At 48.2% G+C, this 144,179-nt stretch overlaps 1 pseudogene; it reads right to left on the reverse strand.

The window, feature by feature from the left end:
- Positions 1–1,091: 1,091 nt before the first annotated feature.
- Positions 1,092–84,863, reverse strand: LOC147725693 (uncharacterized; annotated as a pseudogene).
- Positions 84,864–144,179: the final 59,316 nt, after the last annotated feature.

The following is a 144,179-nucleotide window of genomic DNA, read 5'->3' on the forward strand; positions in this document are numbered from 1 at the left end:
CGTAGCGGATTCGCCTGGCACACGTCCATTCTGTTCTGATTGTGCTCGAAAAGTAGAAGTCAGGGGAAAGACACGGTGTGTGTCAGATCTTGTATGATTTCAATTATTGCAGTGAAGTTTAAGTCGTGGCTCGCATCAATATCCTTCCTGTATGACTTCTGCAAACTTTATTCAAATTGATTTTCCAATTGGCCTTATTTGTACACAATGTACGTGTGTCCAGGATTCAGCTGTACTACTTGGTTGTAGGAGTTATCCTACACGCATATAGGGGTTACAGGGGTCTCCCCTACCTGGTTAGCACTGTCTGCACTTGCGCTTTCCCTTAAGAAGTACGCAAATATAGCTGAGTGCCACCCCTTCCTACTAACTCAAAACCCTCCCGTTGGACTGTTCCCATAGGAAGCAGGGTCAAGACTGATTTGCATATGGCTGGTTTAAAATGCAATAGTATGTGGAGCAAAAAAACGTTGGATTTAAGCCCAGGTCGCAGTAACAGGGGGGAATGTTTGGCTTTCTTTAACATTTTGTCCACCATTTGTTCTTTTTGCATCAGTCCCTTAGGGAGGGACGCCCACCCTTGATGGGCCCTTAAATGTCTGTAAAGCAAGACCTAGTGGTCGCAAACAGGATACCCCCAGCTCATCCAGGACATCTATGTCTAGTGTTCCAAAAGTATACCCGGCTTTGGTGTTTTATTTCTGAAAATCAAAAGATAAAGACTGAGGCAAGTGGTGTTTTAATGACGGCTCCTGCCATGTAAAAGAAACTCTCCTCCAAGGTCTGGCACCCCTGCCACCATCCCAACCTATTCCCAATCAGCTGCCATGATTGGCGCGAAGGGGGGCTTGTGAAAAGGGAGATTTGTCAGTCATTAGGAGGAAACGATGAAGTTTGAGAACCCAGGATGGATGGAGTGTGTTGGCAACTCTGACAATAGCATCTGTGCATTTTGAAAACTCCCTGTAGGAAAGTTGACTGAATTACTCAAAGGCAAAGTTGAACTAAGAGCTGTTGTGGAAAGTGTGTTAAAGAAGAGGGCATGACGTCATACTTACGTAGACAAGGGTGTTGGGTTCTTCTTCTCGTCCCTAAGCTGTGAATGTCATGAGTGGATAGAAGAAACCAGAAACCGTATTTGTTGCTCTTGCCAGCCAGTCGTCGCCCGCCCAGGTTGGCGGATAGGTCGTGTAGACCTTCCCGCCTGTCTTGGTGATGCACCAGAGGTCGCCGTCCGGAGTAAAGAACATGAGTCGGGTTAACTCGACTCATCCAGCTGCTCCGATGGTCGTGGTTCTTGCAAGCCAGTCGTCAGCTGCATTCCTTGGTGGTTTTCCTTTTAGAAATCTACCTTCAGCAGTCACTGCGTGCAGCACCCCACTGGGGTTGAAGAAGAGGGCGTAGAATTGATCCCATCCGGTATCACTGACTTTGATACCTCGCGTGTCCTTCCACGCCTCGCCGTCATAGTCCGGCGGGGGGCCTGCGTAGAGCTCTCCATCATTCGAGACAGCATAAAGGGTTCCATTGGGGTGGAAGAAAAGGCGCTGGAACCCAGCCCATTCTGCAATCCCTACGCGCTTTCCAAGGAGCCAGTCCTCTAGCGAATTTAAACACATGCAACCCCTGTAGAGCTCAGAACCCTTCACGACATACAGAATACCCCCTGGTCTCAAGAGCACTTGGCTTACACTGATCAGCCTCCCCACAACACGAGAGCCGGCAAAGTAATTACTGTTCCAATATGGGGGGTCGCCCGCCCTGCAGACGCCCTGATTGTCCACGGTGAACAAGGTCGGACCTGAAAAGCAACAGAGAGAGAGTTATTTGCACCTGAGATGTGTTCTCAGCACACATAGAATGAGCAGAAGGCCTCTCAGGATTGTTTTTGTGCAGGAAGGGGCCCCTTACAAGGCAGGCTGGCTCGCACCATGGTACAAGGGCGCCTGCGTTGGTGCTAGGCCGCACACTGTGCTAGAGCTGGGAAAAGACAGAAATGCACAATACTATGTCAAATACAGCGCATTCCTGCCCGCCCCCGATCACGCAGCGCAGCAGGGGACCCCCTGCATGATTATTACATAAATCAGCCCCTTGAACCCCAAATACTCTTGCAGGATATGGTTAGGATCTGGAGTGGAATATTGTAATGAGGTTAGAAATCGTCATTTCCCCAAGTAGACATGCATGTATCTATGCATGTCTGTATGTATGTATATGATACATAACGACCATTCAGCTGTGAAAGTGTGATGGTGACGAGTGTATGGGGTTTGCTCTGCAGTAATGAGAAACAGAGATCCGCCCAACCACGTGCGCACCAGCTTCGGAGGAGCATCTTAAGGAGGCCTGTTTACCTGTGTGTGTCTGTATATAGGTATGTATGTATGTATGCATACATGTATGCATGTGCCTATGCTTGATTGCATATATGTTGCAAGTATGTATGGGTACGTATATACATGCATGTGTGTATGCTTGATTGAATGTATGTGGCCTGAATGTATGTGTGGGGTAAAGACAGAGGCTAGGTACAAGTTATAAAGTTAAGTAAAGCATTTCAGGCTATATATTTCCATACATTATCTTTCAAGGAACATAGTGAATATATATGTGCATGTATGGATTTATGTATGTGTGCATGTTGGTATGCATGCATGCATTTATATTATATTGTAATTGCATTTATATACCACTTACTACCCCTTACGAGGCGTCAAAGTGCTTTTTCTGCAAGTAGCACGCTACTCCGGAACCCACAAAGGATCAGTGGTGAATTAGTACAGTGAAATGTGAAAGTAGTTTGAGTGGGGGATATATTAGTCTTTTATTTGGATTGAAAAGCATAGTGGAGGGGTAGAAGAGGGAAACGGTTTTCATTTATGTAGCTCTTGCTACCCCTGATGGGGTGTTGAAGCGCTTTTTCGGCAAGTAGCATGCTACTCCAGAACCCATAAAGGATCAGTGGTGAATTAGTACAGTGAAATAGGAAAGTAGTTTGAGCAGTGGATATGTTAGTCAGTTATTTGGATTGAGAAGGATAGTGGAGGGATAGAGGGGAAGGATTGAGAATGTTTTGTTTGTTTTGGAGCTCACAGCAGTAGAAAGAGGCTTGGGATGAGTAAAAGGGAGGTGGAGGGGGTGAGTCAGAGGGAGGGTTTGGAAAGGCTTGTTTTGGGGAGCAGAGTAGTAAAAAGAGGTATGAGATGATGTAAGGAGGGGTGGAGCAGGGAATAGTCTTGAAATGGTTATTTTGAGGATCATAGTAGTGGTATAGGGGGGTGGAATGAGTGAGAGAGTGGAGGTAGAGGATATATTGATAGAGGTATTGGGTGAGAAATAGGTTAGTGCATTGGGAAGAGTAGTAAAAAGAGGTTTGAAATGAGTCAGGGTTGAGGTAGAGGATATGTTGAGAGCGGTATAGGGTGAAAATAGAGTACTCCATTGGATATGCTGAATTAGAGGAAAAGTAATAAATCAGTAAAAAGAATAAATATATAGATCCAAAAGTACATGGAAGGTATATAGAGGCAAAAACGAAGGTCATATATGTAGATTAAAGATGCATTAAATAAACTCTGGCTTTCAAGTGTAGTCGTACTTTAAATTAGTTTTATTTATTTATGTATAATTTTTATAGATCAATAGTGCAGCAAGTGTAGATAAATAGTTATGATGAAAATATTTACTTATTTATGCAGTCACCTATATACATGTTAAAAACAGAATGTTACTATCAGTAATATGTACATTTGTTAAGCAGAACTAATGAAGATCTATATATATCTATCTATCTATCTATCTATCTATCTATCTATCTATCTATCTATCTATCTATCTATCTATCTATCTATCTATCTATCTATCTATCTATCTATCTATCTATCTATACATATATATAGATAAATATCTCTATATAGAATACATAATTGTTTTTAAACATAACTACTCTACATATTTATACAAAGCAATACACACATATAGGTACATATCTATAGTACAAATACATGCTTATATACAGAGAGATATGCTGTATATTTGTATCTGCGATTGGGAAATGAAGGGTAACTCACTATTGGAACATGCTACACAGATCTTGGCGTTATGGTTATCCTAATTCATACAGTCATTTATATACAGGGAGCATTCGTGCTGTGACACGGCGTCCAGAGCATCTAAATCCAACCAACACAAAAGATAGCAAGAGGAGAGGGGAAGGAGACCTACGCCAATGACGCTAGGTCTAACAGTATGTCTCCTTTTGCATCGGTGAGAGGGTCGTCGATGTGATGTTTGTTCTTAAAGAGCGATCAAGCATTTATTAGTAGACAGTTTAGAGAATGTGCTTTGGCGATAATGTGACTTTGTTTTGTAGAAGAGTGAGCAGTATTTTGTGGGCTTGTAGCTGGTGTGTCCTTAGTGTTGGTATTAGGTATATGAGGATAACAATTGTCTAGCTTTTCTGTATCGTGTTCTTTGTTCAGCAGGGCCACAAGGCATTTTGATGGGTCTGCATGTGTACGTGGCTGAGAGGGTGTTTGAGAGTGAGTTGTTGTGCTGTGTTGTTTTTGTAGTGTAACCTTGTTGTGCTGTAGACATGGAGAAGCAAAGTTGTGAGGTGTGGCACGTTGCTTATTTTGTTTGCGTCTGTTTAGGGCGGAAGGTGTATGAGTTAGGGGTGGTGGTGCAGCCTGTGGGTCATGTAGTAAGGTTCTAAACTGTCCAATGCATGAGAGGTGGTTAAAATAGAGTTGCTGTGATGCTGTATATGTGATGGGTGTGGTGGAAGAGAGAAAGCTTGGTATTGGAGGTTGTTCATTTGTGTAATATGAAAGGTGGGTGTATGTTTGTAGTTGGTGATGGTAAGTATTTTGAGGTGTTGTGCTTGAGAGATTTTGTTGTGCTGGTGTGCGTGATATGTTTTGTTCTTGAGGAGTAGTGAAAGGAGATGCTGATGTGTTTGTTTTAGGAGCTGTTAGTATAGTATTGTTTGTGAGTAGAAGTTGTAAGGAAAAGGGGTGGTGATGTGTTTGTGAGTACAGTGTATGTAGTTTGTAAGAGAGGATGAAGTAGAGTTAAGAGTGTTTGTCTTAGACTTGTTGCTGCAAGAGGTAATATGTTTGGTGCAGTGGTGTGTAAGTGTTGTGTTGTTGTCTTATTGTGGTCCAAACAAGAGGAGGGTGTTTGTTGGAAAAATGATGGAAAGATGAGTATGGGTTTGTTAGTGACAAAAAGGGGTCTGTGTTATGTTATGTTATTTGGTTTATAAAGCGCTCAACTCACCCTGGGGCATCTCAGCGCTACCTAGAAGAATAGTGTCCTGTGGAATGATAGCACAGAAGGGAACTGGAAAGTAAATTAAAATAAAAAGGCTAAAAGTCTGTTGAGTATAATTAGAGCATGGAGTGTGTGTCTGGTTGGGATATAGTTCAGTGTGGTGTGGAATTGGGTTGTGTTAATCATAGAGCTGTGTGCTGTTTGTAGGTGATGATAGAAATGCGTGGTAGCTGGGATAGAAGGGTGTATAGGTGTGGTTTGTGTGGTTTAGTAATGGGTGCTGAGACTTTGAATTGTGCATAGGGTTGGTTTGTTGTAAATAAGTGGAGTACATTTGGTGTGAGTGGGTTACTATGGTTGTGGGTGTGGGTGGTGTAGGGTGGATGCTGGTGTATATACATTTGGCCAGCATTTCTGCCCCTAGTCCCCAACAGGCTCAAACAGGCACTCACCATTGTCCTCTCCACCCTTAGCCGCGACGCCCAGGCTGAGATGCCCTAAGCATTGGCCTTATACAGCCCTCTTATTCAGATGACCCCTTCAGCCAATGAGAACCCTAATCCTAACATCACATCACTAGCCCTAATTTCTTTGTCCAATAGGAGACCAAGACCCTACAACCAATCAATGCCCTAGTCCAACCAATCAATCAGGAACGCCCAATAGAAATCCCTAGGCCCAACCCTATTCTACAGCAACCAATACACAAAGGAAAACCTAAGCCCTATGTCCAATAGAAAGCCTAAACCTTGCTGTAATCCCAACCCTAGTCCCAGCAGCCAGTCACACAGGAAACCCTAAACCCGACGTCCAATAGAAAGTTCAGCCCCAGGAACCTATCCAAAACCCTAAACCTATCCACCAATTAAATCACTAACCCTAAGCCTTACATCAATAGAATCTCTGACCCAGAAACCAATCAGAAACCTGAAATACCCAACCAATGAAAACACTAACCCTAATCCAATAGAAACACCAGATGCAACCATCCATCAGTGCACACATGTAGCATCCAATAACAGACTATATAGGGTCCCTGCGACCTCACGCAAGGTTTCCTGCCCAGGAACTTGGAAGCTGCTCCTCAATTCAGATTCTCCTAGGAGACAGACAGGCTCAATCCACACTTTTGACTTCTCCAGGTAAGGGCCTAACAAACTACGGCCTCTAACAATACTGTTTGTATAAAACTGTATTCACCCTCCTAGCCAAAAAATGAGTGCACAATCCCTAAAAAACACAGAGTAAACAGCTCACAGCAGATTAGTGCTGTCCCAGAGCACCCTCTGTTCACTCTCTGATGTAGAATATCCCTGTTGCTAAGGGGGAAGGGGGAGGGAATCTTGTTTCACTCACTTGCTAACACAAAATGGGAGCTGAGGGTGCATTGCTTAACATACAGGTCTGTTTTTAAGAACAGTGGTCCCTAGAGAAACAGCAGTAAAAAGGGAGGGGGGGTTAAAATAGACCCAGTCAGTACTATATTTGTATAACTTGTCCAGCCGGACAGAGGTCAGATATTTAATATTTTAAATTCAAATAGGAATAATACAGACAAGACAATTTGCAAGTGGGACACAAGCCTGCATCCAACTAAACCAAGAGGGACAAAAAATGAACACAAAAGTCTCAGGCAAAGCTGTAGGTTTGTTAAACACACAATTTTCAATGTAACAAATTGCAAGAGAACACCTTTACATATTAAATGACAATTTAGAGCAGTGTAGAAGGTGTATTGGGTGTAGACAGTGTTTCGATCTATATATACAACAAATGGATCATCATCAGGACATTTAGAATAGGCATACCTGTGTGCAATTGCCAGTAATAAATGTTGGCAACTCCTGCATGGTTAGTAACAAATATGGAACTGAGGGCACTAATGGCGAACAGCCAGTCCAAGAAAAATACAATCAGAGGTGTAGGGGAACCAGACCGCTTAGAGGGTCAAAGGTAATGGCGCGGTATTATGAGACCCATCCAGTGCCAGGAAGGGGAAGGCGCGATGGCTTGAGTATCCCAATGGGGAAGGGAACCACAGCGCTGTTCTCCTAATTCCAGATATAGGGTTGTGCTAGGTCCGTGTTCCTGGGTTGCAGACAGTAAATGCCGGCTTCCGAGAAGCAGATCTTACTTGGGTTCCCTTGTTTCTTTACAGTGGGTGCACAATCCCAAAAAAACACAGCTTAAACAGCTCACAGCATATTACTGCTGTCTCAGAGCACCCTCTATTCACCTCTTATGTGAAGTATCCATGTTGCTAAAGTGGAAAGGAGGGGGAATCTGGTTTCACTCACCTGCTAACACAAAATGGGAGCTGGGGGTGGATTACTTAACCTACAGGTCTGAGCACAGAGCAAGGGAGACATTAGGAGGGAAAAAGAGATAGTGACAGGAAATGTGAGGAAATAAACAGCAGATTTTGGACTGCAAATCTCACTATTCAACAGGTTAAATGAAACAGTCACTGGCAAGTACAAAACCACAAGTTTCTAAACAAAACTGGTGAAAAATGATGCAATTACTGGCAGTTTTTAAACTGTAACAAACACAAGCAAAAACTGTTAAAGATGATGCAATCACAGGAAGGGAAAATCACTTTTTAAATTTCAAGAAAGAGGCAGCACTAGACTGTCTTATTACCAACTCGTGGTCTTTGGTTCACTGCAATCTGGGGCACAGTATGCATGTATGTACGTACGTATGCATGCATGTATGTATGTAAATTCGCCACATTCGCTGGAGCAGCCGCCTCAGCTCTCGAATTAAATGAGGAAAGAACAGACCCAGATTTTGTGCTTAATTGAGGTGTTTATTCTTCTCCAGCAAGCCTGCCGCCGCCAGTTGCATGTACATATGTTTGTATGTATGTAAGTATGTCGGGGTGCATTTACAAGCCACTTTGCGTCACTCTTACACCGTGCAACGTGGTGTAGGAGCGAAGCAACTCAGAAATGACATTTATGAAGCCACGCAAGGCCAACTTTCGTGGCTCTGATGACATCATAAGTCTTGGAGCATGTTTATGACATTGTCGTGCAATGTAGCAACTCACCTTGCTGTGCGGCGCTACACATGCTGCAGCCCATAGGTGCCCAAGGTAACTCAGTGCCATATAATAGGGACTTACAATGGTACCCTAGTATGCCAATTGTGGGGTGTACAAAGTACTTACCATGGAATTTGGAGGAGAGAGCACAACGTCTGGGGTCCTGGTTAGTAGGATCCCTGTGAACTACATTCAAAACACACTAACAGCAGGCAAAAACGTGGGGGTATCTGTGCCAGAAAGATCCTACTTTCCTACAGCCGCCCTCACCAGGAGATTATGGAAACCTCTGTTATCTTAAGAAGGTGAATCAGCAGGTTGCTGCGGAGGTGGGGATTGCGTTGGTAGAACGTAGTCATCCCGTTCATCCAAAGGTGGCTGTGTGTCAGGGATCTCACCCGCTTCTCTTTCATCATCCATTATCATCATCTCTCGGTGGTGCTGCTACATGGAAGGCAGGCATCATTCTAGGTGTAACTGGCAGAGTGAGAGGTGCTGGAGCAAGATGGGCGACTGGTTGTGGTGGCGCACCAGGCTGCTGTACAGGGGGTTGCAGTAAATGCTTCTGTGAGCATGTCCTGGAGGTCCTGTATCAAGGAAGCAAGAATATGTGCAGGATTCCGCGTAGGTGGAGGGTCGGAATAATATCAGTGAGGCTCATAATGTATTGGATGAGGAGGATACTAATGCTGATAGTAATGCCCTTCCTCCTCAAAATCCTCTTCTTTCTCCTGGCATTTAACATTCACTTCTGAAGGGCTGTGGGCTGAACCAAACAGTCCGCCGTCATCATCATCAGATTCCTTAATGTCCAGCATTTGACTTGGAGCTAGAGGTGAGACCTTGCAGGGTGAGGTGACTTCTGGACGTAGAAAGGTTCTGGTGACCTTAGGAACCTTAATAGTCAACGACCCAGCGGCTCCTCGGCTATGGCGGAGGAGCATCACCCCCCCCCTTCCAGCAGCGTAAAGAAAAGAATAATAAACTGTGGTTTATTATTGTTCTATTTGTGTCCCGGAGTCTTGGATGCGGGGCCAGTGGGATAACAACCACCCACGGGGAGCGGTATGCATTGTTATCAGTGTTCTTGACAGTTTGGTGCCCATCTAAGGCCAGCCAAACCATCATGCACACTTTGCATATTCTCCAAACCGGCTGCATTACAGCCTGGGTGGAGAACATGCTCAGGATCCCAGTCCCTGGATGACCGCCGAACCACGGTGCTCAGACCAATCACAACGCAGCGTTGTGATTGACTCAGGGAGCCTGGGTGCTTCCTGCTTCTGGGCGGACAGCCGCCACTGCAACGACGGTGTCGTCATCAGAGGGATGTAAGCGTCCTTCTTTGGCATTGTGGTCGCGTCATTGACGGGACCGCCGTCAATGAGACTGCCATCAACGGAGCAACGTTGATGGGATCAACGCCGATGGGGCCGTTGTCGACGGGGGCGTTGCTGGGACCCTCATCAACAGTAGTATGACCGACAGACTCATTGTCACCTGAATCTTTGTAGACGATATGGAAGAGCTGATGGAGGAAGTTGTCATAGTTTTTGCCTTTGACGGTCTTGAAGATAGATGGTGGTACTTGTAGTCATTGACGATCTTGGTGTCAACGATAAGGCATCATCGAGAGGGACTTGGAAGAAGATATATGCCTTGTGGTCGGATCAGCAGAGGGGGATGAGGGCTTTCCCTATCCTTGGCAGATGGCATCGAAGGGCCGGGTAAGGATGTTTCTGAGGAGAAATTATTTTCCTTCTCCTTTTTCTTGGAAATGTGAGGCTAATGAGAAGTCCTCAAGGATTTTCTAGACTCCTCTGACGTCCCTTTATGGGATCTAGACCTTTTGTGAGACCTAGGAGAGGTGTCAATATCCTTTCCAGAAGATGTTTTATGAGATTTAGTTTTCTGAAGCCACAGGAGAAGCCTCCCTTCCCTCACCCTCAGAGTATTTACCTCATGCTTGGGATGAAAGCAGTAAAGGCATTCCTTATCTGGGTCATACGCATTAACTCTCTTCTTCCCAAAGGTCTTACAGGAATGAAAATGTTCTTTTCTGTCAAACATAGTAGAATATTAAGGTTGAAATTAAATAGCTTTTCAGATGAAAAAACTGAGCCGAGCTCAGGGAGACTCCCTTCACACACAACGTGTGTAGCTGCCACCTTTCGCAGTCAGTAATACATTTTGTGTAAAAAAGCAAAAACTGCACAATATTCTCCTTTCTGCCAGTTATGTAATGTATGTGTTCTTGTAAAGCGCACTGCTGCTCTGAGGCGTCGTGGCGCTGTAGACCGCTGGGGAACCCGTCCTGGCTATCCCTGTGAGCTGGTCCCTACTGGGTATCTCCAAGGTGAAACCAGGCATCCCCGGAGAATGTGGGGGGCCGTTGTAGAGATGAGGCAAGCTAATGCCCAGAGTTGCAGAGTGTGATCCATGGTTAGAGTAGGCACCGAGGCGAGAGTTATCGAGTCCGCTGACCCTGGTCCACGACCCTGTCGCGTCGGGAATTGAACCCTGGTCCTGGGCCGTTCTCTGCATCCGGGTCTGCCGCCTCTAACCAGTGAGCCACACCACTCCACCAGTCAGATAAGGACTGCTTTCACTTCCACCTTTGGGTTTTGAACACCTAATGAGATATTCTCTAGTGGGGAAACGCACTATTCTAAACTTTGGGGAATATTTATTAAACTTTTCCACAGCACAGCGAGTCACCTTGCTTTGGTGTGTTACATTATAGGACAGGAATATGCTGTATTTATCATTATACAACACATTCCTGTCCTGTACTTGTACCCTCCCTTCTGTCGAGCCCCTATTCTGGGTGGGACCCCAGAGCCGCTCCAACCTTTTCCTTAGGGTATTTAAGTGCTCCACTGTGGGTGGGTCCTCAGATTTGCCATGGGACAAGACTCAATCCTGAAACTGCGTTGCTCTTCAATCGTCTGGACACATTGACTTCGTTGGACTTTGACTGGAACTGAGACTGTACCAAGGAAGACTCCTGCTGCACTTGGTATCACTGTTCTTGAAGACTTCTTCGTCGCCTGTGTCTGTGCTCTATCCAGGTTCTTCAGCAGACCTGTGGGTATCAAGGACACCTGAAGAAATCTCCCTTGGAGTCATGGAGTCACTCCCCCACAACAAAGCTGACTGGTCTGCTGCTCCTGTCATCCTACAGACTTCCCGAAGCCCTGCAACACAGATTGTGGTGCTGCAGCTCACTAGAGGCCTGACTCGTCTTCACAGCAATTTTGAGGACAGTATCCTGTTTTGTAGTTCTTATAAAAACGATACAGGATCTGCGCATTCAGACAGCATACACTGTAGGATTGTTGTCAGATTGACTATGTACACCACCACCGGGTATGTTGACCTTCTGTATCACCTAGCTCACAGTGCCACTAGAATCTCCTCTTACCACGGCGAGAATAGTTATTGGCAACCATCGAACATGACAACCCTGTTCCCTTAGGACGGTGGAAAAAATATTCTACCTTACGCTCAGTCACTCGTGCTTACTAAGGGGCCGATTATGATCGCAGTTTTTCCGCATCCTCGGGGCCGGCGGAAGCCACCGGCGGCCCAGAGGATGCGGAAAAACCGCAGCAGACTGACCAAGGACCCACCGCCACATTAGGATGGCTGGTGGGTCCTGGTTTCCGTCCGCAGCTTTTCCGCCGCGGTCGGCTTACAACCGCGGCGGAAAAGCTCTGATATGGTGACGGTGTCTCTCAGACACCGTCCGCCATATCAGGATGGGCTTTAAAAAATGCTTTTCCACGGCGGGTTTTCCGCCGCGGAAAAGCATACGGATCTTCACTGCGGGGGCCCGTTGCGGGCCCCCTAGGTGAAGGGGTGTGGGGGGTGCACATGGGGGGTACCTATGGTACCCCCCTGCATTTGCATGCAGAAAGCGGCAGGCACCGCGCGGTGCCTGCCTCTTTCTGCATGCAAATGCAATGCGTGCATTTTTAACATTGCCGCGGGTGCAGCTTGAAGCTGCACCCGCTGCAATGTTAAAAATAGAGGATGTGACCGCCAGGGTGGCGGTCACATCCTAATTGCACAGGAGGGAACTCCGCATGCCATGCGGAGGTTCCCTCCTGCTCTAGGGTCCGTCCGCGATCCTAATCGACCCCTTAGTCTGTCTCAGAGATACGCAGAATAAACAGGCTGGGTGTTTTCAATAAATATTTATTGAAGTTGTTATTCTAGTGTAGAACAGATGAACTGCAACATCCGTTAGACAGTCGCAGATATAAATGATTAGCAGAACTATGAAAGTAAATGGATGGTCTAGTTCTACCGTCTTGCAGTAATCATGAATACATATAAGTATATAAAACACATGATAATAAAAGTGCGTACTCTTACGATGGCTCCCTAACTTGATGTACCTAAGTGTATCTTGCATGTGTGTAGGTGTTAAGCCAAGAATCCCTCAAGGATATAGTCAAGCCCATTATCTGAAGTGAGAGACTGTGGGACCCCATCCAGGTCTCAAGTTGGACACCCCGCGAGAGCTGTTTTAGACCACTGCGAGCTGGAGTGTCTGCATGCAGGAACCTCAGCGTCTCTGGTCAGTGTGTCAGCCGTGAATTGTCGGTCTCCTCAGTCTGTCTTAGCAAGATGTTATGAACATATACCCATACGTCTCCCCAGGCGTCTTACCTCGCTATGTTACTGTGTAGGTCTAAGAATTACTTCAGGCATGAACTATATACATAGACATTATACAGGAGACTGTAGTCCTGCTGTGCTTCCAAGAAACCACATGCATAATGTATGAGATTCGAACTAGGGAAAACTAGCGTTCTGAATGCAGTGTCCTATCTAGGTAAAAGGTCAGTCTCTGTAAACCGTTATAAGTGTTATGTAGGGAAGAATATAGGTGAAGGGTTACAATGTTACCTGGGCCTATATTAGGGTACCTATATGGAATATAACACCCACTCCTCTTCCGACTGGATGACATATGTAAATTATTAATGTACTACTAGGCTGATTTGATATTGGTATGCACATAGCTATAATAAAAACATTTGTTTTGTTAAAATATTTTTAAAATCTTAAAAAACAAAGAAAGAAATGTAAAAAGGATAAATTGTTACTCAAGACATAGCTCTAATGTGTACGGTAGGTATAGTTCGAACTACTACAAGCATTTTGAAAGCCATGCATGCCCAAACAAAGTTTCAATTTTTTTGGGAGTTCCAATTTTAGTTTGTTTTAAAGAAGGCAGAATTTCTCCTAGCACACGACGAGCCAAATGAATCACATTTTTATATGTCCTGGCTTGTAGACACAACATTATCGTTGCCTGCCTCTGCCGACCATGTTTCCTGTAACACCTCACAAATTATGTAATATGAGCACAGATGATGTTCCGTACTGTCCGCAGCCGATGCTGGGGCAGCCTGTGCGCCATCCAAGGCCTGGGTATCACTGGAAAAGCTGGTGTCCATACCAACAGGAGCCTCACCCACTATGCAGGGCGCACGCTCGACCCCATCTTCACCTACAGCAAGCACATCTCCTTCAATCACATCACAGCTCTCCATTGGACGGACCACAGCTGCGTTCACTTCAACTACAAAAAAACCACGATCCACAACCACCCTCAACCAACTCTGCGAAGAAACTGGAACAAAATCACCACCGACCAGATCTTCACATCGCTTCTCCAAAACCCTCCTGCCAATTCATCGGACCCAAACCAAGCAGCCATCAACCTCACACAATGGATCACCCACATCGCCGATGAATTAGCACCCTTGAAAAACCATCAAATCAAGCAAGGCAGCAAAAACGCCCCCTGGTTCAACGATGACCTTAAGAAATCCAAGAAGCTTTGTCGTACCCTTGAGAAAGCCTGGAAAAAAGACCCAAACACTATCACCCGAGCCGCCTTCAAAAACGTCACCCGCAAACACCACCAACTAATCCGGACAACCAAGAAATCAGCATTCAAAGACCGACTAGACAACAACGCCCACAACAGCAAGGAACTATTCAACATCGTCAAAGAATTTACCAACCCCACCGCCAGCACCAACGACATCACTGCCTCCCAAGCCCTCTGCGACTCCCTAGCTTCATTCTTCCACGACAAAATTGCCGACATTCACAACAGCTTTGACAACCAACCCGGAAACCAGCCCACCCCACCCACCTCCGAACCAAAACGCCCCTCGAACAACCTCTACGACTGGGACTCAATCACCACTGAAGACACTATTCGCCTGATGAACTCCATCCACTCAGGATCCCCAACAGACCCATGTCCCCACCACATTTTCAACAAAGCAGACTCCATTATCGCACCCCATCTCCGAAACGTCATCAACTGCTCCCTCAACTCTGCCACCTTCCCGGAAAGCTGGAAACACGCCGAACTCAGCGCCCTTCTGAAAAAACCCACAGCAGACACCACCGAACTCAAAAACTACCGCCCCATCTCGCTCCTCCCATTCCCTGCCAAAGTCATTGAGAAAGCCGTCAACAGTCAGCTCGCCGCCTTCCTCAAATTCAACAAATCCCTCGACCCTTCACAGTCCGGCTTCTGAGCCAAACACAGCACCGAGACCGCCCTCATCACAGCAACAGACGACATTCGAACACTACTGGACAACGGAGACACAGTCGCCCTCATCCTACTTGACCTCTCCGCAGCCTTCGACACAGTCTGTCATAGCACCTTTATACAACGACTCAGCAACATCGGAATTCAAGGAAAAACATTGGACTGGATCATCTCGTTCCTCGCCGGAAGAACGCAGAGAGTCCGCCTTCCCCCTTTTAGATCAGAGGCCACCGAAGTCATCTGCGGCGTACCACAAGGATCTTCACTCAGCCCTACCCTCTTCAACGTACACATGAGCCCCCTCGCAACCATCGCGCGACAACACAACCTCAACATCATCTCCTACGCAGATGACACACAGCTGATCCTCTCCCTCACCAAAGACCCAAACACCGCCAAAACCAACCTACACGAAGGGATGAAAGAAGTAGCCGAATGGATGAAGAACAGCCGTCTAAAACTGAACTCGGACAAAACGGAAGTCCTTATCTTAGGTACATCCCCCTCCGCCTGGGACGGCTCTTGGTGGCCACCGGCCCTGGGAAACGCACCCATACCGACGGACCACGCACGTAACCTGGGCTTCATCCTGGACTCCTCACTCTCGATGATCAAACAAGTCAACACCGTATCTTCATCATGCTTCAACATCCTACGCATGCTCAAAAAAACATTCTGTTGGATCCCCACCAAAACAAGAAAGACGGTCACCCACGCACTGGTCACAAGCCGGCTGGACTACGGAAATACCCTGTACGCCGGAACCACCGCCAAACTTCAGAAAAAACTCCAACGCATCTAAAACGCCTCAGCCAGACTCATATTAGACATTCCCCGCAAAGATCACATTTCCGGCCATCTGAAAGACCTTCACTGGCTCCCCGTCAACAAGAGGATAACGTTCCGTCTCCTCACCCACGCACACAAAGCCCTCTGCAAACTTGGATCCAAATGCCTCAACACGCGCCTATCCTTTTACACCCCCACCCGCCAGCTGCGATCGTCCAATCAAGCCCTCGCCGCTGTTCTGCGCATCCACAAAGCCACCATGGGGGGAAGATCCTTCTCCTACTTAGCGGCCAAAACCTGGAACTCCCTCCCCATCCACCTCCGCCTTACACAAAACCACCTATCCTTTAGAAAACAACTAAAAACTTGGATATTCGATAAGTAAAATTCCCCCCCCTTCCTCAAGCGCCTTGAGACCCTCTGGGTATGTAGTGCGCTATATAAGTGTTGACTTGACTATACTACCTGTGGTGGCTCTAGGAATGCCACCATCAACATGGGAATACGCTGGGAACACTGCAGAACATGGGCCGTCATCAGGTCCAATAAAGCATTGACGTCCAGTTGCGCTCATGATGGAAGTGTCAGACAGAGATCCAACATGCATTCTTCTCCAGAGAACAGGCATCGAAGGACAGGTAAGATGCAGTCCATCCAGACTGGTCTAAATGACAAGAACCAAGAGGCACTTAGTTCTCTCAAGCGAGGCATGCCCAGATGTTGTACCATGCGATCACGGTATTTTCCCTCTAGGAGTACTGTTTCCATCCCCTTTGTGACTGGGATGTCCATTGAGTAGCAGAAAAAATACAATCAGGATACCTGCCATTAGAAACAGCAAGTCAAGTCAAGTAAGCTTTATTTCGACAATTGTCATAAAAGCATGTTCCACATATAAAAGTACATGTATAAACTTTTAGTAATAAAACCATTTTAAAAGCAGATTATCAATTTCATAAATAAATAGTTAAAAATCAATAGATAAACTGTACAAATGTGCAAAATATTATTCTTACGAGAGGTATTTAGCCTACTACGACATTAGGTACTGTGTTATTCTTTCAGGAGTCGTGCTCTAATCGTCCATGCTCATCCTAAGAATTTTGCCACCGCAATATACACAGACATATTATGACTGGTACGGATGAGTCTAACTGCAATCATTCCTTCCCTTGTTCCCAATGTCCTGCACATTGGCTTTAGCCACTTTCGCCTTGGTGCTGCATACAATGGGCACTCAAACAGAAGGTGTGCTATGGTTTCAGGAACACCTGAACAAGCTGGGCAAACCACCATGCCCCCACTGGTCCATCTATTTGAGAATGACCTTACAGGTAGGCTTCCCACTCTTAGCTGAAAATAGAGCTTGCGGTCAAGTGGCTTTGTAATGACATCCCAGATTTCCTCAAGTTTGGGACAATCTTTGATTTCTAAAAATAAACCAACAAGGGATTGTGAAGAAGTAGTATTAAAAACCAAGTTCCAGTACAAAGTCTTGAGTGTCTTCTTCGATGGGAACCTTGCGTGCAATGGATCCTTCCACAATTCACCTAGTCCTAACTCATTCAAAAGATTTTGGATATGTCCCAACCATTTGACTTTCCGGGAACTGTCACTTTTGATCACATCCCTCAGCCCTCTGGTGTATGTTTCCAGTTCCGGTGTGGTCCACATTCGCCGCCAATATAGTATTGGGCGCAGAGATGCAATTAGAGCTACTGGTGTTATACCCAGGTCATAGAACAGAGGATACAATGGGGTGCTTTGTGGTAACCTTATTAGCTTTCTAAGAAATGTGTTTTCAGAGACAGTCATCCCCTTTAGCTGTTCATTTCCCCACTTTTCCACACCATACAGAGTAGAGCTAACTACCTTGCCGTTGTAAACCTCTAGCACCGGACTTATTGGTCTAGTCAAAGACCTGGAATGCTCTATGGTCAAAGCTCCTGAAAGTTGTCGATGCTTCAGGGTGGCCAAATCAATCTGCTGTCTCCAGGACAGATCCTGTTGAATACAGATACCCAGATAGCTAAATGCCTCTACCTTCTCAAGAGGGCCGGTACTCATATGTACAGTACCCCTGTTGGCTTTAGGTGCATTAAAAGACATGTACTTGGATTTTAGAACATTGACTTCCAAACCACGGGCGGCACAAAAGTCCTCGAAAATTATCAGAGCCTTCTGTAACCCGCTCGGGGTCTTTGAAACTATAAGACAATCGTCTGCAAACATTAATATAGGGATTTTACCTCCAGCAAGAATAGGAGCACAACATTAGAATCAATTAACATTTTGGTAACATCGTTTATATATAAAGAAAATAATGTTGGTGCCAGGACACATCCTTGACAGACACCTGTTTCTACGGGGAACTGTGGTGTAACATTGCCAGGACTACCCCACCTAATCTGGGCAAAATTCACCTGGTGCAGCCTACCTATTAGAGACATAAGGTCCCCTGGCATTCCCATATCAGTAAGTACTTTCCATAGCATTTGGCGAGGGACCAAATCGAATGCCGCCCTTAAATCTATAAAGGCGGCATAGAGGCTGCCTTTGCCAATTAGAACGGTCTTTCAGTATAGCATAGTGAAATGCATAACTTGGTCGACCGTGCTAATGCAAGTTCTGAAGCCAGCCTGCAAGTGGGACAAAATGCTGTACTCCCTCTCCCAGACCTGAACCTTGTTTAAAATAAGCCTACCAATGATCTTCTGGGTAGTGTCGATCAAACTGATTGGTCGATAGTTTCCAGGCTGGGTTTTGTCCCCCTTCTTGTAGACTGGGATTATTTCAGCCCCTTTCCATGATTTGGGGACCGGTGCTCCCCTTGCCACTGCATTTGCCAATAGTAATATGTACACTTCCCAAGAATCTCTATCTTGTAGGAATAGATCAGCTGGGATGCCGTCAATTCCTGGCGCTCTACCAGGAACAACGTTATCCAATGCCAGCTGAACGTCCCCCAAGGTAAAAGGATCCTCCAGAAAAGGTGCGAAAGACACCTCAACAGAAGAGTCTTGCCCTGCTGCCATCGCAAACTGTGGTTTGAAATGGGATACCCATTTATCCTGCGGGACCCAGTTCTGAGGTTTATCAGAGTTACTATCCACACCCCGCCTATAGGTGTTCCAGAACTTTCGTGGATCTTTATGGTATCCTGCTTCCTGCAAGTCTGCCCACCTCTGCTCATCCCACAGACGCTTAGATTTAAAAATGGCTGATTTATACGCTGCCCTTGCTACACGGACATTTAAACTCGAACCATTTTTAAGGGCTCTACCTAGCTCCAAACGAGCCTGCCTACAGTCTGCTGAATACCAGCGTGGAGAAAGTTGATTACAAGGACCACTTTTTTGGGAAGGCTTGACAAACACTGATCGTAGGTCCTTAAAGAAAGCCTCGTGTATCCTGGTTACACATTCATTATTAGTAGTTGAACGCTCCACTATCACTGTCCCCTTCAGATCATTTGTTGCCTGAGTAAGCTTACCAGCTATAAGATCAACGTTCTCCTGATTGAGTGCGACTTTAGTCCAGCGGACGTGACGCATATCATTTGTAATAAAGACGTCCACTGGAGTAACAGCATCAGTCGCCCTATTTAAAGCGACTGGTGATTCCCAATAAGATATTTTAGCCGATAGAGGATTATGATCCCTCTCTAGTCTATCTATAACTTGCATATCCTGCAGATACCTCCACAGGCTCAAGCTAACAAGAATATAATCTAGTCTACTCTGCCGGGGGCCGGTCTTATATGTATTTGCCCCACTTTTATCACCCGGTGTTCTACCGTTGGCAGATCTAACTCCTTTGTTTAAGCAAAGAGAGTTAAGTTGAATAGCAATTTGCTTCCATCTTTTGATGGGTGTTAAGTCCAATTTACGGACCCCCCATGTCCTATCTTCTTCATCTGAAAGGTCCCAATTATCATTCAGGAGAGGTTCAAAAGTTATATTAAAATCTCCTCCTATAATAATATTATTTGTGTGGAGAGAGTTACTTTCTAAGAGTTCCTCCAGAAGTGTTAAAATTTCCGAGTTCTTGCCCCCGGTACTTCTAGCATATACATTGTATAGATAAATAGGGTCTCGCTTTGCGAACGGGAGCAGGAGTGCCTGTAGATCCCTGTGCCCAGTAGGAATTACCTTGATTGTCGCAGCGAGATCTTGTCTAATCCAGATCGCCAGGCCACCTGACGGTCGACCTTTCCCTTTCTTTTCCGCTAGGATTCCATAGTTTAAGTACCCCGGGAAATGCAACTGCTCCAGAGCCCAGGTTTCCTGGAATAGACATATATCATGCCTGCTGATAAAGGAAGCCCACTCTGGGGAGTCCATTTTCATTCTAAGTCCTGCAATGTTCCAGGAAAGAAGTGCCCCTGTAGTAGCAGGGGAATTTATAGATTTGTTAATATCCTGGATGGTACCTGATACTTTGTTCTGTACACTTAACATCCCCAAGAGCGGCGGTTCGAAGATAGAAAAAGTGGGGTCCATTACAATAAGTGCATGATTCGGGGCCTCATCTCTACTTATCTCCCTAGGTGATACTTCACCAATCTGGAGTCAATCGTTGTTATCCAAACCTGAAGAGGCCTCACCTATACTCCTCTCTGACATTTCACTAGTTAGTATCCTTCTTTGATAGGGTTGAGATCTCATTTGTATCCGGGAATTATCTGGGGAGCAGGTCCTGTATTCCAGGGCTAACAAGCCCTCTGCTATCTTCGGGTTTTTTAAGACTACCTCAATACAATCATAGGTGTCGCCAGGAGCTGTAATTCTTGTGGTTTTTAAAATGTCCTCCCTGATAACAGACCTACACCCTCTGATATACCTAATCCAATGGATTGTCTTATTCGTTAGGGAATCCGGAGTCTCATGGTCTCGTCCCAGAGGTATTTTAGGAACATTCACCATATAGACAGTGTGTGATTAAGATGGTCATTACTGTGGAGTCTAAATGGTTTGAGAGAACTCAATCTTAGATCTTGCTGACAACCTTCCTTTCTATTCTCACCCTTTCTATTTCCATCTACTTGCCTAGCATTAGGTTTTGTGGGCACGCTTTTGGGCAAGATTGACAAACGTTTCCCCTTTGCGTGCAAATTGCCTATCGGTTGGGCATTCCCCCTTTCTTTCCTAACAGGCAAAGTAGATGTTGGTGGAATAACTGTTAAGGGGGCAGGTGGAACACAGGTCTTCCCTCCAGCCATACTATTGTTCGTAGGGCCTGTCAATCGAGCTTTTATAGGGTTACGCGTGTCTTGTCCAGGAGAGTCCTTTTTGGCATTAACTAAGGCCGTCAAGCGATCGACTTTTACTTGCAATGCCTCCACCAACCCACACAGTTGTTTAATAATTACCCACAGGGGATCGGTTGAATGATCAGGGGACATCGGTACATCAATATGACCAGACACAGATATAGGATTTTCAATAATGGAGGTGTCAACAAGACTCCTACTGGGACCTCACTCCCTATGTGAGACAAAACAGAGAATCTGTTGCTGCTAAATAAGGGTTCTAAGTCCACCACGCTAACATCAGAATCTATGGGTGGGTTCGATTGATCTACACATGACTCATTCTCAACATTTGATACAATGTTAGCCCCTGTCCCCATCACAGATTTACACAAAAACATGTCAGGAATTATCACCACCCCCTTATCCTGCCTTTTGTGCGACCCAGACCCTGCTTGCATAGTCCCCTCGTCAGGTTTCTCGACAATTTTGGGAGCTTGGGTCAGTATGTCCCCACAATCTTGTATCAGATCGTCTATTCGATCCATGACACAGTTGGCTCCTGCGTTGGTCATCCGTTTGGCCAATTGCTTAGTTTTAAATTTTTTGGCTTTTTTCCCACCCTTTGATACACCCCCTACTAAATCACCAGAGTCTTCTGTTTCCGTTTCCCCATACCTCCGGATTAATAGCCCGAACTAGAAGTGACAAGCGACTCACAAAGTACCTTGATTGTAGATCCAAGGGGCTTGGCCCAGCCCAGTCCCTGCCTGTCCCGGACTGTCACAGACTGTCCGCCCTTTGTCCGGGCTTCGTCCGGCGTTGGTCCCACACTGCGTTGACCTGGCGTTGTTATGAGCACCGGTGGGTGGGTGGGCGTGCCTCTGCGGTGTGCGAGTCACGCACGGGCTCCTGGGCAATGGAGTCCCGTGCGGTTTCCAGGCGGGTGGTACGGGGCTCCTCCGGGAGCAGAAACTGCCTCCTTCCTGGTACGGCACTGCTGGCGCTGCATCAGCTTCAAACAGCATCAGCGGAAGTCCTCCAAAAATGCTTCAGAGGATGGAGTGTATAAAGTTTGGAATAACTCTGAGTACCCTCTGAAAGGTGCTTAATAGACCTGAACCTACGGCCTTAAATAGGTTGACGATGCCCTTCATAGCAGACAAGTTAAAGATATGATTTACCATTTCTTCAAAATAGAAGGGGCATGTCGGAGCGCAATTTAAGTTTCCAAAAATTCATGGGAGCAGAATGAAACCTTTACCAGTGCCTCTCTGGAATTCTCCAAAACACCCCTTACCTGAACAAGGAGGTGACTAAAGAGTATTCCAGGGGAGAAAGGGGATATGGACAGAGAAGAGACAGCCTCGTGTTCCTCTAAGTGTTCTCACATCTTCAGCTACTTCTTACTTCTAGCTAAACCTTTTTTGAACACTGTAAAACAAATGAACATGTTACTTCACTCTAGAAATAACACTGTACAACCTTTTACTTCTGTATTTTAACTCTTCTATAAACATATCCTTTAGTAAATAGTATATTGCTCCTCTTCTGATATTTTCTTCTCTGTAAAGTGTATTCTTAAATTCTATTATGTAATAGGTATTATCTTCAAAACCCTTCCAGGTGCAAGTAAATAGCACTTGAAAGGAATTTAATATTCTGAATGGGGTTAAACTGGTAAATACATTTTACTCATTAAGCTCTTTTCTAATGATATGGATATTATCAGAGTATACTTCCATTTATAATCATATATTCACTTTTCTTTTTTCTCTAAAGGGGTACTTGCGTGAGCTGGTACAGGATTCTTCTGGGGATAGAGGTAAATGATATGTTCTGTTGTAAACTCTCTTTCTCGCAGGATATACTGCTCAGCAGTTACTTGTCTTTTATCTTTTTATTTCTTGCAGATTCCTCCTTGAACCCGAAGAACACTCCTGAAGAGGGAAGAAAACCTATCTCTGCCGACGAACGCGAAATGGAAACTAAAACAACCCTGACTGAAACTCTAATGTGCATGTATGTGAAAACGCTACTATTCTCCTCAGCATACTCGGAGAAGTGAGCCATTGGAAAGGGCACCGATGTCTCATCAGTGGTACTAGCGCTCTCAGCTAGAAGACTGGAATGCTGACCACAGTTCATTGAAGGTGGCCATCTTGGAAAACCGCAAGTTCACCAAGGTGACCCAGGAGGAGTCCCATCATTTTCTCCGATTCCAGAAACCAACGGAGCTCTCCCTGCGATCACCGGAAACTGTCCACTGCTTCCCCTGCCAAACAGCTGCCACCCTATGGTAAGTCTGAATTGGCCCCTGGCCTTGATTCCTGGCAAGGCAGTTCTTATATATGATTGCCTGTATCTCAGCTGAGGACCTTGTGATTTGGAGATCGAAAGTCTCTTAAGCGGAAGTTAAGGGCACGGTCTTCTGTAGAAGCATGGGTTTAATTCTGCTCGAAATTTCAAACTGTATTAAAGAAACATTTCATGAAGGCCATAACGGCGCCTCCCTGACTGTATGTGTTGGTGGAAAAAATACTTACATACAGTAAGTAACCCTGGAGTTCACGGTTACCAGATATGCGATGCCCGGAAGCATCCCACAGCATCAAGTAACTCCCATTCGAAAGTAGCCTGAATACTAGAGTGATCACTGCAGCTGGAGCACCCCTCAAGTGAAAGGTCAGGTTTGCTACTGAACCGTTGCAGGCACCATACAGCATTATATCCTGGCATATGAGTGATCCACTTAAAATGTTCCCACAGTTCGTACCACTTAGAAATACTTCTCTATCCCCACTCCGGCATCGAAGTCTGAACTGTAATTCCCAAGATTCCTTGATGAATTCCCTACCTGTTTCTTCATATATCTGCCTGCCTGCCTGCCTGCTTTTGTACAAGGCAATATTGAAACTGGAAAGTGGTGACCGGTAGATGCTATATGGCCATGAACTAATTATTCTGTGGACAATGATTCTGCCACTGTAAAAGCTAATCTGTCTAGTTTTTCAATATGCAGCATTGTATATTTTACCCCCCTTTGTTCCATTTCAATCTGTTTATCTTTTAGATTGCATGCAGAGAACAGAGATGCACTGTTGATGAAACGCCAAGATTGCAGCGTCCAGCTTAACAACATAATAGAACATAATTGTGATTGCATGTGTTGTAATACAGACAAATCTTGTTCTAATATATCTATCGCAGAAGATACAATGTTGCCTAAAGAATATATCATGGAGGTTAGTGTAGTTAACCCATTGTCAACCACTGCTAGAGCTTTCTCTAGGTTTATACGATCTATTTCACATAATCTCTCCGCGGCCTCTTGTTGGATTTTTGTTCAGATTTCATTATAGACAGCATATAGAAACGTTTTTAACGTGGCCTTTAGGGACCTAATAAAGACCCCCGTAGGTCCGTATCTTCTGTAAGTAAATATAAGTGTGGTTTCACCTGTGTGAGTGTTGAGGTTTTTAGCCATTTGAGGCAGAACTTCCCAACACTGTATGATGTCACTACCCCAGGGTGTTCTCTCTGTACATAGCGTGGATCTGGCCTATGGACATTAAATCCTTGCTTTACCCATGAATCTTTCCTGACATCTATTGGTGTCTGTGGGCCAAATCAACCATCCCTTAAAATCGGGGTCTGATCTATTGTACTGCATGATCTCTTCTAACGTAATTCCTTCTTGTGATGTTATGTTACCCTCTGTGTCTGATAGTTTGGGCATCCGAGGCTTGTTAAAGTCTTTGTTCTTGGCTATTCCAGTAGCTCTCCCCGGTGAGACAACTGGGGCTGCGAGCTGCGAGCTGTGCCAGAATTCCAGAATTCTTGTGATCTTGAGAACGTCTGAAATAGCGCGTTTTTACTTGATAAATTGTAGTTAACGTTTTTATCGCTAAATTGTTATTTGTGTGCTTTATTCCTGGGGGGCTCACCTGAGTTAAGGGGAAATTGTAAACAGGCACTCTGACACCACTGACACACATCTAAAGAGCATTATCATTGTCTTTTACTACCGCTTTGCCGATTCTCGGCGACGGTGGGCGCCATCTTGAGGGAGGCAGGGAGAGCGCTCTAGTCGCGCCATACTCCCGCCCCCTTGGAATATTTAATCCTCCCCTTCCTCGCGCTCGGTGCCCTAGAGTAGCTCTCTCCGGTGAGACAACTGGGGCTGCGAGCTGTGCCAGAATTCCAGAATTCTTGTGATCTTGAGAACGTCTGAAATAGCGCGTTTTTACTTGATAAATTGTAGCTAACGTTTTTATCGCTAAATTGTTATTTGTGTGCTTTATTCCTGGGGGGCTCACCTGAGTTAAGGGGAATTTGTAAACAGGCACTCTGACACCACTGACACACATCTAAAGAGCATTATCATTGTCTTTTACTACCGCTTTGCCGATTCTCGGCGACGGTGGGCGCCATCTTGAGGGAGGCAGGGAGAGCGCTCTAGTCGCGCCATACTCCCACCCCCTTTTCTTCCTATATCATGTGTAGACCGGCCAGACGGCGCAGCGGGCTGGCGCAGCGGGCGCGCCGGACGCGCGCCGAAGCCGTGCCAAAGCCAAGCCCGTCTGCGCCCATCCGCGACCGGATCGCTCCGGGCGCAGGGCACGCTGCCGGGTTGAAACCCATCATCAGGTACGACTCTAATCATTTACTGTCCCTACGCCCCCCACTCGATCCCCACTGTTCTGATTGCCCTCATATTGACCCCCTGTCCAGCCCCCTTCTATGCCTTCGTTGTGAATGGACTCCCCCCCTGCCTACAAACGACGCAGCCGACACGCATGCCCCCTCGAAATGTTATTCCACCTACTTCAAGGGAGGTCTTGTGAATGCCAGGTCTTTAGCCTGCCATTGCCAGGACGTGCACGACTTAATATCAAGCCAAGAACTAGATGCCCTGTTTATTACTGAAAGTTGGCTCAATGACTCCTCGAACCCTGTAAATGTAAATGTGTTGGCATTTATATAGCGCACTGCTACCCGTAGGCGTCCTGGCGCTTCGACCGCCGCGAAACCCTTCCTGGCTTCCCTGAGAGATGGTCCCTTAATGGGTATCTCCAGGGTGAGACCAGGCATCCCCGGCGGTCTGGGGGGCCGTTAGTGAAGATGAGGCAAGCTAATGCCCAGAGTTGCCGAGTGTGATCGCTGATCAGAGTGGGCACCGAGGCGAGAGAATTAACGAGTCCACTGACCCTGGTCCAGAAACCTGCCGCGCCGGGAATCGAACCCTGGTCCCGGGCCGTCCTCTGCTCTCGGGTCTGCCGCCTCTAACCAGTGAGCCACACTACTTCACTAACTAACCCTGATTTGGCTATTGCCCTCCCTCCTGGCTTCACCATCTTCAGGAGGGATAGACCTTCTGGTCGAGGTGGCGGGGTAGCACTTATCATTAAGGAAACTTTTCCCTGTCACACATTTGACCTATGTCACCTTAAGGACACGGAAAGCTTGGGTTTTTCTATTAAAATCAACGCCTCATTCTCTCTATCGGGAGGGCTCCTATATCGCCCTCCGGGCAATCCTACCTCTTTCCTTAACTCTCTGGATGAGGCACTCGGAGCGCTCATGTTACAATACCCTAACTTCACGCTCATTGGTGACATGAACCTACATATGGAATCACTTGTAGACCCCCATACCATTTCCTTCCTACAGTCCCTGAACATCTTTGGACTCTCCCAACGCATCAATACTGCCACTCACAGTACTGGACACACCATTGATGGCATATGCTCCAATCTTTCAACCCTCTACACTTCCCCTCCGTTACCCCAAATTTGGACTGACCACTACTTTATCCCTTTTGACATTATGACACCTCTTCCCACCCGATCCAGTTCTAGGCATGCCCAAGCCTCCTTTTCAGTTAACTGGAAGAAAGTGGCCGAACAAATTAAACTGGAGTCAAAACCATTGCCCCCACCTCCCATTGTAACTGGTGATGTCGAAATTGACTCTCGCAACTTTCATATCTGGATGAGCCAAATAGTCACGGCTAATTCTGAGCCCAATAACCATCAAGAAAAGGGCCCTAAGAAGAAAAAGCCAAATGCCCCCTGGTACACTCAGACCCTAGCAGAGAGTCATCTTCTATGTCGGAGACTAGAAAGACACTGGAGACAAGCATATGATACGGTTTCCAGAACAAATTATGTCCAACAGAGGAAATCATATCTCTCTGACATAAAAACAGCAAAAAAGGAATACTACACCAAGCTTATAATGGAATCACACCAAAACCAAAAAACTATTTTTACCATAGTTAAGTCTTTTACTCACCCGAAAGTCCTCACTACTGATATACCTCCCTCAGAGAGTCTTTGCAATCAAATTGCAGACTTTTTGTTGACAAAATAGTCAACATTCAGAAAGATTTTCCCCTTCCTTCGACAACCCCCTTAGAGGCAACAGTCAACTACCCTCTTCTTTCCACTTTTAAATCTGTCTCCCTGCAACAGACAAGCAAGGCAATCCGGGCCTGTAAATCAGGAGCGCCTACTGATTCCTGTCCCCATATCATCCTTCATCACCTGATCAACACAGTCAATCCCTACATTAATGTCATCATTAATGAATCCCTTGAATCCGGACTTGTACCTGCTGAATGGAAGAAGGCCACAGTAAAACCCCTGTTGAAAAAACAGAACAAATCGCCAACAGATTTGACGAATATGCGCCCCATCTCCTTACTTCCTATTCTTGGCAAAGTCACGGAGCATCTAGTGCATGAGGAGCTAAAAACCTTTGTAGAAGCCCATAACATCCTACACCCTCAGCAATCGGGCTTCCGCTCCGGTCACTCCACCGAAACAGCTCTGATCGAACTAGCTGATTCCATCAAGTTCCTGCAGGATGAGGGCAAGCAAGCTGTCCTCATCCTGTTGGATCTCACGGCAGCAGTCGACACCATCTCGCATGCCATCCTGATTAATCGAATGCGAGAGATCGGCGTGACAGACACAGCCTTAGCCTGGATCTCATCGTTTCTATCAAACAGGTCTCAGACTGTGTCCCTTGGACCCCACCTATCCTGCGAAAAATTCATCACATCTGGAGTGCCCCAGGGGTCCATACTGAGCCCTTTGTTTTTTAACATTTACATGGCACCCCTCTTAGCTGTGATAGAATCACCAGGGATTCTTGTCACGTCTTACGCTGACGACACTCAATTGGTCGTCACAATTGACAAACAGCGGACTGACACTGATCTCCGGTTTAAAAACTGCCTTTCTGATGTTTTTAAGTGGTTAAATACTAACCATCTTAGATGCAACAGTGCTAAGACGGAAATCATCCCATTGGGTAAAAATCTTTCTTTCTGCCCGAAAGATTGGTGGCCCCTAGGATCAGAGGCCCCTCCAAGTGCAGTCCCATCAGCCAGAAACCTAGGCGTTCAATTTGACTCATCTCTTTCCTTTGATGACCACGTCAAGACTACTGCCGGTCGCTGCTTTGGATTAATAAAATCTCAGAAAAAGTTTTCCGATTTCCTCCCAATTGCAGCCAGAAAGTCAGTCGCGGTAGCTCTCATACTCTCCCGACTTGACTACTGCAACGGCCTTATGGCCGGAGTGAAAAAATCTACTCTCAGAAAGCTGCAGAGCATCCAACACGCTGCAGCTAGACTGGTCTTACAACTCCCCAGAAGGTCATCAACGTCTGCAGCACTAAATTCGCTGCACTGGATGCCACTGCATAAAAGAATTCTCTTTAAACTACTCCTTACAGTTTTCAAAACAATGCAAAATACAGGGCCCCGCTACTTTGCAAAGCGTTTCATGCGCTACAACCCCCCACGCTGCTTGAGATCCTCTGGGACAAATCTGGTTTTAATCCCCAGATTCAAATATAAGACCAAGGGTGGGAAATCCTTCAATGTTCTGGCCGCCAAAGCCTGGAACAATTTACCTGTCAACCTCAGATCCATAGATAATGAAAACAACTTTAGAAAACTTCTCAAGACATGGGTCTACCAACAACTAGACTCCTCCGTCCTGGCTGCCATTTAGTCTTTCCCTTTATCATATCCACTTTTCTGTTATTCTCCGCAGCTTGCTCAGCGCCATGATGCTCCCCTGGGAGCGAACGTTAGCGCTTTACAAATGCACATAAATATCAAATAAATATCAAAAATATCAAGACAGACGTTTGTTGCACAGTGTCATTCAAAAACATGATTTTCTGAGGAATGAGGCATGTTTGAATAAATGTTGCCTCTGTTCCCTGGACCTGTCAGTCTCTAGTGCCCCAGACAGATTTTAAGTCTATAGTCAAAACCTTGTTCAGACAACTGTGCAACAAAGGAAGGAGAGTGAATATGTTTGTGTTTGTCAATATATTTTTCTGTGCTGGTGTTGGTGCAACCTTATAATAATATGAGGCTGGGTCTGATGTGCTGAACCCCGAAAAATATGGAAATTTCTGCGCAAATGTTTTTGAACTACTCTTTGGTGGTGTGGGGCAATGTTCCCGTTGGTGGTATTTGAAAACATTTCTGGGATTAACAGGTTTATGCAGAAAATGATGACCATAATGTTGATAGCAATACATTGTTTCAAAATCTGATGTGCTTTCCAACATTTCACTATTAGAAAATGCAGCAGATTTTTCCAAATCAGACAACATATTACTTACAGTTTCATAATCCCAATCGTCTGAAAATGTACTGGCGGTAATGATATCACTCAATGATATTTTAAATAAGTGTGGAATTTTTAAAAGTTTGGTCAGACCAAATATATCATAGTCAACCTTGTCCCATACTATACCATCAGGTATAGGTACTGCTGTAATGTTCACTGATGACAAGTCTCTATGTTCTCAATGTGATGACAGGTGAAGTTTCAGAATCAGATTCCCTTTTTGAGCTCAGAGCTTTGTCAAAGGTAAGTTCCATTTATAAGCATGCTAAAAACAATTGCTAAGCTTATCCAGAAAAAAAGAAATGTACCCTGGTAATTATTCAGAGTTCTACCCAAGGTGATACCAGGTAAGCCTTTTTAAGAAAGTTCAGAAAGTATTTAAATTTCTGCTTGCAAGTTTTTTGGGCTGGCATCGTTTCAGGTTCACTTGGATCCAAAGAAAATGTTTCAAAGTCTATAAAATAGCCAGATGCTGTTCTATCAAGTTTTGGAATTTCCGGAGGGCCTGTGGAAACTATAGCTTGCTCTTGTTGGGGCATGTTGATGTAGACATCTGTGTTTGGTTGAATATAAATGTGTCTATCATTTTGATTTTGAATTTGAACTTCAGGTTCAAGGGAACAAGTTCCATAGCATTGTTGCATAGTCCATAATTCCATGCAGGGGACTCTTCAAATCTGATGAGTCTTTCTTTGTAATTTTTGTATTGTAGCGAGAAGAGGGCATCTGCTACTTCGTAGTCCACAAGGCCTACTACTCAGTATCCGCCACATAGTGTAGTTTGATAGGTCGATTGAGACAAATCTTTTCTCCTTTTTTCCAGCAAGAGGCAACAGAAGTACAGTTCTTGTTCCTTCAATGGTCAGGACAGGTACAGGCTTTCTGTATGATTGCCCAAATTCTTTTTTGTCCACTATTTTCTCTCTGACCAGCTCCCAGACTTTTGGGATCCAGACAGGTCATGCCTTGACTGACTTGACTTCCCCAGTGGGGGTCCTTTTTACCTGGGCATTGCTTTGTAGTGCCCTGGATTCCTTTAGATCCTGTAAAACAGCCAAACGATTATGGATGTCAAAAGGTTTTTCATCCACCACTGTGCCTTCACTCAGGTACCCAGATTCGTGTCCCAAATAGGGCCTCATAAGGAGTGACTCTCCCTAGAGAACTTCTTGGCATATTATTCAATGCTCTTTGAACTCCATACAAATATTTTACCCAACTTTCACCCGAGCCTACTACTCTAGCTGGTAAAGACTGCTTTAATTCCCTTGGGATGGTACGGAGAGGAGTACAGCAATGCTACACCCAATCCTTGCATGGCTTCCTTGTAAGCTCGGGAGCTAAGCAGGGGGCCACGGTCAGAATGTAATGTGCCAATTGCTTATGTCCCTATAAAGACTCGCAAATCTTTTATAACAGTTCGAGCGTCAGCAGAGCATCGGGGCCACACCCATATGAACCTAGAGCAGGAATCCACTGCAACCTTGATATATATGTAAGACCCATCTCTTTGTAGGAGGCTGCAGTGGTCCAAGTTAACACACATGAGTGATTTGTCTGATATTAATAAAGGTGTATGTGCTGGACGTGTTACTGTGGAGCCTTTCATCTGCTGGCAGATGTCACATTTCAAGACATAGCCTTTAGTTTGCTTTGCCAATCCTGGCCACCAATAGCATTGTTTCAATAAGCAAACAGTCACTGGAACTCCTGCATGTGCAGAACCTATCTCCTTGTGTGCTGCTAGAATTAAACCTAATATTTGGTATTATTCTATCCACCACTCAAGGATCTGACCAAATAGAACTTTATTGGCATCTAACTTGTAGGAGTACTTGAGTGGCAACCATTTTTGGTAGTGCCATTTTTATTGTGTGTAGCAATAATTGCAACCATGTCCCACTGTCTATTCTCATTTTTGAATGAGTGATTGCAGCTACGGAAGCCATGCGTACAGCCCCCATTGTTACTTTGTCAGACAATGAATTCTCTTCAACGTGAACGCCATGACGTTGATGACTCAGTCTATGTATCACATGAGCCCGCTGTAGTTCGTTTTTCAACTCCACTACCTGTTCCCATAGCGTTTTGTGCTTAATTGTACCACCTTTTGCATCTTTGAACTTGTCTACTCATTATATGACTGTACACAGTAAAAGGAATCACACACAATTGGTATGGGGAATTCTTGATCCGTATTTACCAGTGCCAGTAACAGGGCTTTTATTTCTGCCAGCTGCACCGTGCAGTCTCCTAGCGATTTCGTTTTTGGACAACTCGGATGACATTTTTCATCCTGCATGCGTCCTTTAACGATAGCACATGCGGCGCCGTATTGTTGTTTACTTCCTATGGCCGACTGAGCAGATCCGTCAGTGTAAATTACATATTCATACTGATCCAGAGGCAATATTTCATTTGGTAGAGAATATTATTGTATGTATTGCAGAAAAGCTTGTGTCTTTAGACTTGGGTAGTACCTGTATTCTACATCTGTTGCAGTAAGAGAATTAGCCATTGTATCCATCTTGTATGTAAGGCTTTAGCGTTAGGGACACTTGCCTTTGTCGCAGCCTCTAAGGCTGGAACTGGGGTTACGCAAATTATTCGCTTCCTTTGAGCCAGTGCTCTTTCTCTCACTACAGCAGTCTGTAGCGCTGTTAGAATTCTTTCTGTTGATGCAAAGCGCATCTCAGCATTTGTGTACAAATGTGATTTGTACTCTATTGGTACAGTTTCACCTTCGTTATATGTAGGGCTCCTCTTGTTTTATGGATTTTATTTTTTTGTCATTTCCGTCTGTATTTATCCATATTTCTTTTTTCTGTATTTATCCACATTTATTTTTTCCACAACCCAAAGACACAAGACAAAGATGTTTGTAATCTAAAACTAGATGATATGAGTTGTCCGGTTTCATTATAGGAAACAAAAGATTGTTCATTTGAAAGGTGCAAGTTTCAATCACCCCTTGGCATTCAAGTTGATCTAAGATCTGCTTGACCTGTTTTTTAGCTTCTTGCTTTATTGGATACTGCCTCTGTGCAGTAGGAGCATTTTTCATAGAATTATGTTGTGTGTTGAATCCTCATCCCATCCAACATGGCTTTTATATAATGCAGGGGCTAGGCCTACCGCCCATTCCCGTACATATATGTATTTTAAATATTTGGGAACAGGGTCAGAAAAGGCTGGTAAAATTACTGTTTCTCCATTAGGGGCAGTCCATGACAAATACTGGCAGCCAATCTTGTTCAGCTAAAAGGATGTCATAACCAAACATCAGGTTCTCCCAAAAGATACCTCTCACTTTCCTGGGTTAGTCCCCCTTCATTTGGAGCGTCATTTCATAAAACGTATGCGGGACAATTACCCTAGTACCTGGTGTTTCCACCGTGGTGTAATCATTCAAGTCCGCTGTCAACAGACATTCCATCAGGTTCTGGCGAGCTATTGTTACTTCTGCCTCACTCTCTAGCATCGTCAGAGCCAATTCCCCGTTCATTAGTTGAGTCCTCAGAATTCTGGGCATGTCTAATCTGTAGAAGACCTACAACTTTCTTCTTTTTGAACTGTGGCTTTGGTTTTGGTTTATCTTCTTGTTTGGATGTATAATCTTGAGTGGGCTGCTTGTCTCTGGACTTTGTACTCTCTTCTTGTCTGTCTGACTGTCCTTCCCTCTCCGAGCTTTTTGTCGAACCCTGAAAGGAACGAGAGGAATGTGTATCAGTATCCTGATACCTGTCAGGTTTCCTAATATCGTACCTATTCCTAAGGTTATACCTCCTTTCGGAGGGCTCCTGTGGAGGAGATCTACCTCTTGATTGAGATCTGTTTTCTTTATTTTTTTGTTTTTTATTATTGTCCCACTTCTTCTTTCATGAAGTAGGTGTCTGCTTGAAGGGTTCCTTTTCGGGGACTACCCATCAGTTGTGGTTTTAATGTTTTTCCACCCAAACTGTTTCTGCTTAACTCTGCATTTGCAGTTCAATTATTTTAGGTAATTCATGTTCCTGCTGTAAAGGACTGAACTCCCTTAGGCGTTGACAGAGTGCCACTGATCCTGCTTCCCCTTTAATATTCGCTAGTATTATAGCTGATACATGGGCATAATTACCTAGTAATTTCATCCATAAGTTCAGAGCAGGTTCTGCTCTGTACTCATTTTGTATTTGTCTTAATACGTCTAGTATTACTGCTAATAACGGAATATCATGTGTTCTGGTGTATATGGCAGCGAAACCTGTACCCCAAGTGGTACAATCCTCTATCTGTGGTGTTATCCCCATGGGCAAGCAGATTGTCAACATCCTGTGTTTTTCATAAGGGCTAGTATTCAGGAATACTTCTTCTAGCTGTGTTACTTTCTGAGTTACCCAGAATGGCATTTGTTCACGCTTTGCCGGCATTTTACCTATTACTCTGTGTTACGTTTGTGGTATAATTTTAGTAGCTGTATCCTGAACTGGAGTTGTTTTTGTTGTAACCATTGCTGACTGGACTGTAAGTGTCCTCTTGACGAATTGCGTCATGTTTCTATACAGTTTTATCAACTCTTTGTGAAGTGTGAGTAAGTCTCCTGCTGGTATTGTTTCAATTTCAGAATGTGTTGTGTAGGCCGCTAATATTGACCATGTTGCTTCTTCTCGTCAGAGCGGGCCGAATCTTACTCAATTCCTTGTATGAGGGAGGATGCCTTTAAACCAGTATAAGTGTTCCTGGTAAGTGAGCGGAACTTCAATGTCCTCATACAGACAATATTCCATTAGTGTTTCATCTTCTGTGTAGTAATGAAATGTTTTTGTTCTTGCATTTGCTGCTGGGAATGTAACCCACAAATAGAATACCTCTGTTCTATATAATTTGTGTGCTTCAATCACGAATGCTACTGAGCCACCCCTAGGTGTTAGACCATGTGTACCCAGTTTTAGGGTGACAGCATTTCTAACATTTTCCGCAATGTATAATGCATTTGCATCATCCTCGTCTTCTGAGTGGGTCTACTTCCTGCTCAGTCATTGTGTTTAGAGTTAGAACTTACTTTTCAAGGGAACTAAGATAAGCGGTTTTGCACAATTTAGGAACAAAGTGTCCTTCAAGCTTGATTAACCAATAGCCAATAAATTGGTTTTTTGCCTACTAAGGTGCAGAGGAGTTTTGTGCCCACCCATCCAGACGTCTCCGGTGTTTTAGGAGTAGGGATCTATGAGAATAGCATGACTAAACTACTCAGATTCTACTGTTAAATAAGTAACCAACCAACTTTGGCGGCACCATGTTGTGTAGTTCCTATAAAAACTATAAAGATCTGTGCAATCCTGATCCCTCAGGCCATATGAAACAATATACTATCTTTCGCCCTGTCACTCGTGCTTACTTAGCCTGTCTCCGAGAGATACACAGAATAAACAGGCTGGGCGTTTTCAATAAATATTTATTGAACACTTGTTATTCTAGTGTAGAATAGATGAGCTGCAACAACCGTTGGACAGCAGCAGATATAAAAGATTAGCAGAACTATGAAAGTAAATGGATTGTACAGTTCTACCATCCTGCAGTAATCATGAATACATTAAAAGTATATAAAATGCATGATAATAAAAGTGCGTACTCCTACGAGGCCTCCCTAACTAGATGTACTTAAGTATACCTAGCATGTGTGTAGGTGTTAAGCCAAGAATCCCTCTAGGATATAGTCAACCCCATTATCTGAAGTGAGAGACTGTGGGGGGACCCCCTCCTGTTCTCGAATTGGACAACCCTCGAGGGCTGTTTTAGTCTACTGCGAGCTGGAGTGTCTGCATGCAGGAAGCTCAGCCTCTCTGGTCAGCGTGTTGGCCGGGAAGTCTTGATCTCCTCTGTCTATCTTAGCAAGATGTGATGTGTGTATACCCATAGGTCTCCCCAGGGGGCCTGCCTCACTGCATTACTGTGCGGGACTTAGGATGACGTCTGGAATGAAATTTATACATAGATATTATACAGGAGATGGTAGTCCTGCTGTGCTTTCAAGAAACCTCATGCATAATGTATGAGACTCAAACTAGGGAAAGCCCGTGTTCTGAATGCACTGTTGTATCTCAGTAAAAGGTCAGTCCCTGTAAACCGTTATAAGTGTAATGTAGGGAAGAATATAGGTGAAGGGTTATACTGTTACCTGGGCCTATATTATTGGGTACATATATGGAATATAACAATCCCTTTTTGGGGCTGTTGGGACCAAACCCCTGTCACTGCATTGCCCCATGTGGCTTAGATGACATGTTTAGCCAAACACATAGCCAAAAGCCATTAATACTGCCTTCCCTTTGTTAGAGTGTAGAGGGTGTATCAGGGCATTGGGAGTCCCAGTAGGACATAGCTAGGAAGACAGGGTATATCTTTAAAAAAATGTCATTGACAACTTTCAGCACTGTGTAGTATCCTCAGGTTATATATATGTTCCTTTACTCCTCTTCATCTAGCTGCTCAGCTAGTGTGAATGTTAGTGTGAGTGGAATGCTTGGGTGCATGAGTGTTGTCAGTTGAAGATGGGCTGAGCAGCTAGGAGGCTGCTCCTGATGGGGCTTATTACATTTACATCAAAGAACTTAACAAACTACATCTACTTTTACCTGGCCAGGTCTACAGCGTCTACTTATGAAACATGAACCTGTGGGACCAGCCCACTACAAACTGCCAACCAGTAGCGTTTTAGTTTGGGACAACGCCAGAGGAGATGAGTCATGTGTGTCTGGGTGGCTGCAGTTGCACTAACAACCATTAGGACTGTTGGGTTTCCATTTTGCCTTTTTGGCTGGGGTGTAGTACCAATAGTGTGTTATCTTATGCATTGCTTCTTACCTTGGTCACAGAATGAGTAGTTGTGCATTTTGTGGTGGATGTCAGTCCATTTCTTTAGGATGAAGGGGATGTCCAGCTTAGCCTCTGAGCTGCGGGGCTAGAATAGTGGCCCAATCCCCACTTTTAGAATCGTGTACCCTGACCCGCCAGTATTTCCCGCAGAAAAAGGCCAGTGCACTCGATCAAATGCCTTGTCTCTGTCAATCAACAAGAGAAGTGCTGGGACTCACTCTACAGTGAGTGTGTGTCTGTCAGACTCTCAGACACCCTGGAAGAGAAAGCTGCACAGTGTGGAAGGTTATGTTTGTGACTGGTTGGCTTTGTCTTTATCGATTTAGAGAAATTCGGGGAAGACACCTTGGAATGTTTCTGCAGGACAGTGGGTTGGAGAAACAGGTACGTCTTAACTTTTGGGCTGATGATCAGTATGTCAGGAGTTGGGGAAACTAGTGAGTCTTGAGTAGCGGCTTCACACGTTGGTAGGTTGGGTGTTTGCAGGAGAGCCTTGAGTTGTTCTCGGAACAATAGCAGGTTGGATGGGTTGTGATGTGCTGCAGTTAGTCTGCTTCAAGGCCTGCTGTCAAACATTAGCATGCAGGGGGGTGCGACCATTGGGGCGTTGGAGCCCCGCCCCCAGCTGCTCCTTCGGCATCTCTGAACTTAAGTAAACTCTCAGGGGCAGATTTACAAGCCCCTTGCCCCTCTTTTACGCCACCGTTGTGTCACTTTTGTGACGTAGCGGCGGCGCAAAGCCAGCGCCATGCTGCGGGACATTTACAATGTGACGCATCTGGGTTGTAAATCCCTGCACCACATGTAGGGGTTCCTGTGCAGGGGGGGGAGGGGCGTTCCAGCGCAGGAACGCCTCCTAAAAGTGGCTGGGTGAAATTTACAAGATTTCACTCAGTCACTTTTAGGGCCATGCTGCGTCAAAACCCTGCGCCTGCTTGAAGCAGGGGTAAGGATTGATGCAGCATGTTAGGGGCACCCCGAGCCTTGCTGGAGCTGCGTCGCATGCGACGCACCTCCAGCAATGCACCGCATTTCCGCCGGGGATGCGTCACCCATCTGCCCATCCGAGCGCCACGGTGCGCCACATTGTAAATGCAGCGCGTCAGTGGTGGCGAATGGGTGGACAGATGCGTCGCAACTCTTCTGGCGCAACCCTGCTGATTAGCAGGGATGGGCCAGAAGTTGTAAATCTGCCCCTCAGTTTACTTAAGTTCAGAGACGCCGAGGGAGAACTGATAATCATGTCAGTCAGCAAGACGTTGGAACGCCCACCCCCATCAGAGTCTGAAGCGGGTGGGCGGTCCGGTGTCATGTTGACTGACATGATTTTCTGACCAGGGGGCAGCAGCACAAGTGGGCATGAGTGAGGAAGGTCAGTGGATTTTACGCCTGTGCCCAGTCATGCGCACTGGTATCTGCTGTGGCTGGCGCATGCCCATTAGGAGAGCGAGGGTTGAGCAAAGGCTCAAGCCTCGCTCTCCTAATGGGCAGGCGGGTAGAGAGTAACGGTGCCCTCAGTCAATCCTGGTGTGCTGCCCGCAGTGCCAGGATTGGCTGAGAGGGATTTCCCACTTGCCAGAAGTGATGCAGCTGTTCCTGTAGGCACCAGAATGGACCTTGTCAGGTTGGATTTTTATTTTATCTTAAAACTACCCCCCACCTGACCCTCACCCCTGTGCACCCCTCCCCCGCAACTCCCCCCCCATGACACGACACCCCCGCGGGCTGAGGATTTCAGCAACAAAAGTCGTAACTCTACATAAAATGGAAATCTATGACCTTCATTTTACACCATGCCTTGCAGTAGGCACATTAACCATCTATGCTACTTTTTGATGAGCGAAACCTGTGACAACACTGCACTCAGATTTCTAGCAAGTGAATGCACTACCAGATTATCTAACCAACGATATGCCCTGGAACTTGCTGGGTGACCAAAGATTTCTGCAGTAGGAACATTAACCCTAGTTTAGACTTAAAAAAAAAATAAAGTCTGTATGTAAATCAGAGCAGATGCACTATTGCATTGATCCGTGTTGCCAATTTCTTTGGAAGCAGATTTTATAACAACTATATATGTGAATACACACGATCACCATCAGACTCACTCTACGCCTTCCACTTTCTCTTCCTAGTTTATGGGAATTCCGGGTAATTTCGAACATTGGCCCGGAGTTAAGAATGCATTCCAGATACTGATAGACATGCTACGTGCATCCTAAGTGCCGCAGCTCAGCGACTGTTAGATTTGGGGGTCTCTAGTTGGCACAAGTAGGTACTTGTGACAAATAGGGACCCTCTCCTCTTGTCAGGGTAAGGGGGATTGCGACCCTAAAATAACCCCTGCTCACCCTCTAGGTAGCATAGCGCAAGCAGTCAAGGCTTATTTTAGAGGCGTTGTAAGTTAAGCAGTTGTGACCACATACAGTAACCCAGTGACAACACTACAAATGGGCACCAATAAAAAATAAGTAGACTTTAAATAGAGTTACCACAAGACCATAAACAACAAAAATACACACTATGATTACTTTAAGATGGTAGTTTTAAGCTTAATTCAGTTCCGTTCTTAAATGCGACACTCTGCGTCAATGTACCTTAGGTTGCGTTGCGCTTCCACGACAAGCAATGTTGCAGCGATGGGAAATGTGGCAAAGTTCAGATACAAAGAAATAAAGACGTGAAGATCTTCCAGATGCGGCACGCTTCTTGGGGATGCGAGAAGCTCTTGGTTCGATGCATGGACTACAGCGGCAACACCCAAGATGCGATGGCAGCAGCTCCAGCGGCGATGCTCTTCTCCCACGATGTGTGAAGCTTCCGCTCGATGCAACAACTACAGTGGCGACATCCAAGATGCAACGGCAGCGGCTTTGACGGCGGCGTGCTTCTCGGGGATGCGAGGGGCTCTTGATCGATGAGGTGCAGTGCGACAGTTCCAGCGGCGACATCCTCCTTCGGAGTAACGTCGGCAGGCACAGTGAGGGCAACACGCTCCGTCCTTGTTGCGAGATTCTTCTCCTGATGCGGTGCAGTGCGACAATTACAGCGGTGACACCCTCCTTCTTTGGAGTTGCGACGGCAGCGACGGTGACATGCTTCCTCTTCGTTTTGGCACGCTTCTCTTCGATGCGGTGCAGTGCAACAGTTCCAGCGGCGACACCCTCCTTCGGAGTTGGGACGGCAGGCACAGCGACATGCTTCTTCTCGTTGAGTCGCGCTTCCAGCTCCTTGCAACACACAGTTTCTCAGAAGGCCCAAAACAGCAGCAGGCACTTCCACAAGAACTAGGGAGCTGGGGGTTGAAGTCTGTTGTCCCTGAGACTTCAGCAGGAGGCAAGCTCTTTTCCAAGCCCTTGGAGATCCTTCGCAAGTTGAAAGCAAAGTACACAAAGTTCCTTTGTCCTTCCTTTGGCAGTAAGGCAACCACTGCAAGCCAATCCTTTTCGGGGAATCAATTTTCCTATGGTTCCATACTTTGTACCTCTTTCAACTGGTAGGAGACATCACCAGCGTTGTCTCACAGGCCACAGTTTAGATCTATTTTCAAACATCCTTTTCCATTAACGGAAATTTTCAACTGGGAATCTTCAGGGGGGTTTTTACCTGCAATGAATGGTTTAGTCCTGATGATGGTCTTCATGACGGAAGCACAATAGACCGAAACGTCGACATCTACATAATCTCCATCTACGCTGAACGGGCACAAGCACACAACCATTGTTAATTAATTTTTCTGGTTGTCCTGCTATAACTTACTGGAGTTGATGTTACAGTTTTGAACTGATGTGTTGATGTCATTTATACCTCTGTTCATTACTCTTTTGCTTTTTATTTGTCTCCCTATATCTCGAATTGTAATTTACATTACTGAATCTACATAAATTTTTTTTTTGATGAATATACTTTTAACTTTCTCCGTGTATCTTTCTCCTTCCAATGATTGACTCTTGTTCCTTTTGAACTCTCCGCACATGTGATACCCTGTTGGTACACTGGAGTGTGATATTTTTAATACGACTCCCAACTGAGTAACTATCTTCTCAAAATCAATCCTCAAAGCAGCACTTCAGTTTGGGAATAGTCTCTCTTCAGTTTCTTCAGGTACCTCTCCTCAGTAAAGGTTTCTTCTTGTAGTCCAAAAGTGATCTAATTTCATGGGATCAGGGTCCCAATATTTATACCCCAAAATCCTTTGTTCTCTGAGGGGAGAGGGGCCTTTGCCTAGTCCAAACCAGTTCCTGAGCACTCTGTTTACCAGACTTTTCCTTTCCTTTCATAGTGCAGTGCAGAAACATCAGACGCCCCACAGGAGATGGAGCCCGCATTGTGGAAGGCAAGTACAGTCCTGGAGCACTTTGTTGACAGGACTCCTTCTCTTCTTTCAGTGTGCAGGGCAGAGACATCAGTCGCTCCCCAAGAGGTGGAGCCAGCATTGTGGAAGGCTGGCATAGCCCCATTCAAGGTTCAGGTGCAACTCCTCCCTCCCATCTAGATGCAGATCTCCCTATTCACCACTGGGTGACTCAGCCTGTCTCTTGTAATTTCCCAGCCATGTCACTCACAAACCAGACAAAGGAATACACAACCCAGCAGAGGCAGGTTTGAATGGGTAGACAAGCAAATACCTACTTTCTAAAAGTGTTATTTGCAAACACAGAATATTAAAACCAACTTCACTAAAAGATGTATTTTATTATTCTGAGTCCAGGCATACTAAACTCGAATTTCTACCATGTTCTTTGAGTCTGGTAGGATTTTAAAAAGTAACAAGTATAACAGCCCATTCTGGCCTATGGAGAACAGGTAGCCTTGCAATAGTGAAAAAAGAAAATGGCTGTAATTCACTATTAGGACATGCCTCACACACCAGGGCTTGTCCTACCTTATGCTTACAATGCGCCCTGCCCTTGGGCCTACCATAGGGGTGACTGATATGAAGACAAGGCAAGGTTTAGGGACTGGCAAGTGGGTGCACTTGCCCAGTCAGCATGCCAGTACCAGACTGGACACAGGCTCTGCAATGGCAGACCTGAGACACATATTACAAGGCTGCTTTTGTGGGTGGCGCAACCATTTCTGCAGGCCAAGCAGCAGCATTTGAATTTACAAGCCCTGGGCACATTCAGTGCAGAGTACTAGGGTCTGACAAATAAACCATATAGTCAATCATGGAAACACCAATTAATACATTCATTTACAATAGGGAGAGCATATGCACTTTAGCACTGATCAGCAGTGGTAAAGTGCCCAGAGTCTTAAAATAGCCAACAACAGGTCAGAAAAAATATAGGAGCAAGGCAAAAATTTCAGGGATGACCCTGCAAAAAGGGCCAAGTCCAACAGTGACGTTTCCAAATACTTTGCTTTATATGCTGCATATGGACCGGTGTTCTCTTCCTAGGACCCCTTGCTTTGGAGCTCCTGGGTCTGTAATTATAAACTTCTCTTCTTGTTGTTTTGCCTCTGTCCCCAGTACATCTTGGTTGCACGGTTGATCCATGGAACATTTGAGGCAGCCTTCTGCCTCATGAATTCTCATGCTGCAGCGCCCTCTGTTGTATGCGGAAGGAGTGGCAGTGTGTATGTGTTTAAGAGTGTCTCCGTGTATCATATGTGTATGTGTGTGTATAAAAGAATCACAGGTGGGTATGTGTGTATGTAAAACAATCACGTGTGTGTGTGTGTGATCTCATTTTCTGTAACATCACTCAGTGTGAGCCTCAGACCTGAATCCCACAGAAGGTCAATGAGGACACAGGCTGGGGTGGGGGGGCTTGTAAGGCAGAGGCTCCAAACTCAATTATCTCTGTGTGTGTGTATGTGTGTGTCTGTGTGTATGAATATGTACAAAAGAATCACAAATATGTGTGCAAAAGAATCACACCTGTGTCTATGTGCGTGTGTATGTATGACCTCGTCTTCTATTTGTGACATCACTCGGTAATTGCCTCAGACCTACGGTGACACAACTTCCTGGATTTGGCAGGACAGTCCTGTAAAGCACTTCAACACCTGTTCAAGGGTAGTAAGCGCTATATAAATGCAATTACAAATTCATGAATCTTAACTCAACTTACAGTGCCTGCAAATGTGTCTCAATGTAGTACTGAGATATATGTATATCAACGTCCAAGTAATACATTTCTACTTTTCAAATATACAAAACAATCCTGAAATCGTTGTGGCACAACAACTTTTAAAATCTCCTTAGCAGTTATTCATTTAAATCATCTACATCTCTGCGCTAAGCGGAATTTAAATGTCAGGTTTAGATCAGCACTATTCGCCATTATTGCACGTAGTAAACAAAAGTGTACCACTTTTATTAAGCTACATTGGGCATTTAAAAAGAGCTTAAAAAGACATAAACCTTGCACCTTCCCTCAGATGACGAAATAGCATTGGCCCTCTGGAGATTGGTTAGGAATATTCTAGAAGGCCCGTGTTTACATTTGTTTCTGATGATTTTTCATGATAAAAATGATTTATCATATTTAATCATCTTTGCCTCACAGGAAAACAAAACGCATCTGAGTTCTTAAAAATTCACCTCCTCTGAAAGAAGAGGAACTTGGAAGTCATCTCCGGTGGGCACACTAGCCTAAGGCAAAATTATTTCTGTTTCATAGGACACTTTAGGCTTTTTTTCCTCTCAAAATTCAATTCCTTATCTGTGCTTCAGCCTCCTTGAATTTGAACACATGGCAGAGATTATCAACAAGGAGTCTGCCCGTCTGCACGCGAGCGCACATATACAAACAAAATGACTGAAAGGAAAATGATCTCTTTGCCTTTTGATCCGATATGCTGAAGGGCACCCGGAACAATGGCGCCTTGAATCATAAGTTCAAGAGCAGCTGATAGGATAGTGACTGCAATGGTTAGATATGCAAATGCGCCTTACATTAGTGATGGGAAATTGGTGCTGCGTGGGATATAACAACCCAAGCCTGAAAATATTAAAAGTGCTGAAGAGAGGGAAAGAAAAGCGAGATGGTGAGAGGGGGAGAGCTAGAGGTAAAGAAGAAGGCGAGGACACAACAGAAGGGGAAAGCAAACGGGAGATGAGAGGGACAAGAAAAGAAGTGGGGTTGGGATAAGATGGAGGAGGGAAGCGGTGACAGATAAACTGGAGGGAGAACATGTGTAAATAAAGGAGGTAGGGAGGAAGAAATGCACAAGGAGATAAGCAAAGAAATGGACTATGGTGGGAAAGAAGGGCGAAGGAAAGAAAACGGTAAAGAGAAATAGATGAAGGAAGGGGGTGTAAATGAGAAAGTTGTGAAAGAAAAGGAACAGAAAGAGAAGGGAAGAGGGAAACAAAAACAAAAAAGGGGGAAATAGAAGTAAGGGAAAGAGAGGATAGTAAAGATGGGATGAAGAAAGTGAATTGAAAGAAAGGGTAGTGAGAAAGAGATGGGACAGGTGTGATGGCAAGAAAGGAGGGAAGAAAGAAAAAGAGCAAGAAAGAACACAAAACAGAAAAAGAAATCATCTGAATGAGAGCAACAGAGAAAGTAACCGAAGCACATATGTAAATAAAGAGAAAGTGGAAAACAAATAAAGAAAAGTAGCATAGAAAGAGGATGCCAGGAGAGAAAAAGTAAAGGAATGGAGCTCTAGGTGATGAAATAGACAAATGGAAGTGAGGGAAAAAAGCACAGATAGAGACAGTGCAGAGGACAAAGGGAGGGGAGAAGAAAGGGCCAACAATATGCTTAGGAAAAACCAACCATTCTGAGAGCAGCTACAGTCAAGATCCTTCACCTTGTACATCAGTTAGAAGGTCTTAAGTCTAGCTACAACTGTTAACATATCACTACATCTTTGGGAACACATTGTTCCGGGTGAAGGATCTTGTCTGTAGGTGCTCTCAGAATGGTTGGTTTTTCCTAAGCCTAAGCCTATTGTTGATTGACCATTACGTGCTCTTGGCCATGGTACTTAGTTTGTACATCTTATCTTAAGCAACATTTCAGCACTCCTTGTGTTGTAATACGTTCTACTCTATTTAAATGTATTTTCTGAATTCCTGGTATGAATAGCTCCAAACTAAATGGCCAAGAATGAGTTCTGGTGTTGGAATATGCAGAAGTGTTCAGGATTGTTCAGTGGACTTCCAGAGAAAATATAGAGAGGACATGAGATGAGAGAACTCTCTTAAGGGCATACTTTTTGAGGAGGACCTCTGCTTTTGATTGCAGTGTCTCAGTTTATTTGGTGATTCACAATTCCAATCATGGGTAAAACATGGCTTGTTGAACATAGATGAGATGTACTTGAAATTTGTTGGATTGTGAATTGCATTTCAGGTTTTCAATTTGACCAATCTTTTGACTTCTTACCAACGAAATATGAGTGTCTTCCTGGTCAAGGACCACCCTGCTTTTTCTCTAATCTGTCTTGTATCAAGACTCTGCTGGACTATGGGGTGAAAGAAAGCTTGAATAAACCGCTACCTATGGTATATGACATCTCTTTATTAATGAAATAACTGCACTTTCACAATTGCTTAATTAACCTTCCTGCTTTCTCAATTTTGTTTTAAAATGCACCATTTGTCTACTCTTTTTTAAAAAAAAATTCTCGGGGGAGAACCCCACCCCGAACCCACCTTAGGTTGTTCAGGCTCTCGCTCTGCTCGCTCGCTCCGGTGCAATATGCCAATCCTTTTACGACTCACCACTTCAAATGTCACCAGCCACCCCTGTTAGACAGATCAGCCCTCTGCAGAGTCTTTTAAAGTGAGCTATTGGGAAATCGTTGTGGGGTTAGAACACAGCATAATTTGGGAGTTATTTTTTCAGTTGTGTCCTTGATCGATAGAAGTGCTCTTTTTTGTTTAAATTTCTTTATTAAATTTTCACACTTTAGATACAGTAAAGCATAAAAAATGTTTACATTGTTGAGTTACATGTATAGGTAGACAGAGACAACTTAGGTACTTGAGTGAATAAATGAAATGAAATAAAAAGGGTTCTTGTAGAGCGCATGGCTACCCGGGAGTGTCCCAACGCTGATCAATCATAAGAGAGATAACCAAACCTAAGGGAAGAGCCAAGTTTTCAGGTGTCTTCGGAAGACAAGATGGTTGGGCTCTCTACGGAGGTGCAGTGGAAGAGAATTCCAGAGTTTGGGAGCATTGTACGAGAAAAGCCTGCTCCCGCTCTGGTTTTTCTGATTCTAGGAACCACAGCTAGATTGAGTGAATCTGAACGAAGGTTTCTGGAGGCTTTATGTGGACGAATCAGAGTTTTGATGATGGGAGGGCTGTTCCCTTCTAGAGATTTATGGCCATAAAATGGACTCTTTCTTGAACCGGGATCCAGTGCAGGGCGCGGATAGCAGGTTTTGCCGAGCAGTAGTGGCTGGTACCCGTCAGTAATCTTGCCACCGCATTCTGGAGGATCTGAAGCCTCGTAATCACCACCTTCGGTGACCCCAGATAGAGGGCGTTGCAGAAATCAATCCGGGAAAGGATCAAGGCTTGTACCAAGATCTTTTTCGCTGGAAACTGAAGTAGATGAAGTACTTTTCGAATGATTTTCAGCAAACCATAACAGGACGCCACCGTTTTTCTGGCTTGAGTTTTAAAAGGAAGAAAGATCTTGGTCTGTGTACATTGGTGATTGCTTTCTTTCCTAGCTGCCGCAATATGTCATCACAGGCCCGGTATTACACATATGTTGAGGCTATTTGTGGCAATCATATGTGTTCTGGGATAAGCCTATGGGTCAAAAGTTTGGTTGTGAAGCTACACCTACCCATGGTTCTTGTCGTGGTCTTAGTATTCTGCCCGAGTAGGTGGGCATTGGTCCCTGTCCCCTATCTGAGCCACTGGCGCGTATCCTTAACTTAAAACCTGGGTGTTGAACTGGGGTACTGATTAGGGGCCGACATGGAGGGAGGGTGTGTGTGCAGACAGGAGGTGAGTAAATAGGTCCTCTTTGCAGGTGTGTGGGGCTACTCTGGCGGCTGGTGACTGGTGACGCGGGTGGAGGGGGATCAGTTAAAGCCTCTGCCGAGGTCTGGGGCTATGCGCCATGGTGTGGACTGTGACGGGGCAACAGCGATAGGTTTATGCTCCGACTCGTTACTTCAACCCACTGGTCCTATTGGTGTGGCGGATGCTGTTTGGGCATTGGGCGCCTCGGCTGGTTCGGCTCGTGTAGTTCGCTGGTTGAATCGGAATAGGATTTGCACCCATTCCATGGATATGTGGTGTTTGCCCGTTCCCTTCGCTTCCTCTTCTCGGAATGCGTCCTCTTCCGCGGTGCCCCACTTTTTGGCTGCTCCTACCCAAGCCTCCAATGGAAGTCCCTCCGGAGCTTGCCAGTGCATGGCTACAGCTCTCTTCACCGGGAGTAGTAGAAGAACATGAAGTGCACCTGAACTTTATCTGTTTTTCATCTTCGGATCACCCCTAGTGTGCATGCTCCCCATGTATTGACCCCGGGATGTTTGAGGTTGCACTGAGTGTTTCATGGATGTAGTTCCAGTATTGCTGCAATGTAGGGCATCCCCAGAACATGTGTTGGAAGTCCGCTGCAGGGGCTGAGCATCTGGGGCAAAGAAACTGTGTATATGGGTAGAAGCGTTGTAGTAGCTCAGGCGTTAAGTATGCCCTGTGTAGAATATTACATTGTATGTTTTTGAATCGCGCATTTCTGGGAATTTTGTTGGGATATTTCAGAGCCTGCACCCACTCCTTGTCATGCAGTGGCCTATTTAAGTCGTCCTCCCATGTCTGCCGCAGTGAGGTCAGTGGCTTGAGTAGTAATTCCCGGGTGGCTTTATATAGCCATGTGACGAGAGGTCGGCCCGCCCCCATATGTAGTAAGGTGTGTATTACTGGGTGTGTCGGTGGTTCTCCTGCAACTGGGCCTCATAACGGGTGGCTACTAGTCAAAAGTCGGTGATGTAATAGGAACTGTCCCGGTGGTTGGTCGTACTCTTCCATTAGCTATTCGTAGGGCTGCAATTGTCCTTACTCAAAGAGGGATTCCCACTCCGTCAACAAGTTGTCTGTCCTTACTCGTAGGATTCCGCCAGTGTAATGTTTGTCGCGATTAAGGAACCTCACCAGCGGAAGTAATGGTAAGTATGGGGGCTTCCCTGCGGAAATGCGGTGTATGTGTAGCATGCAAGTGCGAGCTATCGTCACTTGCAGGGGGTATCTGCATAGGGGTTTAGTGCCTGACAGAGATATATGTTCAGTGTCGGAGATTGTCTTGCCCATGTGACATTCTGATGTCCAGTGTGGAAGCCACTGGAGTTGTGCTGCTAAGAAATATGCTTCAAAAGCAGGAGCCCTCAGCCCTCCCTGATCAGTCAGGAGATACAGCTTAGACAGGGCTACTTTGTGCCGGCCCGTTCCTCAGATGAGGGATGTGAGGAGGGTGTACAATTCCCGGAAGAAGGGGCCAGGAGGAATAACTGGAAGGTTAACAAAGTGATATAGTAGCATTTGAACAATAATCATTTTGGCTAGAGCCACCTGCCCGATAGGGGCCAGGGGAAGCGTCTTCCAAAAGTTCACTGCCGCCCTAATGCCTGCCAATGCTCTGCGGTGATGCCCTGTGTAAATGTCATTCGAAGAGTGGTACAGTCTAACTCCAAGGTACCTAGGAGTATCATTGCTCCAGGCAATTCTCAGGGCCCCGATTGCAATGTTGAGGGGGGCTAGGTGTAAGTGGGTAGATCGTGGATTTGCCTCAGTTGACTCTGAGGCCTGAAACTTCTGCAAACTCCTGCAGCGTTGTCCATATTTTGGTCAAGTCGGATGTTATGTTGCGTACATATATGAGTAGGTCATAAGTGTATAATGATACGCTATGTTATATTATGTTAATGATATTTTGAAAGCGCAGCGGTTACCCGTGGTGTCCTGATGCTAGTTACGTTTCCATTAGGCTAGAAACAGAAGAAAAGTTTTATTGGGCAAAGAGCCAGGATTTTAAGCTTTTCCTAAAAGTTAAAAGGTCTGTGGCATTTCTCAGGTGAAACAGCAAGTCGGTCCAAGGTTTTGCCGCACAGTGAGCAAAACTTCTACCACCCCACCAAGCTTTAGACCAACTTGGCACCCAGAGAGCGAAGTGTTCTTTTCGGTATGTACCAATGGAACAGCTGTTTTAAATAGTCTGATCCTGCACCTTGAAGCGCCTTAAAAACCAAACAGAGGGCTTTAAAACAAACTTGGTTCCTTACCGCAGTCCAGTGCAGTTTTTTATTTCCTTGGATATAGGAGAAAACTTGGACGTGCCAGTAAGCAGTCTGGCAGCTGCGCACTGCAGCAGTTGAACTTTGTTCAAGAATCTTTGTTGAACATTTAAATACAGACTATTGCAGTAGTCCAGCCTCAATATTATAAGAGCCGTGGCCACTGTTTGCCGGCTACCCGGGGGCAGGAAAGGCAGTATTTACCTGAGTGTTCTAATCACTTAAGTTGTTTTTGATGCCACTGAGTTTACTTGGTGACCAAAAGAAAGACTCTCATCCACTATTGCTCCCAAGTTTTTAACCTTTTTTGGGGGCATAGGGAGAGAACACATCGAGTCCCGGCCACCAGCTTGGTGTCCAGAAGTGAGTGTCATTGCCAAACAGTATGACCTCGGTTTTACCAGTATTGAGTTTTAAGCAGTTCTTTGCCATCCAAATCCCAACTGATATCATACAGTATTGAAAGTGTTTATCCATTCCCACGTCCTTGCCGGGTCGCAGAGACAACACAATGTGGGTGTCATCTGCGTACGAGGTGAGGCCAAATCCAAATGCACTGATAATGGGGGCCAAAGAAGAAACGTGGGACTGAAAGAGGACACCTATGGAACCCCACAGGGCAATGCAAAAGGTTTAGACTGGTGTTCTCCCAGTGCAACAATTTGTCCTCTGTCAGAAAGAAAAGATCTTAAAAGATCCCAAGCTTTCCCATGGATTCCACATGCCTTTAGACGGTCCATCAAGATGTCATGATGGACCGTATTAAAGGCGTCGGACAGATCCAATAAAATCAGAGCTGCCCCGCCACCCCGATCAACGGCTTCCCTGATCTCCTCTGTGGCCTAAATGAGAGCGGACTCGGTACTATGTCTCTCGCCAAAGCCATGTTGGGAGGGATGCAAAGCTTGTGTCTCAGTTAAGAAGGTACTTAATTGTGTATTCATGATTTTGTCTATCAATTTTGCTGTGAGCGGAAGCCTGGAAATAGGGCAAAAGTTATTTGGATCCTTAGGGTCTAAGCTGTTTTTTTTTAGAAGGGGTAGTATTGAGGCCAATTTCCAGCGTATTGGAAACTGCCCTGTTACAAGCATGCCATTAAAGATTGATGGTAGTGATGATGCTATGGACTGTGCCAGCTATCAGGATACCACAGGCTTCTCCTTCCCGAAGCATCCGTATCACCAAGGGTTCTATTGCCAAGGCAAATAATAGCGGGGAGAGGGGACACCCCTGGCGTGTACCTTGCTCTACCTGGAGTGGGGCAGAAATATATTTGTTTGCCCAACCGCACGCTTGTCGTGAGGTTCTTGTATAGGAGTTGCATTTATGAGAGTAGGGTTTGACCCACATCGTTCCGCCAGAGAATGGCAAACAGATAGGACAATAGGAGGGTGTTGAAAGCTTCCTCCAGGTCAAGAATTAGGCACACCTCTCTCAGGAACTGGGGCCCGCTCTGTCCTGTATATGGAACAGATTGCGCAAGTTTTGGGATGTGTTACGTCCTAGGACAAACCCACACTGATCCGGGTGAATCAGTGGGGGAAGGACTTGGGGGTACCGATTCGCTAGAATTTTCCCCAGGATTTTACAGTCCTCGTTCAGCAATGTTATTGGCCTGTAGGAGTCAAGGAGTTTGGGGTCTGTTGGACTTGCCCCTTCTGGCAGGTTCACCCCTGAACTTTTTACTTTTAATTGTGACCTGGTGTTAGTGAATTTTTTGTTTCTGCGCACTTTACCACTGTGTCCCAGGGTAAAGTGCGTGTGTGTGGTAAGGTTGGCCTGCCCTCCCATAGGAATGCATGGTGAATGTATGTGTCCATGGTAGTTCCTGATGCGTGGGGAGTGCAAGCTCGAGTTTGGTATGTGCATACTCGTGAGATTGAATGCTGCGCGATGATGTGTGCGGCGTGAATGTACCTAGTGTGGAAGTGCCACTTCTAGAAGTTGGCATGTCTGTGTAATAAAGGTGCAGTGACTGTCTGGCTTGTAACTGGCTGGAACTGGCTGTTGAGCCTGGCTCCAGGAGTCAGATGGGTCTGCCCCAGTGATGAATAGGGAGATTGACAGCCAGATGGGTGGGAGGAGTGCACCTGGGACCTGAACTGGGCTGGGCTTTCCCTACACAATGCTGGCTCCGCTCCCTGTGGTGCTACTGATGTCCCTAGCCTGGCCAGTGAATGGTGAGAGGGGCTGAGCACAACAGAGTGCTCCAAAACTAGCTGCGACTGGTTTTCCCCCCACCCTGCAGACACAGACAAAGGATTTCTGGGTATAAGAAGAGTCTGTGACCCCATACAAAATTTTCTCTACCTGATCCTATCTTGGAGGGGGCCTGCCGCTGCTGGGCGCCAGGAGGACCACCACTGGGTGTTGCCTCCCTGCCTGGAGGGCCCTGTGAGCTGGCCCCCGGACCCAGCCTTTGCCCCCCCCTGCCTTCATTCCTGGTTATACTTTGTCCCTGGACTTTTGGGACTGCTGTGGCCTGCCAAGCGCCTGGAAAGCACTTTGTTCCTACTTCCCTGTGAGCGCTTTGTTTTTCCTTCCAGGAGCGCTGTTTGACTGGCCCCTTGCCATTTAGGGGGAAGCAGGTGCCCACCCTGCAGAATTGCCGCTATTCTTATATCCAAGAGCGCAGGTGCCCACCCTGCGTCTTGGTGTACTGTTTGCACCTTGCACGGGTGCCCACCCAGTTTTATATCTTCCATTACGGGTGCCAAACCCGCTTTAGTGTTTACTTAATCGACAAGCGGGTGCCCACCCCGTCTTGCCGCGAAGAACAGAGGAAAAGAACCGAAGCCGGCGCCCGTGCCTGACGGTGGTCAGGGCCGACCTGGACAGAGAGAGGAGTCTCGCGGTCTCCATTTCCGCTTCCCCTGGCTGGGAGGAAGTTGTCAGCAAAGCGAAAGTCAGGAAGCCCACGTGAGCCTACCCCGCGCTCCTGCACCGCCGGAGTGAAGTCAGCATCTGTCTACAAGGCTCCCCTAGCGAGAGGAGAGCCCCGAGCAGAGCCGGCAAGGAAAGCAGACCGGCAGCCAAAGAGCCCCGCATGCCGGCAGAGAAGTGACCCGACCAGAGCAGCAGCCCAGGTCACCCGGAGACAGGAGACCGGTAAGGAGGGGTCTCGTATTTGTCCTGGCTGGTTCGTTAAGCAGCCCCCCTTGATAGCAGGCGCTCCGACGTCCAGGGGCACCTTTAGTTTCAGGGCTCACGAGTCCCCTGAGTGGGACTCCAAGTCAACATCGGGGCATTTCCTTTGTTACAGAGTGCCCCCGGGAGACAGCGGGCCGCTCCCCCTCTGATCTCGACGTTTGGGGGCCATTGTCGTTCTGAGTCCCCAGAGCTGGACTCCAACGCTGGAGGGGGCCATTGTCTCGAGCCCACGAGGCTCCACAGGGGCATCATGTAATTAGAGCCCACGAGGTTCCACCGACTTTGGGGGCATTTTTCTATTCAGAGCCTGAGAGGCTCCTGGGGGCATTTTGTGTCTTGAGCCCACGAGGCTCCCACGTGTTCTTGAGCCACCTTGTTTATCCAGACCCCAGAAGAGAGCCAGGAGGCACGCTGGTGCCAGGCTCAGTTCCAGCTGCCCAGCACTTAGTGGGCAGCTGCTACGTTTAGGCTTGTCCCTCTGGCGCATTTCTTTTGGCTGCCTGCGCAGCTTGCCCTGATATTTTGGACACAGGGTGTTTCAGCCCCTGAGAGGCCAAGTTGGCCTGGGGGACAGTTTATGTGTTGTGCCCTTGCGCGGGGTACATGTTTATGCCCTATGTGATCTTTGTGCAATTTGTGATTACCTGCCTAATGTGATTGTTATATCATATGCAATGCTTTGATGCCTATACCCCTAAATGTATTTTTATGCGTGGTAGGGTGTTTTCCTAGTGTAGGTGATGCTAGTGAGTTCATGGTTCCCTGCGTGATATTTGCCTATGGTGTTTAGGGCTGCGTAGGTGGTACTTACCTTTTAGCAGTGGTTACTGGTTGTGTGCTACATTTGCTATTTGGTGCTACAGTTATTATATGTGCTATGTGGGAAACCGTGGGTCATTGCTTGCTTACATTAACTTTGGGCATTTTCCTACCCTGCTGCTACTGTCCTGCACGAGTCCTCTCGCCGCCGCTTTTGCCATCATCGCGGCCCCCGAGCGGAGGACTCGGATTTCCATCGACCCCTGCGGCGGTGCAGGCCAGTACCGTCATCACAGCACCAGGAGGCGCTACAAAGGCTGCTAACCCCCAGCGGAGCGTGTGAGACTTGTGGGAAACCGTGGGTCATTGCTTGCTTACAGTAACTTTGGGAATCTTCCTACCCTGCTGCTACTGTGCTGCATGAGTCCTCCCGCCGCCACTTTTTCCATCATCGTGGCCGCCGAGCGGAGGACTCGGATTTCCATCGACCCCTGCGGCGGCGCAGGCCGGTACCGCTACAAAGGCTGCTAAACCCCCGCATCGCGGGACGCCGGGCTAAGCCTGGGCAAAGGGCGGGCCCTCTGTTGCCCTCCGTGGCACGAGGCGGCCGAGGCGACCATCCCCCTTCTGGCAACGCAGGAGATATCTCTGTTGGGACATTCCAGGACATTGAAGCTTGGCTAGTAAGATATTGCGCTATTGCACTATTGTCGGGTTAAGCATTGTTTTGGCTGCGTTGTAAACGGGATGTGTGGAGCATCACAGTCACCACCCGTATCATCCTAGTTAGCCCATGCAAACACTGTAGTACTATCTGGCTTACTCTTACTGATGATTGCCCCTTATCTATATAGGGAATAAGCAGTATATATATTGGCTGCTCGTTATGTCTGCGTCCAAAGCCAAAATTCAGGGGGAGTCAAAAACGTCTTTTCCTAGCTTGACGGCGATCGACCGTATGCTCCAAAAGACCATTGGGGTGGAGGCTAATGCCATCGAGCATACAGAGAGGGGCCTGTCCATCCCCCCTCATCCACATGCAATAATTCACAGGATACATATGTGGCTCTTTCTTTTGTATCTCTCCCTGGTACTAAGCATATCCCAAGTACATGCCCAAGTCCCACTAGAAGAGGAAATGTTTCAACGGATGCAAAGGCGTTATCTGCTAGATTTTCCTTGTCACCTGCCTCCCAAAATAAAGGGTCATCTTTGGGGAAGATTTCAGTAGCTGCCACCCCACCAGCTCAGGAGGGAAAGGACAGTTATAAGGGTGATATCAGTATTCCCCTTGAGTTACGTGACCAGTCCCCACCCATAGTGATAAATGAGAGTGGAGTACTTGAAGGTAAACTACTAGCATTCACTTTGGAGGACCCATTATTAGCTGACCCAGTTCTACCCTCCCCTATCGAGGTTCAACAGGTCCAGACCATCCGGCAAACTAAAAGGAAACACAGGGGTGGAACTAAAAAAGGTAGATGTGCCAAGATGGCTAAAATGGTGCGTAGTCCACAGAGGAAGGAAATTACTCAAGAGAACTCAAGTCCACTGGTTAGGGGAAATGGGTCCAAATACAAACTCCTCTGTCCCAATTCTGATTTAATGACTGAATTTACTGGGAATATGGAACACTTACTTAGGTCATTTATAGCTCCTTTAGTTCACAGGGTTAAAATTATTACAGACAAACTGGGTGAACTCGAACACATGTTAAAGAAGAACGTTGACCAGACCAGTGAGATAATTACTAATTTACCCAAACATCTCCCAGTTAGCCCATCTCTACCTCCTGCTGAAGTAGAAAAAAACCAAAGTAAGTCCTTACAACTGGAATCAGTGAGGGTAAGCAGAACTTCTAGTTCCGCAGATAATAAGTCTGAACAACCCATGAGGAAAACAGGGGTTGCCCAGGAGCAAAAGCAAGTAACCGCCCAAAGTGGATTTACTCAAGTGGAAGGAAATTGGCCTCATCCCCACTCGAAACATCCAAGGGGTCCTAGGAGGAATGTACATCTTCCCCCGCTGGCGGCCCCATTTGTAGTGCTACTGACGGGGGTACCAGAACTAGCAATAGGTAAGACAGAAAACCACCAAATGCTGAAAAATAAGGTTGTTCATTGGTTAGCAAGCAACAGGCCATTGCCTCCCAATCTTAATGGGAAAATACTCCATGTTAGGAGGGTAGGGTGGTTGGGTCATAGACCAAAGGATCTAATGGGGGATGTTGTCGTAATAAACTTCAAGGACCATAGAGTAGCTAAACATATAGTAGAATGGTTTGACGACAGAGCGGGTGAAGGAATCTCTACTAAGGCATTAACCTTCTTCTATCCCCAGTCGTTAATATCTAGAACTCCTTTTCCACTATCCGATTCGGAGCAGCTGTCTTACCACAGATCACCTGGGTTGTTCCCCCCAAGACCTAGTTATGATATTTATAATCCTAGTATGGTGCATACTATCCACCGAATTACAAACAGGCAGGTTCCTGGGTATGAGGACAGGCAGTTTACTAATTATGGTCAGAGGTCACAACTAGTCCAGTATCCTCCTCGCTGGACCCTTCCAATGCACAACAGGTTTGGTGATTTATCTGGGATGGACGACAAAGATTGACTTCCGAAAGTAAGCGTGGGAGTGGCCTCGCTACCTGGTATTTTCCCCTCGGTCCAAAAGGGGGTGGTTGGCGCCCTTGCCCCTGAGAAAATGGATTGTGTCTCCTCCCTCCCTTCCCAAAGTGTTACTTCTATTCCAAGTTCTGATAGCGCTGATAGAGTACCTATGGTAAAGCCTTTGGTTAGTCGGGTGGGGTTGGATAGCTCTGTTGGCTCTATGATGAAGGCATCTTCGTGGAATATTGCTGGCCTTGAATCTAAGCTTATCCTTCCAGACTGGGCTAGCTTTATTGACAACTCGGATATCTGGTCATTCCAGGAAACATGGGCCTTATCCCCGGTCTATCGTAGTGGTTATCAAAATTTTTCCAGACCAGGGACGAGGGGGGTACGTGGGAGACCTATGGGAGGCCTAACAATCTGGGTTCGCCAAAGTGAAGGTGTGACGGTGGAAGAGATCCCGATTGACAACCTGGATATGATGGCAATTCGGGTTAGCTCCACAAAGGGTGTGGATGTTGGTATTGTGAATATTTATATGAGGGGCCTTCCAGGGGGCGAATGTTCACCGGCTGGCTATGTTCTGGAGAACTTTCTCAACTCATTGCCAAGGAGCGCTAATAGAGTGGTTATGGGGGATTTCAACACTTGCTTTGAGCCCCTAGGCATGGATGATAGCAGGCTCACAGAGGATGAGGACTCCCTGTGGGGTATTCCTGGGTTAGACCTACAACCAATTAAGAAATGGACCCAAGCAGCCCTGTTTATGAAGGGTTTAACATTAGACAAGGGTATGAGAGCAGCTAATGGCAGATTGAAGTCAGATAGGCATGGGGCAGTGACCTATGACAACGGAAGGTCTGGGTCTCGAATAGACTATATCCTGGTTAACTTAGAGATGTGGTCTAGTCTGTTAGATATGGTGGTTGAAAGTAGACCCGAAAGCGACCATAACCCTTTACTCCTCTCTATTAATGGTAACAGCTTTTTTGAGTCTACAAAGGTAGAAACTGCCTTGCCCCAGGTTACCTTGGCTAATAATGAAAGAAAGGTTAGATGGCCTAAAATAGCAATAAATGAGGAAGCTATGTCCCGGATTAGGCGTACACTCATGGTCACATTGACCAAAATCCATAGCCTGGAACATCAGTCAGAGCTCATAGCCAATTTCCCTACGCTACATAATGAACTCTTTGCAAAACTTAAAACTATATTTGTCAAGAGTTCTTCTTTGAGCAATGGAAGCAAAAAGTTGAGAGCCAGCTCGTGGTTTGACAATAATTGTAGACAGGCCCAAAGGTTACTATACATTGCTATAAAATCTAGAGTGCAGGATTCTATTTGTAGCTGTAGGGCCTCCTACAAGGCTGCCCAAAATACTGCTAGGAGGAACTGGGATGAGGAACGATGGAGAGCATTGTTGGAGGCATGTCAGGGGCGCAATATGACCAAATTTTGGCACCACCTTAATTGAGGCAATCGCCCCCAATATGCAGCCCCCTCAAACTTTGTGGAGCCTAAGGAATGGGTCACATATTATGGAAATCAATTTAAAGCTAACTATCACATTACTGCTACTTTGCCTCCTATTATTTGCTAGGATGCCCTGGTTTTTACTCCCAGTGAAGTTAGGGCGGTCCTAAAGGCCATTCCGAGGGGCAAAGCACCTGGCCCTGATTCAATTCCGGCTGACATGTTTAGACAGGACCATGATATTTGGGTTCCCTATCTCACAGCACTGGCCAATGCATTAGCAAAAGGGGCAGGGCTCCCTGACTCTTGGTTGGGGGCTGAGATTATACCCATTTATAAAAAGGGTGGCCGTTCTTCCCCGGCTAATTATAGACCAATTAGTCTTATTGATGCAGTCCAAAAGATTGTGGCCCGTCTTCTTTTGGGCCGAATCCAGTGTTGGATGTCGGATTCCGACATTTTATCGCCCTTACAAGCAGGCTTTCGCCCACACATGGGGACTTTAGAACAAGTATTTAGGTTCATGACACTATACTGGAAGGTGGTAAATATAGGGGAAGTTTATTATTCGCGGCCTTTGTTGATCTTAGGTCCGCTTTCGACCTTGTACCCAGGACCAAACTGTGGGAGGTCCTATTGGGGTTAGGCATGCCAAAGGAGCAGGTGGCCTTACTTATTAATTTGCATGCAAGTACCTATGCTAAGGTCAGGTGGGGTAGGCCAGGTGAAGTTACAGATAGCTTTGTGGTTGCTAAAGGGGTAAGGCAGGGGTGCGTTCTAGCACCAACCCTGTTTTCTCTGTTCATTAACGGGGTAACAAAATTTTTTTCTAACTTCCCAACGTACGCGCCCTCTCTTGCTGGGAGGAAAGTCCCCCTGCTCATGTTCGCTGACGACACGCTCATAATATCTAAAACGAGGCAGGGTCTCCAGTTAGCACCGTCCCGTTTTGAGCGTTTCTGCAGCGAACATGGGCTGAAGGTGAACGTTGGGAAGACTAAATTTATGGTTCTCAGGGGCCCAAAAGCAATCAAAGCACAGGTGACGATGAATGATGTCACCCTGGATCAAACAGAGGTGTTTACATATCTGGGTATCACATTGAGTGAAAACTTAAGTTGGAAGCCCCAGTTGGACCTTTTGTCTCTCAAACACGCACAGCTCGGGGGAGCCTTATTGACGGAACATTCGAACTCTCTAACCAAACCACTGGCACCCATGCTTAAAATCTATGGTTCAAAAATACTACCCTCCATCTTATACGGTGCTGAATTGTGGGGATATAGTGATTTATCCAGATTGCAGGTAGAGCAAAACAAGTTCCTTAGATTGGCCACAGGTCTACCCCAATCTACCCCTCGCCTTCCCCTTCAGTTTGACCTAGGTAGTAACCTTTTAGAGGATGTGGCACTGTATAGACCGCTGGCGTTTTGGCTGCGCTTGTGGACTACACCGGAACTCTCCATGTTTGCCGAGGCTATCCTGGAGATTAAGGGGCTACAGGGGTCTTTAAGGGTCCCATGGTTATCATCACTTAGAGAGTCATTGTTGGATATGGGATTGGAGGCCTTGTGGGTAAACCCAGCCAGTGCCACTTTCCCTTCCAAGAAGTCCCTTAAGGAAATATACTGGAGAAGGATCACAGATAAGAGATTGGTCTCAGTTAAGGGGCCTTTGATGACCTCGGCTTTCTTAGTTAATAAGGAAGTCCCGTGCTTTGAAGGTTATTGGGACATAATTACTAAGCCTCTTGATCGGAAATTATACCACCAGTTGAGAGTGGGCTCACTTCCCCTGCGTGGGCTTACACATTCTTGGATCCCTGGAAGTAGCAATAAATGCCCTTTTTGTATTGAGGCAGTAGAATCTACTGATAATTTTATATTTTGCTGTCCATTGTATGCAGTACCCAGACGTGTCTGGTTAAAACCCGTGTGCCGCTCCTTGGGCACTTCGTCTGCCATCATTGCAAGTAGGATTTTAAAATCGGACACTACACCCTATATTGTCACTAACTGTGATTGTAGATGGTTTCGGTCATGTATCTTTCGATGTGATATTTAATCTGTTTTTATATAGATTTTAACTTGTTTGGTATTTATTGTTTTAACTAAGCCTGGGCGTAGCACTTCGCTACGCCCACGGAGTGGACGTAGTGTTGCCTACTTCGCCATTTGCGAAGTAGGCGTAGCAGGCAACACTACGTCCACTCCGTGGGCATAGCGAAGTTGCCTGCCAGTGGCCCGCCACCCGCCTCCCTCCCACCCTCCCTAAATACTTAAATTATATTTTAGAAAATAATTAAAAAACACTTACCTTGTCCGCCACGTCCCCGGGGCTCCCTCTCGTTATCCCGCGATTCGCGCCGCCGTCTTTGATAGTAATGCGCATGCGCGGGAGCCCACGCATGCGCATTTCTCGTGAGAAATGCGCATGCGTGGGCTCCCGTACATGCGCATTACTATTCAAGACGGCGGCGCGAATCGCGGGATGACGAGAGGGAGCCCCGGGGAAGCGGCAGACCAGGTAAGTGTTTTTTAATCATTTTCTAAAATATAATTTAAGTATTTAGGGAGGGCGGGAGGGAGGCGGGTGGCGCGTAGGGGGGCTACGCGAAGTGCGTAGGTGGACGTAGTGTCTCGCCCACTTCGCGTAGCTTCGCGAAGCCCCACTACGCCCACTACGCCCACCCTTAGTTTTAACAACTATGGAATGTATTTAGATGATGTACTTTTGTCTTTTATGATGCAAATCGAATAAAGACTACTTTGACTGACTGACTGACTGGCTATGTGCTAAGCATTATTACTACAAAGTGCTAATTCTATCAAGTGCTAGTTCTAAAAGTGCTCATTCCTAACAATAGTCCGTGTGGCCCTGTCCCATGTATATAATCCCCTGTAAATTTAGCCCGTGCCAGTGGCACAGTGTAAAGTGTATGTTTATTATCTAATGTGTTTGGTATAATACAAAGGCTATTTTTATATATAACCTTGTGTGGAGTTTTGAGAACATCACCAGAACTGACTCTCTATTAGTGAGCCTGGTAGTTAACTCCACTCTGATGCGTAATCATACATTATTATTATTATTATTTGTTATTTGTTAAGCGCATGGCTACCCCCAACGGGGGGTGTCCCGGCGCTAAAGACAACAGAAACTGCAAGCACCAGAGGAGGCTAGAGAGTGGAGAACAGCCAGGTCTTCAAGCTGCGCCTGAACAGAGATTCCGAATCAATAAGACAGAGACTGAGGGGTAGGCCGTTCCAGAGCTTATCCGTGACCACTGAAAACGCTCTGCCACCTTTCATGGAGCGTTGGAACCGGGGGGGGAGCAACAGGCGGAGGTGATTCGATCTAAGTGCACTAGCTGAGTGCACCAGCTTAAGCCTTCGTCGGAGATATCCTGGTCCCCTACCGTTCAAGGCCTTGAAAGACAGGACCAGGGCTTTGAACTGGATATGTGAGGATACAGGGAGCCAGTGAAGTTTATTCAAAGGCGGAGTAATTGAGTGACGGTAGGGGATGTTGCAGATCAGCCTAACGGCCACATTCTGTATAATCTGTAATCGATAGATGAGATAGGCTGGAGCTCCCACGTATAAACTGTTGGAATAGTCCAGGTGGGAGGTAATGAGGGCATGGATGACCATCCTATGCGAATCCAAGGCGAGATAAGGGAATTTCTTTTTAATCATCCGTAATTTGCCAAAGCAAGCGGATGTGACTTTATTGATTTGAGCCCTGCACGACAATTCATTGCAAATTGAAAAGCTCAAATTCTGGGCCGATTCCACAGGGAGCAGAGGGGGATTAAGCTCGGACGCCCACCACACCGATGGAAGCAGTGTGGCCTTTTGGTTAAAAAACAGCACTTCAGTTTTATCGGTCTTCAACTTCAGGGTGTTACATGTCATCCATGATACAATGTTAGCGAGGCAGCATTTAAAGTTAGATAGGCCTTTGTCAGAGTGGTCCCTAAATGAAAATACTAGCTGAGTATCATCATGTCTACTATTTGGGGGACCAGTTGGCTTGAGAATGTGCTGTAGTATTCAAGTGGAAATCCGTCCATGCCCGGGGCTTTATTGCGCGCCAGGGCGCGAAATGCGTGGGTGACATTCGCGGATCCTAACTTTTCGTCAATGTTGTCCCAGTCTTCCGCTGGGATTCGTGGAATAGTTAAGGGTCATATGAAGTGTGCTATTAGCAGTGGGCTGTCTTGCCCAGGGCTTCTGTAGGTCTCTGAGTAGAGGTCATGAAAAATTTGTAGAATCTCTACTTGCGAATGACGGGGAGTCTTCCCACAGTCGACCAGTTCTGTGATGGGTTTTACCTCTGTGTCTTGTCAGGCCAGCCATACCAGAAGGCATGTATAATCAACTTGTTGATTATACATGGTTCAAAACAAGTGCTTTTGGTGGGTGAGACCTCAAGACAGGAGATTCAGGCTCCATGTCATACGTATAGCGTTACGCATCCAAAGGTACATTGAACTTAAAGGGTCGCATTTACCAAATTGAGAGAACTAAGCTAGTTCTACCAATTTGAAGTATAGTATTGTGGATTTTTGTCGTTTGTGGTCTTGTGTTAAGTTTATATAAAAAATACTTATTTTTAATATACAACTTGTGTGGTGTCCATCATTTGTGTTGTCACTGGATTACTGTATGTGTTCACAAATGCTTTACACACTGCCTATGAGAAAAGACAGCCTGATTGTGCCAAGCTACCAAGGAGACGAGCAGGGGTTATTTTAGGAGTGTACCCCCTTAACCTGAGTAGGCGCAAGGGTCCCTATTTGATCAAAGGTACCCACCTCTGCCAACTAGAGACCCCCAAATCTAACATTGGTGTAGCCATCCCATCAACTGAAGCGTCTCGCATCACCGGAGAGGAGTGTCGCCGTCGCCACAGACGCCATTGCATCACCGGAAAAGTGTTGCTGCCGTAGACGCTGTCATCGCATCGCTAAGAAAGCATGCCGCCGCTGCCGCTATCGCATTGCATCACCGAGGCGCCCCACATCCAGAGAGAAGATTGCCGCAGTCGCAGCAGATGCTGTCGCATCAACAGAGAAGCTTGTCACAGGGCTTGTCGCGGCTCAAGAGATTTGTTGAGTCGCTACACGGCCGTCGGGCGTGCACGCATCGTTCTCGCAACAAGAAGAAGACCCAGTTTTTCTTTCATTGCACCGGATCTTCATCGCATTGCGGCGTTGAGGGTCGCACCACCATGAAAGCGCAGTAAGAAACTGACGCATCACCTTCCCACGCGGAGAAGAACTGACACATCCCCTACGCAGCAGTAGGAACCCGATGCATCACCGTTCTTGCGTGTAAGGAACCAAAGCATCACCTTCCCTGCAAAACTTTCGTTGTATAGCGTTACGCATCCAAAGGTACATTGAACGTGAAGTGTCGCATTTACCATCTTGAGAGAACTACGCTAATTCTACCATTATGTAGTATAGTATTGTGGATTTTTGTTGTTTGTGGTCTTGTGTTAAGTCCATATAAAATATACTTATTTTTAATATACAACTTGTGAGGTGTCCATCATTAGTGTTGTCACTGGATTACACTGCATTACAACTGCTTTACACACTGCTTATGAAATAAGCCTGTCTGCTCGTGCCAAGCTACCAAGGGGATGAGCAGGGGTTATTTTAGGAGTGTACCCCCTTACCCTGACTAGGTGCAAGGGTCCCTATTTGGTCAAAGGTACCCACCTCTGCCAAATAGAGACCCCCCAAATCTAACATTGGTGGTCAGCGGTGAGGATTCTGGATTTGCATTTGTGACTCATATACAGTGATTGGTGAACACTACAAGTGAGTGCAGACCAAACGCAGACACATACTTTTGGTAGATTTTTTTGCCTAGGATTTCCTATTTTTGTCAAGAACTGCCAAGTTTAATCACAGTGGGCCCGATTCACAGAATTAACTTAGGACAAAGTACTAAACTTACTACCATTCTGTTATTCACAGAAGGCACTTACTCATTTTGGTATTCACAGAAGGCACTTCGGACTCCTAACTTTACTACTAAACTGAGAAAAATCCTAACTTTAAGACTTTCAGTATTTACAGAAGGCATTTAGGAGTCCTAAAGTTAGGACTCCTAACTTCTGTGAATACCGAAATGAATAACTGCCTTCTGTGAATACCAAAATGGTAGTACGTTTAGGATTTTGTCTTAAGTTAGTTCTGTGAATCGGGCCCCATGTGTAAAGCAGCATCCATTGCATCTGTGGATTTTGATTGGGAAGAAGAGAAACTAGAAAGCTACAATGTCAAACTGCTAAACCACTTCTGCAGGAAATTTAAAGTTGCTATGACCGGTCTCACCAAGAAGGATGAGTTTCAAAAGGCGCTGAGGGCCTGGATAGAAACAAGGAATACCCTTGAGAATGAGGAAGGGGATGAAGATGCAGATTGGCAGCTAGAAGGGCCATTGGGTCCAGGGTGGAGGAGAGCAAACTCCCCAGTGGGTAGCAGTGTTTCTGCCAAAGGCCTGTCCCCAGAGGAGCTGGAGGGCAGGAAGGAGTGTAGGACGCATGAGATGGAGCTGACCAAGCTCGAGTTAGTTTTGGTTGTTATAATTTGAATTGCAAGCTAGGAAATTGGCCCTAGAGGCAAAGAGGATGCTATGGGAGCATGAGTTGAGAATGAAGGAGCTTGATTTCGAGCTCGAGAGACTTGATGTCTCAGCCCAGCAACAATAAATGTGTGTAGCCCAGAGAATCAGCTTTGCTGAGCTAGAGGTGGAATCCAGCTCAGATGGTGGCAGCAATATTGAGTTATCTAGAGCTGAGGGAGTAGTACACACACCCAGAGATGTAGCGCCTGAGTTGGAGGGGGTTGATTTATGCCAGGAGGTTCAAGGATGTGAGGTAGCTCCAGTGGTGCACAGTGTCCATTAGATTGGGGAACTGGGCCAGGGGTTCATGGTCCTAGTTAACCCTGGGTGTAGCACTACGCTATGCTGTCTGAGCGGGCGTAGAATGCGATACTACGCACTATGCGAATTGCACATAGCACAGTGCAAAAACGCATAGCATAGAGGGCATTTTTTGCTTGCTTGACGTCCTCAACATCCAGTTGGCGTCTGCGAGCGAGCAAAATCAATATCCCGGAGAGACTTTTTCCTTGTTCGCGATCAGCTACATCAAGTTGCTGATCGCGAGCGTGGAAAATAAACCTTCCAGTGAGATTCTCAAAGGGAGGGGGTCAGGACTCTCATTGCGAGTGGTAGCGTATGCTCACGACTGCTCGCGATGAGAAACTACCAGTCTGTGTTGAGAAAGCTGCCGCTCGAGTACAAATCTACTCGAGCGGCAGAAAACGACGGCTTGCACTGTGCAAGATGCTGTTTTCAATGATTACACAGTGCGGACAAGTATCCGGCACTGTGTAATCAGTGTGAACCGCATTTTCCCTACCATACTACGTAGTTCGCGTAGCTGCGCGTAGCTGCGCGTATTGTGAGTAGTTCGAAGTGCACTTCGTGTAGCTACGTGTAGTGCTCCTACGTAAACTACACCCAGGGTTAGTCTTAGTAGTGGGAGGGACACTCCACTGACACTACATGAGAGGAACAGGGAGAGGGGTTCCCCCATGGTTGAAGTCCTGGTTTGTGAGTGTGGAGACCGCCCAGAAGAGTGTGGGTTGAGTGACAGAGACAGCCAGATACTGTCTTGCCAATCTCAGGAGAGTGGTGTGGAGTACGTGTGAGAGGCACTAGATGGTGAGGTGAAGGATAGTTTGGTTAACACTTCTGGGGGCTGTGTGTTCCAATTGTGGGAGAGCATATCGTAAGATTGTTTTCCAGAGCTATGCCAACACCTGTTGGAGAGTGAGTTCTCTGACCCCAGGGAGCTCACATTGGAGGCCGACCTTTTGGTGGAGTCCAGAGGGTTTGGAGAGGCATTGGGGAGTGATCCTAAGAGGAGTGGTTCAGGTATCTTTCAACCCAGAGTGGGGGAAATAGGTGCAGAGTAGCCCAGCCAGGTCCCAGTGTAGTGGGAGGGGTGTAGGGACTCACGACCTGTCTCGGTGGAGAAGGAGTGAGTTTGGGGATGCGTGTTCTAAGGTGTCCGGAACCCAGTCCCAGGGCCTGGATGGTTCTTTAAGGGAACACAAGGTAGGGAGCCTAGGGTGCCCTGATGGACCCCCTGTTGAGGGGGGTCGCCTTGTGTCTAGTAAACTGGGAGTGTCTGTATTCAGACCTCCATCAGTTCTGGTGTCTATCAGTGCCACTACTAAGTGGAGAGTGCAGAAGTCCAGAGTGAGGGGTGAGAGGGGGAGAGAGTACCCAGTAGAAGAACCAGTGGGCCAGGGGCCAGCCAGAAGGCCTGAGTCACCAATGAATGGCCATGGTGACACCACTTCTGTCCTGGGGGATCTTCACATGCTGTCAGATGGACTGGGGTTGTGTGTCACCCTCGGGGGGCCAAATGTGCTCCCAATGAACTCCTGGTGTTCCGGGCAAGTGTTCGAATGCAGGGATTGGTCCCTGAGTTGGGAAGCCACGTTCAGGTGTTGTCTGACCTGGAGGGTGGGACAACTGTAAGCAGTGTCCTGGCCGGTTCATCTTCTGGGGGTACTGCTCCTGATGGGAGGGAGCAGTACTCTGGAAGGGGGTGCAGAGGGAGGGAGTTAATCACCTCTGACCTCAGCTTAACTGGAGAGTTTAGACCCTAGGTTAGAGGGCCAGGTTCAGGGTGTCCCCCCTGACCTGGACGCCCAGTTGCAGGATAGAACCCCTGAACTGGTGGGCGAATTGAGCAGGACACCTGCCACAGGTGCCCTGGCAATTCTGGAAGGGGGTACCACTCTGGGTGGGAGGGTAAAGAGCCCCAACAAGGAGGTGGAGGACCGGGTGTGAGAGAGCCCACCCCAGTCTCTTGTCCAGCCACTGGGTACAGGCCTGACATGAGGGAGAGTGGACAAAGGGTGCCAAGCACCTCGGGCTAATGCCTCCCACTCTCTGACGCCACAGAGGTTTGAGAGCCCTAAGAGACATAGGGCCTGGGTCTCATCACTGACTACGGTCAGTTGCCACTGTTGCTTGCTGTCTGTCTGGTGGGACACACCTGTGAGCAAGTTCAGGTTAGGTGCTGCACAGATGGTGTCCACAGGTGAGGAGAAGGGTTCCCCACGGATTAGCTTGGTGGACCCTGGGAGTATGGACAGAGGGATTCAAATAGGTTCCGATTCGAGTAGAACTAGAGTATGCCCCTGCAGTTGCGGGACAGGTCCAGGTTTTATCGCCCAAAGCAGGGAAGCCCATCAAGGTAGTGATTGGTCTACCTTGCGTTTTGGCTGGAAGGGGGTTGTGTTGGACTTGGCCCTTTTTACAGGGTCATCGCTGAACTTTTTGCCTTCCTCCTGTATTTTATCTGACCTGTTGTTGGCTGTTTTATGACTCTGGGCACTTTACCACTGCTGATCAGTGCTAAAATGCATATGCTCTCCCTATTGTAAATTGATGTATGGATTGGTGACTCGCTGATTGGCTTATTTGATTTAATTATCAGACCCCAATACAGTGCACTGCATGTGCCCAGGGCTTGTAAATCAAATGCTGCTGGTGGGCTTGCAGCACTTATTGTGCCACCCACAGAAGCAGTCTATAAAGTGTGTCTCAGGCCTGCCATTGCAGAGCATATGTGCAGTCTGGTACTGTCATGCTGACTGGCCAAGAGCACCCACTTGCCTGTCCCTAAACCTTCTCTTTTCTTCATATCAGACACCCCTAAGGTAGGCCCAAGGGCAAGGTGCATTGTAAGTATAAGGTAGGACATGCTCTGGTGTTTGTGGCATGTCCTAACAGTGAATTACAGCCATTTTCGTTTTTCACTATTGCAAGGCTATCTGTTCCCGATAGGCCAGAATGGGCAGTTTGATTATAACATCTTATATTCCTAACTGACCCGGGGAACATGGTAGAAATTCGAATTTAGTATGCCTGAACTCAGAATGAAAAATACATCTTTTAGTGACGTTGGTTTTAACATTCTGTGTTTGAAAATGCCACTTATAGAAAGTAGGTATTTTCTTTCCTAACTATCTAAGCCTGCCTCTGCTAGGTTGTGTATTCCTTGTCTGGAGTTTGAGTGACAGAGGCTGGAGGATTCCAGGAGACAGGGTGAGTCAGCACAGGGCTGAATAGAGAGATCTGCATGTAGATGAGTCGGAGGAGTTGCACCTGGGACCTCAATAGGGCTGTGCCTGCCTTCCACAATGCTGGGTCCACCCCGTGCAGTGCGTCTGATGGCCCTGGCCCACACTGTCAAAGAAAAGAAGGAGTTCTGTAAACAAAGTGTTCCAAGGCTGACCAGAACTGGTTTGGACTAGGCAAAGGCCTCTGTGCCTTCAGAGAACAAAGAGAATATGAGTATAAATACTGGGGCCCAGACCCCAAGACTTTAGATCACTTTGTGAAACAAGAAGAACCTTTGCTGAGGGGAGGAACCAGAGTAACTGAGGAAGAGACTATCCCTAACTGAGTGCTGTTTGGGGGATTGGCCTGAAGTGGTTCCCTGACTGCCAAAGAAAGGAGAAAGGACTTTGTGCTACTTTTAAATCAACTTGTGAAGGATCTCCAAGGGCTTGAGATAGAGCTTGCCTCCTGCTGAAGTCTCAGGGACAACAGACTTCACCAACCAGCTCCCCTGCCTTCCCCTGCTGGGAATTGAAGTGCCTGCTGTTGAGCTGGGCCTTCTGAGAGATTGCGTGTGGCTGGGAGCACGACCCAAGACGAAGAAGTGTGACGCCGTTGCGGCCGTTGTCGTCGCATCACCCTAGAAGAGTGTCACCACCACAGCAGCGTTGTTGCATCACCAGAGAAGCGTGCCGCGCCTGCCACTGTCACCATCGCATCACCCGAAGCGCCTCACATCACCAGAGAATAGTGTCGCCATTACAGCAGATGCCGTCGCATCACCGGAGAAGAGTGCTGCTGCCGCAGACGCTCTTGTCACATCACTGAGAAAGCATGACGCCACTGTCGCATAGCATCACCGAGGCGCCCCGCATCCCTGGAGAAGAGTGTCAAAGTCGCAGCAGATGCCTTTGCATCTCCAGAGAAGCGTGTTGCAGGGCCTGTCACGGCTCAGAATATTCGTTGAGTCGCCGCACGGCCGCCGGGCATGCACACATAGTTGTTGCATCAAGAAGAAGACACCATTTTTGTTTCATTGCACCGGATCTTCATTGCATCGCGGCGTTGCGGGTCGCACCACCATAGAAATGCAGTAAGAAACCGACTCATCAACTCCCCACTTGGAGAAGAACAGACGCATCCCCTACGCAGCAGTAGTGACCCGACGCATCACCGTTCTTGCGTGTAAAGAACCAAAGCATCACCTTCCCTGCAACACTTTTGTTGTATAGCGTTATGCATCCAAAGGTAAATCGAACTTAAAGTCTCGCATTTACCATCTTGAGAGAACTAAGCTAATTCTACCATTTTGAAGTATAGTATTGTGGATTTTTACCATTTGTGGTCTTGTGTTAAGTCTATATAAAAGATACTTATGTTTAATATACAACTTGTTTGGTGTCCATCTGTAGTATTGTCACTGGGTTACACTGCATTACAAATGCTTTACACACTGCCTATGAGATAACCCTGTCTTTTGTGCCAAGCTACCAAGGGGGTGAGCAGGGGTTATTTTAGGAGTGTACCCCCCTTACTCTAACTAGACATAAGGGTCCCTATTTGGTCAAAGGTACCCACCACTGCCAACTAGAGACTCCCAAATCTAACATGTGTGTAAATCAGAGTATAGAAAATATTACATATGGCATTATGGACTACAAGGTGTAGGATGCATGTCACCCATACTGGTAGGCAGTTTGTAAGAGTGCTTGGTCTAAAGAAGCTCAAAGTCAGGATTCAGAACATAAAACAGTAGTGAGCGTTGACTTTACTTATAAGAATTTATAACTACCCAAACAAACCTTTTTTTATCAACATCAGTATAATGAAGAACTGGAAACAAAACATCACTGTGTAACCTGTACCATGCAGCTTGCATGCATCTCTTTGATGCCCGTTCATAGCTCCCTGTGGTAGATTACGTGTGTAACTTAGGAACTGCACATAATTAAAAGAATCTCAGTGAGCTATGCACATAAAATACTGTTCTTTGATATTCATGGTACACATTCTTTGAAGCAGGCATATTAACCCTCTGTACTACCTTAGATGATTCAGAACTGACACCAAACAAAACGCCCATCTCTCTCCAGCAGGTACATTAATCACCAAAGTTATCATGACACATTTATTGCTGCCTGCAAACTGCTGGATATACAAGGAATTTTGCAGTGCTAGCCCCCAGTAACAAACCCCTTCCCCCTTCCAGCTTCCCAGGGAAACACCAGATGCCGGTTACGGCCAGTCCCGCCTTGCCACCACCCTTCAATGGTGCCCCTCATCTTTACATACACCCTCTCTCATGTGTATTTAGTTTCTTTTATAGTGCTCTTCACCCGACGTATGTGCGGCAGGGTATCGGAGTGCGTTACATCACACACATAATATTTAGAGACAATGACTCATAAATGTGAATGTCAACGTGTAGGAAATGTTACTTAAGACCATGAAGGCTACAAGGTGTAAGAGTCAGATGCCATCCACACTGGTAGGCATTGGCATAGCGTGGGTGGGGCCAAAATAGTTGTGGTGTAAGGGACTCTTGTTACGTCGGTGATGTTGTCTGCAAGTGCAGGATATTTTGCCTTGCCCGCCTTTCCCCGCGGAAGGGCTGCACAGAGCCGTGCCCTCATGCATCTCTCTTGGCCTCCGGGCAGGCGAAGGGCTACTTGCACTGCTACCCGGTGGCATGGAACAGCGACGGCCAGGGGTACAACAGTGGAACGTCTCTTGTGGTACTATGGCGCCGTACAAGGAATTCGTTTCTGCTTTTTGGAAGGGAAAAGAAGCATTTCAAGCCAGAGTTACTCTCTTGCTGTCTGACGTCATGTGTCGGTTTGGGATGGCAGGTTGAGCCAACCGGGGATGTGGCATTCATTCATTCATTCTTTCATCCATCATTCAGTCTTTCACCATTCATTCTGTCCTTCCATCTGTGTGCCCATCCATATCCAAACCTATTCAACCGTTTCTACACCTATCCATCATTTATCCTTCCATCCATCCTTTCACTCATCCATCCATCCACCCTTTCACCCATCTCTCCTTTCACTCATCCATCTACATTTCCACCCATTCATCCACTCATCAATGCAACCATTTAACCTTTCACCCATCCAGCATCCTTTCACTTGCTCACCCATCCATCCACCCAGTCACTCATCCGTCCATCCATTCACCATTTCACCCATCCATCCTTTCTTCCGGCTCTTCACCCTCCCTTTAACTCATCTATTTATTCTTTCAATCATCCATCCTTACATCTTTCTTTTCACTCATCAATACACCCACTCGCCCATCCATCCTGTCAATCATCTATCCATACTTTCACTCATCTATCCATACTTTCCATCCATCATTTCTTTCTCCATACCCCTTTCATTTAGCCATCCCCTCACCCATCAACCCACCCACCCATCCACTCATAAACCCATTCATTGATCTTATCACTCATCCATTCATCCTCTCATATATCCATCCACCCCTTCACTCATCCATCCATTCATTCTTTTGCCTATCTACCCTCCCTTTCACTCACTTATCCATTCTGAAATCCACTCTTTCACTCATCTGTCCATCCATTCACACTTTCACTTATCAATTCATCAACCCATCAATCATTTCACTCATCCATCCACCCTTTCACTCATCCATCCACCATTCCACCCATATATCCACCATTCCACCTATACTTCTATTTACCCTTCTTTATCCATCCTTCCACTCACTCATCAATCCATCCCATCTCATTATCCATTAATCCATTCATCTTATCACTAATACATCCAGCCATTCACCCATTCTTTCACATACTTACTCACTCACCTGTTCACAATTATGAGGGGAGCCTTTGTCTGCAGAGGTGCAGACAGAAGAGGCCCATCAAGAACTCTACCCTGGTGTAGTCCCTAATGCAAGGGGTGGGTTCACTATGCCCAATGCACATAGGTAATCTGAAAACGTGGCCTTTAGCAGCTGCGCAGCAAGTAGTGCCAGCTGCATCGTTTAGGCCTTTTACAGCTGCGCAGCAAGTAGTGCCAGCTGCACCGTTTAGGCCTTTTACAGCTGCGCAGCAAGTAGTGCCAGCTGCACCGTTTAGGCCTTTTACAGCTGTGCAGCAAGTAGTGCCAGCTGCATCGTTTAGGCCTTTTACAGCTGCGCAGCAAGTAGTGCCAGCTGCACCGTTTAGGCCATTATTAGATGTGCAGCAAGTAGTGCCATCAGAACCAAGCATCCACCTAAACCCTCCCGAGCCCCCCGTATAAGTACAATATCCCGATTACCCTTCAGAGCCCAAGTGCCCCCGTCACCAAAACAGTCTCGACAGAGCTGCGCTGTCTGCTCCACAACTGCAGATCTGCAGTAAAACACAAACTTGAAATCTCCGATACCATCACCCATCACAATATTGACATGCTCTTCCTCACAGAGACCTGGTTCAACGATACCTCTCACTCTATGTTTGATCTCCTATTACCCACAGGCTATTCTATATTTAGGAATGGCAGTACTGTCAAAGTTGGCGGAGGTGTTGCAGTAATCTTTAGAAACTCCCTTCAACTGAAGGCCTCTCCAATCAGCTCCTTCCACACCTTTGAATGCCTTTCTCTTGAGCTTCAGTTGCACCACCGCTCACCCCTCAGATTCCATGTCATTTACCGCCCGCCTCGTAGTGGCCCTTCGTTTATGGAGGAACTCACCGACTTCATCAGCGACCAATACTCGCAAAGTGACAATCAGATCTTCGTGGGTGACTTCAACCTCCACTGGGGCTTAACGCAAGACTCACATGCGAACTCGCTGGCCACCTTCCTCTCTGCAAACGATATTATCCAACACTGCACAGAATCAACACACTCTAAGGGCTCAATCCTAGACCTTGTTATTTCTAAAGCAGGCATGCTTTCTATCGCTACCCCTATTCATGTAGACTGGTCTGACCACCTCCTCATCCCCTTCTCTCTTCACCTAGCACACTCTATAACTCTTGGCCAACCCAAGAGGGCTACCTCCTGGTTATGTGATGCTAAAAATATTGATGTCGGTCCCCTCTGTGAATCAGCTTTGTTATCACTTCCAAGGCTAGACCCGAACCTAGATGTTGACGACCTCACCTCCCAATGCCTCACAGTTCTTGCAGCTGAAATCAATAACGTCGTTTCACTCAAAAGCAAAATGATAAGGCCCACTGACTCAGCACCTTGGTTCAACAAATCCCTCTATGAAGAAAGGAAGCAGCTAAGATTCCTGGAGAAACAATGGAGGCAAGTGCCCTCCTCCGACAATTTGGCCACGCTTCGTTCAGCAACATCCAAGTACCACAAGCACATCTTCCTTGGGAAAGCGGCGCACTTCAAAACCCTCCTTGACTCAGCCAAAAATAGACCCAGAAAACTATTCGATCTCATCAAGATTCCTGACTGCTCTCCCCCAACCTCCGAGTTGGAGGATTCTACAAAGAGAGCAGCGGATTTCGCTATATTCTTCAATGAAAAATGGAAATCACTTGTGGATTAGGTCACTCATCCTACCCCTCCAGAGGAGCGCAAATCCTTAGCCATTTGGCAGAACTTTGACCCCATATCTGAAGATGCCCTTCTCAAGTGCATCCGCGAAACAAAACCCTCCAACCATTCTCTTGACCCTATCCCCAGTGCCATTGCCATTGACTTCTATGCCCATTCTCTTTCCTATTGGACCACTCTGATCAACCTCTCCCTCTGGCAAGGCTCCCTTCCTGTCTCCTTCAAAACTGAGCAGGTCACCCCTCTGCTTAAAAAACCCACTGCTGATGCGACTGACCTCAACAACTTCCGCCCCACCACTAACCTACCCTTTCTTGCGAAGATCACAGAAAGATGTGTAGCGAAACAACTCTCTCGTTATATCAAGGACAATGATCTTCTTGACAATTTTCAGTCCGGCTTCATCCAAAACTGCAGCACTGAAACAGCCCTACTGCAAGTGGTTGATGACACGCTGAGGATACTCGATTCGGGGGGGTCCTGTCTTCTAATTCTCCTTGACCTTTCTGCAGCATTTGACACTGTCAATCATAACACCCTCCTCAATACTCTTCAACAGAGAATAGGCATGGAGGGCACTGTGCATAAACGGTTTGCTTCCTTCCTCTCTGAAAGATCCCAAATGATCAGAATAGCGAACAGTCTTTCTTCTCCTGTGGCGGTGGGTCAAGGTGTTCCTCAAGGCTCTATACTTGCACCCACATTGTTCAATCTCTATTTAGAACCACTGGGAAATCTCCTAAGTAAATCCGGGGTCCACTATCATCTCTATGCAGACGACACTCAACTCTACCTCAAGGTTGCCTCCACTCACGATCTCTCCATCCTAAGCTCTACTCTGGACTCCATTCAAAACTGGATGTCAACTCATCAACTGATTCTGAATCCCTCCAAAACTGAATTCCTCCTCCTCTCCTCCTCACTCTCTCCTCCCCTGGTCCAATCATGGATGGACCAGATGAATCTACTGAACAATAAACCCATCATTGTCGACAGCGCAAAATCCCTTGGTGTCATACTCGACACAAAACTCAATCTAATCCCCCACATCAACTCCATTGCAAAGTCTGCTCGATACCAACTGCGCCTTCTTTGGGGAATTCGTAGCTTCTTCCCGGAGCAAGACCTTAAAACCCTGGTCCAATCGCTGGTTCTCTACAGACTGGCCTACTGCAATTCTCTTCTTACTTGCCTCCCCAAATCCCACCTGTCCTCCCTTAAATCTGTTTTCCATTCAGCAGCTCGTTTCATTTATGGGGCCAAAAGAAGCGACCACATCACACTGTTGTTATCCACCCTCCGCTGGCTTCCCATCGAGGCAAGATCCATCTACAAGACTGCCTGTATCACCCACAAAGACTTGCACTCCTCCTCTCCTCGCTACCTGGCGAATAAACTGAAACTCTCTGGAGGCTCTAGACCATCACGTAATGCGGAAAATCTACTGCTTGAACCTCCCACTTTCAAGAAGGAAAGATAGATGGCCCAATCCTTTTCAGGCAACGTGGTGAGAATCTGGAACTCTCTTCCGCCTCAGCTCCGGACCACCACCTCCTCCCAGGTCTTCAAAACGGACCTCAAAGTTCTCCTCCTCCAAAGACACCTCCAAAAGTAATTCACGTCCTCTCTATTATCTGAAGGAAGACCTCCCATTACTGAAAATTCTATTCTCCATGAATATGGAAGTGCCTTCCCAGTGTGTTCTTGTGGTTGCAGTGTTTGCCATTTATTGCAGTATTATCCTTGTACCTGTGTTTGGTACTCTTTTTTAACATGCACACACCACTTTTCTCTTGTAATACACTGTTTGCTACCACTCACATTTTGTTTGCCTTTGATACTTGCACAAGTGCCACCATTGCCTACGTAACGTTTGTTCTTGTGCCTGAGTGCCTATCATATATTGCAGTAATATACCTCTAATTGTACTTTGTTTTCTCTTGTAACCTACACACTTGTCACTTTTTCCTCCTGTGCAGTGTTTGCTACCTCATGTATTTTGTTTGCTCCCAATTGTCACTTTTACCTCATGTAACTTAACGTCTGCTTTTGTAATCTGTTCACATGTAATGTTCTCCTCATGTATCAGTTCTGTTTCTATTGTGAAGCGCTCTGACGCCTTTGGGTAAAGTATGCGCTATATAAAAACGCATAAATAAATAAATGCATGATGCACAGTGCCAGGACGTGATGTGACTGAGACATGGTGTTGTTTCCAGGGCTTTAATTGGGTTGAAAAAACTTGGGGCCTGTCCGATGTAATTAAGGGCGTGGCTTAAAACACTTAAGCTAAAAATCTGTGCTTGGCATAGTGTGCCGCCCGACTGGTATTATGTTACTTCCGTTATTGCATCCAGATATATAATACATTACACCAACAACAAGCCAGGACTATTGACTATGTCAACGGTTGATAGTTTTTGTTTCTGATTTTTAAATAGCGTGAACTTGATCCCACGGTATCAGGTATCGGATCGCTTTACATAGCCCTAGTTTTGTTACATGAGGACACATTCATTTTTGGTAGGCGCAGGGAGATTAGGTGATTTGCCCAGAATCACTGGATGTTGAGCGCCATGGCCGAGACTCAAACCTGGTTCCCCAGATTTGATATTCACTGCCGTAGACCGTTAGGCCCTTTATTTTTAGTTGCATAAAATACAAAGCAGCAACTATGGCTTCATTGTATATAATATTGAAAATGCGTCTGTTCTAAAATGATGAGACTGTGAAAGAACTCTAACCCCTTCTTTTTAACTTGTTTCACCGCCTTCTTTTCATGAACTGGATTCTCAGGTAGCAGCATGGGCGTGTTTGTACATTTCTCCATCTGACAGAATGCCCTGCCCTAGACCAAGGCTAGAGGAGGCCACCACATGCTGTGACAGCCCAGACTGCCCCTTGTCCTTTTGTATGCGACAATCATCAGCCCATACAGGACGACAATCTTCAGCCTATCATACAGAATGACGATGGGCGGGTGGGTGCGGCTGCTCTTGTCCTCCGAGGAGGAGTGAGAGGCGCCCCCATCAGGGAGCCAAGACTTCTAGAAGGGAAACATTGCCGCTCCCTGCGATACCCAAAATTACGGACAAAAGGCGTCCTTAAAAAGGATCATCACGGACAACGGACATGAGATCCAAATCACGGATGGTCTGTGAAATTTACGGACGGTCGGTCACCCTACATCCTGTGCTGCTCCCTTCTTTGTTCTTAGCAGATGTTTATACTCTCCCCTATAGGCTCACATGAGCCATTCACTGCCACCTCATGGTGGCACTAGAAAAAAAGCTTGTAAAACTTTGTGCATCATGTCATGACATTCCTTATCTTACCAGCGGGGGCAACTGTGCCTGCTTGGACCCCCTTTACTGTTAATACTGGCTGCAACCACAGGAGTTTCAATCCATGAACAATTAGACCCTACATAATCAATACAACATCCTCTGGGGTATTAAGTGTGCTGGCCTATATCTTGTCATGATTGCATTTGATACAGAGATTTCATTCAGATATGTCTCTTTACTCCATCCAGCACTTCTCCTGTTGTGTAGGGACCTCCTACTGCTCCCCACAGTGACACTACATTAGAAATGTGCTCATCAGTAACCCCCACCACGACCCCCCCCAATCATGCCCTTCTCCCCCCTCCACCATTGTCCTCTGTACCGGAACTGGCGCTTTCCAAGATGGCGAACATGATGCCAAGGCTGAGGAGTGCCTTGAACCCCATGATGCTTTCAGGGTGCTCAGCTATCGGCGTCTTCTTCCTGTGGGGAAAAGAAGAGAAAAAAATCTGTCACTCACTGATGTCAACACAAGAGTTCAAAGATGGGTTTCTGTGAGGAGGGTTAGTGTGAAAACACTACATAAGAACATTAGCAGAAGAGGAATCAGGTCCATGTTGTTGATTTTTAAAAACTGTGACATGGACATGTGAAGTGGGACAAGGCGCAGAAATTACAGAGCAATCTTTATAATCCTGCGATTCAAGCGTCTCAGAATCCGGTGATTTTTTTTCACATCATATAAATAGACACACACTCGCATATAATATTTATCAGCTGCGATAAACAGCACCTATCACTAGTTTTTGGGGAATAATATGCAGATTTTGGTGTTGAATGCACAAAACCCACATGGTCTGGCAAATATCTTACACTTTTTCCCTGTTAAATTCAGGCAGGTTTTACAAAGGGTGAGATATTTAATGCACCCAGTAATTACCGGATCCGGTAAATACTCCCCGCTCGGATTTCCGATCCTTGACTAAACAGGGATTGTTTTGAGAGTTCTCATGAATGCCACAGTTTCACCCCTACATGTCACGGTGTCGGCACGCGCAGACCAGTCCTCGACGTCAGGGTATAAGCTGCACATATGTGGCACACTCAACAAGTTAGCGGGGGAGGGGGGTAAAGCAACCAGCGGGTAAAGTGCGCTGACCCGTTGCACCAAACAGCTAGCTGCAAGTGGGTCTCAAAGGCCAGACCTAAAAAGAGGGTGTGATATAGCAACCAGGCTTTTAGGGGCCTATTAATCAACAAGCATTTACAATGCAATGGTTTTGCCTTTGTTAAAGTTAGAGCTATTGGCATTGCTCTTGACATTATATTTATTTATGTTTTTTTAACATAAATAAATGGCATTGCCATTTACAATGCCACTAGCTTTATCTCTCGCAAATGACACACACAAACACACACAGTGCCCCCCCACACACACACCCACACAGAGCCCCCCACACACACACCCACACAGCCCCCCACACACACAGCCACACAAAGCTTCCCACACACACAACTACACAGAGCCCTCCACACACACCCACACAGCACAAGCAGGCAACAGGGGCACACAGAGGCACAAGCAGGCAACAGGGGCACACGGAGGCACAAGCAGGCAACAGGGGCACACGGAGGCACAAGCAGGCAACAGGGGCACACGGAGGCACAAGAAGGCAACAGGGGCACGAAAACTGAGGCACAAGCAGGCGACAGGGGCACACGGAGGCACAAGCAGGCAACAGGGACATACGGAGGCACAAGCAGGCAACAGGGGCACACGGAGGCACAAGCAGGCAACAGGGGCACACGGAGGCACAAGCAGGCAACAGGGTCACGAAAACAAGCACAAGCAGGCAAAAGGGTCACTAGCAGGAATTGTAATTTAGACAGGGCTGAAGTGGAGAACGGTCAGTAGGGAAGTAGTGCGGCTGGTGCAGTGGTACCAGGCCGAAAGGTGAGAGGGGCTGTCTGCACCCAGTTTGGACAGTTTCCACTACCTAACAGGGATTGGTGGGAGGGGGGGCGTACTTCTTGCTTGCTTTAGGGCTGTTACTTCGGGGACGCAGTGCACGCTCTTGCCTGCTGCCTGCTGCCACCGGGACACGACAACAGGCAGGGAGAGGACAGGCTGGGAGAGGGCAGGGAGGGGACAGGCTGGGAGAGGGCAGGCTGGGAGAGGGCAGGGAGGGAACAGGCTGGGAGAGGGCAGGTTGGGAGAGGGCAGGCTGGAAGTGGACAAGCTGGGAGAGGACAGGCTGGGAAAGGTCATGGAGGGGACAGGCTGGGAGAGGGCAGGCTGGAAGTGGACAGGCTGGAAGAGGACAGGCTGGGAAAGGGCAGGGAGGGGACAGGCTGGGAGAGGGCAGGCTGGGAGTGGGCAGGCCAGGAGAGGACAGGCTGCGAGAGGACAGGCTGCGAGAGGACAGGCTGCGAGAGGGCAGGCTGGGAGAGGGAAGGCTGGGAGAGGGCAGGCTGGGAGAGGGCAGGCTAGGAGAGGACAGGCTGGGAGAGGGCAGGCTGGGAGTGGGCAGGCTGAGAGAGGGCAGGCTGGGAGAGGGCAGGCTGGGAGAGGACAGGCTGGGAAAGGACAGGCTGCGAGAGGACAGGCTGGGAGAGGGCAGGCTAGGAGAGGACAGGCTGCGAGAGGACAGGCTGCGAGAGGACAGGCTGCGAGAGGACAGGCTGGGAGAGGGCAGGCTGGGAGTGGGCAGGCTGCAAGAGGACAGGCTGCGAGAGGATAGGCTGGGAGAGGGCAGGCTAGGAGAGGACAGGCTGCGAGAGGACAGGCTGCGAGAGGACAGGCTGCGAGAGGACAGGCTGGTAGAGGGCAGGCTGGGAGTGGGCAGGCTGCGAGAGGACAGGCTGCGAGAGGACAGGCTGCGAGAAAACAGGCTGCGAGAGGACAGGCTGGGAGAGGGCAGGCTGGGAGAGGGCAGGCTGGGAGAGGGCAGGCTGGGAGTGGACAGGCTGCGAGAGGACAGGCTGCGAGAGGACAGGCTGGGAGAGGACAGCCTGGAAGAGGGCAGGCTGGGAGAGGGCAGGCTGGGAGAGGGCAGGCTGGGAGAGGGCAGGCTGGGTGACGGCAGGCTGGGAGAGGACAGGCTGGGAAGCAGAGAGGGTCTTACCTGAGAAGTCTGCCAGCGCGGAGCTCTCCGTGGCACAGAGCAGCAGCAGGGCCCAGCAGAGCAGGGTGGGGGGTGGCAGGGGCTCGCAGAGGTGTCTCCTGGGGCAGCCGCCCAGGTCCACCATGGTGTGGCTCCGAGCCCCAAGCTCACATGGTGCCAGCGCTGCCCGCTGCCGAGCAGCGCCGAGTCTCCGGGGCGCAGAGCAGCAGAGGGCCCAGCAGAGCAGGGCGGGGGGCGGCAGGGGCTTGCCCAGGTCTACCATGGTGCGGCTCCGAGCCCCAAGCCTCTGGTGGTGGTGCTGCTGCGCTCTGTAGCCCATTTAACTTACCGGGCACTCTGGCGGGGGCTCCTTGCGACGGCGGCAATCTCTTGGGCACTTCTCCGGTCTCCCTCTTCGGCATGGGAGACCGGCAACGTCCTCCGCTTCTCCCGGGGCTCCCTCCAGGCCACTGGAGCCCCGTGTCGGCCGTCATACTTCTTCTACTGGGCCGCCGTCCTGGCGGGGGCTCCTTGCGACGGCGGCAATCTCTTGGGCACTTCTCCGGTCTCCGTCTTCCGCAGGGGAGACAGGCAACATCCTCCACTTCTCCCGGGGCTCCCTCCAGGCCACGAGAGCCCCGCGTGGGCCGCCATACTTCTTCTCCTGGGCCGCCGTCCTGGCGGGGGCTCCTTGCGACGGCGGCAATCTCTTGGGCACTTCTCCGGTCTCCCTCTTCAGCATGGGAGACCAGCAACGTCCTCCGCTTCTCCCGGGGCTCCCTCCAGGCCACGGGAGCCCCGCGTGGGCCGCCATACTTCTTCTCCTGGGCTGCCGTCTTCCTTCTTCCCCCGGGCTGCGGGGGGGGCGGGCACTTCTGGCCAGCCGCGCTAGGATTGGCCGGCCGGCTAGTCACTTCCGGGTTGCCGCGGGCAGCGCGGCGGCCCGTCTCTAGCTCAGGCAGGCGGGCGGCGAAGTTTCCCGAGGAGTGGGCTCCCTCGTGGATCGCTGATGACGATCTTGAAGACGAACACCACGCCCACGGAAGAAAACACAAAAACGCCTCCGGGAACGTCTCCCTCTTCGGCATTGGAGACCGGCAACGTCCTCCGCTTCTCCCGGGGCTCCCTCCAGGCCACTGGAGCCCCGTGTCGGCCGTCATACTTCTTCTACTGGGCCGCCGTCCTGGCGGGGGCTCCTTGCGACGGCGGCAATCTCTTGGGCACTTCTCCGGTCTCCGTCTTCCGCAGGGGAGACAGGCAACATCCTCCGCTTCTCCCGGGGCTCCCTCCAGGCCACGGGAGCCCCGCGTGGGCCGCCATACTTCTTCTCCTGGGCCGCCGTCCTGGCGGGGGCTCCTTGCGACGGCGGCAATCTTTTGGGCACTTCTCCGGTCTCCCTCTTCAGCATGGGAGACCAGCAACGTCCTCCGCTTCTCCCGGGGCTCCCTCGAGGCCACGGGAGCCCCGCGTGGGCCGCCATACTTCTTCTCCTGGGCTGCCGTCTTCCTTCTTCCCCCGGGCTGCGGGGGGGGCGGGCACTTCCGGCCAGCCGCGCTAGGATTGGCCGGCCGGCTAGTCACTTCCGGGTCGCCGCGGGCAGCGCGGCGGCCCGTCTCTAGCTCAGGCAGGCGGGCGGCGAAGTTTCCCGAGGAGTGGGCTCCCTCGTGGATCGCTGATGACGATCTTGAAGACGAACACCACGCCCACGGAAGAAAACACAAAAACGCCTCCGGGAACGTCTCCCTCTTCGGCATTGGAGACCGGCAACGTCCTCCGCCTCTCCCGGGGCTCCCTCCAGGCCACTGGAGCCCCGTGTCGGCCGTCATACTTCTTCTACTGGGCCGCCGTCCTGGCGGGGGCTCCTTGCGACGGCGGCAATCTCTTGGGCACTTCTCCGGTCTCCGTCTTCCGCGTGGGAGACAGGCAACATCCTCCGCTTCTCCCGGGGCTCCCTCCAGGCCACGGGAGCCCCGCGTGGGCCGCCATACTTCTTCTCCTGGGCCGCCGTCCTGGCGGGGGCTCCTTGCGACGGCGGCAATCTTTTGGGCACTTCTCCGGTCTCCCTCTTCAGCATGGGAGACCAGCAACGTCCTCCGCTTCTCCCGGGGCTCCCTCGAGGCCACGGGAGCCCCGCGTGGGCCGCCATACTTCTTCTCCTGGGCTGCCGTCTTCCTTCTTCCCCCGGGCTGCGGGGGGGGCGGGCACTTCCGGCCAGCCGCGCTAGGATTGGCCGGCCGGCTAGTCACTTCCGGGTCGCCGCGGGCAGCGCGGCGGCCCGTCTCTAGCTCAGGCAGGCGGGCGGCGAAGTTTCCCGAGGAGTGGGCTCCCTCGTGGATCGCTGATGACGATCTTGAAGACGAACACCACGCCCACGGAAGAAAACACAAAAACGCCTCCGGGAACGCCTCCGAATCTGGTCCGCGTTGACAGACAGATTCAGCTCCCAATGGGGGGCCGGAGACACAGACCGCGGGAGGGGGGGCGGGAACGGGCACACCGAGAGGGGGGGCGGGAACGGACATCGGGAGAGGGGGGCGGGAAAGGGCACGCCGACAGCGGGAGAGGGGGGCGGGAACGGACAGACGGGGAGAGGGGGTCGGGAACGGACACACGGGGAGAGGGGGGCGGGAAAGGGTAATCAAAAGGCAGAGCACTCACCTGGACTTCTTGGAGCAACAAGAAGTCGACGGGCCCCGGCGCCATCTTCGGCGCAATGACAAAACCATGACTTGAGGAAACCAAAAAAATAACCCCGCCCACCGCCGCATGACTACACAGAGGGAACGCCCACGGAAAAAATCTCAGGAACGCCCCCGAATCTGGTCCGTGAATGACGGACAGATCTCTGTTCCAATGGCTAGCCTCCTTTTATGGAGCTAGCCAATGGAACAGAGGGGCGTATTCAAGTCCCCCTGACTGAAAACTAGAGATTTCTCCTGGGGGCGGAGCTAAAGCTCCGTGCCCCAGGCAAAACCTAAAAAGGCATGGTGCTGTGCGCATCGTGACAGGGAAAGGGCAGGAATTCACCGTATTTAACAAAATAAGGTGCATTTTCTCTCTTTTCCTAGCACCGGCGCACAATGGGCCGAAGCACCAACACAGGCACCCTTGCACATTGGTGCAAGGGTGCCGGCGTTGTTAGTAGGATTGTTTTTGTGCAGGAAGGGAGATCCTTCCTGCACAAAAGGATGCCAGAGGATGAGTCTCACTGCTTCCAGCTGTCTCTTCAGGGATCTCCCAGACAGAGTGAGTGTCAGTGAGGGAAGAATCCCTGTAGATATTTGTGAGAAGCTGGCTTAGTATATTGTGCACGCTTATGTAAGTGGTTGCCCTGCACTAATCCAGACAACCCGTATGGTGATTTTAGTGGTCTTAGACAACCTTAGAAAGGTCTCTAAGAGGTAGCTGTGGAGAGCAGCTTTCATGCTTAGTTCAGAAGGAGTGTAAAACAGCTTGTTTTACCAGAGTATAATCTTATTGGTATAGATTAAGTGAAAAAGAAGCACACAGTGTATTTATAAAAATATGTATTTATTATAAGACACTCACTAACACATATAAGTATCTCCTACCCGGAGATATACGAAATGCACACAATACTTTGCAAAGAAAACAGATAAGTAGCACAAATACACAGGGGTTACCATATACTAAAATAGAGGTATGCAAACTACGACTTAAGAGTCAAGACTGTGCCCTGAAGTCACAGTTGCAATTTTAAAGAAGGACCCTTCCCAGTGGACCCTGGAAAAACCCCGTGGAAGACAGAAGGTTGGAGAGCCACCCCACCCATGGATTCCATAGTACCCACATTACCTACACCAGGGAAGCCGGTGTGAAGTGGTGTTGGAAACCACAGTCAAACCCATGGAGGATTTCAGGAAGATGCTGCTGCTGGAGAAGGAGAAAGTGTCTGGTGGAACCCAAAGGTGGATTCAAGATGAGAAGTACATGCAAGCAGAGACAACAGAGTCTATGGGCCATATGTATGAAGCTAAATTGCAGTCGCAAACGCTGAAATTTGCTGAATGTTGGCGTTTGCGAAAGCGAATTAGCAAAATGGCATGTATGTAGGAAAATATTGTGCTAAAGAAGGAATCACTAAAAATGCAATTCCCAAAATTGCGAGATTGACAAATTTTGCGATTTTCCTGCGATTACTTATTTTTGCGAATTCGCATAGTGCTAAATTCGCTAACGGGAAATCGCAAAAAAAAAAATTGCAATGAAATGTATGAAACAATCGCAAACAGTGATTTTCGGAAATTCTCTAAATACAGAATCGCTATTACCACCAAGTGGGAGCAGGTGGTAATCAGGTGCAAACTATATAAGGAGTACCAGAATGCAACAGGCCCTTTCCAACAATGGCGGGGCTTTACTTGATAGCCAGGAGAATGCGACTCAGAGCTGCTGCGCAGAGGAGGGGACGGCAGGAAAGGATATTCTGTGCACGCATCACCATCTACCAGCGCAATGAGGAGGACATCTACACCCAATACAGACTGGAGGAAGACAGTATACTAGATTTACTTGAACAACTCAGACCCTATCTTGAACACCCCACACGCAGGACACATGCCATCCCCACTCACATCCAGGTCCTGTGTTCACTACACCTGCTGGCCTCAGGTAGTTTTCAGGGTGTGATAGCCTCAGTAGGAGGGGTGTCACAAAGTGCCCTTTCGCGCTTTTTCCATGCGTTCCTTGATGCCATGGCACAGAGGATGCAACACCACATTTACTTCCCAAGCACCCCACAGGAACTAGCCCAGACCAAGCAGGAATTTTACCAAATTGCCCAATTCCCCCACGTCATAGGATGTATAGATGGGACACATGTTGCAATATCCCCCCTCAAACAATGAGTACGTATTCAGGAACCGGAAATGCTACCATTCACTAAACATTCACTAAACATACAGGTGGTGTGTGATGCCAAAAACATCATCACTGACATAGTAGCAAAGTATCCAGGCAGCACACATGACGCTTTCATCTTCCGTCACAGTGGGCTATACTGTAGACTCTCAAGAGGTGATTTTGGCGAGGGATACCTACTAGGTAAATGCATTTAAACATAGGGCACATTTCTACTGACTACCATGTGCAGTTCAGTGACTAACCATTGACATTTCAACCCACAGGTGACAGTGCTTATGCAGTCCGGGATTTCATCATGACTCCCTACCTGAATCCTGCTAATGCTGGGGAGCGGCGATATAACCGAGCACGCATTTCTACAAGAGGCATCATTGAACGCACATTTGGGATACTGAAGAGCAGATTCCGATGCATACATAAAAGTGGAGGTGCACTCCAATACAGCCCACAAATATTTTGCAAGATAGTGGTAGCATGTGTCATGCTGCACCACATCGCCACCAGGAAAGGCACACCAGTGGAGCTGAGTGAATCTGAATCCTGAGGGGCCTGGACCAGGACGTAAGGCAGCTGGTGTAGCTGGTGCTGCAGCTGGGCGCCAGAGGCGGGATGAGATTACGCGCAACTACTTCTAGCTAAGAAATAATGACACAATGACCAATCTCATGTGTGTGACTGTTTTAATTCCTTAATTGCAGGAGAAACAAACCCACACATCCTTCACGCCAACTAGTCACACTCCTATTATCATGCACATGTTATTCTCACTGTGCCACAATTAAACAGGAGTGATTGCAAAGTCAAGTCTGTAGTTGACCTCTCCCAATGTTATCACAATGAACCCCCCATATGCGGTGCAGCCTAGCTAAGGCCCCTGGTGGTTGTTGCACTGCGTAATCCTAATTGTACGTAGCAGGCCTGCTCCGCATTGACTGTGCGTCCTCTTCACTGGGAGTCAGTACTCCATGGCCTGTAGTTCGGAGTGCCCGCAGCTTGTCAAGAGCAGATGTTGCCTGCACAACTGCTGTAGCGATGTCCTGGATGCCATGGGCAAACTCCCGCTGCATCACAATGCTGCGCCTGGTCTGGATGTTTGTGGCAGAGGCCAAGCGGTTGATGGCCCGTGTATATCGGTCTATGCGCTCCAGCTCTCGGCGCCTAGCAGTATGTTCTGCGCGCAGCTCACCACAAAGCGCATGCATGGCACCCCTCAGTTCACCTTGTTTTCCCCTGAGCCTTGCCCTCACCTCTCGTTGTAATGCCTTAATGTTTTTTGCTTGCAGGCGCTGCACCAGCAATATATTCAATTCCAGGCCGGCAAACACCGATCCATCACCCTGATCTCCAAAACTGCTGGTCGTGCGATGTCTGTGCCTGGCTGTGCCTTGTGGGACTTGGCTGTCTTGTGGACGGGACCCTTGCTGTGGCTGAGTGTCTTCAGAGTGCAAATTTCCAAGCTGTCCTCTGCCTCGTCCTCCATTGGTGGTAGTGGTCTAACTATGTTTCTCCTCTGTTTTTTTGCGAGGATTGACAGGGCTGTCCTCCCCATCTGTTTCTTGCTCCTGCCCTGCGTCTCCAGGGTCTGGACGTTCGGTCACTGTTCCACTGCCTGTATGCTGTGTCGTAGTTGGTGCTGTGGACAGAACAGCACACATTTATTAACTGTATTCGTTTGCAATGTGAAAATAAAATATTTCACAGTTTGGGATTACATTGCTTTTTTATTTCCCTTTCCTGACCTGCACATGCAATATTTGACTAGTGTGGCTGATAAACACAACTTTGAATTTCATGTGCCTACATCTCCCAAGATGCATTGCTGTGTCTGCCTGTGTACCTGCTCTGGCCTGGAATTTGTTTTCCCTGACCCTAGGTCGCTGCTGGGGGGTGTCTGGGGGGTGTTAGGGGTGTGATGGCATGCTTCTTACCTGGTCTAGATGCTGGTTGATCTGAGCTGTCTGGGACAGCCACGCCCGTCATGCTTTCTGGTAGCAGGGTATCCTCCACAAGTTCCTCCTGGGGTGTGGAGTCCGGCACAGTTGAGGTCCCTCCACCGGTGTGCTGTGACTGCTCCAGTCTGGCAGCTAGATTATCTTTGGAGCGCTGGCGCAGGTCGTACCAGCCCTTTCGTAGTACATCCACACTCCGATATGTCACTCCCAGCGCGTTCACTTTTCCCTGTATGTCAGCCCAAATGTGCCTTTTCCGGGTTGGCACCTTCAGGGAATTCTTGCCAAACAGTAAGTCATGATTTGGCACCATCTCCTGGATCAATGTCTCCAATTCAGCCTCTGAGAATTTTAGTTTTATTTTTCTGGCACATTCTCCCTCCTGCTGCTGCTGCTGCTGTGTTTCAGGCATGGACATGTTTCCACTTTCAGCCATGGTGATTCAGTAGCACATTTCACTCTCTCTCTCTCCCTCACTGTGGCTCTCACTCAGCAACTCTGGTGCAGCATGGGTAGGCAGTCACTTCCTGGTAGTGATGTCATCAAGCTGCACCAGAGTTTCTGATTGGCTGATTTGCGATATTCGCAAATTTATGATTTTTTGCGTCAAGGAATTGCAAATTTGCGAATTTCTGGGTTTAAGGAATCGCTTTTTTGGGTTCTCGCAGATAAATAGCAATTTTTACCGAATCGTTATTTATTTGCGATTTGTTTCATACATACCGATTTGCGAATCTGAATTTGTTAAAAATCGCTAATTCAGAATCGCAAATTCTTACCTTGATACATATGGCCCCAAGTCACTCAGGAGTGAATGGGGGCAACACCGATGTCGGGTGTTGCAGGAGAATTGACGGTGCTGCACCTGAGAAGACCAGGAGAATCTGTGGAAGACCAGGAAGTGTTCACCAGCTGTTCCACGTCCAATGTCGAGAGTTTAGGGGTCGGTGTCCGTCAGGAGCACCAACAAGCCTTGGCAACCGCAAACAACGTGGAAAGCAAAGAAGGTTGCAGTGTTGGGACCAGCAAGGTCCAGGTGACTCACCACAAGCAGGGGTGGCATGGCAGGCACCGAGCAATCAGGGGAAGCCTGCTGAAATCAAAGAAGACCCTCGAGACGACCCACAGGCTGCAGGCACTGGAGTTGCAAGAGGACCTCGAGCAGCTCACCAAAGATGCAGGCCCGCGCTGCAAGTGATGCGGTGAAGACGAAGATCTTGGTCACAGGAGATGCTTGTGGGTGGGGCTACTTGGAGCCCAAAAATCTTGGCAGAAGAAAGCCAACAAGCCTTTGCAATGGCAAGTCGATGCTGTGTGCAGGGTTTTGGTTCCTGCGGCTCTGATGAGGGATACTGGCCTCAAACTGGGTGAAAATACGGGGCAGGCCTTGATGGATGTGAAGAACCACCACCTGTGTTGCTGAGCCTTTAGGAGTCTATTGGAGCTCAGGATCAGCAGACCGGTCATCTGCATTGTGGTGCATGCAGATGCAAGGAAGTGACTCCTTCACTTCAAGGGAGATTCCTGCAGGTATCTTGGATGCCCACAGGCATTGGAAGGTTCCGGTATGGGGCACAGGTACAGACATTGCAACAGACAACCAGGGGGACGAGACCAGGAGCAGCAGGAGTCTTCCTAGTTGCAGTCTTGAGGCCCAGAGAGAAGTCTAGCAAAGTCCAGAGAGCTCAGACGGTTGAAGAAGTGGTGTCTTGAAATTAATCTTGTCCCATGATGACTCTAGGGACCCACCTAGAGGTAAGCACTTCAGTACCCTTAGGAAAGCATTGGGACGATTCAGGGGTCCCTTCAATTGGAGGGGTCAGACAGTGGAGACGATACTCCCATGTTCTTTGAACAGCTTTGCGCAGGGAGGGAGTGCCCAGCTCCCTGATCTGGTTTGAACTGAACTATGCATGTAGGGCATAAGGGCACAAATGTGCCCCTCAAGCAGACTGAGTGGCGCTGGCAAGCGCTCAAACCCCTCCCCAATACACTAACCCTGTCTGGGAGGTGGTCACACCTCCTTGTGACAGGATACCTATTTGTTCTACCTTCCCCTGCTCGAGCTTGGCTCAGCAGCAGGAGGGCGGAATCATGTCTCTGGTCGGCATCAGTCATGTTGTGCTGACTGGGTCTAGAAGACTGGTCTCTGGAGCACTGAGAGTCGTCTCTGGAGGAGCTTTACAGTGCATGGAATCATACCTCCCACACCGTTTCTGGTGTGGAGGTATGATCCCAACATTTTTAATACGAAACATGACAGGGTTTGTTACAGCCAGTTTAGAGAAGGTCATTGTGTAATGATGCCTGGCCACTCTTTGTATCTTAATGGCTGATGCACTTAAAACCAGGAGAATGGAAGGGTGTGGCCAAGATGGCGACCTAGGAGGACTCAGGACCTCGAGGCTCCTCGCAAAGGGCTCCCCTTCCCAGCCGATTCAAGCATAACAGTCCACACTTGTGCTTCAAAATTGGCAGAAAATCGAGGGGAGGCGAGGAGCTGTGCCTGAGAGCATTTTCGGAGGCAAATCGCCCCCGGAAGACCCCAACGCGGCCCGCAGCAGGCTGACATAAAATGGCGCCCAGGCTGAGCGGGCACTGACTTGGGCGTGATTGAGCTCAGCCGCGGAGACACCAAGGCTCCTGTGACAGCCCACCGACCACCGGCCCTGACTGACCCTAAGTGGGCGGTAGGACTGCGGGGCGGAAGACAAGCCGGAGCACCTCGGCGAGCAACGGAGGGTTGAGAGGCGCACCTGAGCGGCAGTGCGAAAATCGAGGCCAGGACCGTTGGGCCTACATGGGCGTGGGCGGGCGCCACCCATCCTAGCAGCGCAGCGCGGGACCCCTGAAAGTGCGCAACAGTGACGGCGGAGAGCAACTGGAACCCGAAGCCCCCAGCAGAATTACATGCAGCAAGAGCCACGTACTTGAAACGGAAGGGAGGTGAGGAGACAAGGGGCTGCTGATAATCCGCCTAGTGGCATCAGCGCAGCCTATCGGACCCGCCGGCAGCGGGGTGAGTGCAGCTCTCCTGACAGCAGCACCCTGGGGGCACGCAGAGGAAGGAAGAAGGTGGGTGCGGGGATAGCACACCCCAGGGGCGCCTCCCGTAGCGGAGTGCGTGTGCCACCATTGAGGTCAGGAGCAGTGGCTGGGGCGGACTAGAGACCTGTATAGGAGCACCAGAGGGAAAAGCTGGAGGGCCTCCACAGGCAAGGGTGAGGTGCCCGTAGCTGCAGTAGGCAGCCGGCCTGCAATCTACACTCAGCAAGAAGCACAGGGCAATGGGCGCATAAACCCCGGGGCCCACGAAACAACTCTTGAGACCCCCCAGCTCCGGGGATTGGGAGCCACAGAGAACCTTCTTAGGTGAATGGAAGGAGCCGGAACCCCCGTTAGGCCCAGGACAGCAGTTACCACAGCGGGGCACGCATGCGACCTCCCAGCACGCAGCGACAAGGGCAAGTGAGTGCAGTGGATCTGAGCCTGCCCGCCAACCTCCCTAATTGCAGAACGGACTGCCAGAGCTAGTGGGCAATTACACGGGGAGACAAGTGGTCCCGCTGAAGTACTCTGAGCTCCCGAAATCTTGGTTGGGGGAGGGTTGTGACCCAGGATCACCATGGTGCCCCAGGGGGTGGGCACACTTATGGCATGAGCTGACACATGATGAGGAATTTGCGATTCTGGAGAGGGGGCGAGCTCAGTGAAATGAAATGAAAAAAAATATTTACTAAAGCGCACTGCGGCCAAGCAGCTTCCTGGCGCTAGGGACCTGATCAAAACTCACAGAGGGAGCCCAAGGAGACTAGTAGGGGAATGCCTGAGAGAAAAGGAAGGTTTTGAGGGCTTTGCGGAAGTGAGAGTAGATGGGGATAGAGCGAATGGAAAGTGGGAGACTGTTCCAGAACTGGGGGGCCAGGACTGAGAACCGGGTGCCTCCCGTTCTGGATTTACGGAAGCGGGGAATATGCAAGAGAGAGAGAGAAGAAGAACGAAGAGTGTGACTAGGGGCATGAGAATAAATGAGAGAAGTGATGAACAGGGGAGCAGAGCGGGAATGAGCCCGAAAAGCTAAACAGGCCAGTGTAAAGAAAGATCTAAAACGGACAGGAAGCCAGTGAAGGGATTTGAGAGCCGGAGTGATATGAGAAGATTTAGGAAGGGAAAGGATAAGGCGGGCAGCTTGATTTTGTATTGCCTGTAGACGGCGGGTTTCGTAGGCAGGAATGCCCACGTACAGGCCATTCCCATAGTCGAGGCGAGAGATGATGAGGGCCAAGACTATGGTTTTGAGTGCGTCGGTGGAAAAAAAACTCGAAATTTTCCGGATAAGACGGAGGGACAAAAAACAAGAAGACACGACAGAGCTGATTTGACTGTGCATGGATAAGTCATGGCTGACTTTAATACCAAGGGTACGAACAGAGGAAGCGGGTAAAGGGGGGGAACCAAAAGAGAGGGGCCAGTGTACAGGAGACCAGGGGTTCGAGGGACCACCAGTGAGGACAAGTTCCGTCTTGTCCGGATTAAGCTTCAAATGGTTAGCACTCATCCATTCAGAAATGAAAACTAGAGTGGAACAAAACTTAGGGAGAGAATCAGGGGTAGAAGAGAGGAAAAAAAGAGCTGGAGGTCATCTGCGTAATTGTACACAGAGACCCCCAGCTCAAGAAGGGAAGTGATGAGGGGATGAATATAAAGATTGAAGAGAAGGGGGGAAAGAGAGGAACCTTGGGGAACACCACAAGTGACCGGGCGAGGGGGGGGGGGGGGCCGGAGAGGTGAACCGCCTGGAACCTATCCCGAAGAAAAGACGCGAGCCAAGAAAAGGCCACGCCTTGGATGCCCGCTGCACTGACTCGGTCGAGAAGGATGGAGTGGTCGACCGTATCAAACGCAGCGGACAAATCGAGAAGGACCAGGGCTTGGGGGAGATTAGAGTCGGCCTTCCCCTTAAGTTCGTCTAAGACTGCAAGAACCACCGCCTCCATGGAATGGCCCGGGCGGAAGCCCGCCTGGTGGGATGCCAAGAGACCATGGTCCTCGATGTAAGTGGAGAGGCAGGCGGTGACATGGGCTTCGAGGATCTTGCCAAGATAGGGAAGAAGGGAGATGGGTCGAAATTTGGAAGGGAGAGAAGGATCTAGGCCGTTTTTTTTTAGGATAGGAAGAACTATGGCAGATTTAAAGGAAGAGGGGACAGAGCCAAGGGCCAGAGAGGAGTTAAGGAGAGCAAGAGGGGGAGCGGGACAGTTAGTAAAGAGAGTTTTAAGGATGCGTGCCGGCGCGCAGTCCGCGGGAGAACCAGATTTAACTTTGACCAGAAGTTTTAAGAATAAATATGGGGAGATGGGGGGGAAGAGAACAAAAGAGGAAGAGGGAGGAGGAAGGAAACAAGTGAGACGGGGTTGAGACACAGTGGGGATGTTAGCTTTAATCTTCACAATCTTGTCGATAAAAAAGTCATTAAGTGAGGAACAGAGAGACTGAGAGGGAACCAGACTAGGGGTGGAGCGATCAGAAGTGGCAAGATTGTGGACCAGAGAAAAGATTTCGCGAGATTTGTTCGCAGACAGGGCTACTCTCTCAGTGAAATAAGTGGTTTTAGCCGCTAAGATCGCTTTTTTGTATTCGGTAAGAAGTAGTTTGTATTTGGCGCGCAGAGAGGGGCAGTAATTCTGTCTCCAGTGGCGTTCTGACCACCTGAGATCGAGTTTAAAATTTTTAAGCTCTGGAAAAAACCATTTGTGCGCGTCATGGGGGCGAACCGCTTTGATCTTCCTGAGTGGGGCAACTCGATCACACGAGGAAGATAGCCATGTACCAATGGCGTTGACCTGGGATTCGAGAGGAAGATCAGTAAGATCTGGAGCAGAGATAGCCAAGGTAAGTGAAAGGGAATCTAGATCAGTCTGATTCCAATTACGGGCTAGAACGTTTTTCGGAAGAGGGGGCTTATCAACCACACCCAAGTGAATAGAAAAAGAAATAGTAAAGTGATCCGACCAAACACAAGGGGATATGGAGGTGGGTGAAACAACAGGACGAGAGGACCAAATTTGATCCAGGATATGACCCTGAGCATGGGTAGGGGCTATGATATGAGATATGAAGTTTAAGCACTGGAGGGTAGCAGAAAAATCTATCAGTGGCTAATCCAGTGCACGGCCCACGGTGAGACCCCCCATAGGCGCCGGAGAGAGTCAGGAACAGACAACCAGGCCCACGAGCTTCACCATGTCCACAACACATAAGAAAGGGGACCGTTCACTAAAAGACATTCTTATCAAAGGCCCCGTAGCGAGAGACAGGGGAAATCATACACCCCTCGCCCCTAACCAGCACGCAGAACAAGGGGACGGGGAAGTGCCGATCACCCGAGCGTTTCTAGAGACACTTTTTAACACTCTCCAGGAGGATTTTCACACACTCAAGCAAGAGGTAGCAGGAGAAGTGAAGGGAATATGTTGCGATGTTGATGAGCTGGGGAGCGAGTAGCCACCATCGAGGACAATGATCACACCAGAAGCGAGGAGCTGGAACAACTAGAACAGGAACTACTCCACCTTAAGGACCAACAGGTGGACCTACAAGCACATGCAAAGGACCTAGAATACAGGTTGAGGTGCAATAACATCTGGGTCCGTGGAGTCCCGTTAAAAACGGAGGGGGAGGATGTTGCCCACTACCTACAGGGCTTATTTCGGGAGATCCTCGGTGAGGGTCCGTACTACGAGATCCGCATTGATCGTGTGCACTGGGTGGGCTTGGCGAGACGGGCGCCAGCCCCCCCAAGACATTCTGACCTTCTTAACGGATTTTCCATTGATGGAGCGCATCCTCCGGGAGGCGAGATTGAAGCAGCCTCTTCAACATCAAGGACACCCCGTAGTTCTTTTTCAGAACTTGGCCTTCATCACTCTCCAAAAAAGAAAAGCATTCAAGGAAGTGAATACCTTCTTAAGAGATAAGGGAATACCCTACTCCTGGGGCCATCCTTTCCGATTGATCTTTAAATGGAACGGCACGCATCACCAGATGAGATCTCTCCAAGAGACTTGTGCGCTCCTGGGCCTCGAACACAGTGACCCAGACACCTCTCCTAGTCATTCCCAATGGTCGTTGGGAAGAGTGGGCCGCAGACGCTCAACCGAAGAGGAACTGAAACCTGACCAGACAACCATGACGCAGGAACGGGTGTCTGCCCTAGAAGCGGTGACTCGAGACACCTCATCTCCTGATTCACCTGGATCCGCACTTGGGGACACACATGCACTGACTCACAGCTGGCTGGGGAGGGGGTGGTGGGGGGCCGGGGTTGTCGGGGTTACAGGATCTTCCTGATTACTCACCATTTGCCTGCGTTCTTGGTAGGCGGGCAGTTGACTATGGTACTTTGTTGGGAATGTTCAGTTGGAGTTAGGAAGGGTGTGACGGGGTGTTGGGTGGAGTAGACAGGGAAGGGACTCAATTTGGGGAGGGCTGTTGGGCTTCGGGATGGGGAAGGGGATGAGGGGGTGGAGGGAAGGAACCGGTGTGCCACACATGGAGAGGATCCACGAGAGGTGCTTACTAGGGGGAGACCCCAAATGACAATACTGTCCCTCTTCACGCAGCCACTTTGATGGGATCTACCCTGAAAGTTATCACCCTTAATGTAAAGGGGGCTAAATAATCCCATTAAGGGATGAGCTATATTGTCATACTTAGAGCACTCCAGTGCTTCGATTTGTCTCCTGCAAGAAAAGCACCTATTGTTCAAAGATTGGCATAGAATGAGATCCCGGGCATTTCCTCAACAGTTTTATTCCTCCACTACTGACAAGAAGGCAGGGTTAGCTATATTGTTCGTGAGGCACTTCCAGGGCACAGTGGGTGATAAAGTGGCAGAAATTAAAGTCAGGCTGTTGGCATATAGTGTGAGGGTGGGTTGCACTCCCATGGTCATTGGTTCCCTCTATGTCCCTAACTTGTAGTGTAGTTCCTATATTCCCAATAGGCTCTGCACATTGGAATAACATAAACAATAGTTTAGACGTAGGACTGAGGTCGACTAGGTCTCTGCTGAATATGTTAGACTTAATTATGAATGCCAGCTAGCTCAGAGGTCACTAGAAACTTTCTCGAGTAAACAGGAAGGAGTTAACTTTCCTGAATAGACAAGAAGGGATTCGTTTCTGGCAACCGCATAAACATGACAACTTTGCTCCCTCCAGAATAAGCAGTATATCTCCAGAGTCGCGGAAACAATAGGCAGCTATTTTACTCAGTCAATCGTGCATGCTTAGTTTCACCAGAAGCGCAGAGAAATAGAGAGACGGGCGTTTTCAATAAAAGTGGTTATTTATTGAGCAGTCTTCTTTCTCATACAAGAGAAGTGAATTGCCACAATTGCAATACTTGTGATAAAGTAAAGTGCGTACAGTAAAAGGAGTATTATGAAATAATACTGTAAAATCATTTATATGGTTTCTAAGCCATAAGATACTTAAAACGGATAAAATACATACAATGATAAAAGTTGACTAAACGTGCTCAACTGGTGTTTCTAATATACGCCTACCCCGGTGTACCTAACCTAAGCCTTGTACGTGGGAAGGAGTAAGTGAGATATAGTTTTAGTTAAGATAGTTTTGCCAAGAATCTAAATTAAGAACTCTCTAAGGATCTAATCAGCTCCGTACCTTGGTTATAGAATGAAGGAGGTCTTGTATCTCTTTCTCAGGACTCTATCTCCCAGTAACCCGCAAGGGTGACTGGAAACACTGGAGCTGGATTTCTCGGCAGGAGAAAAGACAGCGTCTCTCTCAGTGCGTCAATGGGAGGGTCGGCTTCCTTTGGCTCACGTTACAGCTGGGCTTCGGGTAAGTAGATAGCCGATCTGCTCCAAACCACCGTCCGTTTGCTAAGGCAGATGCTGGTATATTTATGCCTGGAAGGTGCCGAGTTTGACTTAAGGTTGGACATAAGACGTCACCAAAAACTTACAGTTCTTTCAGGACTCCCGGAGTTCTTGGATAAATCAAAACAAAAGCAGGGGGAATTCCCGGGCTGCTGGAGGCTGGGTTTGTTTAAAGAACGCTTTGTACTTTCTAGGAGTCTAGGGGAGTAGCCTTGCCATATTTGGACTGCATTGGCTATGACTAAATATAGATATGATTCTTATGCCTTTATAAGGATATGATTTGTTATAATCACATAAGGGCATGAATCGGGAATATTTAAATAGGGTCCTAGATACGTTCACAACACCCACTCCACGTATAATGTCCATCATTACTAAATACTAAGCTATACTAAACATATAACGATGCATGTGTTTGCCAACCCACCCCAAAATACAAAAAAATTGCATTTGAAATGGTATATGGTATATACACGAAAATGAGTATTATACTGTACGTATTCAAGCAGAGGTAACATTCAGATAATGCATATATGGCTGAATGAATTGCGAAAATGACATTTATGAAATGGCTCTTAATACAGAAGAGAAGGTCGAGACCATTTCATCACATATTTATACAAGACTCTACATGTGCTAGAGGCTCGGTCAAAATATTGTCTCTAGAGTCTCTAAAATTAGAAGTTCTGTTCTCTAAGAATAGTTCTACTTTAAGCAGAGTACCATGTGCCAAAAAATAGGTAAATATTTTGGGAACGGAAAAATAATTTCGCTTTCAGGGGAAAAAATAGTTCCAATGTTTTCAGTAGTGTTGTTTATAAAAAACTGAAGGCCGAATTCAGAGTTCAGGGAACGCTGTGTGCTCTCTGTTTCAAAAGTTATTCTTGTTGTTAGGAGAGAACATCAAATCAGACAGGCTGCTGAAAAATTTGTCTACAACAGTAGGTGAAAGTGTGACCAAGTTTGAAAAAGCTGAATTAGTGCATATGTGAGAATCATTGCGATCATCGATGTCTAGATCAGCAATGGTACAGAAGGTTGTACCTGTGTGCCGCTTTCATCTCGTACCTCACCGCCACCTAATCGTAATGGTGAAGTCTCAACGAATGCCGTCATCAAAATAGGTATCCGCTGGGGACAACACGTTGCATGAGCCGTTACCGAACCAAGCAAAGTATCAATATCCATAGGTACTGCTCATGGTAGTGTAAGACAGACGTCCAACACGCATTCTTCTCCGCATAGCAGGCATCGTAGCACAGGTAAGATGCAATCTTGCCGGATTGGTCTGAATGAAAGAAACCAGGTAGTATTCAGATCTCTTAGCCGGGCAAAGCCGAGGACTTTAGTGATCCGTTAGCCGGGCAAAGCCGAGGACTTTAGTGATCCGTTCTCAGTATCGTATAGCCAGGATCGTTTCTTGCCATTGCCTGGGTTTTTTCTGTGACTTGACTTGCCATATCGGAGCAGAAGGAACAAAAATAAAATTCCTGCTACGAGTCCCAAAAGAAGAGGCAGGCCACCGAACACAGAGTGCACGAAATTCGGGAAGATATTCAGGACTGCTTCGAAGGGTGCTAATAGTCCCGAAAAAATTGTCTTAAATACATGTGCGATGCCACTGGTATCTGACATGTTTAAGATTTGACCTAACTTTTCTACGAAATGCATGGGGCAATTTAACGATAATAGTGTATGTATCTCTGCCACTGTCCTTGCAACTTGCAGATCATACGTCTCTTTGGACGAGGTTAAAGGCACAGTTGTCTGTAAAAGAATAGACTTCATTCTGCTTAAAGTATCAATTCGAATAGAAGAGATATTCAGAGAAGGCCATATTGCTGACTCCTTGTCTGGTTTGCTGTTTGGATACAATACTTGCATACAGCAAATGACCCTGGAAGTAACGCTCACGAGATAGGCTATTCCTGGCACCATGCCACAACAGCTGCGGTCACTTATCATAACGTAGCTGCCGTTGGAAAGCTGTCTGAAAAAAGGCTCTATCTGTATTGCAGGAGTGCCATGCAGGTGACATGAAAGGTTATTTGATGAACCTTCGCAGGCTCCATGCAAATTAATACCTTGACACAGAAGTGTACAGCTTAGTGAAATTTTACAGTTGTTACCACTAAGAAATACCTCTTTTTTCCCTTCACTATAACATCTATGTGTATAAGGTAAATTCCAGGTTGACTTGATGTATCCTTTACCCAACCTTTCATACAGGCCTGCTGGTATATACTTTTGGCAATATTGAAACTGAAAAGTCATTATCGGAATTGTAATTGTACCATGTATTATCCATTCAATGACAGGTCGTTCTGACATTGTCAATGGTAATTTTTCTAGTTTTTCAATGCTCAGCACCGTATAGTCTGCTCCTTTTTGTGCCAAAGAGATTTGTTTATCAGTAAGGTTAAAGATAGAAAATAATGGCATTTTGTTGATTAGACGCCATGGCACGTAGCCTGAACTGAGGTTTTGTAACGTCCAGCCTAACTGTACAATAGAACGTAATTGGGACTGGCCATTTTGTAACATTCTCAGAAGAGAACAAGGAGGACCCTACTCACATAGGAACCAGGGCATTAATTTATATCAAAAAACAACGGCTCCTGTGGACTAGTACTAGAAATATATAATTAACTATGTAGCTAAATAGCAATTCAAATCGCACAACAAGGGCTATCAGGGATGTCAAAAAAGGCGGCACCATCAATATGGGAGAATACTCAATACTGTTTACAAACCAAATCACAAATCACAAGATTGTACAATTATATACAGCTTGTCACATAATCATGTGAACACAAAAAGAAAAAGAAAAAAAAAAAAGGTGCACAGTGTCCCAAGTGTACATGTGAAACCAAAAATGTTAAATACATAGACAACATATATTAATTACATACACAAAGGTTTCTCATAAAATAACAAGTAGAAAGGAAAATTACCAAAATATTGATAGTCAATAAATCGTAGTGTCTATATATGATCCTAGGCACTATGAATGAATGAATTAATTCTTTATTGTTTGGTTACTCAAAACCATTACATTAAAATCATTATACGAGGTTATAAAATTACAAAAGTTAAAACCGACAGAGTTTGTACTGCCCAAGGGGCGGGCTTGCGGAGGGTGAGGGTCATGTTGCGACTTAGATCAACAAAGACTCTATGAGCGGAAGCCCTCTGGGGCCATCAGTAGAGTTCGTGCCTGGTAAATGAACTAGGTCCTAGGCACTAATTTTTGGTTCAATTCCTTGTGGCATCGACGGCGTTTCGACCCTTAGGAATATGGGTCTCATCAGGACAGGACAATGGGGGACATCTACAATTAAAGAAGGCGGAGTGGGAGTGAGTATGATGTGTGACATTTATTTTATATATAATGTATATAGACAAGGGAATGAGGTACCTGAATGATAGCTTGTTATCTCACCATACGTGATATAAATTGTAAATGACTTACAGGTAACCCAGCCGGGTACTGTTGTCATATGTAGAGAAAATTAAAAGGTGAACATGAATTAGAAAACAGGTTTACTCATTGCGACACTAGCATTTATTCTAGAAGGTAGGGGCAGACACAGTACTCACCACTGTAGTGGTCAAGATATTTGCAAAGGTGTGATGCTTTCAATGCGTAGAGGGCGTGGACTGTGAAAGGCAAGTTTAAAAAGGGGTATATTAATAATGGTTCGTAACGCCGAAGTCGATATAATGACACGGTCTAATAAAGTAGTGTTACCTTATACATTCGAAAGGGCGCCTGAAAGCGCACGATATGTCCACATCTTTGGACTGGATATGTAGAAAGTTACGGACAGGACGGTGCCTGTTAAGAAGGAGAAAATGAAATATTGCGGGAAATCTTTATTGCTGCGGTTTTAGTAGCGTCCAGGGCTATGATATAGAGCCTGTTTTAAACTAAAGGTCATACCTGAATCGGTAAAGGTGCCACTCAATGGCGTTTCCGCAAACACGCGTTGTTAGTCTGGTCACGGGTGTATGCCTGCCCTTCCGGATATGAGTGTAGACGGACCCGGCGAGGAGAGTCAGGAAAACTGGATCCTCGTCAGGGCCATAAATCAATTGCCGAGAGAGTAAAACCGTGTCAATTCTGTTGTGTACTCTAGATAGAGACGGAGGTGTCTGGCCACAGTGAAACATGTAAGAGCCGCATTTAGAATTGGAATATGCAGTGCCCACAGTACGTTATTATCAAAAATACAGATTATTAGTTTAGATTCTATATTAAATTTATGATTTTGCTATTCATGATAAACAAAAAGGTAGAATGAACATAGCGCTATATAATCGTCGCAACCATATTTAAATAGTACTGTCTTTTCAGATTATACTTTCAATTGCCACATTGACCTAATTTACCCATGGTAATTGTAAATAATGCATACTCATGGCATATTGAGATCGAATTCATGTCAAACAGTTTAACATTTGCATTAAACGTCATGCACTTTCAGGTATATGAAAATATATGTACACAATAGCTGTAACATATAGTTCTGTACTGCTTAGAAAAGCAGAAATAATACTTGTATGAGCATACATGAAATTAGACATTCCCTGTGTGTGGTAGCGAATGTGAACCATTGTTGTAACATTAGCATATCCTGTTCTATTATATCAATAGCAGATGATACAATGCTGTCCAGTGTATACATTCTGGAGGACAGAGTAGTTAACCCATTGTCCACTACAGACAGTGATTTTTCCAAATTAATACGATCAATTTCTCGTATTTTTTCAGCAGTTTCAATTTGCATTACTTTCCAAGCTTCGTTGTAAGCAGCGTATATACCGGCGTATATGAAACGTTTTTGACGCTGTTTGCGAGGTCCCAATATGAAATCTCGCAAGTCAGCACCTTCTTTAAGTAAAGTCAAGTGTTGCTTTATTTCAGGTAGTGTGGATTTCTGTAGCCGCTCGAGGCATAGTTTTCCTACACTGTATGTTGTTATTATCCCTGGATGTTGTCCCTGGGAATATCTCGGGTCTGGCCTGGTCTGTTTGAAACCCTGTGTTTTGTTCAGGAATCTATCTTGACAGTTATTTGTGTCTGTGGGCCAGATCAACAATTTTTTCCAATCAGGATTAGTTCTGTTTTGGTGTAAAATATGGGATACGTCTATCTCCACATCTGTAGTGCTATTACTATCAGGTATGGGCTTTGGAATAGACGGTTTGTTTAAGTCTTTTATCTTGGCTAGGCCAAGACAGGTTGTTTGTTGAATGGTGTCATTCAGGAATATTATCTGTTCTGGGATCATGCAGGCTCTAAATATTCTAGACCTTGTACCTGACATTCTTTTGTACCCCAGATGGTTTTTTTCTCAATGTTGTTTTTCCAAAATTCAAAACCAAATGTAGACATTTTTTCATAAAATTTTTCAGAATAAATCAATTTAGTATTTGTCAACATGTTTTTCATTCCTGTCTTATTTAACATTTTGGAATAAAACATTTCTGGATCAGTGTTATTAAACCCTGAGAAGTATGGAAATTTCTCATAAAATGTTTTCGAACTGCCTAAAAACATTTCTAGGATTAGCAGATTTATGCAAATAGTGATGACCATAATGATTAAAACAGTACATTTCTTCATAATTTGATGAACCCTGTAAATAATCATGTTCTGTAAATTTTGCTAACATTTCTAAATCTGACATCATATTATTAATATTTTCAAAGTCAGAATCATCAGAGAAAGTACTAGGTGTCGCAAAGTCACTTAATGACACCTTGAACTGGTGCAGATATTTCAAGAGCTCCATCGGGCCATAGATTTCGTAATCCGTTGTGTCCCATGCTACACCACCCGGTATAGGATTGGCTGTGATGTTCACTGACGATAGTTCTCTTTTTCAATGTGAGAAGATCTGTGAGGCTTTAGGACCAAGTTGATGTTCTGACTTGCTGTGTCCATTGTACTATATTTTCCATCAATAAATCTACCCAAACTTAAAACCAAGATGAGCCAAAGTAGGAGGAAAAGTACACCTAACACAATCCATAATTCAATCCATGGTGAAATCAGATATCTTTCTTTGAGTTGATGAAAGAGTTCAGTCATTTTTTCTTTGAAAGTTTTAGTTGCTGGCGTTTCTTCATGTTCACTTGGATCATCAGAAAAGTCATCGAAATTAATGAAGTAGCCAGATGCAGGACTGTCAATTGTTGGAATTGCTTCCGGATTGTTATTAATCTTTGATTCTGTATGTTCAGAGGCTACATCATTGTAGACAGATGTTTCTTGACGAACTGTTGCAATTTGGGTTTCAAGAGGCACAAGTTCCATGGCTTTGTTGCATAGTCCTTTTTTATTCACTGCATGTTTATCAAATGTGATTAGTCTCTCAGTTTGAACCTCTTGGATTGTAGCAAGATCTGATCTTCTGCTACTTCTTGGGAGTCCACTGGGCCTACTACTTATTATTGGCCACATGATTGTTGTTTTACCAGGTCGATTGATACAACTCTGTTCTTCTTTTTACCAGCAAGGGGCGGTAGTACTACTGATCTTGTTCCGCTGACAGCTAAGACAGGTACTGCTTTTCTGTAAGAAGGCCCAAATTTCTTCTTCACTGCGATCTTTTCTCTGACCAGATCCCCAATCTTTGGAATCCAGACAGGTCTTGCTGGGACAGGTGGTTTTTCTTCAGTGGTCGTTGGCTTTAGCTTTGTGTTACTTAGACTTCTTCTTGTTTCATTCAAGTCCTGTAAAACAGCCAACCGATCTTTGATATCTAAGTTTTTTTGTTTCACCACTGAAGTCTGACAATCGAGATCATGAATGATCATTCTAGTACCAAACAATAATTTGTACGGAGTGACACCTCCTAGAGAATTTCTTGGCAGATTATTAAGACTACGTTGGATACTTATTAGATGTTTGACCCACCCGTCACCCGAACCTAATACCCTCGCTGTTATAGATTGCTTTATGTCACGGTTTTTTCTCTCCACTACCGCATTTCCCTCGGTATGGAATGGACTAGAGTACCGCAATGCAATGCCCATGCTGGTCATGGCCTCCTTGTAAGCTCGAGAGCTGAACGCCGGACCCTGGTCAGAATGTAGCATGCTAATTGCGTATGTGCCGATAAAGACTCGCAAATCTTTTATAACAGTTTTGGCGTCAGCCGAGCGCTGGGGCCACATCCAAATGAATCTCGTGCAGGAATCCACTGCGACCATGATATATTTATAGTTGCCATCCCTTTGTAAGGGACCACAGTGGTCCAGGTAAAAACATGCTAATGGTTTATCTGAGATTAGAAGGGGCGTCTGTGCTGGTCGTTTCACTGTTGATACTTTCATTCTTTGGCATATTTCACATTCTAGAACATAGTTTCTATTCTGTTTTCTCATGCGTGGCCACCAATATCTCTGTTTTAAAATGATACTATGGCGGAAATACCAGCATGTGCAGAAGCGAACCCTTCCTGTGCTGCTAAAATTTGTCCTAACCTTTGTTCCATGTTTGGAATTGCTCTGTCCCCCTCTCCAGGGATTTGAGCAAAGGGAACATTATTCGCATCAGTTTTGTATGAGTACTTTACTGGAAAGCCTTTCGGGAGTGTCTTACCACTGTCTTTTACTGAATCACTTGACAGAAAACAACCTAGGCAACTAATGGTTCATAGTATAATATATATAAGGACAAAAGGCTATACAATTCTTAGAAAAATACAAGTTTTATTATTGATTTTTTAAGCATTTAAAAAAAGGACATATGACAAAAGACAAGAGATTAAAAACAATAAACATACATAGAGTCATGACAAGAGATTAAAAACAATAAACATACATAGAGTCATGACTCTATGTATGTTTATTGTTTTTAATCTCTTGTCTTTTGTCATATGTCCTTTTTTTAAATGCTTAAAAAATCAATAATAAAACTTGTATTTTTCTAAGAATTGTATAGCCTTTTGTCCTTATATATATTATACTATGAACCATTAGTTGCCTAGGTTGTTTTCTGTCAAATGTTTTATTTTCCCTGACCTAGGAACTACTGTATCCTTACTCTCAGGGGGTCCTTGTTACATACCCACTAATTTTACTGAATCACTGACAGCTTGCATTATCTCGCTGTCTATTTTTGTTTTTGACCGGGTAATTGCAGCTGTGGAAGCCGTTTGCACAGCTGCCTTTGCAGCCTCATCAGCCAATGAATTCCCTGCAACGTGAACGCCATCACGTTGATGACTCAGTGCATGTATCACGTGAGTCTTTTGTAGTTCTTTCTGTAAAAGAACTACTTGTTCCCAGAGCATTTAATGCTTGATTGTGCCACCTTTTGCATCTTTGAAGCCGTTTTGAACCCAGTTCTACAAGTATTCATTGTAAGACTGGACGCAGTAATATGAATCGCACACTATTAGTGTGGGGAATTCGAGATTGGTATTTTCAAGCGCCATCTTAAAAGCCTGTAATTCAGCTCGCTGAGCTGTACAGTCTCTGAGTGACTGAGTTTTAGTGACCAATGGTCTAAATTTTCCTTCGTGCCAACGACCTTTAACAATCGCGCACACAGCACTATATGCTTGTTTACCCTCAACTGCGGGTTGTGCTGAACCGTCTGTATATATTACTAGCAGCCCGCCCCAGCGTTGCCTGGGGCAGAAAGGGGCTGGGGGCAGCATTGTCAGCCTCTGTGCAACCCCCCCCCCGGACATTGCCCAGGCCGCATCCCTCCCGCCATACCGCCTTGAGGCTTGTGCCTTGAGCCCGCCCCGACATTGGGCATAGCGCCTCCCGCCTTGCGCCTTGAGCCTCCCGCCCCGGCTTTAGGCCCCGACTTACCTCATCCGCTGCTCCTCGCCACGCTGCCACTGCTCCTCCGCTTCTCACCGCTCCGCAGCTCCTCCCGGCGCTCATGTTCTCCCGTCTACCTGTTGCTGGTGAACTCCGCTCCTCCCCTCACGCAGACGCTCTTCCTGTTGCTCGTGAACGACGCTACTCCCCTCACGCATACGTCGCGGCCGGCACTACTTGCAAGGGACTACTTTATTTTTATTTGTAAATATTTTAAACAACGTTTTTTTTTTTTATGCTGCCTATGTCCTTCTGCTTGCCCTGAGGTTTTCTAAGATGTCTTGGGTGTTCAGATTGGTGGTGTAGTTTTCGAGTTTACCTGGCTCAAAGGTGCAAGTTCTCTCTTTATAATAGTAGTATAGATACAGCTGTAGTGTTCCAGAGGCAGAATTTAAGTCGGCAGAGGACATTCGTATTCGTATTGGAGAAATTCTTGTGTTTTTAAGTTAGGATCAAATTCGTATACTCCGTCTGATGCAGCAAGAGAATTAACCCATTGTATCCATTTTGGATCTAAAGCTTTAGCATTTGGAATGCGTGGTCTTGTTACTGCCTCAAGGGCTGATACTGCTGTTAAAACAGATAGGCTCTTCCCTTGGGCTAGGGCTCTTTCTTTTGCTACAGCAGTTTGAACCGCAGTCAGAATTTTTTCAGTAGAACTGAATTTCATTTCAGCTTGTGTGTACAAGTGTGATTTATAAGCTATTGGTACCGTGAACCACACAACCAGGAATACGGCTAGCAGAGAAGCAGCGGTCAAAGTTGCAACATATTGGTACTTAACACCAGTCAGATTAAACAGCGGTAATCCTAACCGCAGCTCCACCTGCTGGAGAGGCTGTGACGAGGAGGGCACACTGACTCATCTCTTATGGGAGTGCAGGGAGGTGGCGGGATACTGGACGGCAGTCCTCAATGATATCGACAATCAATTCGATACTGAAATTTCCCGTTTTCCCACCTATACACTTTTAGGGCTGCCCAACGCACTCACATTCCCACTGAAGTCACTCAGGGTGAGACAGATGGGGCTAGCTATGGGAGCGGCTGTTCAACATATCCTATCGCTTTGGGGGACACAGACTCGTCCCACGCACACAGGTTGGCTGCATAAGTTATGGTACGTTATCGGTATGGAACGCATACAAGCCCATCTTACCCAATCTTCGGCCTCCTTTAAAACTATTTGGCACCCTTTATTATCCCTGCTGGTAATGGAATTTAACGAAATCACATGCCCAAAATATCTTCGCCTCCTTCGACTCAAAGATACGTCAGCAGCAGAAGAAACCAGTGAAGGGTGAAGTCATTTGGCAATCCTCACACACGGTATCTACTTACTACAAGACCATGGTACACGGGTTCCGGGGGGGAGGAGGGGGGTTAGGGAGGTACGGTTTATTTTTTCATGTTCTCCAGAGTTAACAATGGGTCAATCCAACGAGAGCCCCGGCCCAGTCGGGCAACTTTGGACTATCACTACATCAAAGAACTCTTGTTTTGCATCGCTGGAAGTGGGGTTGGATTCAGGGACCGCCTCCATTGTTCCAAAACAGGGATACATGAGACCTGTATTGTGTCTATCTTTCTTTTGCCAAACATTCAATAAAACAGAGTTAAACAAAAATAAACAAGAGTATGGACTCCGAGGTTTACAGTGGTGTCCTGCTCATGCAGACACGCCCTCACACTTAGAATTGAGCACCCTGCCTTCATGGATTGAAAGGCCTGTCTTAAGGGTGACTTGTAGATTTTAAGTACAGTGACCTCAGATATAGGGAAACCTATATCTGTCGTAAGTGGTGCTAGCACCAGCTTACACAGGCTGCAATGGCAGGCCCATAGTCACAATTTGAGTGGTCTCTCATGGGTGGCATGATACATGCTGCATCACATGGGAGACCCCTGGTGTACCTATGTCCTCGGAACTTCAGTACCTAACTTTACTACTCCTTAACTGAGAAAAATCCTAACTTTAAGACTTTTGGTATTCACAGAATGCATTTAGGAGTCTTAAAGTTAGGAGTCCTAACTTTACTACTCCTAAACTGAGAAAAATCCGAACCTTAAGACTTTTGGTATTCACAGAAGGCAAGTAGACTCCTAAATGCCTTCTGTGAGTTCCAAAAGTCTTAAAGTTAGGATTTTTCTCAGTTTAGGAGTAGTAAAGTTAGGACTGCTAACTTATGTAAATACCGAAATGAGTAAGTGCCTTCTGTGAATACCAAAATGAGTAAGTGCCTTCTGTGAATACCGAAATGAGTAAGTGCCTTCTGTGAATACCGAAATGAGTAAGTGCCTTCTGTGAATACCGAAATGAGTAAGTGCCTTCTGTGAATACCGAAATGAGTAAGTGCCTTCGGTGAATACCAAAATGAGTAAGTGCCTTCTGTGAATACCGAAATGGTAGTAAGTTTAGGATTTTGTCTTAAGTTAGTTCTGTGAATAAGGCCTGCAACTCTATACAGTAACATCTGTCTCTGCACCCTCAATGCACTGAATCTCTGCCCTCCGCCTCCGCACCATCAGGGCAGAGCATCTCTACACTATAACATCTGTCTCTGCACCCTCAGGGCACTGCATCTCTGCCCTATGCACCCTCAGGGCACTGCGGGCCCGAGTCACAGAACTAACTTAAGACAAAATCCTAAACGTACTACCATTTTGGTATTCACAGAAGGCACTTACTCATTTTGGTATTCACGGAAGTTAGGAGTCCTAACTTTAAGACTCCTAAATGCCTTCTGTGAATACCGAAAGTCTTAAAGTTAGGATTTTTCTCAGTTTAGTAGTAAAGTTAGGAGTCCTAAGTGCCTTCTGTGAATACCGTAATGAGTAAGTGCCTTCTGTGAATACCGAAATGAGTAAGTGCCTTCTGTGAATACCGAAATGAGTAAGTGCCTTCTGTGAATACCAAAATGAGTAAGTGCCTTCTGTGAATACCTAAATGAGTAAGTACCTTCTGTGAATACCAAAATGAGTAAGTGCCTTCTGTGAATACCATCTGTGAATAACATCTGTCTCTGCACCCTCAATGCACTGAATCTCTGCCCTCTGCCTCTGCACCATCAGGGCACTGCATCTCTACACTGTAACATCTGTCTCTGCACCCTCAATGCACTGAATATCTGCCCTCTGATATCTTTGCGCCGTCGGTACACAGCATCTCTGCCCCCTGGTACCTCTGCGCCCTCAAGCTCCTGTGCCAATCTACCCTCGCAGCCTCGGTGGTCTGCATCTCTTCCCCCTGGTCCCTCTGCGCCCTCTGGTGCCAGTCTACCCTCTGTACCCTCAGTGTACTGCATCACTGCCCCTGATACCTCTGAGCCCTCCTGTTCCTGTGACAGTCTACCCACTGCAGACTCAGTGTACTGCATCTCTACCCCCTGGTACCTCTGCGCCCTCTGTGTCCTGTGCAAGTCTACCCTCTATACCCTCAGTGTACTGCATCTCTACCCCCTGGTCCCTCTGGCTCCTGTGCCAGTCTACCCTCTATACCCTCAGTGTACAGCATCTCTACCCCCTGGTACCTCTGTGCCCTCTGGTTCCAGTGCCAGTGTACCCTCAGTGTACTGCATCTCTACCCCCTGGTACCTCTGTGCCCTCTGGTTCCAGTGCCAGTGTACCCTCTGTACCCTCAGTGTACTGTACTGCATCTCTACCCCCTGGTACCTCTGCGCCCTCTGACTCCTGTGCCAGTATACCCTCGCAGCCTTGTTTACTGCATCTCAATCAATCAATCAATCATCGTATTTATATAGTGCACTACTTACCCAGAGGGTCTCAAGGCGCTGGGGGGGGGATCCGCTACTGCTCGAACAACCAGGTCTTGAGTTGCTTCCTGAAGGCGAGGTGGTCCTGGGTCCGGCGGAGGTGGGTGGGGAGGGAGTTCCATGTCTTGGCGGCGAGGTAGGAGAAGGACCGTCCCCCTGTGGTGGCTCTGCGGATGCGGGGGACGGAGGCGAGGGCGTGGCTGGTCGAGCGAAGCTGGCGTTTGGGAGCGTAGAAGTTGAGGCGGCTGTTGAGGTATCCTGGGCCTTGGCTGTGTAGGGCTTTGTGTGCGTGGGTGAGGAGACGGAAGATGATTTTCTTGTTGACCGGGAGCCAATGCAGATCTCTCAGGTGTCCGGAGATGTGGCTGCGAGGGAGGATGTCCAGGATAAGTCGTGCTGAGGCGTTCTGGATCCACTGGAGTCTCTTCTGGAGTTTGGCGGTGGTTCCGGCGTAGAGGGTGTTGCCGTAGTCCAGACGGCTGGTGACGAGGGCCTGGGTGACCGTCTTCCTGGTCTCGGTGGGGATCCACCGGAAGATCTTACGTAGCATGCGCAGGATATTGAAGCACGACGAGGAGACGGCGTTGACTTGTCTGGTCATGGAGAGGGAGGAGTCCAGGATGAAGCCCAGGATGCGTGCGTGGTCTGTTGGTTTGGGTGCGCTGCCTAGGGCGGGGGGCCACCAGGAGTCGTCCCAGGCGGAGGGTGAGGATCCCAGGATGAGGACTTCCGTCTTGTCCGAGTTCAGTTTCAGGCGGCTGTTCTTCATCCATTCGGCTACCACTTTCATCCCTTCGTGAAGGTTGGCTCTGGCGGTGGCGGGGTCGTTGGTAAGGGAGAAGATCAGCTGGGTGTCGTCGGCGTAGGAGATGATGTTGAGGTTGTGCTGGCGTGCGATGTCTGCGAGGGGATCATGTAGATGTTGAAGAGGGTTGGACTGAGCGAGGAGCCTTGAGGGACGCCGCAGATGACTTCGGTGGCTTAAGATCTGAACGGGGGGAGGCGGACTCTCTGTGTTCTTCCGTCGAGGAAGGATATGATCCACTCCAGTGCCTTCTCCTGGACTCCGACGTTGCTGAGGCGTTGTACTAGGGTACGATGGCAAACAGTGTCGAAGGCCGCGGAGAGGTCGAGGAGGATGAGGGCCGCTGTTTCTCCGATGTCGAGCATCGCTCGGATGTCATCGGTGACTGCGATCAGGGCGGTCTCGGTGCTGTGGTTGGCCCGGAAGCCAGACTGCGAGGGGTCGAGGGATCCGTTCGTCTCGAGGAAGGCGGCCAGCTGCCTGTTGACGGTCTTCTCGATGACTTTTTGCAGGAAACGGGAGCAGCGAGATGGGGCGGTAGTTCTTGAGGTCGGTGGGGTCAGCCGATGGCTTCTTGTGTAGAGCGCTGAGTTCAGCGTGCTTCCAGCTCTCCGGGAAGGTAGCGGTGTCGAAGAAGGTGTTGATGATGTCCCGCAGGTGGGGTGCGATGATAGCGTCGGCCTTGTTGAAGACGTGGTGAGGGCAGGGGTCGGTCGGAGATCTGGAGTGGATGGAGTTCATCGTGCGGACGGTGTCTTCGGTGCTGATCGGAGTCCAGGCGCAGAGGGTGGTGGTGGGGGGCGGTGGTTCGGTCGTGGTGCTCGTTGGTTGAGTGCTGAAGCTGTTGTGTATGTCCGTGATCTTGTTGTGGAAGTAGGAGGCGAGGGAGTTGCAGAGGTCTTGCGAAGGGGTGATGTCGTTGTTTCCGGCGTTGGGGTTGGAGAGCTCTTTGACGACGTTGAAGAGTTCTTTGCTGTTGTGTGCGTTGTTGTCCAGTCGTTCCTTGAATGCAGTTTTCTTGGTGGCGCGGATGAGTTGGTGGTGTTTCCGGGTGGCGAGCTTGAGGGCAGTCATGTTGTCCGGTGTTGGGTCTCTGCGCCAGGTTCTCTCGAGGGCTCGGCAGTTCTTCTTGGAGCTCTTGAGTTCGTCGGTGAACCATGGGGCTTTCCTGCTGCAGGGTCTGCTGGGCGGGGTCCTCAGGGGGGCGAGCTCGTCTGCGCAGTCGTTGATCCACTTCGTGAGGTTGGTGGCCCCCTGGCTTGGGTTCGTTGTGCTGGTGGGAGGGTTCGTGCTCAGGGAGGACGCGAGCTGGTCGGCTGTGATCTTGTTCCAGTTCCTGCATGCAGCCTGTTGCTGGTGGTGGTGGATCGTGGTCCTTGCGAAGCTGAAGTGGGCGCAGCTGTGGTCCGTCCAGTGGAGTCCGGTGGCGTGGCTGAAGGCGATGTCCTTGCTGGATGAGAAGACGGGGTCGAGTGTGTGTCCGGCGTAGTGGGTGGGGGTGGTCACCAGTTGCTTGAGTGCCAGGTTGGCGAGGTTGTCCAGCAGGGTGGTGGTGTTGCGGTCGTTGTTGTTCTCCAGGTGGAAGTTGAGGTCCCCTAGGAGGATGTAGTCAGCGGAGCAGAGGGCATGCGGGCTGATGAAGTCGGCGATGTCTTCGCTGAATTGTGTGCGTTGTCCAAGGGGTCTGTAGATGAGGGTGCCTCTGAGGGTGGTCTTGGGGTTGATGTGGACTTGGAAGTGCAGGTGCTCGGCGGTAGCGCGGGTGTCATCGGTGTTGGTTGTGATGCGGATGGTGTTCCTGTGGACGATGGCGATGCCTCCTCCGGTGTGGTTGATGCGGTCCCTTCGGATGATCTTGTAGCCGTCTGGGATGGCGATGGCGATGTCAGGCGCGGAGGAGGCGTTCATCCAGGTTTCCGTGAAGAAGGCGACGTCTGGGGCTGTGGTGTCGAGCAGGTTCCAGATCTCGATGGCGTGCCTGTGGATGGAGCGGGTGTTGAGCAGGATGCATCTCAGGTGGCTGCTGCTGTTGCTCGTCGAGGGCTTGGGCACTGCTGGAGTGGTGCAGGTCCGGATGCAGGTGAACTTGCAGGCGTTGCAGCAGAAGGGTCCGTGGGTGTGTCTCGGGGTGGCTCGGTAGCAGCCCGGGACTCGGCCGGCGCTGAGTGCGTTGAGGGTGGCGGCGTCGTACGTCCGGCGGGTGGGCAAGGGTCTGCGGGGGCCAGGGGTTCTGGCACTGGGCGCGGTCCAGGCGCGGACGGATGCAGACGGGCTTACCTTTGGCGCGCCTTTGGCGCGCCTTTGGCGCACAATCGGCGCTCCTGCTGCGCGTAACCGCTGCGCGTTCGCACGGTCGTCATATATGGCGAAGTGCGAGGGAGGGCGGAGCAGCTGGGAGGCGGGAGCGGGGATGGCACAGAAAGAAAGGGGGCGTGGCTAACAACGGAGGTGGGAAGCGGGGAGCGGGGCGGGAGGAACCGGGGGAGCGAGTACAGGGGGACAGGCGATAACAAATACAATCCAAACAAAAACAAAAGACAATCTCAGTTACAGCAAAGGGGCACACAGCGAGGAAAAACGGGGCACAGGAGCCTAAAAGGCAACAACAGTGAACACAGCACTAGACCGCAGGAGACCACGCCGCTCGGTGGCAGGGGGCGTGGTCAGACGGCGGCAGCAGGGTCGGCGAGGCAGGCGGGTGGCGGGAAGCACACGCAGCAGCTGGTGGCCGTGCGGCGCGGGGGTGTCCTAAGCTAGCTCTCTGCTCCCTTCGTGCCCTCTGGCTCCTGTGCCAGGCTACCCTCGCAGCATCGGTGGTCTGCATCTCTGCCCGCTGGTAACTCAGATCCCTCTGGTTCCTGTGCCAGTCTACCCTCCGTACCCTCATTGAATACCTCTGCACAGTGCACCGACACCACCTATGTGGTTTAAGGAGATATGACCTTCATTCCTACAACTCACAAGTGCGCCACTTTACAAACCGGAGCCAGAAGGCTGCTTGCACTAAACATGCTGTGTGTGTAGGACAGAGACTTTGGAAGGATTTTTAGGGCCCTGGGTCGACTGTACTTAGGGTCCCTGGGCCAAAAGTATTTGGGGGCACCTATCTGAAACCGTATTGAATTTATGATCCAGTTTCAGCTCTTTCATGCCCTCTTTGGCCAGGTCACTCACAGAGCACAGGTGCACTTGTCTAAATCCTAAATGTTTTTACCTCTAATATTCATGTGACGTGTTTTAAATATTGCAACAGCAGCAGCTCACCAATATTACTGCAATTAATCTGTGACACCCCTGTTGGACTTGGCCCTTCTGGCAGGTTCACCCCAAAACTTTTTGCTTTGTGTTTGTGATCCAGTGGTAGTGATTTTTGGTTTCTGCGCACTTTCACTGTGTCCCAGTTGAAAGTGCGTGCGCACTCTGAGTGCGTGGAGTGAGGTTGGCCTGCCCTCCCATAGGAATGCATGGGGAATGTCGTGTCCCTGGTAGTTCCTGATGCGTGAGGCGTGCATGCTCGAGTTTGGTATGTGCAAACTCGTGAGAGTGAATGCTGCGTAATGGTATGTGCGGCGTGTATGTGTCTAGTGGGGAAGTGCCACTTCTAGACATGGCTGTACGTGTTCTGTGAAGGTGCTGGCATGTGATTGGCTGGAGCTGGCTGGGATGCCAGGCTCCATGAGTCATGATGGGTCTGCCCGGTGGTGAGTGTGGATATTAGCATACTGATGTGAGGGAGGGGCTGTACCTGGTTACTGAATGAGGCTGGGCTTTCCCCACACAATGCTGGCTCCGCACCCTGTGGTTCGTCTAATGACCCTAGCCCTGCCAGTGAATAGAGTGAGGGAATGAGCACATCAAGGGTGCTCCAAAACCAGTAGCGACTGGATTCTCCCACACCCTGCACCTACAGACAAAGGAATTTACAGTATAAGAAGGGGCTGTGTCCCCTAACAAAATGTTCTCTGCCAGGATCCTGAGGGGGCTGCTGCTGTTGCTGGGGCCAGGAGGACCGCCACTTGGATTGTCTCCCTGCCTGGAGACCCAGTGAGCTGGCTCTGGACCCAGCCTTTCCCCCTGCCTACCTAAGAACCTTTGCTGAGGCTCTGCTTGCTTGTAGCGCTGGGAGCGCTTTATTTTGACTACTAAGCGCTGGGAGCGCTTTATTCCTGCTTTATAGCACCTGGAAGCGCTGCGTTGTCTCTAAGCACTGGGGAGCGCTTCAGGTGCCTTGGCCGGTGCCCACCCAGCATTTGTCACCGCGTGTGGTGGCCGAGCGGCGCGGGTGTCGCCCCACTCATTGCCGCCGTCATTTTGCTGCTGTTGGTTTCACTGTTGCCGTGTTTGATTTCCCTCGAGGGAGCCTACCCCTCAGTGAATTAGCCCCCGCCTACACTGCCTGGAGAGGCCGCCACGCTGCCCGCGACGACCCGGAAGTGGTTGGCACGCCGGCCAATTGTAGCGCGGCCTGGCCAGAAGTCCCGCCCCCGCAGCCCGGGGAGAGAAGGAAAGCAGAAGATCCCTGCATCCGGCGCTGTCCACGGGCTCCCAGGAGTGAGGGAGAACCCCGTGGTAACCGGCAAAGAGAAGCCCTCGAGAGCCCCCGCCAGAAGACGTCAACCGGTAAGTGGAGCCGGGCTTAGGGGGACTCCGTAGGTGCAGACAAAGGGAGGAGGACGTCGGGGCACATTGCCGGTGCCCGCCCCCTGCCCAGTGTTGTTCGTTTTGGGGGCAGTCTCCAGTAAGGGTAGAGCGGCCCCGGATGCCAGAGGGCCACTCCCCTGTTGCCCCGCCGCATTTGCTATCAAGAGCCGCGGAGGCTCCTCCAAACGGGGGCATTGTGTTAATGAGCCCTGAGAGGCTCGGGGCCATTGCTCAAGTTTGGAGCCCTGAGAGGCTCAAAGGCAGTTTCTGGGCTTCCGAGTCCCCAGGAGGGGGACTCCAGCAGCGGGGCCATTTTGCGTTCAGAGCCACGGAGACTCAGGGCAGCATTTTGTTTATTAGGAGCCCAGAGAGGCTCGAGGCGGCATTCATTTGTATTAGAAGCCCAGAGAAGCTCGAGGCGGCATTTCTGTGTTTTCGAGTCCCCCCTGAGAGGGACTCCAACGAAGCCCCAGGTGTCCACGGGTCCCCCCGAGAGGGACCTGTGACACTGGGGGGTGGTTGTGGTTCAGATATAGGCAACAGGCGAGTTCTTGGTAAAGCAGGTTTTATTGAAGAAAACCAGTGATCTGTACTACTCTTCCTTATCGGGTTGAATCTCCGTGGGGATCTACTCCTGCTGCGCCGTCGTCGAGTAACCTTCTCCTTTTCTCGGACCCCTTCCGGGCTTCGAGGGGGGGATTCGTCCTCGTCGGAGTCCGTCGCTGCGACTGCCGGGTTCTCGCTCCCTCAGAAGGCAAAAAGAGAACAAGGGAGGTATCAGCCCACTGTAGAATGACTCGAGGTCAGGGTAGGGGAGTGAGGGAAACCACCGGTGCTCGTAATTACAAGGGTGCACTATTGTGAAATGGGAGGGGTGTGTGCACAGGATAGGGGTCCCGGGATGTCAGGTTTCCCGTGGTCTGGTACCTAGCGTACCTCTAAGATCCACCCAGCCCCGCAACCGGTCACGCACCTGTGAAAGCCACGCACCTCCCCTGGGTGAGTGGCTGGGCGACTCGCAGGAACGGTGGCCTCCTGGCTTCTCTCCGTCCGTAGCAGGCGCCGACTCTGCTTCTGGTAGGTGACTCGTTGCTTCTCCCCCGGCCTCTGATGTTCCACGCCGCCTTCGTCCTCCTCCTCTCTCACTCTCCACTTTCTCCTCCGCTGTCCTTCTTCTCTCGCCGTCCTCTCCTCTGGTCTCCGTGTTCTCCTCTTCGCACTCCGTCCGTTCCTCTCCTTCCTCCTCCGTCCTCCGGGTGATCAAGCACACCTGTGCCTCGGGGTGGAGTCCTTTTGTCGGAAAGGAGTAGTATGCCGACTCCTCCCAGTCCGCCTCCTGCCAGGAGTTAAAGGGCCAGTCCTCTCCAGCAGTATCGGCAATACCGACTTCCGTGTCCTGAGAGGGGAGAGAGACAGGGGAGTATGGTAAAAGTACATTGCTGTCCTCATCCCCGGAGTCCCCCTTGTCACAATGCATTCTGGTAGTTGTAGGCGGGGGTGACGGTCCGGTGACTGGGGACCTCGTGTACACCCCGTTACACACCTCCCCCCTAGGATGCTCCCGATCGGGGAGCGGATGTCGCGAGAGGAAGTCCGCACTTACATTTTCCGTTCCTTTGGTGTGTCTGACTGTAAAGGAGAAGGGCTGCAACGCCAGAAACCACCTCATTACCCGTGCATTGTTCGACTTATTACGGGCCATCCACAAAAGGGGAGCATGGTCGGTGTACAGATCGAACGGGTGCCCCTCTAAGTAATATGCAAGCTTCTCAACTGCCCATCGCACCGCTAAACATTCCTTCTCAATAGTCGCATATTTTAACTCCCTTGGGAACAGTTTACGACTCACATAGACAATGGGGTGCTCTAGCCCATCCGCCCCCTTTTGAGACAACACCGCCCCAATCCCGTACTCCGAGGCATCGGTATGAAGGATAAAGGGAACTGAGAAATCGGGGGAAGTTAATACCGGGGTGGAGGTGATGAGGCGTTTCAATTGCTGAAAGGCAGAGTACATGGGGTCAGTAGGGTGTATACGGGCACCTGCTTTACCTGGGTTCCGTAAGGCGTCCGTAAGGGGGGCTGCTATGTCCGCAAACGAAGGTATAAATCTACGGTAATACCCTACCAAACCCAGGAATGCCCTCATCTCTTTTCGGGTGGTCGGGAAGGGGGTATCGGCAATGGCCCTTACCTTCTCAATTTGAGGCTCTATTACACCGTGGCCCAGCATATACCCTAGGTATTTCACTTTCTGGAAAGCGATCTTTGATTTTTTTGCGTTGACCCGGAGACCGGCATTCTCCAAAGCCAAAAAGACCCGGTGTAGGTGCTGTAGGTGGTCTTCCCAGGTTTTACTGTATATCACAATGTCATCCAAATAGGCTGCTGCGATGGAAGAGACTGGGGCCAGAACAGTGTTCATGAGTCTCTGAAATGTAGCAGGGGCCCCATGCAGCCCAAACGGTAGGACAGTAAACTCATAGTGCCCGGTTTCTGTACTGAAGGCGGTTTTCTCTTTGTCTTCCTCCCTCAAGGGCACCTGCCAATAACCCTTGGTTAAGTCCAGGGTCGTTATGTATCTTGCTTCTCCCAGTTTTTCCACCATTTCGTCGACGCGCGGAATGGGGTAGGCGTCGAACTCCGAGATCTCATTAAGCGCCCTGAAATCCATACAAAAGCGTCGACTTCCGTCAGGTTTGGGGATCATAACTATGGGACTTGACCACTGGCTGGTAGATGGTCTGATGACCCCAAGGTCCAACATGTCTTTCACTTCCTTCTGGATGGCGGCTCTCCGTGCTTCAGGGACCCTGTAGGGTTTTATCTGTATGATTTTTCCAGGACGGGTCTTGATACAGTGTTCAGCCATCGTCGTTCGTCCAGGTTGATCTGAAAATAAGCTCTCGTGTCGTTGTAGGAGTTGTTGTAGGCCGTTGGTTTGAGTTGGTGTTAGGTCTTCATTTATATTCAACTGCTCTTTGGTGGTGTTGGTGTCCCCAGGCGTACTGAGGGCTACCGGTACATCAGTGGGGGGTCGTCCGAGCCACTTTTTAAGCATATTTATATGATAGGTTTGTGTCTTCCTGGGGCCGGTCTGTAAGGTGTAGGTGGTTTTACCTATCGTCTCCACCACTTCGTAGGGTCCGACCCAGGAAGCCTTAAACTTTTGGGTAGAGGAGGGCAGGAGTACTAGAGCCCAGTCTCCTTCCTTCAACTGTCTCCACTTCTTTCCTTTGTCGTAGGCTTTCTTTTGTCTGTGTTGACTGTCCTCTAGATGGGTGTAGGCCAAATCTCTCAGTTTTCCCAACTTGCTTTTGAGACTGTGGGCATACTCCAGGGTGGAAGAGGTTTCCTCGGGTATCTCATTTTCCCAGGCGTCTTTTGTCATTTCCATCAGCGACCTGGGTTGTCGTCCATACAAAAGTTCAAAGGAGGATACTCCTAGGCTACTTTGCCTTTGTCCCCTGATGACATAGAGGGCCAGAGGAAGTAGTTGATCCCACTCGTTGCCGTTGACTTCCATCATTTTGCGTAAGGTGGTCTTTATGGTACGGTTATATCTCTCCACCAACCCGTCCGTTTGTGGGTGGTATACGGAGGTTCTGATTTGATGGACGTCCAGGTTTTTACAGACTTCTTTCATCAATCGGGATACGAAGGGGGTTCCCTGGTCGGTCAAGATTTCTTTGGGGAACCCCACTCTGCTAAACAATTCTATCATTTTGTCGGCGACCTGTCGGGTAGTAGTGGCGGTTAGGGGGAAGGCCTCCGGAAACCTGGTGGCGTAATCCACGACAACCAACACGTACTGGAATCCTTTCTTGGTTTTGGGTAAAGGGCCAATGATGTCCATTCCTACTCTCTCGAATGGTTTTCCGATGATGGGAAGAGGCTGTAAAGGTACCGCTGGGGGTCGGGTCATGTTCTTCCTCTGGCACACGCTACATTCCTGGCAGTATCTGCTAGCGTCCTTATAGATTCCGGGCCAATAGAAATATCGCAGTATGTTCTGCGTCGTCTTTTCCGATCCTATGTGTCCAGCCACCAGGTGACTATGGGCGAAGAATAGTATTTGGTCCCGGAAGGAGAGGGGAACCAGGAGTTGACCTTCTTCTTCTTCTTTACCCAGTCGGTACAGTAGGTCCTGCCGGATTACAAAACGGGGATACTTAGGTTGGGGGTTGTCACCATCCTGGTGTGCCTGTTCCCAGGCGTTGAAGAGGGAGGGATCATTGCTCTGGGCAAACTTAAAACTTCGGTCTAGGACCCAGGGCTCGGGTGCCAAAAGAGCGGGTTTGGGGGACATAGAGGGGATCTCGAGTTTTTGTAAACTGTGTCTGAACCAATGGAGGAACCGGGGGTTGTCTGTCCCTATGATTAAATCCTCAGGAAGGGTGTTGAGGACTCCCACCCGTATCAACTGCTGGGGCCCTTTGGGGGGGTGAATAGGGACCTGAGCCAGAGGATAGGTTTTGACATCCCCGTGGACACAACGGATGGCTACTACTTGTTGGGGTAAGTATTGGCAGTTAGCTACGTGTTTCGTTCGTATGACCGACTGCCTACAGCCTGAATCCAGCAGTGCCTGGATGGAGGACCCGTTCACCTGTACACTTACCCTGTATGTGCTCCCCATCTCCGCGGAATACAGAACAGCCCGGGGCAAGTATCCCACTTCCATAGGCTCCTCAGGAGGTCTTTTGGTGGGGCAATACCGTGCAATGTGCCCCCAGTTACCACATTCGAAACATTGTGGTCCGGCAGAGGTGGGGGTCTCAGGTTTCCAAACTCGGGGTTTAGGAGGATCCACAGGGCGGGACGGAGGGGGTCGCCTGTCTGTCTTTACCGGTGGTTTGTGGACACGATCTGGCTCCCAGCCTGATGAGCGGGGCTGGGCCCTCGTGAAGTTGGTTGCCATGTCTACTGCTTCTGTAGTAGTCAGGTTGGGATGTTGCCTGAGCCACCTCTGTGTAGCGAATGGCAGCGCTTCGAGATATTGTTCGAGATATATTCTATCCATTATTTCCGCCTTAGTGCTTGTGGCAGGGGTCAACCATTTGTCCGCAGCCATTTTCAAACGAACAAATAGCGTCTTAGGGTTTTCCCCTGGGGCACCTCGTTCTTTCCTAAACCGGAGTCTATAGGCTTCATGGTCCAGTCCTAAATGGTCTAGGATGATCTTCTTTACATCTGCATAGGGGGTGTCCCCGTTTGGGTTGGCAACCTGGTAGGCTGCTTGGGCTTCTCCAGACAGGAGCGGAGCCAAAAAGAAAGGCCATTTGCTGATGGGCCACCCGCAGGCTCTGGCAGCCCTCTCGAAATTTAGCATGAAGGAATCCGGGTCATCCCCTTGATGGTATTTCTGGAGGGACACTGCTGAGGTACCGTGTGGTATAGTCTGCGTCTCCCTGATGGTCCCAGTAGCCCCCGGATTCACCCATACTTGCTGTGTTTCCTCTTTGGAAGCTAGGGCTTTCTTCAAGATCTCTCGGTCGGCCTGTGCCGAGGTTAGCTGTTGCTCGGCCACCCATCCCAGCTTCTCCTGTCCTTTAATTAGTTGCTGAATGAGGGTCTCCATCTCTGTATCGAGGGTTAAGTTGCCCGCATTCTCCACCACTGTGACACTGGGGGGTGGTTGTGGTTCAGATATAGGCAACAGGCGAGTTCTTGGTAAAGCAGGTTTTATTGAAGAAAACCAGTGATCTGTACTACTCTTCCTTATCGGGTTGAATCTCCGTGGGGATCTACTCCTGCTGCGCCGTCGTCGAGTAACCTTCTCCTTTTCTCGGACCCCTTCCGGGCTTCGAGGGGGGGATTCGTCCTCGTCGGAGTCCGTCGCTGCGACTGCCGGGTTCTCGCTCCCTCAGAAGGCAAAAAGAGAACAAGGGAGGTATCAGCCCACTGTAGAATGACTCGAGGTCAGGGTAGGGGAGTGAGGGAAACCACCGGTGCTCGTAATTACAAGGGTGCACTATTGTGAAATGGGAGGGGTGTGTGCACAGGATAGGGGTCCCGGGATGTCAGGTTTCCCGTGGTCTGGTACCTAGCGTACCTCTAAGATCCACCCAGCCCCGCAACCGGTCACGCACCTGTGAAAGCCACGCACCTCCCCTGGGTGAGTGGCTGGGCGACTCGCAGGAACGGTGGCCTCCTGGCTTCTCTCCGTCCGTAGCAGGCGCCGACTCTGCTTCTGGTAGGTGACTCGTTGCTTCTCCCCCGGCCTCTGATGTTCCACGCCGCCTTCGTCCTCCTCCTCTCTCACTCTCCACTTTCTCCTCCGCTGTCCTTCTTCTCTCGCCGTCCTCTCCTCTGGTCTCCGTGTTCTCCTCTTCGCACTCCGTCCGTTCCTCTCCTTCCTCCTCCGTCCTCCGGGTGATCAAGCACACCTGTGCCTCGGGGTGGAGTCCTTTTGTCGGAAAGGAGTAGTATGCCGACTCCTCCCAGTCCGCCTCCTGCCAGGAGTTAAAGGGCCAGTCCTCTCCAGCAGTATCGGCAATACCGACTTCCGTGTCCTGAGAGGGGAGAGAGACAGGGGAGTATGGTAAAAGTACATTGCTGTCCTCATCCCCGGAGTCCCCCTTGTCACAATGCATTCTGGTAGTTGTAGGCGGGGGTGACGGTCCGGTGACTGGGGACCTCGTGTACACCCCGTTACAGGACCCCACTGACCTCTTGACAACCCAGAGAGGCTCCAAAGCGCCCCAGTTCTAGTTCAGAGCCACCAGGGCTCTAGGGGGCATCACTTGTTTGAAGAGCCCAGAGGGGCTCAGGGGGCAATCATTTCACCAGAGCCTGTGAGGCTCCAACGTTGTCCCCACCAGTGTTGTCACAGCTTCCCAGCACTTTGTGGGCAGCTGCTACGTTTAGGCCCCTGACATTGGGACACAGGGCGTCCGAGCCCCAACAAGGCCAGAGGGCCTAGGGACAGTCACAGGTGGTGACTTATGTGAGTTTGGCGCAATTGTTCTTTTGCTGCACCTCTGAATGTGTCTTTATGCGTCATGTGCCTTGTTTTTACACTGCTGAATGTAGGTTCTGCATCATGTGTTTTCCTTCCCTACACCTCTGAATGTGTTGTGATGCATCATATGTAATGTGCTTATACTAAGCATGGGCGGAAAATCCGTTTCGCTCGCGGTTTTTGCGGATTTTCGGTAAATTCGCAATCCGCGAGATCCGCGAATCTCCCGCAAAATCCGCAAATCCGCGAGCAGCGGATTTTATGGCTTGCTCGCACTGTTCGCGTGAGTTCGCGGCTTGCCAGTACAACTTCGCACCCCGCGAGTAAGTGCTAAATTGCAGAAATACGATCTTAGCAAAACTGAAACTACTTACCAGGTTCAAAAGTTCAGGCTCATCATTAGTAGCCATTTCCTGTAGCGCTTCCTGAGGGGCCCCTCCAGAGTTCAGTTGCCAGTTGAAACTATTATGTGACCCTGCTCTGAACCTCAGAATAGTTACACATATGCCACAAAGGTCCTGAATTACAGCTAAGGGAGACAAGCAGGAGCCAGGCTGGAAGTTAAAATCCATTAATCAGCCCCTAATTCATTATTGTCAGTTGGGGCAGGGCAGGTGTTGTAACTAATTTTGCAACAATGAAAGCACTTAGCAAGTGCAAAAGATCACTAATCAGGAAGCACTAAGGAAGCAGGTGCCAGCTAAAAAAATATTCTGTGACACATTAATCAGCCCCAAATTAATTCAGGTCACTTGAGGCAGGGAAGGTGTGCTTTGCTTTGCCGAAAATAATGTACACTGGACAACCAGAGGGTGTGGTGATGAAACAGAGGGTGGCATGGGTGGGCCAGAGGGTGGCATGAGTAGTCAGAGAGTGGCAGTGGTGACAGAGAGTGGCAGTGATGAAGAAGAGTGTCCCAAACAGGCTGGACACGTAGAAACAACAAGTTCGCAAAACTTGCGACCCGACAGGTAAGTTCGCAAATTGCGAAATTGTAAAAACCCTCGCGAACTGGCAGAAACACGCGCGAACACAAAAAAAAAAAAAAATCCGCAAATTCGCGGGAATTTGCGGATTTTGCGGATTGCGAGTTCGCAAATCCGCAAAATTCGCGAACGCGAGATTCGCAAAATTCGCCCATGCTTAGCTTATACCCCTACAGGTATTGTGATACTTAGGTGGTTGTTTTTCTCCTAGTACAGGTGGTGCTAGTGAGGTCCTGGTTCCCTGCCTGACCTGTTCCTAAGGTGGTTAGGGTTGCGTAGGTGGTACTTGCCTGTTACCAGTAGTTGCTGGTTGTGTGCTCTATTTTTATATTTTGTGCTACAGTAATTTTACATTCTATGTTCTAAGTGCTAATTCTACCAAGTGCTAAGTGCTAAAAGTGCTATTCCTGACAGTGGTCCAGGTGGCCCAGGTGGCCCTGTCTTGTACATATCCCCTGTAAGTTCTGCCCGTGCCTGTTGGCACATTGTAAAGTGTGTGTTTTTATCTAATGTGTTTTGGTTTAATACAAAGGCTATTTTTACATATAACCTTGTGTGGAGATTCCTTTGTGGTGGGCCTTGGGTGTTGTTGCTGGGGTGCGTGTGCAAACACTTAATCACATAGCCTCCAAGTTTAGCCTTGATGCTCGCGCCACGTTACCTAGAGGGTGAGCAGGGGTTATCTTGGCGTGTAACTCCCTTGCCCTGACTTAGGAGTGGTGGTCTCTGACTGGCTTTGGCGCAAGCCCTGGCCAGCCAGGGATCCCATTTCTAACAATGGCGGCAGCAGAGAGGATAAGGATTTGTGTTTGCGTTGTACCGCAGTGGCAACTGGCCGCACTACAAAACTCTGCATTTTAGATGACCACATTTTGGGGATTATTGTTTTTGAAGTTCCATTATTTTCTTCTCCTGAAGGAATCATTGTTTAATTGTGTCCAGTACATTTGTTACCCCGCCCTGTGCCCAGAGTTTGGTACCTGTGTCACATGTGGTCAGGTTGAGGAATCAGGGGTGGTAGAAACTACCTTACCAGTCCGAGGGCGGGGTTGTGTGTGGATGAATGGTGTGTGGCACTAGACAAGTGAGTGTGAATTCTCTGGGATAGGGAACTTGCTGAATACCTTTTGTGAATTGTGTACTCCTGTGTTAAGCTCAGACCCCTAGGTTCCCTGTGTTAATCTTTCTCTAGAACGTCTGCCAGAATGGAGCCTGCTTTTGATTTCTGTGATCTGTTTAGATACAGTATGGGAGAGTTGGTAAGGTTCTGTGAAGAGAGAGACATAGGGGTGGATGAGTCAAACACTCAGTCCGAACTTAGGAGCAGCCTAATCCTATGGCAAAAGGGTCAGTGGGATCTTGAGCGCAGTGAGGAAAGGGCCCGGGCCATCGCGCCTTGAGGGTGGTGAGTCTGTGGGGAGCCCTGAAGATTCAGAAGAGGAGGGAGAAAATGACAGTACCTGGACGCCAGTAGAGAGTGAAGACCCCATAGGTAGGGAGTCCCTTGCTGGGTCCAGTGGAGGAGGCAGCGCCTCATCCCCTTCACCGTCCCCAGAGGAGGATAGGAAGTTAGCCTTAGAGGAGAAAATGGCATCATGGGCTCATGAGTTGAGTCTTAGGGCGTTGGCCCTTGAGCAACAAAAGCTAGAGACTGAGAGGGTCCTAGCGCGGGAGAGGATAGAGGAGGCTGAGAGGGCCTTCACCAGAGAGAGGCTAGCTCTGGAGGGTAGACTATCCCCTGCGCGCAGTAATAATTTTCTGGACTCCGCAGGGCGGGTTGAGTCCAGTGGTGGGAGCTATAGAGAGCCCAGTGCAAGAAGTCCCACCCCCAGTTCCCCCAGTCTGGTACCTGTTTCCCAAGAGGAGGGGTTAAGGTTGGAATTCAGGGGCAGTAGGAAACTGTCTCACCAGTCTTGGGAGGAGTTTGTGGATGAATGTGAGGATGCACTGTTTGATTGGATAAGAGTTCCCGCAGAATCTGATTTTGATAAACTGTGTGATCTGGTTCTCAAAAAACACCTGCTCAGTTGTTGTGTGCCGGGGTTGCGCCAACACCTGTTGGGGTGTGGATTGTCTGGGCCATTTGAGCTTGCAGATGAAGCAGAGCGCTGGGAAAGTGCTAGAGGTTCTCTCGAGTCCTTAGTGAGTGAGTCCAAAAGTAGTGGTTCAGGTATCCTCCAGCCCAGCGTGGTGGAGGAGGCTGAGAATAGCCCAGCTAGGTCCCAGTATAGTGTGGAGTGTGTAGGGGCTTACTGCCTGGCTCAGTGGAGCCGGAGTGAGTGGGAGACCGAGGGTCCCCAGACGCACGAAGCCCTGCCTCAGGACTTGGATGGTTTCATGAGGGAACACCAGGATAGGGACCTAGGCTGTCCTGTTAGTCCACTTGAGGAGGATCTCATAGTGTCTAGGGAACCTGGAGCATGTGTAACTAGAGCTCCAGGGGTTCCAGTGTCCAGCAGTGCTACTCCAGTTGGGAGGGCACAGGAGTCCGAAGTGAGAAGTGATTGGGGGAGTTTCCCAGTGGAAGGACCAGTGGGTCAGGGACTACCCAGTTGGGCTAGGATCCCGTGTAGTGACCATGGTGACACCACTTCTGGTCTGGGGGATCTTCGCGCACTGTCAGGTGGACAGGGGATGGGAGATCTGCGCCAGACAGACAGTCACACAACATATGTGTCATTTGTTAGCCTCAGGGGGATGGTGTGTGAATCCCCAGAAGTCCTGGAGGGCCAGGCAATTGTTCCACCAAAGGTTTTAGACCAGAGGTTGGGAGGCCAGGTTCAGGATCAGCCTGACCTGAAGGGTAGGACGACTGTAACCAGTGTCCTGACCGGTTCTTCTTCCAGAGGAACCTCTCCAGTTGGGAGAGGGCAGACCTCTGGAAGGGGGTGCAGAGGGTGGGAGAGCCCACCTCTGACCCCGGTGCAACCTGAGGGGTTAAACCCTGGGTTGGAGTGGCGTTGTAAGGGTACCCCTCGCAGGAGGAGGAGGAACCCTAGAAGAAGAGGTAGGGGGAGGAGAGCCTCCCCTGAGACTCCTGGTCTGCCTGAGGGTGTAGACCCTAGGCTGGAGAACCAGTGGCAGTCTAGTCCTGTCTTGCAGACAGGAAGAGTGGAGAATGGCTACTATGTGCCAGGGGTTACTACCCCCCGCTCTGCGAATAGGCAAGGACCGGTGGCACCTGGGTGGCCCAGGGCCTGGTCCTGGCCGCGGACAGCTCGGGAGTACCAGTGGGGTAGCCCAGTTGATCCAGACAGTGTTTTGAGAAGGAATCCCATGGGTTCACCGTGGCGTAGAACAGGAGGGTGTCCCTGCAGTTGCGGGCCCGTGTCCGTGTTCTATCGCCCCAAGCAGGGAAGTCCATCAAGGTGGTGATTGGTCTGCCCTGCGTTTTGGCTGGAAGGGGGTTGTGTTGGACTTGGCCCTTCTGGCAGGTTCACCCCTAAACTTTTTGCTTTGTGTTTGTGACCCAGTGGTAGTGATTTTTGGTTTTTGCGCACTTTCACTGTGTCCCAGTGGAAAGTGCGTGCGCACTCTGAGTGCGTGGAGTGAGGTTGGCCTGCACTCCCATAGGAATGCATGGGGAATGTCGGTGTACCTCGTAGTTCCTGATGCGTGAGACGTGCATGCTCGAGTTTGGTATGTGCGAACTCGTGAGAGTGAATGCTGCGCAATGGTATGTGCTGCGTGTATGTGTCTAGTTGGGAAGTGCCACTTCTAGACATGGCTGTACGTGTGCTGTGAAGGTGCTGGCGTGTGATTGGCTGGAGCTGGCTGGGATGCCAGGCTCCATGAGTCATGATGGGTCTGCCCGGTGGTGAGTGTGGAGATTAGCATGCTGATGTGAGGGAGGGGCTGCACCTGGTTCCTGCATGAGACTGGGATTTCCCCTCACAATGATGGCTCCGCCCCCTGTGGTGCGTCTAATGACCCTAGCCCTGCCAGTGAATAGAGGGAGGGGATGAGCACATCAAGGGTGCTCCAAAACCAGCTGCGACTGGTTTCTCCCCCACCCTGCACCTACAGGCAAAGGAATTTACAGTATAAGAAGGGGCTGTGTCTCCTAACAAAATGTTCTCTGCCAGGATCCTGAGGGGGCTGCTGCTGTTGCTGGGGCCAGGAGGACCGCCACTTGGATTGTCTCCCTGCCTGGAGACCCAGTGAGCTGGCTCTGGGCCCAGCCTTGCCCCCTGCCTACCTAAGAACCTTTGCTGAGGCTCTGTTTGCTTGTAGCACTGGGAGCGCTTTATTTTCACTGCTAAGCGCTGGGAGCGCTTTATTCCTGCTTTATAGCGCCTGGAGCGATTCAGTTGCCTTGGCCGGTGCCCACCAGGCATTTGTCACCCCGTGTGGTGGCCGAGCGGCGCGGGTGCCGCCCCACTCATTGCCTCCGTCATTTTGCTGCTGTTGGTTTCACTGTTGTTGTGTTTGATTTCCCTCGAGGGAGCCTACCCCTCAGTGAATTAGCCCCCGCCTATACTGCCTGGACAGGCCGCCGCGCTGCCCGCGACGACCCGGAAGTGGTTGGCCCGCCGGCCAATTGTAGCGTGGCCTGGCCAGAAGTCCCGCCCCCGCAGCCCGGGGAGAGAAGCAAAGCAGAAGATCCCTGCATCCGGTGCTGTCCACGGGGCTCCCAGGAGTGAGGGAGAACCCCGTGGTAACCGGCAAAGAGAAGCCCTTGAGAGCCCCCGCCAGAAGACGTCGCCCGGTAAGTGGAGCCGAGCCTGGGGGGACTCCGTAGGTGCAGACAAAGGGAGGAGGACGTCGGGGCACATTGCCGGTGCCCGCCCCCTGCCCAGTGTTGTTTGTTTTGGGGGCAGTCTCCAGTAAGGGTAGAGCGGCCCCGGATGCCAGAGGGCCACTCCCCTGTTGCCCCGCCACATTTGCTATCAAGAGCCGCGGAGGCTCCTCCAAACGGGGGCATTGTGTTAATGAGCCCTGAGAGGCTCGGGCCATTGCTTAAGTTTGGAGCCCTGAGAAGCTCAAAGGCAGTTTCCGTGCTTCCGAGGCCCCAGGAGGGGGACTCCAGCAGCGGGGCCATTTTGCGTTCAGAACCACTGAGGCTCAGGGCAGCATTTTGTTTATTAGGAGCCCAGAGAGGGTCTACGCGGCATTCATTTGTATTAGGAGCCCAGAGAAGCTCGAGGCGGCATTTCTGTGTTTTCGAGTCCCCCCTGAGAGGGACTCCAACGAAGCCCCAGGTGTCCACGGGTCCCCCCGAGAGGGACCCCACGACCTCTTGACAACCCAGAGAGGCTCCAAAGCGCCCCAGTTCTAGTTCAGAGCCACCAGGGCTCTAGAGGGCTTCACTTGTTTGAAGAGCCCAGAGGGGCTCAGGGAGCAATCATTTCACCAGAGCCTGTGAGGCTCCAACGTTGTCCCCACCAGTGTTGTCACAGCTGCCCAGCACTTCGTGGGCAGCTGCTACGTTTAGGCCCCTGACATTGGGACACAGGGCGTCCTAGCCCCAACAAGGCCAGAGGGCCTAGGGACAGTCACAGGTGGTGACTTATGTGAGTTTGGCGCAATTGTTCTTTTGCTGCACCTCTGAATGTGTTTTTATGCGTCATGTGCCTTGTTTTTACACTGCTGAATGTAGGTTCTGCATCATGTGTTTTCCTTCCCTACACCTCTGAATGTGTTTTGATGCATCATGTGTAATGTGCTTATACCCCTACAGGTATTGTGATACTTAGGTGGTTGTTTTTCTCCTAGTACAGGTGGTGCTAGTGAGGTCCTGGTTCCCTGCCTGACCTGTTCCTAAGGTGGTTAGGGTTGCGTAGGTGGTACTTGCCTGTTACCAGTAGTTGCTGGTTGTGTGCTCTATTTTTATTTTTTGTGCTACAGTAATTTTACATTCTATGTTCTAAGTGCTAATTCTACCAAGTGCTAAGTGCTAAAAGTGCTATTCCTGACAGTGGTCCAGGTGGCCCAGGTGGCCCTGTCTTGTACATATCCTCTGTAAATTCTGGCCGTGCCTGTTGGCACATTGTAAAGTGTGTGTTTTTATCTAATGTGTTTTGGTGTAATACAAAGGCTATTTTTTATGTATAACCTCGTGTGGAGTTTTCTTTGTGGTGGGCCTTGGGTGTTGTTGCTGGGTGCGAGCGCAATCACTTAACCTACATAGCCTCCAATTTTAGCCTTGATGCTCGCGCCACGTTACCTAGAGGGTGAGCAGGGGTTATCTTGGCGTGTAACTCCCTTGCCCTGACTTAGGAGTGGTGATCTCTGACTGACTTTGGCGCAAGCCCTGGCCAGCCAGGGATCCCATTTCTAACAACCCCCATTTTTAATTTGCGAGGTCCTGTTTTGATCCAAAAGAAACTTTAATGGATGTTGCATGAAACTCTCACACATCACCCACATTAAAAATAAATTAAACGAAAATGCAATTTCAAACGATCTGATTAAACCATTATTCAAAGTCATCGGGCGAAGCTCCGTAATGTTATGTTAGGAGGCATTTATAGAGCGCAGCTGTCGCTCCGAGGCGCATCAAGGCGCTATAGATGAGTGAGGTGCAGGTTTACTGCAACAGCGACTGAGAACAGCATTGGAAGAGTTCGCTCAGGGCTCTGCACCGGGCATCCCAAGAGGTGAAAATCCAGGGTTTAAGGGACTTTCAAAGAGGGTTTTTGTCTGGATGAGGCGGAGGTTACAGGGGAGAGCTACCTTTAGGGGTTCAACCAGTGTGACTTATGATGAAATGACACATCCCGACTGCCCTGGGTTTCCATCATCCAGTAAACGCTGCTCCTGTGCTCTCATCCGTCTCTCCGTCTGCTGTCGATTCCCGGAGCGGTCTCTCCTGCTGGGTCAGCTGAACCCCCTGCAGACAGCTGTCTCTCTGAGCTGATAGGAAACTGCTGTCCGGGGCTGGATGGAGGGGGCGAGGCAGGGGCGGAGCCTAGTGAAGAATATTAGAGGGGGGGGGAGCCTGAGATTTCACAACAAGCCCATTGAGTATCTAACTAAAAAGGAGGGGTGATGGACAAAGGCCTTGTGATGAAACCAGGGTGGGGCGTGGCGAAATGGGGGAAGACGCCAATCCCAAGCCAAGAAACCCCATTCCTTGCACCAAAGTAAAGGGACCCTTACATAGCAGCAAAGCAAGTGGAGGCGGTCTGAATTAAAGAAAGGGGTTCCAATGTGAGCCGCGGCACCTGGCAGGAGAACCACACACAGCAGGAGGAAATGTTGGAAGAGAACTTACTAGTAAAGTGTACATTTATCCCTTGAGGTATTTTGGTGCTTTCTGAAAGATGTATATTATCACCCAAATGAATGTTACTCATTTTATCATCCTCGGAAGGATGAAAGGCTAAGTGAACCTCCTGAGATTTAAAGCGGAGACCAAGAGGTCAAACAGACATTCTTTAAGTGGATGCATTAGGCACTGAGTAACCGCAACACCAACCCCCACCCTACTTCATGAACATCTAGCACATACCAGCTAAACTTGGGGCAGGCCTGCTTTCATTGCTCTGCCTTGCTTCTAACTGTGCTGCTCTGAGAGCCACAGTTGCCCATGCGGGTGGTGAGGGCGGGTAGAGGAGAATCAGTGCAGCACATGTAACCTCACTGGTTTGACCCTATCTCTGCCTGCAAGAGTTTTTTTTCTGAGTCCCGGCACGAGAAGCCTCCCTGTGAAAAGAGTCTGCGGCCTGCACAGCTCTAAGAGTGTGGCGGAGAGGCCAGAGCCCACGGCTCACGACTGGACCACAAAAGAGTTTGCTGTAGGCGAAGCATTCCACGTTTAGGGCCACCAGGATGGCCGTCTTTAGTATGCTTTATCTTTCTGGGTATGTACTAACAGAATGCTATACAGCACTGACCTTTCAGGGCGACCACAGATCAACAGCAGGACTAGGCTGCAGTCAACTCCACTAAGCACTGACAGGAACAAGATGCTAAATACACATGCAAGCATTTATTTGAAGGTTAAGTGAAGTTAAAGAAAGAAAGTAACTAGGGTGTCCCGCACCTCTTAACTTTACCAACTCTCATTTTTAAACACATCTTGCAGCAAAAGTGCAAACATTACAAATTAAAAAAGTGTTATTTCATTAACATGCAGATCAGCTTATCCTTTTTACATCAGATTATATCAGTGCGTTGAGAAGCATTTTTTCGTTTAAAGTGATAGTTTTAAAACGAAAATTTAAAAACATGAATTATTCCCTCCGACCTGACAACAATGCCAATATATTGAACGAAGAGTTAAATCTGTTGCTGTGTGCATCCTCTGGAGTGGGTGGGGTTCCTATTATACATGAACTTCATTATAATTTATCAGTCAAACATAGGGGAGGATTTTGTAAAGCGCATATCCTGAAGGCATATTGCATGCTTTACCTACATGTGATAATGAAGAAAAAGGAGGGAACATATAAACAATTGTCATGGATCACACAATTTGGTAAAATGGGGACGCCAGGATTTATCCCAGGTTGTCTGGCTTCACATGGCGCGGTGCAACTGCGGAATGTGAAGCCAGAAAACCTGGGATTAATCCTGGCTTCCCCACTTTAACAAATTGTGTGATCCTAGACAAACAACATTTTTGCAAGCAGCCGTGGAATACACTAATCTGCTTGTCAGCTAAAAATACTCAACCCTTCTGGTGTAAATGTGAGAGTTGCATAAACGACACAGAAGACCATGAAAACAGCAAAATACTAAAGACTAATCCCCACCAAAAAGTGTTTAACACTCCAGGGGACATCGAAAAGGAAAACCCCCCTCTGCGCCTCCACCTGTGATTTCAAAGGCCTGCTGGCCCAGATAACATGGTCCCTGCTGCCCAAGTGATTTAAAGGTACCGACTCCAAGGCTGAATGCACGCCACTGGACCCGACCGAATGTAAAATATAATGGGGGGAGGGGGTGGTGCACCCCATACAAACCCCCCTGAAAATGCACTCTTGAGGAGAGGAGCGGCCAGCAGCAGAGGCGGGAAGAGGAGGAAAGGAATCGATTCAGCAGCTTCCTTTCGTCTTGTTCCTGCCTCTGCTGGGACCCCGGATTGGATGAGCCCCTTGGAGAGGTGTCGTGCAGGGCGCAGGGGTGAAGCGCCCCCTGCTCGACCCAAGCACACTCCTTTCTTTCAAGCACGGGTAGGTTGGGTACTTACCTGAGGTGATGCAGAAGGCCCTCTTCTGTGCTTCACCCTCGTGAGCTGTGACTTTGTTTTCCGCGCTCCTGAGCCGGGAAACAAGATTGAGAAAAGCAGCCCAAACGGCCCCTTTTAAAGGGCTTCCGTCCCTTCCCGCCCAGCAGCCACCTGGGGTGACGTCAGACCTGGCTGGGCTGTGCCACCTCGCCACCAGTGTGAATCCGGTGTGAAATGCCACCACGTGAGCACGTGTCACAGTGAACACATGTGACTCGTGCTCACAAGAGCGGGCACGTCAGCCAGGCGGGTCCTAGAATTCTGGGGCCCCGGGCGAAAGGGAAGAAGTGAGGCCCCTCTGATTTGCACAGGAAGTGACATCACATAAAGTGACATCCCATAAACTGGCATCAAGGGCTATTGATCTCATTTGGCATCACCGAAGAGACCTAACGTGTACATTAGTAACAGGGACAAAAAGATACATGTACAAATGAAATAATTCCATATATTTGAAGACTGTATTAAACGGATTACATTTGTCACATTGGATGGAAAAGCTGGGTGCAGGTCAGAAAAAGATGGATATCTTTTACTCCTCGTTAACTGGTTATTTCCAGATGAATGCAGGGTAAAAATTCCAGTTCTTTCTCTTAAAGGGGAGCGATCCTGGTGAGTTAATGAGGGGCGGGATCATTCAAAATATACAGTTAAACAAGAGAACACTAGGGTGACCAACCGTCCGTAAATTTCACGGACAGTCCGTAATTTCAGCCGTCTGTCCGTTGTCCGTGAAGGATTCTTTAACGGACGGCATTTGTCCGTAATTTTAACCACCCACCTCCCTTCTTGACTCTGATGCTGTTGGGGTCAGGTTTTTAACAGACTCCGATGCAAGCTGGGATACCCAGCAGCATTGGCGAGGCACAGCGGGATGGCAACCCTCACACCTCCAGCCCTTGATGAGCTGTTAAGAGGTGCTTGGAGGTGACTGAGAGGGAGGGGCTGCCGCTTCAGGAGCAGGGGTCATCTATTCAGATGCAAACAGCCCTGAATGCGCCATGTCTCTGCGATTTAGAGGGGCCTCACACATCCCAGGGCCCCAAACATCCTAGAACCGGCCCCATTACACCGAGACAGCACTTGGTTTAAACAAACCTCGGTTCTGCAAACATGCAGTCTATTATGTAATAAAATAAAGAAATGGCACAATCGCACCCACACTGATTAACAAAGTATGAAGGACAATCAGTTCTCTCGGAGTATCTCCTTTAAGTACTGGACATCACAGTGGGGGGTGGCAAAAGTAACATTTTGGAAAGAGAGCCTGCCTTCTCGTTGTCTTGTCCAGGAGGGGGTGAAAATCCCTACCCCACCCTGGAAGAGACCAAGATGATACTAGAATACTGCACGCCCACTCCGGTGCCCACCCTGGTGGATCCTGTTCCCCCTTCTGGGATAGCTCCTGAACCCCCCCCAGTGATGGCTCCTGTCCCCCCATGTGGTGGCTCATGCCTCTCCCCCCCCCCCCGCCCCCCCCCGCCCCGCGCCTGTGATGGGTCCTGTCCCCCCATGTGGTGGATCTGTCTCTGCCCTGGGTGGCTTCTGTTCCTGTCCTGGAATGGCTCCTGCAGCGAGGGCGAAGTTCTTGATGGGCCTCGTCTCAAAAAGGCTCAGCTAAAAATTAATATGTTAAGGTGGGCGTGTGAGTAAGTGAAGGGATGAGTGGATGGCTGGATGAATTAGTGAAAAGATAAATGGATGAATGAAAGATTGAATAGATGGATAATGAGAGAGGATGGATGGATTGATGAGTGATTGGAAGAATGAAGGAGAGAAAAGATAAATAGCTGGATGTATGGGTGGAAGGGTAGCTGGATGGGTAAAAGGGTGGATGGATGAGTGAAACGATGGATGAGTGAAAAGGTGGATGATGAGTGAGTGGGTGGATGGATGAGTGAAATGATGGATGGATGGGTTGATGAATTGATAAGTGCAAGGGCGAATGGATGAACGGATGAGTGAAACGGTGGATGTAAGGATGGATGAGTGAGTGAAAGGGAGGGTAGTTGGACAGAAGGATGAATAGATGAGTGAAGGACTGAAAGGATAAATGGATGAGAGGAATGACGGATGAGTGATAGGGTCAATGGATGGATTCATGAGTGGATGAGTAGATGGATGCATGGGAGGGTGGATGGATGGATGGAAGGAAGGATTGCTAAGTGAAAGGGTCGATGGGGAGAGAAAGGCAGGATGGATGACTGAAAGGATGGATGGATGGATGGATGGATAACTGAAAGGGTGGATGGGTGGAAGGATGAGTAACTGGGTGGATGGATGAATAAATGAAAGGATGGCTGGATGGGTGAAAGGGTAAATGGCTGAATGGATGAGTGAATGGGTGGATGGGTAGAAGAGTGGATGGATGAGTGTACAGATGTATAGGGTAAAAGGGTGGACGGATGGATAATGGATTGATGAATGAAAGGATGAATGAATGGATGGATGAGTGAAATGATAGATGGAAGGATACATGATGGCTAAGTTTGCAACTGGTTGAATGTGTGGATATGGCTGGGCTTACTTATATACTATTGCGCGACCTCTGATGTGTCTGTAAAACTTATCCAATTGTCCTAAAGTTTTGTCCTGAATTTTGACCTCCTGTCCTGAATTTGTGTCCTGAATTTTGACCCTTTGTCCTGAATTTTTACACTCACCGTCCTGAATTTGCACCAATGCCAGTTGGTCACCCTAGAGAACACCCCTCACAACCTGGATATAACCGCAAATTTCAAAAGGCTCCGTTATCTTTCCGTGCCATCATTGTGCCACCTTAGGATGACATTAATACTTAGTAGTTTGTTTTAACATAAATCCTCTCACCAGCATCCCACACGCACACGCTAAGCCTCGTAGGACAATATTTTCTGTGTGTGGGCACATTACTCGCCAGAAGTATGCTAAGTACAAAAACACAACACATATAATACAAAAATAGAAGACACCATTGCAAACAAATATCGATTGTACATAAACAAAAAAAGACTTAGAACAACCGAGACCACCACTAAATCATACATTGACTTAAAGGTATGCTGCAGATTCGAGGGGATTTCAAATCAATGTTTTTGATTTGGTGTTAGAACTGTGGGAAGTAGAAGTGGCCGCCCTGTGCGACAATGTTCGTGCCCCCAATGACTCCCTCTGCCATGGATTCCCCACTACCACCCTTCAACAGTGCCCCTCAAGTCTCCATAACCACACTCTCACTCAGATGCATTTAATTTGATTTAAAAGCATCACTGATACCAGTGTAGGGTGTCAGAGCACTTTATATCACACACATTACACAGAGACAATCATACGTGTGTAAATCACTATATAGCACATGTTACATAAGACAACGGACTACAATGTGTACAAGTCACATGACAATCATACTAGTAGGCAGAGTAGTTTAATAGTGATTGGTCTGGAGAAATACAAACTCTGAATTTAGAACTTAATACCATGGTGGGGGATTCTCTTTAATAACCAGAATTGATTTCTGTCCAAATGAACCCTTTTTGCAACATTAGGATAATCAAAGACTGGGGAAAAACCCATAACAATGTAATTTGTATCTTGCAGTTTGCATGCAGCTCTAAGATGACAGTTAATAGCTCACTGTTCTATGTTAGGATTTTGACTAATAAATTGCAACAAACAAAAGGATCTCACTGACAAAAGCAGTCACCCACTGGCCTATTTACATTATATGCACTTTGTGATCTGCATGGTACATGTTCTTTGCAGCATGCACATTAACCCTCTGTGGTACCTTTCCACGAGTCAAAACTTCCACTTGACAAAACTCCATCTCTCTCTAGGGAGAACATTAATCACCAGAGTAATCATGACATTTTTATTGTTGCCGAAAATTGCTGGAGGCCAGGAAGGAGGCAGAAGTTACTTTTAAAAACATAACCTACTTGCAAACGTGACGCTCCCACCCAAAGTCAGCGCCCAGTGCGATCGCAGCGCCCTAGAGCCGCCCTGCTCAAGGGTCCTGAGACCTCAGTGACAGAGTCTGCTGCTTCATACGCCTGCCCGCAAGTCTGAGGTGAACTTCAGTATGGTATGGATTGTGGCGGACAGGCCTTCAAGGTTGACCCACACTTGCCAGCTAGGGTTCACCTGCTGGTGCTATGACGCCAGGGCTTCTAAGGTCTAGCACAGGAGTGTGTTCCCTCAGGACAGTGGTCATGAGGGCTGAACCTGGCTCCCCAGTCCCAAATTTGTCAGCTCTGATGATAGTGACACATCCTGCTGACAGAAACTCGCACTGCCTTCAACTACAACCTAATTATGCCCCGCTATAAACACCTGGATGTGACTCAGTTCAAATGACGCACTAGACGAGAGTAATATGCTGCCTGGAAAAAAAGTAACAACATCCTGGAAAAAGCAGACACTCAAGGGAATGCAAGATTAAGTAATGCATGTGAAAAGTAAGAAGGAACAACATAGTTACTTTAACGCTTTTGCACTTATTATTCACAAATCAGTGATTGCTTTTGCCTAAAAAGTTAAGGACATGACTACAGTGCCCAGAAGGGACCGGTTTCAAAGTCCATTACATATATCCTTACTAAACGTAAGCAGTATGATCTAAAAAGAGCACATCCATGAACACAGAGACGCAGTTCACATTTTATTTTTCAATCCACCCATCAACCTGGTATTGCAGTACATCCAGGAATGGTGCACTTCCCCACCGGGGGAAAACAATGCTGTTCAAAGAAAGACGAGAAAACAAAAGTAGCGCTTCACTGGCAAACTCTGTAAAGTGGCGCTAATGTGTTTTGTTTGTGAATAAAACCAATCTGGCCACTTTGCGACCCACTCTGTCTTGCTTTGTTTCGTTATTTTTCACATTCTGAACCTTTTATTTTTCTCGTCCAGAGGATGCACTTTGGAATAGAAAAATGTTGAAATAAGACGTTTTCAGCAAAAGCGTTTTTTCTTTTTTGGACTTATTTCACGGAGGAACAAATAAACGAAAGGAGAGGACAGAGGGAGCAATGGCTACAAGGGCCAGGGAAGGCCCCCCCCCCCCCACACATGGACCTTGCAGCTTGAACCGGTGCTGAAATTCCCTCCCCGGGGCCCCCTCCCCTGGGCCTCAAAGCAGTAACGAGGAATTTAGCGAGACACAGCCCTACCTCCGGCAGTTCTACATACATTTTAAATGCACATTAACATCAAAAAAATCTTTGTTATGGCTGAAGCAAGGGTTAACAAAAGTCACTTGATCTGGCTGCTCCCTCCACCACTCAACCACCTCTTCCTACCTGTGTGCAGCTGGTCCTGGAAACAATGGGGCCTTCTGTCAGCTAGAAACAAAATGCAGAAATGGTGACTAGAATGGCCGTACTTAACAGAGGCGCTGCCCCACCCCTGACACTGTGAGACAACATAATTGCTGGCCCAGCTGCTGTGCCGGCCTCATTCTGTTTGTCCCATCCCCCAACCCTGCACACCCAGGAATGCCACCACGCCCTGACCAGCAAGGTCAAGACATCTCACATTTGTAATGTGATTGTGTGGCGCCGGGGGAAGCCTGGAGGAGCAGGTGGACTAACTGTGAAAGTGTGGCCTTTCACAGCGAAGCGGGCCACTGTTTTTTAGCTGAGCGCGAGGCCCTGAGCACCTGCCCACACTGCCCATGCCTAGCGCCGGCCCTGGTTGTAGGGCTACACCATGCAGCATGTTGAAGGCTTCAGAGTCTGGTATGGTATGGAGAGTAGTGTTGTAATACCGTGCCTAAACCTGTAGGTGGAGTAGCACTGCGTCTCTGTTTCATTACCACGAGGGCGGTGCTCAGAAGTGCAGTTAAGCATTCAGTAAACCTGCTGTGGTGTTATGTGGAGAGAAGTGTTGTAATACTATACTTCCACCTGTAGGTGGAGTAGCACTGCATCTCTATTACATTAGCACGAGGACGGTGCTAAGAAGTGCAGTTAAGCATTCAGTAAACCTGCTGTGGTGTTATGTGGAGACTAGTAGTGTTGTAATACCGTACCTACGCCTGTAGGTGGAGTAGCACTGCATACTATTACATTAGCACAAGGGCAGTGCTAAGAAGTGCAGTTAAGCATTCAGTAAACCTGCGGTGGTGTTATGTGGAGAGAAGTGTTGTAATACTATACTTCCACCTGTAGGTGGAGTAGCACTGCATCTCTATTACATTAGCACGAGGACGGTGCTAAGAAGTGCAGTTAAGCATTCAGTAAACCTGCTGTGGTGTTATGTGGAGACTAGTAGTGTTGTAATACCGTACCTACGCCTGTAGGTGGAGTAGCACTGCATCTCTATTACATTAGCACAAGGGCAGTGCTAAGAAGTGCAGTTAAGCATTCAGTAAACCTGCTGTGGTGTTATGTGGAGAGTAGTGTTGTAATACCGTACCTCCACCTGTAGGTGGAGTAGCACTACGTCTGTTACATTAGCACGAGGGCGGTGCTAAGAAGTGCAGTTAAGCATTCATTAAACCTGCTGTGGTGTTATGTGGAGAGTAGTGTTGAAATACCTTACCTCCACCTATAGGTGGAGTAGCACTGTGTCTCTGTTACATTAGCACGAGGGCAGTGCTAAGAAGTGCAGTTAAGCATTCAGTAAACCTGCTGTGGTGTTATGTGGAGAGTAGCGTTGCAATACCGTACCAGCACCTATAGGTGGAGTAGCACTGTGTCTCAGTTACATTAGCACGAGGGCAGTGCTAAGAAGTGCAGTTAAGCATTCAGTAAACCTGCTGTGGTGTTATGTGGAGAGTAGTGTTGTAATACCGTACCTCCACCTATAGGTGGAGTAGCACTGCGTCTCTGTTACATTAGCACAAGGGCGGTGCTAAGAAGTGCAGTTAAGCATTCCGTAAACCTGCTGTGGTGTTATGTGGAGAGTAGTGTTGTAATACCGTACCTACGCCTGTAGGTGGAGTAGCACTGCATCTCTATTACATTAGCACAAGGGCGGTGCTAAGAAGTGCAGTTAAGCATTCAGTAAACCTGCTGTGGTGTTATGTGGAGAGTAGTGTTGTAATACCGTACCTACACCTGTGGGCGGAGTAGCACTGCGTCTCTGTTACATTACCATGAGGGCGGTGCTAAGAAGTGCAGTTAAGTATTCAGTAAACCTGCGGTGGTGTCGCTATAGATTTTATGATGGATTTCCACAGAGCCTTGGTGATACACCGCATACAACAGATACATCTACTTTACAGAGTACATCTTGTGACATATTTAGAACGCGGAGGAAACACAAACATCAATTATGAGAATGCATCAATTACAGATGCAAAAGCGAACTGCACATTCAATAAAGATCAGCCTTCTTGCAAAGCACGCCTACTCACCCATTAGGGTCTCAAGGCGCTGTAGCAGGGCGGGGTATCTGCGGTTCAGTCGAAGAGCCACGTTTTGAGGTCCTTCCTAAATTGAGGCAGCGACGGTGACACATTAACCACAATTGTCTCACCAAGGTGCTATGTGCCGCCAACATCTCCTACCTCATGTACGCCGATGATACTGAGGTCTACAAAAAAATCTCTTCCCCTGAGGACATTCTCTCTCTTAACGGGGCCCTGAAACTAACAGTCCATTGGCTCACTGCCAACCAGCTGAAACTCAAAGCAAATAAAACCAAATCTCTTCTGATCTCCCTTCCCAAACCCAATCCAGACATCCAGGAATGGATCAAGATCATCACGGCACTAAACTGCCCTCCTACCGCTGTGGACTCGGCAAAATCCCTTGGTATAACCCTTGACGGCAGCCTGAATATGCACGGCCATATAATCTCTATGGCCAAAATGGCTAGATTCCACCCGAGCTACCTAAGAAACCTAAAACCCTTCCTCGATGCCTCCAACCTTAAAACAGCAACCCAGGCCCCAGTCATTTCCAGACTTGAATATGGATGCTCTACTCAAAAACTCTCTGGCCCCATTGAAAGCCAGCCTTAACACCGTCGCTAGACTCCTAATGCGCTCAAGAAAATTTGACCACATCTCGCCCCACCTCAAAGCTCTGAACTGGCTTCAGCTTGAGGCCAGAATACAATTTAAACTGGCATGCATTACTCACAAAGCTCTATACTCGAAGTACCCTACATTTCTCGCACAAAAACTCCGGATATCCGGAGAGCCAGACACTCCCAATCCGCCAAAAACCTGTTGCTGCAACCAGCACGCTACCGGAAAAAAAAAACCTACAATCGGGCCTTCTCTGGGGCTGCATCTTTTGCTAACTCCAACACGGAGGTTTGTGAAGCGTTGGAATTTTGCTTCCAACTCTCACATCATTATACGTTTAAAGGGACCCTTATCTATAGGCCGCCAGGCCCGAGGAATCGGTTCTTGACTCAAGCATGCAATTTGATGGAAAATAAATTAAGTGCTGATTAATACACCGTGCTAGGCGACTTTAACTTCAATTTGGAAAGTGCTGCCAACCCTGACACATACAGCTTGCTGGACCTTATGAACAGTGTAGATCTCAAGCAGCAAGTTAGGGGGGCTACTCATAAGGCTGGGCATTCGTTAGACGGGATCTTTTCTAACAACACACACTTGGAGTTCTTAGAGCTGCTCCCAGTGGCCTGGTCAGACCACAAGGCGGAATTGTTTAGAGTTACTTTACCCCTGAGGACTGTTAAGAAACCCAAAATTAAACCCACATATTGTAGAGCCTGGAATAAGATAAAAACAAATGATCTTGTCGACCTTCTATCTTCTTCCTTGCCTTTGCTGCCGGCAAATCTTGATATGGTGACTTCAACTTTAAACAACTGTCTTGAGTCAGCTGGTGATAAACTTGTCCCTTATAAACTCAGCCACCCTAATAGGACGCGCCCCTCCTCTCCTTGGTATTCCCTGGAGCTTTGAGACAAAAAACTGGTCTGTAAGAGCTCCGAAAGAGCATGGAGGAAGGAATACAATGAGACAGCTAGAAAAGAATACAAACAGACCTTGGCACAATACAATTAGTTGTTGTCAAAAGCAAAGCAGGACTTTTTTTGTAAATAAAATCAAACAAGCTAAAAATTCGACTAAGGAATTGTTTAGAACTGTCACCGCCTTGACTCATCCAGTTCCCCCTCCCATTGTGGCTAGCCAAGAGCTGTGTGATACCTTAGCCGATTTTTTTTTTCAATAAAGTTGACATTATTTTTGCCTCGCTGTCAGGTTCCATGACTAAGATCCTCCCTAAAGCCAAAACAGACTTGGATCCAACACCTCACGCCTAATTTGATAATTTTTCCCAGTTTTAGTCTCGGAGATTTCTAAAATGATCATGTCTGCCAAATCGGCCCACCAACTGACCCATGCCCTTTGGCTACACTTAAACTAGTGGCGGAACCAGTCACACTCATTTTAACACCCATCTTCAATGCGATGTTTGAAGAAGGCTGTTTTCCTAATATTTGGAAAAGAGCAACTATAATACCCCTATTGACGAAATCCAATCTTGATCCCAAGGACTCCAGTAACTTCAGACCGATCTCTAGAATTCCTCTACCTGCTAAAATAATTGAAAAATTCATGAACTTACAACTTAGTGCTTTTCTGGAAGCCTCCCAGAGATTAGACCCTTCTCAATATGGATTTCGGGGTGGACACAGTACAGAATCCGCTCTCCTCAAATCCACCAATGAGATTAGAACTATTTTGGATCAGGGAGGAAATGCAGCCATGATCATGCTGGACCTCTCAGCAGCTTATGATACTGTCCATCATAGTTTATTGATGGACAGGCTGTGTGAGATCGGGGTAGAGGGGGCAGCTTAGAAGCTGCTTAAATCATTTCTTTCTAAAATGATTCAGTTGGTGGCCCTTGGGGAGTTCACATTGAAACCCTTCACGTTACCATGTGGAGTCCCACAGGGTTCCGCCATTAGTCCAACTCTTTTTAATGTTTATGTCTCTTAACTCGCGCCTCTGATCGAATCCTTTGGTTTCGATTTAACCTCATACGCAGATGACACACAAATTGTTGTGTCACTGCTACCTGACATGTTACATGATATGGCCACCCGCTTCCAGGACTGCTTAAAAGCTGTAGGATGCTGGATGAATCAAAGCTGCCTTAAGCTCAATTCCAGTAAAATGGAGGTTGTTCTGTTTGGCAACAATTTGAATTTTTGGTCACCTGGCTGGTGGCCGGATAAAATGGGCACTCTCCCCCAACCCGTTAAGAAAGTAAAGAACCTGGGAGTTTATATTGATAATAAACTCTGTCTCAAGTACCAGGTCAATGCAGTGGTCTCAACAACATCCTGTACTTTAAGATCCTGCAAAAAAATTCAGCCTTTCCTTCCTACGGATAGTCAGAAAACTGTCATCACAGCCTTAGTCATGTCCAAACTGGACTACTGCAACAGTCTATACATAAACATCTAGTAAGGACTCATGAAAAGGCTTCAACTTTTGCAGAACACGGCAGCCAGACTGCTCACTAAACACCTAAATATGCTTCGATATCAGCGGAGATAAAAAAAAGCTTCACTGCTTAAGAAACGTGTTAGCTTTAAGGCTTTGTGTGTGGTCCATAAAGCCCTTTATGGATTTGGACCCCTTCATCTTAGACAGAACCTCCAGTGGTATGTGCCTAGGAGAACCCTTCGCTCGTCTGAAGCGAAACAGGTAGTGGTGCCCTTCATTTTTAAATCTAAGTGGAGAGGTAGGCGTTTCATGGTCGGAGCCGCGAAGGCATGGAATGACCTTCCGTTTCAGCTTAGAGCCATAATTAATCATCTGTAGTTTAGGAAAGCCCTCAAGACGTGGCTATTCCAGTCTAATTAAACTGCGTCCTCTTCCTTGTTGAGGCCTCGGTAGGACATCTGATCTTTCAGCATCAGGACACCCGTTCACAGAGCGCTTTACAAATGGCAATAACATTAACATTAAACAAGAATCTGGAACTCTCTTCCTCCTTCCATCAGTAGACTTCCGTCGCTGGCACACTTTAAGAAGGAGACCAAAACCTTCTTAATGGGAAAATACCTCGCCTAAGAATTCTGTTCAATCACCTCATCGACTTGTTCCACCCTCCTCTTTGGCATTATGCACAACCTCCACAGATGACACATTTTTCTGCACTCCGGCTTCTCCCCATGAGATGAGAGAGCGTGTATATTATACCTACCTGCTTTAATTTTTAACTGCTTTAATATGTTATCCCTCATGTAGATTGGACCTTTGACGGCTTGCACCTCCTGTAAATTCTGCTTTAATTTTAACCCACATGTAGCTTGGACTTAAGACTGCCTGCTACCCCCTTACTACCCCCTTACAATGTATGCTTGGCTCTCCCAATGTGATCCTTCCCATCCTCACGACTTGTATTCCTTCCCCTCAAGCCTGTAAAGTGCTCTGATACCCTCACCGGTCTGGATTGTGGTCTATAAAACGATAAAATAAATAAATAAATGCCAGATTACACCCTTCTAGTTAGTAAGAAGCGCCATAGGGTCGCTGTTCCCTAATCAAGCAGCGGAGTAGGCGAGGAGCTCAGAACATCTGATCCAGAATTTACCCTGGAATATGACATGTTTAGGTCTGCCTTGAGCGGCCCGTTTCAGGAGGTGTCTGGATGGTATGCAGCGTTTAGAACGCAAGCATTACCACGGAATACCTTTACAACGCGGGCGTAACAACGAAAGTTGTTACCACGCATTGCACTGGGGGGCGCTCAAGGATAGTAAATGATTTAATTTATTATCCCAACACCTTCCCTACTATCCACGGGGACTGGTGTTGGAATAGTAAATTAAATTAATCAATTTTGCGCCCCCCAGCGCAATGCGTGGTAACAACTTTTGTTGTTACGAACGCGTTGTAAAGGTACGCGTTGTCAATGTATGCGTTCTAACGTCATACATCCGTCTGGATACCACCAGAAATAGACCAGTGCCAGATTGCCAGTACAAGGCGCTGCGCACTTCCCTGAGGGTTTGGCGGCACAGAGGGATGCTTCGCTCCAGAGCAGCAGACGGTCTGTTTCATTGTTCGCTGGTTTTGGCTTACTGCCTTTGACAAAGGCAGACACCACCCAGCTTTGGCACTGGTGGGCTGAAGAGAAGGCATAAAAGCACTGACTGGAGGCCACCAAACCTTCTCTGTTGGTATGCCTTCTAGCACAATTTCAGCCCTATTATAACGGATCGTCCTGCTACCCTACCTTGCAAAAGTCATGGAAAAGATGATAAACAAACACCTAGACAAATACCACAATGACAACAGCCCCGTTATCACCACACAAACTGAATCAAGCACAACCACGGCCAGTGAGCGTCATCAACGCTGCCACAGACGACTTCCAGAGGATCATAGACAGAGGTGACACCTCATCCAAGGGGGCATTTCCGCAGCCCTTGACATGGTCGTCCACTTGATCCTTATCCAATGTCTACAAGAATCTTTACGTTTCGCTGGATTCTCCTCCTTCCTGACAGGCCGCACTCAACAGCCTGCCCCTTTCACATCAGATGCCTTCAAGCTCATCTGCAGAGGTCCAAACGGATCTCCAGTCACCCTACTCTGTTCAACGCACACTACACCCCACTTGCCAGCATCATCCCAGCCCACAGAATCACCATTATATCCTATGCTCATGACACCAGGCTCATCCTTTTCCTCTCCCACAAGACACCAAACACTGGACCAACTTCTCAGTTTGCATGACCACAGTCATCCTGTAGATGAAAAACAACTGCCTCAACCTCAACACAGAAAAGGGGGTGGTGATGAACAGAGTGTCTGAATTAAGCAGACCACTCTTACCCAGTCCAAAGATCAGGGCTTGATCCATCACCGTTATTTATCTCACTGCCCCATCCCAGCTCAGAACATGGCTATATGCAAATCAGTCTGTCCCTTGCCCAGTGCATCATGGGAACAGGGCAGACTAAACTACCAAGCCAATTCTTCACCAGAAAGGAGACAAGCTACCGGGGACCGGTTTCTGGCATTTCAGCCGTCTTCGGCCCGGCTTGCTTGAATCCTGATGGAGCAGTGAGAAAGGGACTCATGTCTGAGTATACCCTGCCACACCTATAGTGGCCAAAAACGATTCAGAAAAGGGGGTGGTGATGAACAGAGTGTCTGAATTAAGCAGACCACTCTTACCCAGTCCAAAGATCAGGGCTTGATCCATCACCGTTATTTATCTCACTGCCCCATCCCAGCTCAGAACCTGGCTATATGCAAATCAGTCTGTTCCTGGCCCAGTGCATCATGGGAACAGGGCAGACTAAACTACCAAGCCAATTCTTCACCAGAAAGGAGACAAGCTACCGGGGACCGGTTTCTGGCATTTCAGCCGTCTTCGGCCCGGCTTGCTTGAATCCTGATGGAGCAGTGAGAAAGGGACTCATGTCTGAGTATACCCTGCCACACCTATAGTGGCCAAAAACGATTCAGAAAAGGGGGTGGTGATGAACAGAGTGTCTGAATTAAGCAGACCACTCTTACCCAGTCCAAAGATAAGGGCTTGATCCATCACCGTTATTTATCTCACTGCCCCATCCCAGCTCAGAACCTGGCTATATGCAAATCAGTCTGTCCCTGGCCCAGTGCATCATGGGAACAGGGCAGACTAAACTACCAAGCCAATTCTTCACCAGAAAGGAGACAAGCTACCGGGGACCGGTTTCTGGCATTTCAGCCGTCTTAGGCCCGGTTTGCTTGAATCCTGATGGAGCAGTGAGAAAGGGACTCATGTCTGAGTATACCCTGCCACACCTATAGTGGCCAAAAAGATTCAGAAAAGGGGGTGGTGATGAACAGAGTGTCTGAATTAAGCAGACCACTCTTACCCAGTCCAAAGATCAGGGCTTGATCCATCACCGTTATTTATCTCACTGCCCCATCCCAGCTCAGAACCTGGCTATATGCAAATCAGTCTGTCCCTGGCCCAGTGCATCATGGGAACAGGGCAGACTAAACTACCAAGCCAATTCTTCACCAGAAAGGAGACAAGCTACCGGGGACCGGTGTCTGGCATTTCAGCCGTCTTCGGCCCGGCTTGCTTGAATCCTGATGGAGCAGTGAGAAAGGGACTCATGTCTGAGTATACCCTGCCACACCTATAGTGGCCAAAAACGATTCAGAAAAGGGGGTGGTGATGAACAGAGTGTCTGAATTAAGCAGACTGGGCCAGGGTCAGACTAATTTGCATATAGCCAAGTTCTGAGCTGGGATGGTGCAGTGAGCTAAAAAACGGTGATGGATCAAGCCCTGATCTTTGGACTGGGTAAGAGTGGTCTGCTTAATTCAGACACTCTGTTCATCACCACCCCCTTTTCTGAATCATTTTTGTCCACCATAAGCGTGGAAGGGTATACTCAGATGTGAGTCCCTTGCTCATTGCACCATCAGGATTCAAGCAAGCCGGGCCGAAGACGACTGAAATGCCAGAAACCGGTCCCCGGTAGCTTGTTTCCTTCCCAGTATAAGAATTGGCTTGGTAGTTTGGTCTGCCCT

The sequence above is a fragment of the Lissotriton vulgaris genome, chromosome 3_2 (assembly GCF_964263255.1).
Source record: "Lissotriton vulgaris chromosome 3_2, aLisVul1.2, whole genome shotgun sequence".
Taxonomy (NCBI): Eukaryota; Metazoa; Chordata; class Amphibia; order Caudata; family Salamandridae; genus Lissotriton; species Lissotriton vulgaris.